We start from the raw sequence: 113812 nt of genomic DNA, 5'->3' as shown, positions 1-113812 counted from the left end.
TGTTTTGACTGAATGATCGTGTTTGTCTCGGAGGACTGTTGCTCCGATGGGAAGTCAAGTGTCAAGAGTGTTTGTTTTGGCGCGACACTGAGGAGGTGTAGTCACCCACAGTGAGGAATGCTGGGAGTTTGGTTGATGGATGTCGTCATAAAGCACAAAGGTCTGGCAGAAGCTTGAGGCGTCCGAAGCCGTCACGAGGAGTGATGTCGGTCAATATATAAGGGTTTTTATTGGAGGCTTTAGCTCATGCATGATGATGGGTCTGGCTCCAGGAAAACAGGCGCCTGCTCTTGCACCAGCAGCACTTCCACTTCCCACGAGTCTCATATAGACATCTACAATGGCTGTTGGCGAAATTGATATCAGAAGCCACGCCCCTTTCTTGATTTTGATTAGCTGGTGATGGAAAAGAGACATTGATGAGTTCAGAAATGTTTCAAAAGTTGAACTATTCTCACCTGAGAGGGCTGAGAGCGCAGCAGAGAAAAATATCTTTCCACTGAGGGTGCTGAGGGCTGAAAATGCTGTTAGTGGACACAGGCCCTTATTAAAGCTCCAGTGAGGACTTTTAACTGGTAATGAAACAGACTAAAATTAAAGGTGAGGCTTCTTTATAATCTAAGAAAAGTAACAAAACCAGCAGCAACAAGTCAACATTCTCTATGTTGTACTTTTTAAAGCCTGAAACCGCTGTGAGGGGGTAGGTGTCAGACCAGATGATTGACAGCACCACCTTTTTTTTAGTTTTTTTACATTTTCAACAAATTTTTACATTCAATTAAATGGTTTACTTTTAAAAGACATCAGGATGAGATTTTTTGTCAGAAAATACAGTTTACACATTTTCAGGACAAGATTAGTGCGGCGATGAGGAGTGCTGAGGGCGGAAAAATGCTGTTAGTGGACACAGGCCCTTATTAAAGCTCCTGTGAGGAGTTTTAAGGTAGTTATAAAACAGATTGAAATGAACAGTGAGGCTTCTTTATAAACTATAAAAGCAAAGAAAACCATCAACAACAAGTCAACAGTCTTTATGTTGTACTTTTTAAAGCCTGAAACCGCTGTGAGGGGGTAGGTGTCAAACCAGATGATTGACAGCACAGTCTTTTCAGAGGAAATATTCACATTTAGTGAAATGTTTGACTGTTAAATACAACAGGATTTAATTTTTTTTGTCAGAAAACACAACTTGCAAATGTGCAGGATAAGATTAGCAAAGAGATAAGGTGTGCCGAGGGCTTAAATTGCTGAACTGCACAGGTTATTTTAAAAGAAAAGCTGTTAGTGGAAACAGGCCCTTATTAAAGCTCCTGTGAGGAGTTTTTTGCTGATTATGAAACGGGCTGAAATTAACAGTGAGGCTTCTTTATGAAATACAAAAGCAAACAAAACCATCTGCAACAAGTCAACAATCTCTGCATCCTACTTTTTAAAGCTGGGAACCTCTGTGAGGGGGTAGGTGGCCGACCAGATGATTGACAGAACCGCCTCTTAACAACATTCCCCACAGTCAGTGAACTGTTTGACTGTTTAAAGACATAAAGATGAGATTTTTGGTCAGAAAATACAACTTACGTTTGTTGAGGACAAGATTAGCAAAGAGATAAGGGGTGCTGAGGGCTGAAATTTCTGATCTGCACTGGTCAACTAGAATCTATTAGTGGACACAGGCCCTTATTAAAGCTCCAGTGAGGAGTTTTTAGGTAGTTATAAAACATGCTGAAATTAACAGTGAGACTTTATGAAATACAAAAGCAAATAAACCAGCAGCAACAAGTCAACAATCTTTATATTGTACTTTTTAAAGAGCTGAAACTGCTGTAAGGGGGTAGGTGTCGGACCAGATGATTGACAGCACAGTCTTTTCAAAGCAAATATTCACATTTAGTGAAATGTTTGACTGTTAAAAGACAACAAGATGTAATGTTTTGTCAGAAAACACAACTTGCAAATGTGCAGGATAAGATTAGCAAAGATATAAGGGGTGCTGAAATCGCTGAACTGCACTGGTCAACAAGAAAATGTTGTTAGTGGACACAGGCCCTTATTAAAGCTCCTGTGAGGAGTTTTTTGCTGCTTATGAAACAGGCTGAAATTAACAGCAAGGCTTCCTTATAAACCACAAAAGCAAACAAAACCACCAACAACAAGCGATTAATCTCCATATTGCACTTTTTAAAGCCTGAAACCTCTGTGAGGGGGAAGGTGTCAGACCACATGATTGACAGCACAGCCTTTTCTTTACATTTTCCACAGTCAGTGAAATGTTTGACTGTTTAAAGACATAAAGATGAGATTTTTTGTCAGAAAACTTAAACTTGTTCAGGACAAGATCGGCAAAGAGATACGAGGTATAACTTTCTCCACTAGGGGGGCGCCAAAATTGACACAAAAAGTCCCTGACAGGAGCTTTAAATTAGAATAAATCAGTTAGGTTGCATTATTTTGCAGATTCGTTGGTGAAATAAATCACAAAAAATGCAAAAATAATAAATAAAAATTGTGCATGAATGCAAAACTTTTTAAAATGTTGTAGAGGCATGACTCAGGGTTTTTACAGGACAGCAAATATGGCTTTTTCACAAGGACAAAACATTGAAAGTATAAAATCATTAGGCAAGAAAAAAAACAAAAAAAACAGTGTTTAGAAGTAATGACTATTTTCCTACTGATTTATATTCATTTAGTCCATATTTTTGTTTTTGCAGTTCCCTTTCATTTTTTGTGATTTTAGAATCTTTTGATCAAAATGTAACACACTAAAAACCCTCCTCCTCCTGCAGAAGTTTTCAGCCCTGCCATCCCGCTGCAGTCGTAGTTCAGAGACAGATCACTCCCGTCCTCCAAACACACAGAGAGAGAAAACAGTTAAAGTCTTTGTGTGCTGGCTGCTGCCCTCAGCAGGTGTCGGGATTAATCCTGATGGATGGAAAACGGAAAACGTCAGAGATGATTCTCGGTGCCAGAAGCGTTAAAAGAGTGCAAGACGTCGCGTCGGGAATGCACGACCCGTAATCCACGAAGATGAATCATGGAGCTGTAATCGCAGTTGTTACAATTACACAATAGGCTTTACTGCCATGAGAGGAATGCAGGGGGAGAGGAAGCAGTGTGTGTGTGTGTGTGTGTGTGTGTGTGTGTGTGTGTGTGTGTGTGTGCGTGTGTGAGAGAGAGAAAGAGAGAGTGTGTGTGTGTTTTGAGAAGTGACAGCGTTATGAAGTATCCATCAGTGTTGCAAGAATTAGACTTGCCAAAGAGAGGAGTGGTGATAAGAGCAGAGTGAGAGAGTAAGAGGAGGTGAAGAAGAGAGGAAAAGTTCAAGAAGAGGAGGAGTTAAGAGAAGAGGGAAATGATGGAAGAGTTGGTAAAGGTAAAAGAAGTAAAGAGAGGAAGAAGGGAGCTGATGATGATGAAATGACTAAAGGAGGAAAAAGCACAAGTCCAAGGAAGAGAAGGAGAAGAACAGTGGAGGGGAGAGGAAGAGGAAAATAAAGGTAAAAAGAGAGGAGAGGAAAAGGTGTAAAGAGGGAGGGATAAAAAAAACAGGTTGAGGACGAATGAAAAAGGCAGAGAAGAGAAGAAGAAAGTAAGAATTATAAGAAGAGAGCAAATGAGGAAGGAAACCAGGAGACAAAACCAGGAAGAGGGGAAAGGAGGAAGAGTGAAGGAGAAGAGAAGAACAAGAAATGAGTGAAAGAAGGAGGTGAAACAGAGGAGAGCTGGACAAGAGGGAAGAGGAAAAAAGAGAAGATGAGAAGGAGTTTAAAGAAGAGGAAAAAACGGTGGAAGAGTTGGAAAGGGAAAGAGAGGAAGAAGGGAGCTGATGATGAAATGAAAAGAGGAGGAAAACAAGGGCAACTTCAAGAGAGAGGAGGAGAAGAATAAAGGAGGGAAGATGTAAGGGTTATACGAGGAGGAGGGGAAGAAGAGGAAGAGGGAAATTAAGGTAAAAAGAGAGGAGAGGAAAATATGTAAAGAGGGAGGGATAAAAAACAGGTTGAGGAGGAATCAAAAAGGCAGAGAAGAGAAGAAGAAAGTAAGAATTATAAGAAGAGAGCAAATGAGGAGGGAAACCAGGGGACAAAATGAGCAAAAGGGGAAAGGAGGAAGAAAAAGGGAAGAGTGAAGGAGAAGAGAAGAACAAGAAATGAGTGAAAGAAGGAGGTGAAACAGAGGAGAGCTGGACAAGAGGGAAGAGGACAAAGGAGAGGAGAAGGAGTTTAAAGAAGAGGAAAAAAAGGATGGAAAAGTTGTACAGGTAAAGGGAAAGAGAGGAAGAAGGGAGCTGATGATGAAATGACAAAAGGAGGAAAAAGTGCAAGTGCAAGCGAGGGAAGGAGAAGAACAGAGGAGGGAAGATTTGATTGAACAAGAGGAGGAGGGGAAGAAGAGGAAGAGGGAAATTAAGGTAAAAAGAGAGGAGAGGAAAAAATGTATTAAAACGAGAAGAGGTGTGGAAAAAAGAAGAGAAGAAGAAAGTTAAAATTATATGAAGAGAGGAAACAAGGAAAGAAACCAGGAGACAAAACAAGGGAGTAGGGAAAGGAGGAGGAAGAAGGGAAGATTAAAGGAAAGATATCAGAGAAGGACAAGAAATAAGTGAAACAAGGAGGTGAAACAGAGAGGATGGAGGAGAGGAGGACAAGAGAGAGGAGGAAAAAAGAGAGGCGGAGGGGTTAAGAGAGTTGGAAAGGTAATAGAAGTAAAGAGAGGAAGAAGGGAGCTGATGATGAAATGACAAAAGGAGGAAAAAGTGCAAGTGCAAGGAAGAGAAGGAGAAGAACAGAGGAGGGAATATTTGATTGATCAAGAGGAGGGGAAGAAGTGAAGAGGAAAATAAAGGTATAAAGAGAGGAGAGGAAAAAGTAAAGAAGGAGGGATAAAAAAAACAGGTTGAGGAGGAATGAAAAAGGCAGAGAAGGAGAGACAAAGGAGAGGAGAAGGAGTTTAAAGAAGAGGAAAAAAAGGATGGAAAAGTTGTACAGGTAACGGGAAAGAGAGGAAGAAGGGAGCTGATGATGAAATGATCAGGAGGAGAGGAGGAAAACAAGGGCAACTTCAAGAGAGAGGAGGAGAAGAATAAAGGAGGGAAGATGTAAGGGTTGAATCTGAGGAGGAGGGGAAGAAGAGGAAGAGGATAATTAAGGTAAAAAGAGAGGAGAGGAAAAGATGTAAAGAGGGAGGAAGAGAAAAGGGGTATTGAGATGAGAAGAGAGGATGAAAGTAAAAATTAGAGGTGGGGATTATTAGAAGAGAGCAAATGAGGAAGGAAAGAGGGAGACAAAACAAGGGAGTAGGGAAAGGAGGAAGAAAAAGGGAAGAGTGAAGGAAAGGGATCAGAGAAGGACAAGAAAGGAGTGAAAAGGAGAGGAAAGAGATGAGTGAGAAGAGAGGCAAAAGGAGGGAAAGAAAAGAAATAAGAAAGGAAGAGGAGAAAGTTACCAAGGAATCAAATAAAGAGAGGATCAGAGACGAGGGGAAGAGAAGAATGGAAGGAACAAGAGAGAAGCAAATGAGAGAAATGAAGTTTTGTAGAAAGGGAACAAAAAGAGAAAAGGAGAGGAAGAAAGCAAAATGATGGAAGTTAAAGGAGGGGTAATCAGGATGAAATAAAAGAGAATAAGAGAAGACAAGAAATAAAGAGAAGGATGATGGAGAGAGGAAACAATCAGTAACAGACATGGAAGAAAATCAGGGATATAAGGGAGAGAGGAAACAAGGAGTGCATGGGAGGGATGACAGAAGGAAATATTTAAGGAAGGGAAAAGAGAAAGATGAGTTGGAACAAGGAGGGAATAGAGGAAGAAAAAAGAGAAAAGGAGAGACAAGAGGAGGATAGGAAAAGTAATGTGTTAGGAAACAAATAAGGAAACAGTGAGAGGATGCAAGGATAGAAAGAAGGAAACAAGAAGGATGAGGAGAGGAAGAAATGACATGAGGAGAAGAAAGGTAGTGATAAAAAGAAAGAAAGGAGCGAGGAGAGAAGAAGAAAAGAGAAAAGGAAAGGCAAAGGGAGGAAAAGAAAGGAAATGTATTAAGAAACAAATAAGGAAACATTGAGAGGATGCAAGGAAAGAAGGAAACAAGAAAGATGAGGAGAGGAAGAAAGGACATGAGGAGAGGATGCAAGTTAGGGTACAAAACGCAGCACTGTGAGCGAAAACAAGGAGACAAAATAGGGGACAAAAATGGGGAGGGAAGGGGGGAGGAAATAAGGAGAAGAAAAGTAGTGATTAAAAGAAAGGAAGGAGCGAGGAGAGAACAAATGAGGAGTGAAAACAAGAAATAAAAGAGATGAGGAGAGGCAACGGGAGGATAGGAAATAAGGAAATAGTGAGAGGATGCAAGGATAGAAAAAAGGAAACAATAAAGGAAGAGGAGAGGAAGAAAAGAAATAAGGTGAGGATGCAAATTAGGGTGCAAAACAGATAATAGGAGAGGAAGAAAGGAAAGGACAGAACTGGGAGTGGAAAGGGAACAAAAATAGAGAGGGGAGGAAATGAGGAGAAGAAAGGTGGTGATAAAAAGGAAGAAAGGAGCGAGGAGGGGAGAAATGGTGAGTGAAAACAAGATAAGAAGAAGAAAAAAGAAAAGGAGAGACAAGGGGAGGATAGGAAAAGTATCAAGGAAAGAAAGGACAAGAAAAGGATGCTAAATAAGGAGTAAAGGAGGAAGGGGAAGGTATTAAAGAAACAGAAGATATAGACGGTACAAGGAGAGAGCAGAGGAGGATATATGTTAGGAGAGGAGGAGACATGAAAAGAGAGAAGGAAAGAGAGAGAGAGAGAGAGAGAGAGAGAGCAGGGGGAGAGTCTGGACTCAGAGGTGGAGTAACTGATGGGGAGGTTGTTTGGGGGGAAACCAAAAAAAGGGAAGAATGAAAGCATGAAAAAAAAGAGACAAGAAGAGGAGAATGTTGCCTTTGATACAGGGGTGCTGAGGGGTAATTTCTGTGCGAGTGTGTGTGTGTGTGAGTGTGTGTGTGTGTGTGTGTGAGTGTGAGTGTGAGCGTGAGCGTGTTTGAATGTGTGTGTGCGGGGGCCAGTCTGGGGTACAATAGGGGCCTGACAGGACTACAATGGAGACTCTGTTAGTATGCAGGTAGTGTTGGGGCCACCCTGCAACCTCCCTACATGGCCCCAGGGCAAGACCTTACACACACACACACACACACACACACACACACACACACACACACACACACACACACACACACACACACACACACACACACACACATTCACACACACACTCGTGGAGCAAAAACTTCTTAAAATATAAACCTCAGTGAGGATGTGAATGATGGAGGAGTTTATAAGACACACACAACTTTAGACATACGCAAACAAAGACTGCAGTACGATGGCTGCAAATTTACAAAGGATGAAACATTTTTACAAAGTTGGAGACAAATTTACATTTTGGAAAACATTTTATAAAACAAAATGACATTAAACACTTTTACCAAAAAACAAATGAACATTTAAGAAAACAAATGTACTAAATCAGAAACACTTTTACAAGCGAAGGAACAAATTTAGAGACAGCAGATTCTGATGGAAAAGGGATGTACCAACGATTTTCAAAATAAAAGACTTCTGGAATATATATGTGCAACAATTAATATATATTTGACATTAACAACCCTGTTCCCACTTAAATATTTTGATTCAGACTACTAAGACGACACCTCCAAATGTGTTCCTGCCAATCACAGCTATATCTGATTTGGAATTTCAAAATAAAACCATTGGAAATTTAGCATATACATTTATTTTGAAGTTCCAAATCAGATATAGCTGTGATTGGCAGGACCACATTTTTAGGTGTTCTCTTATCAGTTTGAATCAAAATATTTAAGTGGCTGTTGCACACTTTCATATTACAGACGTCCTTTATTTTGAAAATCGTAGGTACATTCCTTTTCTGTCAGAATCTGCTGTCTGTGGGGCGCTGGTGGCCTAGCAGTCTAAGCGCCCCACATACAGAGGCTACAGTCCTCATTGCAGGGATTGCCGGTTCGATTCCTGGCCGGTCCACCATTTCCTGCATGTCTTCCCCCACTCTCTACTCCCCACATTTCCTGTCTCTCTTCAGCTGTCCTATAAAATAAAGGTAAAAGGGCCAAAAATATAACTTAAAAAAAAAAATAATAGTAATCTGCTGTCTGTAATTTTGTTTCGGGACTGGTAAAAATGTTCTGTCTCTTTAAAAAATCCCAGTTTCAGGGTCGCTGGTGGCCTAGCGGTCTAAGCGCCCCACATACAGAGGCTATAGTCCTCGTGGCAGAGGTTGCCGGTTTGACTCCCGGCCGGTCGACTATTAACTTCATGTCTTCCCCCACTCTCCACTCCCCACATTTCCTGTCTCTCTTCAGCTATTCTGTCAATAAAGGCTAAAAAGCCCCAAAAATATAACTAAAAAATAATAATAATAAATCTCAGTTTCCACTGAATAATGTTTCACTATCAGTCTGATTTAAAATGACTCAGTGGAAACTGGTATTTGTTCATTATCTCTGATTGGAAATATCCAGAGTTAATGCAACTTTCTCTAATTTCGTTTGGCTTTTATTTTGAAAGGACACATCAGAAGGACCTGTGATGGGCTGTCTGTTTCTCTGCTCCAAAACAAGCCACTCGCTCAATCAATTCTGTTTGTCATTTTATTTCAGGACTGGTAAAAATGTTCAGTCTCTTGTAAAAGTGTTTCTGGTTTTGTACATTAGTTTTCTTAAATGTAATTTTTTCTCCAACTTTGTAAAAGTGTTTCATCCTTTGTAAATTTGCATTGCACTTCCCAGCCACAGTACAGCACAAACAACCAAACACAGAAATCTTTTCATGTTGTGTTTGAGGACGTTCCTAAGCCACTTATTTCTAACTTCTAGTCGAGTCTAAAATGTAACAAAACCTTCAAAAAAGTAATCCAAACTGAGCACAATGAGTTCATTTTTGTCCAACACTCTAGGAAACATCTCTTTCTATCACTTCTGGATCAGTTATTTGCATAAATATGTCCATAAATTCAACCTGAAATCTGAAGTGTTTGTGACATAACCGCCCTGAGATGCTGATTGTGAAACATTCAGAGGTGAGGCTGTTGACAAAGCTAAACCTCCTAGGAATGTTTAAATCATAAAGCTGACAAAGGCCTGTAACAGCTACTCATTTCTAAAGGTTAACTCTAAGTGTTTTTATTGTTCTTCGGGAGCAGACACTAAGTGATAAACACTGACGACACGTAGAGACAGGACGAGAGATAATAAGGAGTGAGGTGTTACTACAAGCCTGATGGTTTATGGGAAGTGAGAATGGGAGTATCAGAGAGGACAAACACATTTTAAAGTTGGATATGTTTGGGGATTGGGAAAGGTCTGAGGTCATTTAGGAAAGAAGAAGAAAAGTGGATTCAGGGTGGCACAACTGTTGTCCATTGTGAATGTGAGATTCACATGAGTTTGTCTTGGGTCAAACCTGCTTTCAACAGTGAGGAACACTGGGAATTAAAAGTGGAGCATGCATCTCTTTTAACCCCTTTTTTATTTTTATAAAAATAAGAACAAAATAATAATAATAATAATAATAATAATAATAATAATAATAATAATAATAATAATAATGTATAAATAAATGAAATTAAATAAAGTTAAAAATTAAATAAATGAAAATAGAATAAAATAATTAAATAATAACAACAATAATTTAGAAACAAAATAAAAAATAATAAAATAAATGGAATAATAAGAATAGAGAAAAAATTATAATAAAATAATAATAACAATAATGTATGATTTCAATAAACAGTAATAATAATGTATAAATAGATACAATTAAATAAAGTTAAAAAATTAAATAAATGAAAATAGAATAAAATAATTAAATAATGACAACAATAATCTAGAAATGAAATTTAAAAAATAAGACAAATTGAATAAATAAGAATAGAATAAGATAATAAAATAATAATAACAATAATGTATGATTACATAAATAATAAAAAATAATGTATAAATAAATAAAATAAAATAAAGTTAAAAAATGAAAATAGAATAAAATAATTAAATAATAACAACAATAATCTAGAAATAAAATTAAGATAAAATAAAAAAAATTGAATAAATAAGGATAGAATAAAATAATATAATAATGATAATAATGTATGATGACATAAATAATAGAAATAATGTATAAATAAGTAAAATAAAATAAAGTTAAAAATAAAATAAATGAAAATAGAATAAGGTAATTACATAATAACAACAATAATCTATAAATAAAATGAAATAAAATAAAGTACAAAAAAATGTAATGATTAAAAATAGAATGAAATAATAATTGTAAATAAAAAATGAATAACTAAATTAGAATAAATAAGATAAAATAAAATAAATTAAAATAATAATAAAATAATAATAACCTAATAATGACATAGTAATAAATGCAGATCATTTTGTCTACCAGATCTATTTTTTTTCTATCCTTCTTGTTACCAACCTGTCGGCGCTGACAGGATGTGACATGAGTACTTCTCAAAACCGTGACTCCTGAACCGTTTAAGACAGTGGTTCTCAAAGTGGGGTCCTTGAACCCCTGGGGGACCGTGCACCATAGCGTGGGGGTCCGTGAAATAATTAAAATACATTTCTAATAAATTATAAAATTGTACTGTCATTAAAAACAGCATATACACCATTGTTATGATACCATTTAGTGGCTCAAAGGGATATGTGAGTCTTGCTACTGTTAATATTCTGAAAGCATTAAAGATCAATTATTTGAAAAGTATAAATGCTGTCATGTTGAGTCCACAAGGAATGAAATGACCCTCTGATTTAAAGTATACAAGTGGTATTTACATGATTCAAATTGAAGTGTTATCTGTTTATTACTATAGTACAGGTCTGAAGTATTCACATTGATACGTTTTACAATACAAATAATTCCAAGGGCATGTAAGAGTGCAAATGGTAGTTTGTCTTGGGTCAAACCTGCAACACCGGGAATAAAAACCTCTCTCACAGCAGACGTTAAAGTTCAGCATGCATCCCTTTTAACCCTTCCTTCTCTATCCTGTCTCGTCCAGGTACGCCAGAGTCCTTGGAGGAGAAGGAGCGCCAACTCTCCACCATGATCGGTCAGCTGATCAGTCTGAGGGAGCAGCTCCTCTCCGCTCATGACGAGCAGAAAAAGATGGCCGCCTCACAGCTGGAGAAGCAGAGGCAGCAGATGGAGCTGGCCCGGCAGCAGCAGGAACAGGTACGGAGAGTTTAATTAGCAAACCAAGAAAACTAAAGACACATGGAGAATTATTTCCTGAAGACTGACTTTTTTTTTTTTTAGTTTATACGACCAAACTAAGTCTGAGCTTTTTATAGGCAGTGTATTGTATCTGCTCCACATAAAGTTATTTACATCAGTGGTTTCCAGCACACAATGCTCATGCTCCTCGGTGTCCTCTCACAACCTCTTTCTGCAGCATTGTCTTTAAAATCACTCCATTCTGCAGGCTTATATTTTTACACTGCACCAAACAATGCTGGCAGATCGCTGTTTGAGTCTTAGACCCGGTATTTGTGGAGGAGTGACGGGCGTAACAAGTGACACAACAGCGTCTTGTATGACACGAGTCCCTGTGAGTGGTGCTGACAGATTTGAATACTGCTAACAGGTCACACAGCAGTCCTGACCTGACTGACCTCCCGTCTTTGGATTTAAATAGACTCGCCTCTGTTACCTCATCTTAAGTCTGCTTAAATGTGGGAAGCATTGCTGTCCCAATCTGAGAGGCTAAAGTTGAAGTAAAATAAAGACTTCAAATAGCTTCTTAAGTTCTCTTTTATTTTATACATTTTTGAGCCTTAAAGCTCCTGTAAGGAACTTATAGTTTGTTGAGTTTGGCGCCCCCTATCTGCTGATTTTATCCCATGCATGCCAAGTTAGTATTTGCTGACAAAAAGACTATTATTTTTAGTTATGTCACTCATTGTGAGCATTTGAAGTGGGAAAAATACGTCAGTGTGCTGTCAATCATGTGACCTGACACCTACCCCCCTCACGGCTTCAACAGGCTTTAAAAATTATGATCTAAACATCTTTAATCGTATCCCTGATGGTCTTGTTTGCATTTGTAGCTCATAAAGAGGCATCAGTATCAATTCCTATATGTTTTACAATCAGCTAAAATCGCTTCACACGAACTTTAAGACGTGATTTTAAACATATTCAAAAGAAAAACATCAAGTCCTTCTTGATTCTTGGAAAATATTCCAAAAATGTACCTTAAGAGATAAGATAAGATAATACTTTATTGATACTCTGGGATAAATTTGGTTGTTGTAATAGAAATAACAAAACAAAAAAAAATAAAATAATTATGAATGCACATCATTTTATCTACCAGATCTCTTTTTTTTCCATTTTTTGTATTTTCCAAAATAGGGGGATAGATTAAGTTGTTTTAATAAAGAAATAAAGAAAAAATAGATACATAAACATCAGAATAAAATAATAATAAGATACAATAATTATTGTATCTTATTATACAATATTTATTATTGTATAACTTTCTATCCTTGTAATATTAAAACTCCTTAAAGCTCCTGAGAGGAACTCTCTGTGTCGACTTTGGCGCCCCCTGTGGACAAAGTGATACCTCTTATTTTTCTTATTTCATCCTATACATGCAAAACTTATGTTTTCTGACAAAAAATGTCATCCTATTTTTTTTCCAACAATCAATTATCACACATATTTGCTGATGAGAAATTAAAAGAAGGGGTTTTCTTCACTGTGCTGACACCTACCCCCCTTACAGCATTAAAGCCATAACAAGTTAGGACATAGAAGTTGTGAATCTTTTTGCTGATGGTCTTTTTTGCTTTTGTGGGTCATTAAAGGGCCTCACTTTTAATTTCAGTCAGTTTCAGAACCAGTTAAAAACTCCTAACAGGAGCTTTAAGTTTGTCACATGATGTCACGTTTGACTCTCACATCCAGGGGTTGGAGCCCTCGGTTGAAATGATGTTCTTTTATTGAAGTCATTTTGCCTTTTATTAGATAGGACAGCTGAAGACAGACAAGACATGTGGAAGGGGAGTGGAGGGTGGGGGATGACATGCAGCGTGGGATTGTGGCTGGGAGTTGAACCAGCAGCCTCTATAGCAGACCTGGGCATTTTATGGTCCCAGGGCCACATCCGGCCCTTTGACTGGTCCTGACTGGCCCGTGTGAGGTAAATGGGGGATCAGATTCAGAAATAAAATGTACAGTAAATAAGCATACACCATGCATCCAATGCAGTGCTTTTATTGAAATGCTTTTATTTTGAAAGCAACTTTTTTTGGGGGGGATTTACGTGCGGCCGCATGCCCGACTTGACGTGCGTGGCAGGTGGCAGCGTGCAAACGTATACGCCGCAAAGCATACAGTCCGTGATTAGCTAAGTAGGCTAACTGCTAGCCCTCAAAGATGTCCGCTCCCATTAAAAAAAATAAAGATTGACACCGAATGTAGAGATTTTAACGGGGACATGGACAGCTAAGTATTTATTTTATGAAGTCAAAGGTAAAGCTGTGTTTAGTTTGTGGAGAACAGATCTCTATGTTTAAGGATTACAATTTAAAACCGCCACTACGAGACAAAACAGGCTGAGTCAGATTGAAATATTGCAAATATGCACATTTTCAAACCTGTAAATATTTATGGAGGAGTGTTACAATATTGGTATTTTCACAATGCCTGTTTTCATGATAAGTCAAATGTTTTGAGTTTCTAGTCAAAACCCAAAAAATTGCTGCTTTTAATAAACAGCTATAATTTATCTTGAGCAGAGTTGAGTTCAGTTTTTTTGTCCTGCCTTCCTAAACAGTCCCTGTCTCTCATGTGGCCCCTTGGGAAAATTAATTGCCCACCCCTGCTCTATAGCTTCTGTATGTTGGATGCATTAACCCCCAGGCCAGGAGTTTCACCTGCCTCATTGCCTGATGGTTACCTTTGGACTTTTGGACTGATATGTGGTATTCTTAAGTCCCAAACGGTAGAGACATAACTCCTTCCATAAAGACATGAATGTGTTGGAGGTGTCAGGTGCTGAGTGTTTGACAGAGAAAAACACAGAGGCGAGTCACTTAAGTGTTTAGGTGAGCTGCTCTTTGTTTTTCTCTGTTTCCTGACACGTTACTGTAGGTCGACGTACGACAGGCTCTGTTTAGACAAGTCCACACCTCCCATCACAACACATTCCACCTCTCCCGGCTCCACAAAGGAACGGCGAGGATGGAGAGAGTGAAAAGAAAGACAGATTCCAATATCAGTCATTTGGCTGTTGAGACTTGATAGGATAATGCCCTACAGACAAACCCTGAGAAATCTGCCTTTAATGAAATATGACATGTGTGCAAATGGGGCGCCGCCTCCCATTCAGCAGCCTGTAATTACATTTCAGAATAAATATACTAAACGGCTTCTCAAGAAAAAAAGAGATGCAGCTGCTTTACTTTTCTGAGTCAGAGTGGGCGGGGCTAAATGTCAACGCGCTGCCCCTTTAAGGATTTTAACGTCCCGCGACTGGCTGAGACTTAACCTTTAACCTTTGGCGTCAGATGTTTTTTATTAGACACTTTTTACATCAAAACAACAGAGGAGGAAAACAGGACAATCGCCCCCTCCTGTCGTGGGTTTGTGCCGGGTTCTAAAGGCATGCTGGGTAACGCGGTAAACATGTCAATCACGCAGATGAAGTGTCCGTTAAGAGACTTGTTCAGGATCCTTCCACGCTGCTAATAGCGTTGATTCCTTGTAGCATCCATCACGCTGCACTGAGGCCCTTTGAGATTATAATCTGGGGTCAAACAGACACCTGCCACCGCACCTCCCGTCTCATCTACTCGACTTATATTGCAGGATTTTCTCAGGATCTGTTGCTCAACTTTCCCCGCTGCCTTCGGGGGTTAAACACTATCTGAACCTCATGAAGCATGACCTTTAACCTTTACATGTTTTCCTTTTATGTAAGTAGCGTGCATTAATCTTTGTCACTCAAATGTCAAACTTATTCTGTATTTCTTCATTTTTTTAACCTTTATTTTCCTTTAAGAAATGACAAAGATTAGCTTTACTTATCTTCTCCCAGGTTTTATGTGGCATGTAAAAGTCCTGCTGAATTTATAGACGGGGGAGTAGAAGCACTGCTGGGTCTTTAAAGTAATCACATGCAGGTGCTCTTAGGATACTTCAGGTTTGTCTGTTGTTACAACCGAAGCAGAAGAAACCATAAAACATTACATTTTGTCTGAAAAACATGCTCATAATTCAGTTTTATTATTAGGTTCAGAATCTTTTTGAAGGATGTGGTTGATATTGTGTCACATGGAGTAAAACTCAGACTCCTGATGTTCCAGAAAGTACAAAAAACTCATCTTGTGTGCACACGTTATTGTTTTGTGTGCATACAATAATTATATTGTGAGATACTTGAAAACACAATAACTTATTCCTACATGTTAAATTTATCCATCCATCCATACATCCATTATCTTGACCGCTTATCCCGTTAGGGGTCACTGGGGGCTGGAGCCTATCCCAGCTGGCTTCGGGCGGAAGGCAGGGTACACCCTGGACAGGTCGCCAACCTATCACAGGGCTAACACAGAGAGACAGACAACCATTCACGCACACACTCACACCTACGTACAAGTTAGAGTGATCAATCCACCTGAGCATGTTTTTGGATTGTGGGAGGAAGCCGGAGAACCCGGAGAGAACCCACGCATGCACGGGGAGAACATGCAAACTCCACACAGAAAGGCACCCGCCCGGCCGGGGATTCGAACCAGGAACCTTCTAGCTGTGAGGCAACAGTGCTACCCAGTCCGTTAAATTTATTGCGAACACAAAATTATTAACTTGTTCCCCAGAGGTGTGGACTAGAGTTACGCAACTTGAACTCAAGTCAGACTCGAGTCACAATTTTGATGACTTTGGACTCGACTTGACAATATCATCATAGACTTGGAACTCCACTTTGACTTTGGCATCAATGACTCGGGACGTTAGTCTGATGACTTTAAAATACTTGAGATTTTGAGCATTAGATGAGTTCAAATGACTGTACAACGTCCTCGGAAGTTCATTTGTTGTTGCACCGCTTCGCACTGATTATATCCTGAATGCTATGTCAGCTGAATAATTTAAAAAAATCAATCAAATAGAATTAAAACAATTAATCAGTTAGATAAAAACTGAAAATAATAATAAATAAAAATTAAAAGCAATTAAAGTAAGTAAGTAAGTAAGTACATTTTATTTAGTATAGCACCTTTCACAGAATAAAATCACAAAGTGCTTCACAGGAAAATATCCAACACATTAAAAGAAACAGACAATAGCATAAATAGAACATTAGTCTGAACACAGTGAGTCGAAGGCCTGTTTAAATAAATGTGTCTTCACAAGTTTTTTAAAGGCGACAACAGATATAGCAGAACGGACATTTACAGGAAGAGCGTTCCACAATGTCGGTGCCACAACTTCAAAAGCACGGTCACCTTTTGTTCTTAAGCGCGCTCGAGGGACAACCAGCAAGCCCTGGTCAGAAGACCTGAGTGGCCTACTGGTAAGGTAGGGGTGGAGCAGGTCGACGATGTATTAAAAAGATTAAAAAGATGAAGTCACATAAAAGCAAGTCTGTAAAAATGGGTCTTAACAAAAGATTTTAAAGATGTCTCTGACTCTGCGAGTCTTACCTTACCGTAGCAATTTCAAAGATATTAAGATTACGAGTTTCCCATCATGAGAGGCACAGCTGACTTGATTGACAGGCAGCGGGAACACTGTAGCTGTTGGCGAGGTGGCTCAAACCCCGCCTCACTTCAGCATATCCAATATGGCTGCCGCCGCCGATTGGCCTCAAAACAGCGCTTCAGAAACAGATGGGTGACGTCACGGATACTACGTCCATTATTTATACAGTCTACTGTTAAAACCAGTTAAAAACTTGTGTGCATAATATAAGTATCTTGTGGAAACAAGTGATCCTGTGCACACAAGGATACACAATTTTATTTTGTGCAAGTTATTTTCTGATGCACATGTTGATAATGTGGTGTGAGCAATAAAAACTTGACTTCTTGGGACATCAGTGGCTCTGTAGAAAACGGCGTTCATTACTTAACCCTCAAAGACCTATTCAGCCGCCGACGGCTACTTATTCTTAAATGTTTGATACATTTTGAACCGCTAATCCTATCAACAGGCTTTAAAAATTCAGTTACAGCAGACTTACTCAGCTTTCCATTGATACCACATTTGTCTCATTTGTCAATAAATTCAGGGGAGTCTGGCGCCCCCAAAGATGGTCTAATTCTTTCAGGGTTAATATAAGACACATATGATGTCATGATTGCAGAGGTGATGCAAACAGCCATGATCATAATAATAATAATTCATAGAATTTATATAGCGCTTTTCTTAGTACTCAAAGTCGCTTTACATAAGATGAAAACTAAAGAAAGACAGTAAAACATCCATCCATCTTCTTCCGCTTATCCGGGTCCGGGTCGCGGGGGCAGCAGTCTCAGCAGGGAAGCCCAGACACTCCTCTCCCCGGCCACTTCCACCAGCTCTTCTGGGAGGATACCGAGGCGCTCCCAGGCCAGCTGAGAGACATAGTCTCGCCAGCGTGTCCTGGGCCTTCCCCGTGGCCTCCTCCCAGTCAGACATGCCCGAAACACTTCCCCAGGGAGACGCCCAGGAGGCATCCTAACCAGATGCCCGAACCACCTCATCTGGCTCCTCTCGATCCGGAGGAGCAGCAGCTCTACTTTGAGCCTCTCCCGGATGTCTGAGCTGAGCCAGAAGGCAAAGCTCTCAATTTACCGGTCAATCTACGTTCCGACCCTCACCTATGGTCACGAGCTGTGGGTAGTGACCGAAAGAACGAGATCGCGAATACAAGCGGCCGAAATGAGCTTTCTCCGCAGGGTGGCTGGGCTCAGCCTTAGAGAGAGGGTCAGAAAGTAAAACACATAAATAAAAACAAACAAATCAGGGACAGAGGGTGGGGCAGGGGGAGAGGTCATGTGTGGTATGCTTTTTGGAACAGGTAGGTCTTGAGGTGGTTTTTGAAAGAGAGGAGAGAGTCAGAGTTATGGATGTGTGGAGGGAGAGAGTTCCAGAGAGTGGGGGCAGCGATGGCAAAGGCTCTGTCCCCCAAGGTGCGGTGCTTGGACTTGGTGATAGGGGACAGGAGGTTGGCATCTGATGATCTGAGGCGGCGAGATGGGGAGTGGCGTTTGAGGAGGTCGGTCAGGTAAGAGGGGGCGAGGTTATTGAGGGCTTTGTAGGTGATGAGCAGGATCTTGAAGTGGATTCGGTGCTGAATGGGGAGCCAGTGGATGGTTTTCATGGTTTTCTGTATGTTGGTCTGGGGTGCCGGTTGACCTAGTGGTTGAAGTGCATGCTCCATAAACAGAGGCCATAGTCCTTGTCACAGTGGTTGCTGGTTCAACTTCCAGCCTTGACCCTTTGCTGCACATCTGTCTCTCTTGAGTTGTCCTGTCGATGCAAAAATGCTTTAAAATTAACTTTAAAAAAAGCGTCATGTTTGTTAATGAAGAAAGTTCATAGAAGTAATAATTATTATTGTTTTATTCACATTCCCTCTCTCTCTCTCTCTCTTTGTATATGTGTGCTCAGATCGCCAGACAACAGCAGCAGCTCCTGCAGCAGCAGCACAAGATCAACATTCTCCAACAACAGATCCAGGTTAGTGAGCAGAAGACACACCTTCTTCCTGACTACACACACACTCACACACTCACACACTCTTTCTCCCATTCACTCATTCCTCACATTTTTGGGCTGACTCCTTCTGCCCTCTGCAGACCGTCCTCATCTCTCTCTGAAGAAGCTCTTCTGCTTGTTTTTTTCCCCAATATTATTGGATCTTGTATGATTGGAAAACAACGAAAACACAAGAGGTTGTGACCTTTTCCATTTCTGTTTCGCCTGCTATTGAGAGCTTCGACAGTTACACCACACAAGTATTGCATTGATACAGAGGGAGGCGGATACACAAACTCACACGCAGCAGTGATCCAGTAATTGCCCTGGTTATGGCTGGATCATTTAGTGTTGCATCGATTACACAGGGATCAATATCCCAGCATCCTCTGGGGTTCCTCCTTCTTTTCTCTCTCTCTCTCTCTCTCTCCAGCGGTCTATTTATCAAGATGTGTTTCTACTCCTCAGCCCTGCGTGCACTTGTCTCTCTGTGTTTAAAAAATGTGTTACAGCACCAGTAAACAGTTTGTTCTACCTACCGTTCATGCAGCTTTTATAAATCATGCAGTTTAAGGATTTAACCGTAAAACATTGTTGCAGAAAGACAGATTCATCTCCTTTGATTTCCGTCCTTCTGTATTTGTTTTATTCTCCTTCACTGATGCAGAGATTCACGATCCACGCACAGCTTGTACATACATTCTCACCAAGAAATCACCACCAGCTGCGAGCCAGCGCTGCTAAATTTGCACGCTGTGGCAGATGTGGGAAGTAAGCCAGCTTGAGTTTCAGCGTTTTTATTCTTTCTAAGCGGTTGAATTGAAGCCGAATTACATCTGGCTTGTGAGACGATCTGAATCCACTTCAGTCTCATCCCGGTCTCCTTTACCCCCCATCAGTCCGGAGCGTTGGATCTCCCTGCTCTCCGGAGGTGAGATGTAGTTAACGAGGGCATGTTTTCTCCCCCCCCCTCTCTTCTTCCCTCTCTCTCTCTTTTTTTTTTTTATTACAAGGTCCCACCCTTGGATCTTAATAAAGCTCGGATCGGACTTCATTAGGGCCTCGGAGCCCCAGGGGATAGCTCGGCCATAAAAACCTCCTCCTCGTACTTGGATCCTCCACCACGCTGTGAAGCATGGATACTGTGTCATGTTTGGTTTTGAGGATGAAGGGATACGCAGAAAATAGCTCCTGAGAGCAGCGTGTTATCATGTAAAGCTTCACAAGCATCTGCTGCAAATTCAAGTGAAACCTACTCCCCTGTCTCTCTTGTTTCACACTTGTTTTCTGCGAGAATTAAATTAAACACGCGCTACATGACTCAGATGTGCTGTTTAGTAAAGGTGCAGGAGTTACTGCGCACGAGAGAGCAAAACAACGTCAAGCTTTTATTGAAATGTGGCTAAACGTTCAGCGTTCGTGTAACAGCTGCTTCTGCATCAAATTCTTATTTCCCAAACAATAGCATTTCTTGGATAACAAACCCAGCTCAGTGTGAAGCATATGGCCTATCTACTGTACAGAGGTTTAGAATTATTATGGCTAAGCTCCAGGGCTTAGTCACTGGGGTACGGGCTGTTTACGCTGTGTCGGATGTGTGTTGGCTTTAAACACACAGGCAGCGCTGCACCGGTCTGTTTCCACTTATCAAATCCAGACCTGGGCTCCTCTCAGGCCAATACTCGGAGGAGCTGACCGAATGCTACTGTTTCAGCTGAGAAGAAAAGGCTTCAGTGTGGTTGCTCATATCTTCACTTCTACTCATAACAAGTGAGAATTAAATCAAGTTTTGGTGATAAAAGAGGAGAGACGCGCTGTCTGTCGCGTCACCCCCCCTGCTAATAAAGTTAACCAACTCTCAGGGATTCATTAGAATTAATTTTATGCCTCATAATCGTCTGTTTTGAAAGTTTTATAGATCAGCGTTAAACTGTTTCTTATCTGCGTCTGATTTATGAGCAGAGATGATGAAAACTCACAGCGGTTCCCTCCACGTCGGTCTTTCTTCTTCTTCTTCTCCTTCGACAGATAGCGTCTGTTGTGAGGAGAAGGTGGAGGAGGAGGAGGAGGAGGAGGGAGGCAGAGTTCAAAGTGACCCAGGTTTCCTGTCATGTGGTTTTAAATGGTGTGGAGAGCCAGCGGGGGACGTCCACGGGTTAAAGAAACGCTTCCGAAGGCCCCATTCTGATAGATATGGTTACACACAGGCATGCAAGCACACGCAAACAAGTGAAGAGAGGCACTACAATACTGATAATGATGCATGATAAGGATATCCATGCACACATTCACACACACAGAGAGAGAGACAAACACACACACATCTGATATTAACATGCTGTAGAGCTGATATTGGAGCATACATCAAAACATATGGACAGTTAATAAATAATCCAAGAAACACACACACTGACTGAAAACACACACACACACACACACACACACTCAGAGCAGTGGTGGGCCCTTTGTATGCCATAGTCAGAGCGGCCCAGCCCAGCCTGGTGGCTGACAGGCATGTGTCTTTGTTAAGTCAGTCCCTATAATGGCTCTCATATGTGGCCCATTTCCTTCGGGCCCACAAAGGCACAGGCCCTAACCGCACCGCCCGGGCCCTAGCTAACAGGCTAATTAATGACTGCAAAGCCGCACTCCTCCTCCTCCTCCTCCTCCTCCTCCTCCTCCTCCTCCTCCTCCTCCTCCCTCTCTCTCTCTGTTCTTCGTTTATAACTCCTCTGTCTCCTTCTCTGCCTGCCCTCCTCCTCGTCTCGAAGCGTCTCGCTCTTTCTGTTTTTACTTTTTAAAAATGTCATCTCGGTCCGTGTCCTCGTCAGGGAACGGTTTCATAATCACAGAGCGCTGACCCCCGCTGAAAGGCCGCACGTAAACTGTTTTCATTGATAAGGTTTGAGTTAAGATCCGGTTAAAGATTCTGGTTTTGAGCGACATCCAAAAGTCTGAAGTTTCAACACCAAACTGGCGTTGCATGACAGCTTAATTATTTCATTTCAACTCAAGAAAATATGTCTATAATTATTATTATTATTACCCAGCTGTGTTGAATACTTGATTCTTATTGGTCCAAACCCCATAAATATTATGATTAATTCTCAAAAGCAGAGGCAACACCACACTGTTAAAACGAATAAGCTGGGAAAACTCAAAAATACAAGTCTGCACTAGATTTTTGAGATTTGAATTTTACATTTGAGCCAACTGATTGTTGAGATAACTTGTCATTCATATGTAGTGTAACTTAAAGTTTTCAGTTCTACACCATAGACTGTATAAAATATGGACGTAGTATCTGTGACGTCACCCATCTGTTCCTGAGAGCTGTTTTGAAGCAAATCGACGGCGGCAGCCATATTGGTAATGCGGAACTCAACCAGGCAGAGTGTGACGTAGTGTGAGTCTCTTAGCCAATGGCTGTGTGTTCCCGACCGGGAGTCACGTCAGTCATGTCCTTATTTGGGCAAAACTCATAATCTATATATCTTCTTAACCGTCATGTTAGAAAAAAATTCACCCCCCGTACAGATCGTGCCATTAGAGAGATTAGCTTCATAGGGCCAAGCCGTTTTTTGAACCAGGCTGTAAACATGTTTATTAATGCTGCAAAGATCGTCTTTTTCCCATTCATATCTATGTAGTTTCCGGTGTTTCTGCAGCCAGCCTCAAGAGGATTCTCGATGTACTGCAGTTTATAGCACTTCCGCATTGGCTTCATCGTTTGAGACCGGAGTTTGCCGCTTGTTCTACACATAGACTGTAAATAAAAATGGACAGCGTTGCTCCGCCTCTTCCCGTTGTACGGTTCTGAAGCCAAAAAATCCCTCTCCTGGGCGCCGCCATTGTGCAGCCAGAGCCTGTGAAGCCGCTGTAATAAGCTCCGCCCTACAGCGTAGCGTCACAAGACGCTGTGTGCCCTTTGAAGTTTCGTTCTACGGCGGCTGTGAATCAAAGGAAACAGGAAGTAAAACCCCGTTTTTTAAACTCTAATAACTAACGAAAAAGAAACTTTTCAGAAAAAAGAGGCCTTGGACACAAAACAGTCAAATACTAACTACATATCACCACAGCATACGGATGTGAGAAACATTCGTACGACGTGTATTTATTTTTTAAAGTTTGACTGCTCCTCCATTCATTTGAATGGGGGAGACAGATTTTTTGACCTATACTGCAGCCAGCCACCAGGGGGGCAGACACACTACTGAAAGCCTCACCACCAGGGCCGTATCCGGCACGCTTGGTTCTACATACTAAGAAGTCAAATATGAGCCATCTTATTATGTTTCATTCAGAAAATGTCCCTTTGTTACTCCATGTCACTGCACTGTTTTCCAACTTGCAAGGTCGCCAGCTAATGTTCAAGGCAGCTAACTATTGGTAATGACCACTGCTTATTAACCCTCCTATTATCCTTTGGGTCAATTGGACCCCATTCAATGTTTAACATCTCTAAATTAATGACTAACATCATTTTTTTGGCTTCATATTTCATGACTTTTCCTAATTTAATGGGGACAACTTGGAATACATAAAATTAAAATGTTGATATGTTCCAATTTCCTGTAAAAAAAAATTACACACCGTTGGTCCTTGGGGTCAATTTGACCCCGTGCTGTTTTAGCTGCATAAAACATAAGAAATATCAACATTTTACACACATTTGTTTTGGTTGTTTTGGATGATATTGAGGTCACTATAACCAAGGACACTTCCACGTGTGACTGCAGGAGCTGGGATCACACCGCTAACCTTTAGATTGAGATATAATATTCCCAGTCACCATGTCTCTAAAGACATTCAGTGATGAGTCCTGTGTCAGACGTTTTGATGACATAGAGACAAGGCAGGGCCGACAAGAGCTTGACAGACTCGCAGCAGTTTGATGTTCTGTTTTACAAATTAAGTCCTTCTGAATGCTTTAAATTGTGTTTACGGTTGAAATATATGGTATTTAAAGGGCTAGTCAACAAAGAAACATAAAGTACCTGACACATAAACCTGAGTAACAATCAGTTTCTGGAGGTTTAAATTGCTCCAAGGATAAAAGATGTTAGTGAATTTGAGGGTAACCAAACAAATTAAAGTTACATTAATCAACTCACTATCAACTGACCAACTGTAAAGCTAGAGTTTCAATACAATACTCAAACAAAATACTCACCTTTAGGGTGATAACATCCACACAGCACAGGAGAGATGGCGCCACATGTGGGGAATTGAAAGTGTGGAAGACCCCTGCAGATTTGAGTTGAAGACCCCGTTCTTTGCCTGAAGCAGACTCAAATAATTTAGCCGAACCTCAAACACATCATTTCAAGTTTTGCCAACCTAACTTATGAAATGAGACCAAATTTACTCAACAAACTGTATACAGTACAGGCAGTTGAGAAAACTAATTTGATGTAGTTTGCAACAAAATGGAACATTCATGTTTACAGTGCAGGGAGAACCTGATCATGAACATCCAGACATCATCTCCTATATTTAAAGACATAATGGTAGATTGATTTCAAAGTAAAGCAGGTGAAGTTGTTTACAGCTTCTCTTTAAACGTCTCCTTTCCTCACTCTCTCTCTGAATCAAAGCCAAAGCTTTTCTCTTGTCAATAAAGCGCTGACGCTAGCTTAGCCTCTAAATAGTCTGGGTTGCTAAACCTGTGTTAAGACAAACAAGCACAAACACAATAATCCTCACACAGTCGCACACATGCATAAGAGCTAATGGAGCGGTCAAATGGCTGTTAGATAGACAGGCAGCTCCGACGTCAGCACATACAGCTTCAGACACAATGACTCGGAAAGCTATGGAAGGCCCATAATGTCGATTGGACCCACCAGCTATGGAGAATGGCTAACTCTTGACTCCACAACGGCTCTCAGTCCAGAGTATTAACCTGTGCATTGGATTAAAGTAAAATGCTATAAGCATACAGGAACTCTCTGTGTGCCACTTAAATTATCTAGCATCTTAGTGGTGCTCACAGGAGGGTGGAGAAACAGGGTAAAAGAACAAACGAGGGAAGTAATAAGGTAGTGCAAAGTCCTACCACTAGGGGGGGCAGAAGGAGACCACAGCACAGGGATGGAGCACAAACAGGCTAGCACACAGTCGCCCTGTAGACATCTAAATCAGTGCTAATGTTTCTGCAAGCATTAGCCTGCAACTAGCTATCTTCAGCTAGCTTAATGCTGCAGTAGTTCGATATTTAAAGTCACTTTAGCTCACTACGGAATCAAACTGTGAAGTAGTACTTACTCTTAAATCTACATGCAGGTTTGTTAATGAAATCATGAGCAAAAAAAAGACAAGTTAAGATAAAACTTTATTGATACCTGGGGGAAATTAAGTTGTTGCAGCAACAGACAGTAGTAAGAGTAGTACAAGAATATAAAGCACAAATAGAGAATACATTTAAATAAAGTAAAAATAAATAAATAAGTACATAAATAATGTCTAAATCAGTGCTTCTGTTTCTGCAAACATTGCAGCTTGCCTTAATCTTTAGCTAGCTTAATTCTGCGGTAGTCAGGTATTTAATGTGACTTTATCTAACTAAAGAACAGACTGTGATGTAGCACTTACTCAGTAAAATCTACCTTCAGGTATGATAATAAATTCATACAATCTTAGCTACTTTATTTAGCACATTTAAAAAAAACAATAAAGTTTAAGTGCTGTTCAGTAAGATAAAATAAGTTAGAACACACTGAATGTAAAACACTTTAAAAATTAAATTAAAATACAATAAAATAACGAATTATAAAACACATAAGACACTTTAAAAAACACTTAAGACACGTACAAATTCTGTAAGAAAAGAATAAATACATAAAAATATAAAAAAGCTAATAAAGACACTTTAAAAAATACTAAAAGACACTTTAAAAAATACTAAAAGACACTTAAAAATACTGTTAGAAAAGAATAGATAAATACAAATATAAAGATTCAAATAAAAACACTAAAAATCCCTTTAAGACACAAACAAATACTGTACGAAAGAAAATACAAATATAAAAAATCAAATAAAGACACTTTAAAAAATGCTAAAAGACACTTAAAAATACTGTAAGAAAAAAATACAAATATAAAAAATCAAATAAAGACACTTTAAAAAATGCTAAAAGACACTTAAAAATACTGTAAGAAAAAAAAATACAAATATAAAAAATCAAATAAAGACACTTTAAAAAATGCTAAAAGACACTTAAAAATACTGTTAGAAAAAAAATACAAATATAAAAAATCAAATAAAGACACTTAAAAATACTGTTAGAAAAAAAATACAAATATAAAAAATCAAATAAAGACACTTTAAAAAATGCTAAAAGACACTTAAAAATACTGTTAGAAAAAAAAATACAAATATAAAAAATCAAATAAAGACACTTTAAAAAATACTAAAAGACACTTAAAAATACTGTAAGAAAAAAAAATACAAATATAAAAAAGCTAATAAAGACACTTTAAAAAATGCTAAAAGACACTTAAAAATACTGTTAGAAAAAAAATACAAATATAAAGAATCAAATAAAGACACTTTCAAAAATGCTAAAAGACACTTAAAAATACTGTTAGAAAAAAAAATACAAATATAAAAAATCAAATAAAGACACTTTAAAAAATACTAAAAGACACTTAAAAATACTGTAAGAAAAAAAAAATACAAATATAAAAAAGCTAATAAAGACACTTTAAAAAATGCTAAAAGACACTTAAAAATACTGTTAGAAAAAAAATACAAATATAAAGAATCAAATAAAGACACTTTCAAAAATGCTAAAAGACACTTAAAAATACTGTAAGAAAAAGAAAATACAAATATAAAAAATCAAATAAAGACACTTTAAAAAATGCTAAAAGACACTTAAAAATACTGTTAGAAAAGAATAAATACAAATATAAAAAAGCTAATAAAGACACTAAAAATCCCTTTAAGACACAAACCAATACTGTACGAAAGAAAATACAAATATAAAGAATCAAATAAAGACACTTAAAAATGCTGTACAAAAAATATATAAATGCAAATAGTATACAAAAGGAGACAGAGACCACACCACTCTCATGCTGGGATAAAAGCCAAGCAGTAAAACATAAGTTTTAAGTTTTATTCAGGAGCAGAAACTGGATACAAGCAGCTCCAGTGGTTAAATAGTCAGTAGTGAAGTTGGGGAACGCTCAGTGATGCATGGGATATTTGAAGCTAACATTTAAAGCACAATAAAGCAATGGTGTCATCCATCAAACTAAAGACAAGTTCTGATAGTGGTTTGGAGAAAGACTGGGGTTGTTAAGGAGTCTTGATAGTCACCCATACCTACTTAACTGAAAGTAAGTAAACAAAGAACACAAGGCAGAAATCAAACTGTACCTTTAAGTGGTCAGTTTGAAAATAGGCAGAATTTAAAAGACAATCCCTGGATGAGAAATTAACTCATAAGATGACCTGGCTGAGGATCATGGACAGGTAAATTAATGAGGTTGAATCAAGCAAAATCAAAGGCTCAGGTGTCGCTCATAGACTGTAGAAACATGGACGGTGCAACAGCTACCTTGAAGTGAAGCTAAAACTTTGACTGGGCTGCAGTTTGTGTTTCACTTTGTTCTGTAATCTGACAACAAGCTGGAGTCACATCATCCTCAGTGTGTCATCATTAATGTAAAGAGGTTCTCATAGATTCCTCCATATGAACCTGCAGACTGTAATCTGTGCGAGCGCAGTGATGGACAACAACAAGGGACACACTCATCCACGTCATGTGTGCATACCTGCCAACTGCACAACCAGCCATTTCTTTCTTTCTCCCCCTCAAACACATCAACACACACACACACACACACACACACACACACACACACACACACCACATACGCACTCATTGCCCCCTAACCCTCACAAGAGCACCATTAATTCTGAGTGTGTGTCTGCGTGTGTACACATGTTCCTTGTGCCTAGGTGTGTATGTCGATGTGTCTGGTGGGCAGTTAGAGGAAGGGGGCCTTGTGTTTTCTTAGGGGCTGAGCAGAGAGGGGCCCCCACAGCACCACCTTCACCAGTCCATTCATCCAGCGCCCCCCCCCTCCTCTCCGTAAAAGAAGATCTTTGTGTGTTTGCGCTGGTGAAGCAGCCCCAGTCAGTCCCAGTGTTCCCAAAGGAATACAATGAATGGGAGCATTTTGTCCCACTCTATAACCCCCCCCCCTCTCACACACACACACATATACACACACACACACTTCTCTCTTCTTCTTCTTCTTCTTCTTTTTTTTTAAACGTAATTTGGACACACAGACTCGTTCTTCTTCTCTCTTTATTCCTTTTTCTCTGTGTCACAAGACGGCGGACAGTTTGTGTGTTTGTGTTTGTGTTTGTGTGGGAATGCCTCAAAGAGACCCTGAACTTCCAGTGTGTGTGTGTGTGTGTGTGTGTGTGTGTGTGTGTGTGTGTGTGTGTGTGTGTGTGTGTGTGTGTGTGTGTGTGTGTGTGTGCGTGTGTGTGAGATGAGGGCCCCCCAAGCTATCTTTCTTTTTCACAGTGTGATCTGAACAATGTTGTCCGAAGAGCTGGTCAGGTGATGAACACGTGTAGCGGCATGTTTACTGAACAATGCGCATTGTGGATGATACAGATGTGTGATGACCTTCCAGCACACACACACACACACACACACACACACACACACACACACACGCACACACAAGCACACGCACACACAAAAAAAACCTTGACTATAAAATCCAAGTCCTTGCCCTTCTGAGCTCTTTGATGAAGTGAAGACCGACCACAAAAGTGTCCTCCTTCTCTGGATAAAAGACTGATTGTACCTCATAGAGATACAACTACTACTATCTGTCTCACCGCTATCATCTCTCTCTCTCTTCATCTCCCTCTATCCCTCTCTCCAACACGGTCTCAGCAGATGTGTGTCTAACATGAGTCTGGTCCTGCTGGAGGTTTCTGCCTGTTAAAGGAAGTTTGTCCTTGCCACTGTAACTTGCTAAATGCTGCAAAGTGCTCTGCTCATGGTGGATTAAGATGAGGTCAGACTGAGTCCTGTCTGGAAGAGGGGACTGGATCTGATCCTGTCTTGATGTTGGGTCTTTGTTAATAATAGAACATAGAGTACGGGCCAGACCTGCTCTGTTTGGAAAAACTGGATTAAATCAAGCTCTAGATGCAGAGCTTTTTACAGTGAGAGCGGCAAAAACGTCAAATATTAAACAGACGTCCCCCGGTTGTGTTTTTGTCACTAACGCACACCGGGGGGTAAAAATCCTCAATGAAGAGGAGACTGGTTCACACAGCACACCTGCTGCAGGTAGAGACCAAGCTAACACGGTGCCCCCCCAATAATAACTCAGCCAGTCACAGGAACGCATAGTTTTAATTTCTTAAAGGTGACATATCACGCTTTTTTCATCAATATATATTGGTCTAAGAGGTCCCCAAAACATGTCTTTAAAGTTTAGGCTCAAAAAAACACTTTGAAATCAGATTTTGGTCTGCCTGAAAAGCCCTCTTCTTCAGTCCTCCTCAGAACACTCTGTTTTCTCTCTGACCACGCCCCCTCAGGAAGTGGATGTGCCTCGGCTCTCCAGCACGTTGATCTAATGTTTACATGTTGGCTGAATATACACGGCTGCTCAGAGATCACGTTACTTCAACCCTCTGAATCTGATCCAGAATCTGATCCTGACGGAGAGGCGCCTGTAGCAGGACCTTTCTGAAGGATTGGTCACAGATTTAGTGTTTCTTGTTTTATTTGTCAGTATGTAGACGTGTGTCTTGGTACACAGCTACAGCTACAGCTACAGCTATGAACATGTAGCTATGTGGCTATGCTAATTAGCGCTAGCACTTATCCATGACAAATAAAAATCATCCACTAGATCTTCAAATCTGCAGACGTGGGGAGTAAAACCGACCTCTGCCAGAAAGGCAGCAGGACCTTTCTGAAGGATTGGTCACAGATTTAGTGTTTCTTGTTGTTTTATTTGTCAGTATGTCGACGTGTGTCTTGGTACACAGCTACAGCTACGACATGTAGCTATGTAGCTATGCTAACTAGCGCTAGCACTTTTCCATGATAAGTAAAAATCATCCACTAGATCTTCAAATCTGCAGACGTGGGGAGTCAAACCGACCTTTGTGTTTATTAAGACAGCCTACAACTAGCATGCCTCCCTCCTAAGCTCCTTGTTAGCACACATTTGTGCAGGTAATGAAAAACGGAGGAGGGGTTGAGTTGTATTTTATACAGTCTATGGGCTGAACAAGCTCCGAGCTCTGACTCCGTGACAGACCGGATATTGTTGTTACGTAACAAAAACACGGAAGTCTGAAACGGCTCGTTTCACACACATTTACAGAAAGGTGGAGAAATCAGAACAGGGGCAGAATGGATTTTTTTCATTCTCGGGGGGTTTGTAGACATGCCAGGGAAACATATTTCAGGTAAAGAACCATTAAAAAGTCAATTTTGCATGATATGTCACCTTTAAGATTAGACGCACAGCGGGGAAAATATGAACTCTTAATGTCCGACGGTCCTTCTTAAGTTTTCATCTGAGTTTGTATTATCAGTGATGCATTTTAAGCTCGTCATAGTCTCGTTTTCGTCTTGAATAAACGAGTTGTTGATGAACATTTATCGTATCGTTGTGCTGTGATGTGTGTATGTGAGCGCACGTGTTTGTGTGTCTGTGTGCGCATGGAGCGGAACGCTGCCATGCAATACAGAGAGCAGATGAGCAGAATGACATCCTGTCATGTAAATAAGATCAATAACATAAGGATATTTAGTCTGTTTAATAAAAGAACAAGTTTAAGACCTGATCTATAAGAGAAGTAACCCTGAATACTTCTGCTGTGATCTGGCGATATGTAGAAAATAAAATTTACTGAACTTCCAAGGGGGGCGGGGGCCGCTGTTGGGGGGGTGCCCCGCTCCCCCTGTATAATGGTAGGGGAAACATTGAGAAATAATGTAACTGTGTGATAATCACAAATAACCGTGCATCACATGCTGCCTCTCTGCAGTGTTGCCCTCTTGTGTATTGGACACTGCTCCTGGAGTCCTGGCAGACAGATGTAGAGACACAGAGATGTGTTTTCAAAGATCTAAAAGCTGCTGTCCAATCAAAGAGAGTTTAAAAAACAATCACATGTTCCCAAAGGTCAAGCTGACATTTTAGAGTCTGTAACCCAGAAATATTTCATTGTGTATAATTAATCATCAGATCAGAAAATCTGGAACCAGGAAATCCTTTTTACTTCCTAAACGGTTTACACAATTAATCAATCATCAAATTTGTTCTCTGTTAATTTCCTGTTGATGTTCTTATAAACGGACTCTTTTTTTCCGGCACGGCAGCAAAACTACCCGAGTCAGAGCTGCTCCTATTCATCTCCCTCTCTCTCTGTTTAGTCATGCTCTTTGAACCTCTCTCTCTCACACACATTAACATCCCAGAGGACAGTCGTCTAATCCAACAACGCAGCGCAAATGCAAAGAAATAGTGTAACCACACAACATGCTGATTGTGTGAGTTTGCTTCTCTAATGATGAAGAGTCCCCGGAGGACCGAGGGAGGGGTCGGTGTGCTTAATGAATTGGCAGTAAAGGAGATGAATGGAGGCGGAGGGCATTGAGTGGAGGTAAGGAGGGAAGCTGAGAGAGAAGGAAAGACAGAACGGCATCAACCAGCTTTCATCTCCGAGATTAAAACAGAAACGAAATGAGGAAAACAGAGAGAGAGAGAGAGAGAGAGGGATGGGAGGAGGGAGGGAAAGGGTGAAGGACGTGTCAAAGAAAGACGAGAAATGAGACGGAGAGTTTAAAAAGAAAGGAAATAAGGAGAAACAGAAATAAGACAAGGAAAAAGGAGAGAAGAGACTGGAGGAGACAAAACAAGAGGGTGGTTGAATTAAAAGTGCCAAAGCGTGACAGGAAATGACTTGAAATGAGATCATTTCCTCTTCAAAATAAGGCAGAATCACATCCACTAAACAATCAAACATCGTCACTCTCACTAGCCAGAATCGGAATAACCGTTACCCATAGACATAGTATCCATGACGTCACCCATGTGTTTCTGGAGCACTGATTTGAAGCCAATTGTTAGCGGGTGCCATATTGGAAATGCTGAACTCAACCCAACTTCGTCCAAGCTAGTGTGAGGTAAAGAGGCGGGCCTTTAGCCTTTTTGCTAACAGCTACAGGGTGCCCACCTGTCAATCAAGTCAGCCACGCCCTTATTTGGACAAAACTCGTACGTTTAACATCTTCAAAAATAACAAGAGATAAATAAATGAGCTATTCAGACCTAAACTGTTTTTTGAACCAGGCTGTGAACATGTTTATTTCTGCTGTAAAGATCGTCTTCTTTGAATGGGTGTGTATGTGGTTTGCGTTGTTTCTGCAGCCAGCCTCTAGTGGACGCTTCATGAACTGCAGTTTTTAGCACTTTTGCATCGGCTTCCTGTTTTAAGACAGCATGTTGGCACTTGATGTAGCCTCAGCTTTCTTTGTTTCCTTTTTAAGTTATATTTTTGGGCTTTTTGCCTTTATTTGATAGGACAGCTGAAGAGAGACAGGAAACGTGGGGAGAAGAGAGAGGGGAAGAAATGCAGAAAACAGTCGCGGCCGGGAGTCAAACCGGCGACCTCTGCGCCGAGGACCGCAGCCTCTGCATGTGTGGCGCTTAGACTGCTAGGCCTGCAGCGCCCCATCCATTCCGTTTTGATGCAGTTTTGAATCCTATCCATGGTGGTCACCATATTGGAAACGCTGACTCAACCTCACTTTCAGTCAACCTAGCATGAAGCAGAGAGGTGGAGTTGAGGTGGACTATTAGCCTCCTAAATTCTGCAAAATGTATTACTTTTTTTTTTTTTTTTTTTTTAGAAAATTCTCTTTATTCCTTTTTCTTCGTTCTTATCCAGACAAACAGTAAACAAAACACAATAGAGAACAACAACACATAGAACAAAGAACAAAACCATGCCATGATAAGAAGAGTTGCACCTACAGTTTGCAATGTAATTAGAGATACCGCAGGTCTTTTCTTCCTGCAGTGGTCAGACTCTATAACCAATAATTTATATATATATGTTGTAAGATATGCTTATTTTTTACCTCTTTAATTTAACTTCTTTTACTTTTCAATAATTGATATTTTATAGGCTCTTGTTTGCCTTATATTTTTTACTACTTTGTCACTGTGACACTTGAATTTGCCCGTTGTGAGACGAGTAAAGGACTCTCTTATCTCTTATCTTAACATACACACATCTTCCCCTTACACCTTACTCACACATCTACAGGTTGCTGACATTTGAATACAGATGAAGTATCTATAAGTTAAATATTGTATTAACCGGACTCTATATAGGCCATCCAGGGGTCCCAGGTTCTGTGAAACAGCTGTGGGCTACCTCTGATGGAATAGGTTGTTTTCTCCAAAGGAGCACAGGAATTGACCTCATTAAAGCTGGGGTTGGTAATCAGATTTAGATCCACTTTTTGTTATACTGGTTAAAATGATCTTTATGTCCTGATGGCAATCAATATGTAATGTGTTCTTACAAAAGAGTGAAGAAAAGCTGCTAACTACAACCGGAGTAAACCTGGGAAAACACCAACCAATCAGCCTTTTTTGGGTGCCAAAATTTTAAACGATTCAAATCCCGTCCAGCCGTTCTGCCCTCCTCCTGCTCGTACATTTCCCCGGCGTGCACTCTGAGCCCCCGTCTCCTGCCTCTACTTCCCCTGACTCTCTTTACTGCCCCTCTTGCTCGTCTTCGGGCCTGTCCCCTCTGACCTGATGAGGGTCTTTGCTCAGGACTGTAGTCCGGATCAGAGTCTAAAAAGCTCTCACCAACAAGCAGAATAATTAATGACGTTCACTAAGTCCTACAGAAATGTAGATGTACTGTAGCGTCCGTCCGGACGCTGTAGTGATGACGAGCCGATTCGTGAACACGTTGAGTTTTAATAACCGGTCACTGTCGGCCGTGATCACGACAACCAACAAAACAACAATCAATGTTTGAATGAATGAAGAACTTCTCCTCTTGTCTCTCCTCTCTCCAGCTCACACACTCTACACCTCTCCTGATGCCTTCACTGACCGTCAACACTGTAGGAATAAAGAGCATCTACACTGAACAGGTTTAACAAGCAGTAGAGTTGTTACAGTATTATATATGTGTTATAACTTTTCTCCTGATATCGTGTCACTGGTACAACTGGATAATGCTAGAATGAAAGTTGTGAGTACTAACAGCAGCCATGTTTGTTTGTGTTTTTAACTTTCACTATGATAATGTTTTGGTGAGGACCGGTTTTGAATCAGTCACGATCATATGGTCGCAAGTCAGCGGCGCTCGTGCATGGGGGGGGGGGGGGGGGGGGGGGGGCGTCGTCGTTTTGGAGGAGCTCTGAGGGAGGAGGGGAGGGGTTAGACGGAGTCATGAGGACATGCTACATTCAAATTCATGCTAGTTTTCCGAGACTGCCAACCCCAGCTTTAATGCGTTGAACAAAGTGTCTAACTTTAATGTCTTCAAAACTTATGAGTCATTAAAAAGTCATCCCTGTAAACATGTTTATTTTGGTTGTAAAGATTGGCTTCTTTGAATGGGTGTGTATGTGGCTTCAGGGGCTTCTGGAATCAGCCTCTAGTGGACACTCAAGGAACTGCACTTTGACCATCAATTTGACTGTTTTCTTGATGTTTTCTTATCTTAAGACTAGTCAGTCAGTTAGTCTGAATATACATTTGTGTTTAAATGATGAGGAAATGAGTCACCCAGGGACATCCTTAATCATGATAGACAAAAAGTGGGAAATCAAATAACAGGAGGCACGTATAGAATAAATCAAAAGTCCCAGGATGAGAGGAAACATGAGAGAAGAGGTGGAAAAGTAACTGACCCCGACATAACTTCAGATCTTTCTTATTTTAAAAACTTATTTGAAAAGGTAAAAGTTTGACTCAAGAAATGGACACATGAGGGATAAAAGTCAAACATTTTCATAAAACAGAGAAGTTAAAGTTAAAGGAGCGAGGGATGACATAAAGGCAGAGATGGAGGAGAAGAGAGGGAGACAGTCCGGTGGTTATAAGTACAAGCAGCGCTAATAGATTCCCGCAGGCTCATCTTTGATTTGCTCTCCTCAGTCGGAGCCTTCAGCGCCTTAACTCAGACACTTTTTAAGTCTTTCAAGCTCACATGAAAGCCGCTGTTATCTCTCTCTCTGTTGTTTTAAAGACATCTTGTTTCTCCTTCCTGCACTCGTCTCTCAAGGATGTGCGCCTTTGTTTGTTATTTAGCCTCTTCGACCCCTCCGATCATGACGGTGGGAGGTTTTATTTCATTCTTTTCACCGTATATGAGCTGTGTTTGTTTTTTATCAGAAGGGTTTTTTTTTTTAAACTTGACCATCCCTCCTCCTCGTCCTTCGCCTTCTTCTTCTCCTCCTCCTTCTCCTTCTTCTTCTCTGGTGCTATTTGCCCTTTTCTTTTTTTCATCTTGAATCATCAGTTCCTAATTTTCAGTCACACTTTTTTATTCTCGCTGACCTTCCTTTTCAATTATTCTCTCCCTCCCTCCCTCCCTCCCTCCTTTCATTGTCCTTTTATTCAACACATTTTTCTTCTTTCTTTTCATTTCTCATTTTTTAAAATATTCGCTTTGTATCTGTTTTGAAATGTGTATTTTGCATGTGTGTTGTTCAAGGTAGTCGCAGTTACCTTGTGCAACTTTTGTCTCATGTAAATATTTTAAACATCTCTCTCTCTCTCTCCCTCTACCTCTCTCTCTCCCTCTCCCTCTCCCTCTCCCTCTCTCTCTCTCTCTCTCTCTCTCTCTCTCTCTCTCTCCCCCCCCTCACTCCCCCCCCCCCCCCCCCCCCCCCCCCCCCCCACCCCTCTCTCTCTCTCTCTCTCCCTCTCTCTCTCTCTCTCTCTCTCTCTCTCTCTCTCTCTCTCTCTCTCTCTCTCTCTCGCTCTCAGGTTCAGGGTCACATGCCTCCTCTGATGATCCCCGTTTTTCCTCACGACCAGCGCTCTCTGGCTGCCGCCGCCGCTGCACAGCAAGGCTTCCTCTTCCCACCAGGCATGTCCTATAAGCCAGGTATACACACACACACACACACACACACACACACACGCACACACACACACTGGAGCAGATAGAGTATGAAGATATCTGTGTTTTCTGGATAAACATTCACCTCCCTCAAACAAAAGCGCCTCAACTCTGACAGCTCTTGTTTACTAAAAAAGAAACGCCCCCCCCTCCTCTCTCTCTCCCTCTCTCTCTCTCTCACACACACACACACACACACACACACACACACACACACACACACACACACACACACTTAAACACACATGCACACAAACACTGGGATCTCAGTCTATGTTAATGAGGTGTGTCAGGTGAGGAATGTTCTGGAAATGAGCGGGGAGATTTACAACCCCTGCTTGTTCACATCAGGAACAATACATTGGACACACTGAGGACTGGAATGTCTCTTTAACGGCGTGCTGAAAGCATGTCAGTTGCACAACACATCTGCAACATGGAATTTCACACTTTTCCACACACACACACACACACAGAGAGAGACACACATACACTCTCAAGTATGTTCCCCCCGCATCCGCAGTGACCCAACAATGCAGACGGAGGAATCACATTCACTCCCAAAAATGCACTTAAAGAAATGCATGCAAGTTTCAGTAATCCATTAGGATTCATGCTCAAAACAATTGTTGCACACATGCAAACACACACTCCTCGAGTCTTCTTATTGCAGGCGACACCACCTGCTTTCTTCCTCCCACCTCGTCCTTCACACATTCCTGTCTTGCATGCATTCCTCCAGGTGCTCGCCTGACGCCACTCTCCGCTGACCCTCCATGCTTCGTACAGAATGATCCCTGTTTATTCCTGCTGCATGAGCATGCGTCCCTGAGAGGCTGCAGAGAGGCAGCCATGAAGAAAAGGGGGGGTTCAAAAGCCATTATTACACACTCTCTCCTCTGACTTTGAGTCTCTTTGTAACAAAGGCTCGGACATGGAAAACCTTTTAGGGACACGCAGCGGGGGTCAGTCACGGTGCTCGTGTATGAATTTATGAGTGCATCCCAATGAGGCAGCGCTGCACTCAAGCACCCATGTGTACCAACAATAAGAGTTATTAACCTTCAAATAAAACACTTGTGACCCTTCATTTGTCATGAATAAAAACATGAGCGCAACAGAGGAGACAAAGGGTGAGACGGAGAGAGAAAGAAAGAGAGGGAGGCTTGCTGAAAGTAAAGAGCAGGTCAGCTCATGTTCCCCCTCTTCCCTCTCGTGATACAATATGTGTTGTTTCTGTTCTTCCACAGGTGAGAATTACCCCATGCAGTTCATTCCATCCACAATGGCAGCTGCAGCAGCATCTGGACTCAGCCCGTTACAACTACAGGTAAGCGAAGAACACACCTGGTGTCCTGAACGCTCGCCACAATGTGCTAAACCAAACTGAAACTGGCTGCATGGCTGCCGCTCAATGAGTCTGAGAACACACGGATTGTAATCGGAGTGAAGTCAGCTTTAAAATGAAAAGTGTAGAAAAGAGTGAGTGATGTCTTCTGACAACAGACGGATCAGGCTGTTGAAACAAGCAGAAACAGGCACGCGAGAGGGAAAAGGCACAAACGTGGAGGCTGGGCATGAGTCTGTTTAATACTCAGAGTTCCTGCAGTGTCACCTGGATTCACCTCTAAACTCATGAAGCATAGAACTCAAAGTCTGACTTTTTAGAAATCATTCAACCAGAACTAAATCTTCAGATTGCATTTGCATAAATTCAAATTATTTTGCTTACACCTTTAAGAAATGTGTGGTCGAGGCACTGGTGGCCTAGCGGTCTAAGCGCCCCACATACAGAGGATACAGTCCTCGTCGCAGGGGTCGCCGGTTCGATTCCTGGCCGGTCAACCAATTCCTGCATGTCTTCCCCCGCTCTCTACTCCCCACATTTCCTGTCTCTCTTCAGCTGTCCTGTCATTAAAGGCAAAAAGGCCAAAAATATATATATATATATATTAGGGGTGCAACAATACGTGTATCTTTATCGAACCGTTCGATACAGTGGTCACGGTTCGGTACGCCCTATGAACCGAACGATACGCAGTTTTATATTCATTTTATCAACTTCTGACGAGGCGCTCTGTGCTGAAAGTTCAGTGGATCTGCGTTGACTCCTCCGGGCTGCATTGTCGAGCGCAGGTCCACTGAACTGCGCGCTCCTCCCACATTCATTCAGTCCAAGCTGGTCACGTTTGTTTTAACTGTGCTTCATATGGAAATATATATTTCACCACACGACGTTCTGCTGGGTTCATATGTTCACGTATGTGTGTGTGAGGGAAGCACGAGTGATCCGCTTTGGTTGCAGAGCAGAGTTGTTCCGTGGTCCTCTAGTGATGCTAGTCTGGATGATATGGTTTTAAAGTGCGTTTATGCATTACTTCTGGTCTAATACTGCATGCTCTGTAGACTTCAGCCTGATATCGGACAGTGTTTTCCTGCCGTTACATCGGGGGCGCACCCGTCGGGTCCCGCCCCCCCCTGGAAGTCAAAGCAGAAGTGATTTAAGGTTCCCTCTCTCATAGATCAGGTCTATACCTTGTTCTTTTATGTAACAGACTAAATATCCTGATGTTATTTATCTTATTTACATGATGGGATGTCATTTCTGTCTCTACATGGTCGCGCGTTCACAATTCTCCTCTGCTCTCTATCGCGCAAGGCAGATGCGCACGCAGACAGACAGACAGACAGACACACACACACACACACACACACACACACGCAACCCCCCCATGCACAGTAGAACATGTGTCAGGTGTAGCTGCCCCTGATACTTTTAATTTGATTTAAAAACTGCTTTTGAGCTCGCAGGGAACATCGGGCCTAGCATCATTTAGCATCGATATGCTATGGGCTGCTAACAGCTGATCTCGTATGTAAACAATGCGACCATGGATACACACAGGAACAAAACTGTACATGGGGCGCTTAGACCGCTAGGCCACCAGCGCCCCCAGTTCCACAGTTTTGACCCCTTACAGCCTCCTGCCCTCAAACACGTTCCAGGTGACGTCTATTAAGTCAAGAACGGCTCAGGGCTTATGGTTTAGGGAGGACATTGAGATTCAGCTAGGTATCACCCATCCTCAGAGGAACCGGTGCCAGTTAAACAGGGAAAGAAATAGCTTTTCATTGTTTTGGATGTGAACCAAATACTGGTATCTTCTAAAAGGTCAAAAAAACAGGGAGAGCAGCACACACAATGTGAGTTATGGCTTCAGTGCACAATAAAATATCAGTTTGTTTATCATACTTCACATTACGATCCCCATATTAGCACATTGCATGTTTTTCCTCTGTTGTGCAGAGCAGTTTATCTTACGATTAGCCTCTCATGTTGTGAAGAAAGAGGAGGAAAAAGGCCAGCAAGCTTAAGAGTTGTCTGGTAAATATCCACCATGATGCTTGAAATGCAAAAACATCCACATAAGCAACAGAAGCAGAAACAAACATCTCAGTGCTGTGAAAGGAACACTGATAAGAACGTGTGAAGGGTCTCTGCACAAAGAGAGAACGCACGGATTGGATTCTGAGGGTGGAACCGTCGGGTCAGAACCAAAGACAAACTGCAGAGAAGTGAGGAGCTCCAGAGGGAAGGCAGACTTTTGTTTGTGACCTCACCCTGAGCTCAAATGGGTAAAATAAACTCTTTCATTCTGCCTGCTCATCAATCAACACAATACTGATTCAATCCAAACCTGGTGCATTGAACCCTTTATAGTTTGCACATGAGATCTAGAGGCCAAGGTGTTTATGAAACCTGTTTGAATACGTTGTAAATTTTACCTGAGAGAATACATAAAGAGGAAAGGGAGCTGTGAAAGATATCGTGACATAAAGTCTGAGTGAATAAAGAGTGAGGCGTCAGTGTGTGTTTGACAGAGTAAGACAAAAATTGCACACTTTTTTAACCACATATTAGATCAAACACACGTGTAAATGAGATTATGGTAAAGGGAAAGCATTGATTCATTTTTCTCCTTAAGTAAAAGTACGAATTCAAAAAGATCTCATGGTAGAGAAGTAGAACACAGAGGGATATTTTCTCTGGATGCTTCTCTGCAAAGTTAATAGAAAGTGTCTCGCCATTATTTCATTTTTAGAGACTTTTGCTGTTTTCAGTACAGTACATGCTACACACTGCGATTGAAGGTAGTCTGTAGTATGACTGTTCTGTTGGGTCTGGTCTGCAGGATGCAGGGTCAGGTGTTGCCGGATTTCTGGTTTCAGAAAGTAGAACTAAACAACAGCCAAGCTTTTAGTGAAACTGCTTCTTTAGCATCACTCATGATTTAAAAAGTTAAGTGACCGGCCTTGTACAATGTTCTACAGGAGAACGAAAAGTAGCACAAAAACATTGAAGCAAAAGACGAACAGATATCAAAGCTCAAGTTTGAAAATGAGGAGCTGCAGGAGCTGGCACAACACGTACAGTACATGGCTGATATGATTGAGAGGCTGACTGGGAAGAGCCCTGACAATCTGGAAGAATTGAGGGATATTGCCCTGGATGAGGATGAGGATGAGGAGGAGGAGGATGATGATGATGATGATGATGATGATGATGACGACGATGATGAAGAGCGGGGCACTATGGGAAGAGGGGGCAAAAGAGGGAGAGAGTTCAGCATCCTGACTGCCTGGTGGATAAAACTGTCCCTCAGCCTGCTGGTTCTGGTTCACATACTACATACTGAACTTTGACCATATCAGTACGCACTACTAGTTTAGTAGGCGGTTTCTAAAACATCCAATTGCTCAAAAAAATGTCTTTCTTTAAATTAAACACAACTAAAAAAGCAGAAAATGATAAACATGAACTTTTCTGCTTTTCTGAACCTGCTCAGATGTTATCTGCCATGTCAGCTAGTTCACTCCTCCTACAAGTCAGAAACCCCAAGGAATCATCACCTCCACCGTCCATCCATTTACATTCAAGCAGGTTTTAATATCAGGAAGTTGGTGCTCAATGATGCAAAATAAAGTGATCTTTAATTCCCCTGCAGTGCATCAAAGGTGAAGAGAAAAAAAGGACATTCTGACAATGTAAGGAATAGAAAGCAAAGATATGTTTTCTAAAAGGTCAGGAGTTAAAACAAATGAATGTGAAATTGAAACTGGAGTACACACTACCAGTCAAAATTTGGAAACACCTTCTCATTCAAGGGTTTGTATTTATTTTAATTATTGTAAACACTGTAGATTAATACTGAAGACATCAAACTATGAAAGAACACATATGGACTTATTTACTTCACAAAAAAGTGTTAAACAAAGCAGAATATGTTTTATATTTTAGATTCTGTAAAGTAGCCCCCTTTTTCCTTCATGACAGCTTTACACACTCTTGGTATTCTCTCAGTCTGCTTCATGAAGTGGTCTCCTGGAATGGTTTCTAATTAACATGAGCCTTGTGAAGAGTTCATTTGTAGAATGACTTGCCTTCTTAATGTTTTTGAGACCATCAGTTGTGTTGTTCAGAGGTAGGGTTAGTACACAATGGATAGCTCTATTTGACTACTGTTGTAATCCAGATTATGGTGAAACCAGATTATTTCATAGTTTTGATGTCTTCAGTATTAATCTACAATGATGAAAATAATTAAAATAAATAAAAAACATTGAATGAGAAGGTGTGTCCAAACTTTTGACTGGTAGTGTACATATCTAAAAAATACCCCAAAAATATGATGAATTGTTGCTGCTTCTATTTCTCACATCTGTCTTCTGGAGAGCTCAAATGCTTGGCAACAAAATCTCCTTCATCAGATTTCACTTTGCTTTTAAAAAAAAGAGTCTAATTGGCCAATTTGCATGTTTTTTTTTTACTTCTCTCTCTGTTAAATCGATGATATCAGCTCCTCCATGATGCCGTGTATGAGCACAAATGTGTCCTGAGAAAAAACACTGAGTGGGAAGCTGAAGGCGGCCTCGCACACATAAGTCTGCTCAGATCACAGGCTCACGTCTTAATGAACCTGAATGTGGTTTTTCAATAAAACAGCATGACACATTGGATAAAGATGCGGCTCTATAGGCCGACGCTAACATGCTAACGCGCTCATCTGCTGCCTGTCAGCTGTGTCAGACAAAAGCTGTTATGATGAATCACAGAGGAATTCTGCCCCACCAGCACAACACCTGGCCCGGGCAATTCATCAAATATTTTATTGCAGCTTGACACCTGTGGTCTGAGAATAGCACTTACACATAATGGTTATTATAGAGCATATATGCATTGAGAAAAAGAAGGGAACAAAAACAAAAAAAAAAAGGAGGTGAAAAATGAAACTGCGGCTCCCTGAAGGCGGCTTTGGAGTTCCACAACACGACCCGGGTCGCCCCTCCTGCTCTACCTTCTCTCAGAGCAAAGAACAAAAAGCCCTCAAGAGCTTTTTCATGGCAGACAATGTTGCTTCATCATGTCAGTCATTAGCGTAGCACGGCTTTTGGATGTCGCAAGAATCCTTATCTCAGTTTATTCAATTTGCATTGTGGTTTGCGCTTATCGAGGCCCTCATTAGCCTCTATTGACTTAGCAAAGCGCCGCGCCGAGGGGGAGCCGAAGCCGCAGCGCAGCCCCGTTTTCCACTCCTGGCTTTGAAATGATCAAAAGAGTCTCTTACCTCTCGCACAAGAGAGAAAGAGAGAGAGAGAGAGGTAAGAGGATGAATGATGTCGGAGATGCAAACTCCATTCACATTTGAACACTGAGCGCCGGAGAATGAGAGGCAGAGAGGAACCTGAATGAAAGAGGAAGCTTCTCATCACGCCGTTGTCTGGAGTCGAGCAGGAGACCGGGAGAGAGGGAGGAAGACAGAGAGGCAGCGCGGGGAAGTGTTTATGGCAGAAAAAAAAATAGGGTGATTATCTGAGGAATTTTTGTGAGGCGGAGGCGCTGGCTTCCAGCACATGTTTGGACATTGTTTTGACAACAATGCACACGCCAAAAGCAATCATGACGAGATTTATGACTTGTACTTGTTTTTTTTTATGTGCCCTTGTCTCAGACAGTAGCGCTCTTTGTGCTGTGGTACTGTGGGGCATGCAGCATTGCAAAAACAAAAGGTATCACAGGATCTGGATGATAATAGAAACACCTGCTCAGTGTACGGCTCTCTAACAAGTCTGTAATGAACGCCTACTTTATGAAGTTAATGTGTGTCAGCCTCTTCAAGTGAACAACAACACAACTAACCCCTGCATCCTGCATCCTGCACGGGGTTCAACTTATAGGTTGCATCTTGAGTTTCTTTGCTGTGTTGACATCTGCAGGGTTTCCCACAGGAAATTTGTGTACAGGAATTTGCCTTTCTTTAGTCTGACTTTACAGATTGTCAATCAGATTAACTCACAAGGAGTACACTGTGAGCTCTATCATTGCCGGCTCTTAATGTAGTGACCACAATGGAGGGGAAACAATTGATATCCCCCATAGACTATGTAATTAATGGATGTAGTATCCGTGACATCACCCATCTGTTTCTGAAGCCCTGTTTTGAAGCTGATAGGCGGCAGGTGCCATATTTGAATTGTTGAACTCAACCAAACTTCGTCCGAGCTAGTTAGCCCGCCTGTCAATCAAGTCTTGGTGGACACTTGATGAACTGCAGTTTTTAGCACTCCTGCATAGGCTTTATATTTTAAGGCCAGAGGTTGCTGCTTGGGAGAAACTGATCAGAACATCAGAGCAGCAAACAGAACCTTTAAGAAAAACAGTCCAGGACAGAAAAAATGATGCAAGGCATCAACAGGACGAATAGGAAGTCTGTGGGACTCTGGCACTCTGTCGTGTGTCCAGACTATAGACTGTTTAAGTCATGGACGTAGTCTCAGTGAGGTCCCAGTAAGTTTCTGAGGAGGCGTTTATGAAGATGCTTTCTGTATCAGGCTGTAAACATGTTTGAAACAACAGAAGTGAACATTTAGTTGACTATATGTTGTCAACCTCACTAGCCAGCACTTGTAGGTTAAACAAATTAATAATACTTTCATTATTGTAGGCCTGAATTACGAGTCGTACTTTGTGTCAAAGCTGTAATGCAGCCTCCCGCCACTAGGTGGTGATAGGTAGTCCAGTTAAGGGCTCCGGCCACAATGCTGTAATGCTCTACTACCCATCCATCCATCCATTGTCTTCTGCTTATCCTGGGTCAGGTCACGGAGGTAGCAGTCCAAGCAAAACTCTACTACCCTGATGTAAACAAACAAGCCAGCAAGTTGAATGAAGGCTGGTGATGTCAGCTCTGCTCAGCAACACACAATGAACCAGTTCGGCATTGTTTACCTTCAGATTTCTGTACATCTATGTTGGGCCATGTTAAAGCTGCTGCGAGGAACTTTTTATGTACATCAATTTTGGCGCCCCATTGTGGACAAAGTGATACCTCTTATCTTTTGTTCTGTATGAGCAAAAGTAGTGTTTTCAACAAAAACCTCATCCTACTGTCTTTAAACAGCCAGATGTATCACTCAATGTGATTATTTGCCATGAAAACAGGCAAAAAAAGGGTGTTTCTAAAGCCAAATGTCAATCATGTGGTCGGACACCTACCCCCCTCTGAGTGATTTAAGACTTTAAAAATGACAACAGAGAAGGTATCAGTGTTGTTGTTTAAGGTTTTGTTTGATTTTGAAGGTCATAAAGAGGCATCAGTGTTGGTTTCAGTCTGTTTCTCAGCTTGGGAAAAACTCCTCATAGTGCCTTTAAATAAATTATGGTCAATGTTGATTGTTCCATGAGTGTTTTATTATCTTTAGTCGGTTAGCTGAAATTTAAAGTCATATTTTTGGGGCATTTTCGGATTTATGGATAGGACAGCTGAAGAGAGACAGGAAACATGGGGAGCAGAGAGATGGGGGAAGACATGCAGCAAATGGTCGAGGCTGGAAGTCGGGCCAGGGTCCTCTGTGGTGAGGACAATAGCCTCTGTATATGGGGCACGCATAGACCACTAGGCCACCTGCCACTAGCTGAAATTTACATTTCTGTTTCCAAGTCTATGAAATGAGTCGCTGTGGAACATCCCCGTTTGACACTCTAAGATTGGACCTAATGAGGTTTCCTCAGCTTTTGGAGCCAGCCTCAAGTGGACACTCGAGGAACTGCAGTGTTTTTCTACCTCTGCATTGGCTGTGTTTTACAACACTGGAGGTTGCAGCTTGGGCCTGACAAACTCTAAGAAATGCAAGGCCTGGTGTTTATCTTTGTGAGGTTATAGAAGGATTTACCCCAAATTATTACAGATCTTCACTTCTGGAGATCTTCACTTCTGGAGAACCCTTTCTCTGAGAGGAATCGGTTACAGACAAAGGACACTAAGATAGAGTGACAGTATTATTTTTGTTTACTCTTTCCACTGTGTTAGGAATAAGGTGCAGGAATAATCCTTTGACATGCTGATGTTGAAATATTTGCAACAGCTAGAGGAGTTATTTTCTTATCTTTCTAGCCGCTGGTTGAATCCTGCCGTGCCATGTGAGTCAGAGTCCTGTAGTAGTTTCTCTTGGTGTTAGCAGAGGTCTTATCTTTAAGTTAAGTGGACTACCTCTGCTCCTGATTTCTGCAGGAAACCCTAAACTAACTGTCCGACTGAACAGAGACGTTTCATGTCTCTCCATCCAGCACTACCTTAAGCCCTCTGGCCTGCATGTAGCCATGGCGGTTACGCTGTAGTGCCACAGTGGCTCTCTCTCTCTTTCTCCACTCGGGCTCTGCTGTTCATGGGCTCAGCCTCAGAGACGTGAGGGACAACGACTGCATTGATGATTAATTTTCTCACGGTCCATGTGAGTGGATGTGTTCATTAACTCGGAGGTCTGCAAACAAACTGCTGCTAACTCTTTGTGTCTTGACATCTGGCTTTTTTATTGCGCATGAAAACTGTCTGCAGCCTTTTGACCCTTTGACTCGGAGCTGTTTGTTGGATGTCATGTTGGTGATGTATGAAATGAGCCAGAGTGAGCTGTGGGCCGTCATTAGAAATGGGAGTGTATCAGATCAGCACTTAGAGCATGCATCATGGTATGGATGTAAATGTGAGTTATGAAGCTGCATGCATTAACAGGACATTGATCAACATATGTAATACATGCAACGTGTTGTTCCTTGCTACTTTGTTCACCCACGACTGTTCCTCTTGGGATTACAGGAGCTACTGCTTTAGAGACTTTGGTCCAGAGCTAGGGCTGGGCGATAATTTGATAATGATAATTATCATGATATCATTTTTCTCAATATGAATAAATGTTTGATAAAAATTCTATATAAATACATATGTAAATACCCCCCCTGGCCACTTCAAAAGGAGGGGCGCTAATAAGCCTTAAAGGTGACATATCACGCTTTTTACATCAATATATATTGGTCTAAGAGGTCCCCAAAACATGTCTTTAAAGTTTATGCTCAAAAAACACTTTGAAATCAGATTTTGGCATCCCTGAAAAGTCCTTTTCTTCAGCAGTCCTCCTCAGAACACTCTGTTTTCCCTCTGACCACGCCCCCTCCGGAAGTGGATGTGCCTCGGCTCTCCAGCACGTTGATCTAATGTTTACATGTTGGCTGAATATACACGGCTGCTCACAGACACGCGTTACTTCAACCCTCTGAATCTGATCCTGACGGAGAGGCGCCTGTAGCAGGACCTTTCTGAAGGATTGGTCACAGATTTAGTGTTTCTTGTTGTTTTATTTATCAGTATGTCGACGTGTATCTTGGTACACAGCTACGAACATGTAGCTATGTGGCTATGCTAACTAGCGCTAGCACTTATCCATGATAAATAAAAATCATCCACTAGATCTTCAAATCTGCAGACGTGGGGAGTAAAACCGATCTCTGCCAGAAAGGCAGCAGGACCTTTTATGAAGGATTGGTCACAGATTTAGTGTTTCTTGTTGTTTTATTTGTCAGTATGTAGACGTGTGTCTTGGTACACAGCTTCAGCTACAGCTACAGCTATGAACATGTAGCTATGTGGCTATGCTAACTAGCGCTAGCACTTATCCATCACAAATAAAAATCATCCACTAGATCTTCAAATCTGCAGACGTGGGGAGTAAAACCGACCTTTGTGTTTATTAAGACAGCCTACAACTAGCATGCCTCCCTCCTAAGCTCCTTGTTAGCACACATGTGCAGGTAATGAAAAACGGAGGAGGGATTTAGTATTATTTTATACAGTCTATGGGCTGAACAAGCTCCGAGCTCTGACTCCGTGACAGACCGGATATTGTTGTTACGTAACAAAAACACTGAAGTCTGAAACGGCTCGTTTCAGCACACATTTACAGAAAGGTGGAGAAATCAGAACAGGGGCAGAATGGATTCTATTCATTCTCGGGGGGTTTGTAGACATGCCAGGGAAACATATTTCAGGTAAAAAACCATTAAAAAGTCAATTTTGCATGATATGTCACCTTTAAACGCTAGTTGCCACCCAGCATTAGACAGAAGAAGAAGACGGCATTGAACAGCCAATCATGTCGCAGGGTGAGAGGTAGGCGGGGCTTAAAGACGTTCAGAGAGGAATGCAAGCAAAGCTGAGGTGGAAGAAAACTCAAAACCTACCACCTCAAAGCGGAGTCGTTAGTCTGACACTGAGTCGACTCTTAACTTCAGTAAATATACTTTCAGGATGTGGGTAAAGGAGGAGCACAGAGACAACTTCTGATGTGCATTTCTAACACGTTTAATGTCCACCGCGACCATCGAATAACGGTGATGCATTCACTGCACTGTGGGAAACTCCAAAAAGACCTCCAACCACTGAACCCTCCATAACTCAGAAACCTCTGCCCGTCCGCTGCTGCCTGAACTCACAGCTTAAACCACACATCATGCAAACACACATATACACAGTACACTTAATACATGAAACACACATACATTAACAAACACACACACTCTCTTTTACTCTTTTTATTTCACTACTTTAGGTTATTTTATTTTCCTTATTCTTTCTTTTTCCTTTCTTTTGCTTTACTTTCTCTTTATTCCTTTACCTCTTTATTCCTCTACTTCTTTATTTCTTTATGTATTTATTTTGGTGCCTCTTGAGTCCTCTGCCTGCCTCCTCCTCCTCCTTCTGCCACAGATCAACAATGGACAGAAAAGGGTAAAAACACCCTGAAATGTCCCACCAGGCTCAAGAACAACCGTACCGTACCATGGGAAATAAAATCACTCCGCCCGTAACCCTTAGAAATCTTAAAGGGGACACACAACTCAAAACAGTACTCTACTAAAAGGATACACAGAATACAATTTGATATATATTTGTTGTAAATTTAAATTTAAATCATGGAAATAACCTCAATCTGGGAAAAATAAGAATCTAGAAACTGAAACTTCACAAAAATCTCATCTTACATTAAAGACCTGCTTCTTTTTAGTACTGTCAGAAATGATGGCAGTACTTCAAATCTAGATACAAGTTTATTTAAGTATATTTTATTATTATATTCATCTACTACATGTGCTTAGGCTAATTTAACTTATCTCATGTCTTTAAAAGTTCTTCTTTACCTTTCTTTGTATAGGTAGTATTTTTATTTTTATTTAGAATTTTTGGATTTGTGTTTAGGTTTATATATTTATTGCCCTTACTGTCTTGTTGTTAAGTATCAGTGTTCCATTCACCACGTCAAATTCCTTGTGTGTGCGAGCTCACTTGGCAATAAAGCTTTCTTGAATCTTGAATCTTGAAGTTAACAGAATGGAGCGACGCCTGCGAGCTAGTTCAGGCAGACAACTCGAGCTGCACTGCCATACACGTCACATGTCCCACTCTCTTATCCATCATCCAGTCCCGCCCTCTGCCTCTCAAATTGGCGGTCTATTTAAACTGGGAAAAAATCTTCCATCTCTCCCTCTGCCTGTCAACGACTCTGCTGCTGCATGCCATTGCTGATTCTTCTTCCCCGCCGCCTCCCCAGCATCCACCTGCAGGCTCCGGGGGTGTTCAGTATGTTTTGCTCATCACTCCTCAAAGTCTGCATGTAAACTTATCTGCAGGGAGTGATGAGGCTGGAGCCTGGGCGCCAAACATGAATATGTATTTGCTGCTACAATAAACAATTTAAACGTGAGTTGTCTGACTGAACTGTCTTAAACTTCACACAGGAGAAAAAATCTGCCTTTAAATTTAAATGAAATAATGATTTGATATTTATCCTGATAATTATCGATTATCATTATCATTTTCAATATCGCCCAGCTCTATCCTGAGCACCCTCTGACATTAAGTCTGTCTTCAGTCTCACATCTTCTTCCTCCCACGATGTCCAAACTGTGCATTAGCTGATGAGAAAAGGGAGTAAACGAGGATCTGGTAGTTTCCACGTTAGCTTTCTCCTCCGCTACATGCTGTCGTAAAGTACACACCAGCTGGCATCGAATCCTTTCAATGCCAGATCTGTGCTCGCTGCAGGATGGACAGATGTTGTTGCCAGACTCTCCCAGATGTTTCTTCCTGTAGCATGCATTCAGACAGCTGGCTGGCACTGATGGTCAAGCGGGCGTAATCTTGCTAACAGACAGAGCAGGAAAAAAAATAAACTTGCAGGAATCAGGAGAAGTTTGCAGAGAAGACCTAGTGAAAGTTAAGGGAGGTTCCTCTCAATCAAGTGAATAAACGGATCAAATCAACGGCAGGATGTCAGGATATATCTGGCACAAGCTTTGACCTATCATAACCTGATCTGGGTGTATTGATTGCAGAGTGCTATCAGCGTGGGAACACCATCAGGCCAATTGTTTCCAGACCCCTCCGCTAACAGTGATCCCTGCTGAAGAAAGCCCCCCTTTGTCACGGCTAAATACAGTTGCTTGGCCGACATTCTTGGTGAAATCATAAGACAGATTCTCGCTGTGTGTCTCCATGTTTGGCCTATTTCTGCTCCTGTGTCTGAGGCATGGAGAAACAAACTTTGGTGCCCCGGAGCGAGGATTTCTCCCGTCATGCCAACATAGAGAAATAAACCCAGAATGAATTTCTTTGTCTTCAAAACGAGGACAATGATTAAAGAGGCAATCAGATCTCTTGACTTAAAAAGCATCTGTTCCATGAAGGAGAACTGGAAGTGAGATAATGGTTGTCTTTATGCTGCCTGCCTCTCTCGGGCACAGCGTACTCTCTCAGAGCTGTATTTAGCCTCCGTGCTCCGTGTGGGCCTGCGATCAGTCGATCTTCCTCCTCTCTTGAAACCTCCTGGAAAAGACAAAAACCTCATTTGTTTTGTGCACTCCTGAGATCGATAGCAGCTCGACACTTAAAGAGGCCAGCTAGAGGGATTCTCCACTCAGCCCTGATGGGACCGGCCGGTCTGCGCACAGAAGGGAGTGTTTGCAGGCTCACACCCTGAGCACAACAACATCATCTTCTCTGCCAAAGTAGATGAAGGCTTTTAAAAAAAACCTGCTGCTCATGAGAAAAAAGGAGGTTTGACAATGACATTTGGATTTCAGTCGAGTAAGCACCGAGGATCCAAAGCACAGTCAGATAGTCGGACAGCTGCCGAGTCGTCCAAGGCCCTCTTTGTCAATTTGTAATTTCAGAAATTGCGGCATTGTCTTCCCTTGGGGGTTCGACTGAACAGCAAGAGCTGTACTTCTTGCTGTTTACGCTGCACATCGTCCTCCCCAGTCACCAATCAATCTCAAAGTGTCTTTAAGAAAATCAGGTAAAAGCTCTCGTTCTCAGCCTTTTGTTTGTTCAACATTTCTCTTTTCTGTCTGCTGATGGAATCGCTGCGAACAGCACAACAGCAAAAAGGGTGTGTGTTTGCGTACACAGGGCAGGCGCGGGGTGCGAGACCCTAACTGTGTGTTGTTTTTTTTTCCACCTCAAAGACTCATGTGTCTGCTCCCCTCAGAGCCGTAAGAATATCAGGCATCACCAGAAGTAACTCTGCGGTCGGGCTTGATTGACGCGAGAGGCCTCCGCAGCAGCCATTCGAGGCACATTCTTACGGGGATCTCATATCACCGGGGGTTGGCCCGAGCACTCCCGGTGCCTTCCAAAGAAAATAAGCGGCGTGACATCAGGGCTTTGTTTCAGCGGCGAGGCCCCTTCTGTTTGTGTTTAATATCGCTCCGAGAGAAGTGGAAAGAGGGCCAGCCAATTTCTCTGCATGGCCCCAACCGCTGAGCCTGGCGCTCGGGCCGGTGAAGCGACGGTGGTCTCGTGTGTCTGAAGAGCAACACTCTCTATCCCCCCCCCACTCCTCCGCCCCACTCCTCTCTTTATTTCTCTTTTGCACACTCTTTGCTTTTGGATCTCTGCTCCCAGGAGGCTTTGCAGTTTTGACTACAGGGAAATCAGATCTCACAACACTGGGGGCCGTTTAGAGCCGAGGGGGGGGGGGCAGAGAGTAAAAACAGAGGGATGGAGAAGGTGGAGGAAGATATGAGGAGTGAGCTTGGAAGAAAACAGAGAGAGAGGGAGATCAAAAGGGAGGAGGACAAAATGAAGACAGAGAAGGAGGGGGGAGAGTATGGATGAGGTGAGAGCAGAAAGAAAGACAGAGAGAAGGGAGGGAGGGAGGGAGGGAGTCGAAGTGAAGGCCAGCCACGTCTGGGTGGTTTTCCTGAGGACAGGCTCTTTGATACTCCGGCGCTCACACTCCGATGCTTTTCGACAGGGGTTGACAGTGGTTACAGGCAGCGGTTTGTCTGGCCAGCTAGCTTTGATTTAGAAGACCCTGGACTGTGGGCCGAGTATTTGACTCTTTGATTTTTGTTGGACGGAAAATCAGAGCCGTTTCTTTTCTCTGCTTCATCTAATGTTTTTTGTCCATCGCTGAAGGCAGATGGCTTATACTTTCCAAGGCTTTTTTTAAGTGTTCTATTATTTTTACACTATTTTCAAGTGTTTTTAAATTGACTCATGCCTGAGATGTAATTGCCGTGTGACTAACCCTACTTAAACATGATTATCCTCCATTGTCTTTGGGATGGAAGTCAGTGGAGGAACTCAATTGCCCAGACTCTTAAAGCAAGGACAAACCAAATATGACAAGATTGATCTCAAGTGTTTTTGAAACTCATAAAGTATTGTTTGCATCCCTAGTTTGATTCGATTTTACTCCACTATTATCACCAACAGCGCTGCTTGGAACGCCTTGAGGAAAGGTTAAGCTGTGAAAAACACACATGTGGTGCATTCCCCGTCTAGGATCAGATCCTTTTTTTTGTGTGTGTGTGTCGTTGAAACACAAAGACAGCCGCCATTTTGTTCAGGAGCTTACACCGAGCCAGGCATTGTCTGAAAAAGTTAATTTTGCAGAACAAAGTCAGAGATATTAAGTTTTTATAGATCGCCGGTATTGAACTGGATTTATCTCCTGATGCAAAGTGAGACACGAGCTGCTTCAGGCATCTGCTGAAAGAATAAGTGTCAGAGATGGATTGCACGTAATTGAAAATAAAAATGTTTAGCTGGAACAAATCTCACATCTGTTGGGGACACTCAGATCGAGGGTTTGTGTTTTTCTGCATGCACATTTCTTTCCACATTAGTTCTGTGTATGTTGGGCCCCAAAAACACACCCATCAAACCTCGGAAGATGCAGGCCGTAACAGGGAGAGGATGCAGCCAAAGATATAAAACATACAACAGGAGAAAGAGAGAGAGAGTGAGTGTGTGTGTGTGTGTGAAAGAAAGGAGAAGAAGATAGAGAATGAAAGAAAGAGGAAAGCCACTGAATAGCTTCTGGCGAGCGACGTTAATAGCCTGTCGGTTTTTGCTGGTTTCTCCTCTCTCTGCAGCAGCTGTATGCCGCCCAGCTGGCGAGCATGCAGATCTCCCCTGGAGCCAAGATGACTCCCCTCCCGCAGGCTCCAAACTCCTCCAGCCCCCTTTCCCCATCCGCCCTGAAGAGCGAGAAGAGAGCATCCAGTCCTGTCTCCCAAATTAAGGTGAGTGCATCGTTGAGATTTGATTAAACTTAAAGGAGGAACTTTACCCCGGAACTACGTGTGTTTCGACTGGTGGACCTAGGGTCTAAATTTAGTTCAGGGGTAGTTAATCTCCCTCCTAAAAAGCCCCTGCTTAGGGGGTAGTACTTTCCAAAGGTCCTGGGACTTACAGGGGGCAGGGCCTGCAATGCTGAACGTGTCTGATTGGTAGATTAACTCTAGTGTTTTTATTCCGCCCGCAGTCCACAATAAAATCACACACATCTGTGATTCACTTGATTTCTCTTTCTTTCATTAGTTTTTATTTGTTCTTTGTTCGTGCTTATCTCCTCTCACGTGTTGATTCATTCATTGCTTTTCCATGTTTTTAACCACAGGAGAAAAATTTCACTTTTTTTCATGTTTTTCTGCTTTTGGAGCACAATTTCAAATATGAGGAAAATGTATTATTTCGACAGGAACCAGGTCAGCTTTTTTGTCAAATTGTTTTTTTCCCCAAAAACTTTTTTTCAAATATTTATTTAAAAAAAAAAAAAAAATTCAATTTTCTTTTCTAAATTTTTTTTTTTTTTTTTTTTTTTTAAATTTTTTTTCAAATGTTTTTTTTTCAAAAAAAAACAAAAAATTGAATTTTTTTTTTTCAAAATTTTGGTTTTTCTTTTTCAAAATTTTGGTTTTTTTTTCAAAAAAAAAATTCAAATTTTTTTTCAATATATATATTTTTTTATTTTTTCCGAAAACAAATCACAGTTATTGTTTATTCCATCTGTGATTCACTTGATTTCTCTTTCTTTCATTAGTTTTTATTTGTTCTATCTTTTTTGTATGTGTGTGTACTTTTCAAAAGAAGAAGCTGTGATTCTCTTGATTTAGCAGCTTGTAACAGTAGTCTTCTCTCAGCCCACTGTGAATGCGTCTCTCCTCCCGGTGTAACGGTTTTAAAAGTGACCCTGTAAACTGGAGACCTTCAGCTGAACGTGTCACTGTTTGTGGAGTTTACACAGCTGTTGAAACACAGAGGGAGTTCCTGGGAATGCAAACTAGTTTAGTTTTTATTAAGATTTCAAAATATCCTCATCAGATATTTAATGATCGTCTAAAGACGTTTATGAGGGATGCATCCGGCTGAGAGTCTCCAGTTAACAGGGTCGCTGTTTAAACCAAAACACCGTCCGATCTCTTTCACGGCTTTTAGAGTTCAAAAGGATTTTAAAGCCGTGTTGAAACGTCTTTGCTACTCGCGCTTATCTCCTCTCACGTGTTGATTCAGTGAATCCATCTGTGATGAAATATAGCACCATCTAAAACAGCGCCAGCTGAGTCTCTTCATGCTAACAGGCTAACTGTTGTGTTGCTCATAATGATACCTGCCTGCTTCTATGGTGTCATCTGTGATGAATGGCATTCGTCTTTGTTTTACTGCCCTCTACTGGTCTGGTGGTGTAGTGCATTTACTTCTTTATTTTCTCCATACGTCACTGGCCTGATTTCCACAATCTACCTGGGACTTCAGCCTGCGGTGGAAATGCAGACAACAATGGGGGCACAGGAACCTTTTAGTTCAGGGTAAAGTAGTTCTGGGGGCTAAAAGACCCCAGAACTCACCTTAAAGGGGACACTTTTATAAAGGGGGTTTGAACCACAAGTAGAAAGCAGAGACAACAGGCCCATGAGGAAAAAAGTGATGAAACTCAAGAGAAAAACGACTGGGAATGAGATGAAAGTTTGTCTCTATGGTGAGTACACGAAGAGACAACATAATACAATAAAGGAGAGTGAGCTCAGATTATTTATGAAAGGAAAACACAGAAGAATAGTAATAACGAGGATCAGTGGAGGAAGAGTAAAAGGCGTTCTGCGCACGGCGGTGAAGAGTCGATTAGAAACAGCTTATTTAAAAGTCGCACAACCTAAAACACCCACACACAAACGCACACACACACATACTGAAACTGGCGCTGGCTGCTGTTTGGCAGGAGCCCAGACCCCTTCACTGGAGAGAGCGTACGCCTCATCTTTACTCGACGACGAGGCAGTAATGGAAGCCATGTGTGTGAGTGTGTGTGTGTGTGTGTGTGTGTGTGTGTGTGTGTGGGGCACAGCTGCAGCAGGCGTCACAATAGACCGGCGTCAGAGCTCACCGCACTCAAACAGTAGTGCTGCACCATCCAAACCCCCCCCCCCCCCCCAAAACCTCCACTTACCCACCCTTGCTTTGGCATGCCACCCGCAGCCTCAGCCACCAGCTCTGCCCCCCCTTCCTGTCCTGAACTCCCGAAAACTTAAATCCACGCTCGTTCAGTTTAACGTTTCCTTCATGTGATCACGGAGCTTTGATTATCAACAGAATAACCAAGCTAACAAAGGAGCCACTGTTCTGCTCAGAAAGGTAGACTGCGGTTGTTCCCGTCAGGTTCGTGGAGGTCAGCGTTGGAATTCATTTATTGAAGGGAACAAACCTGACAGGGATGACTGATCAGTGAGTGAGAGCATCACTGGAAGAACTAAACGCACTTCAAGGGACATCATTTAAAACCTGCTGCTGGGTCCGGCTTGATTTCAGTCAATTACACTTCAAATAAAAAACCCATTCACACTGCAGAAGTATGGTTTCACCAAATATGTGTGTGCTCTAAAGTTCCTCTGGAGGTACTGAGCTCGGTGTGAAATATTCTGCATGACTGAGATGTGTCTCTGTATATTTTGATGCCTTCTTTATTTTGTCTTTGACAGCATCCTTCACTTTCAAGCTTCTGATTCTGATCCATGAAACATGTGTCTGTTCTTCTAACAGGAGGAGGGATCCACACAGCCATTGAACCTCTCAGCCAGACCCAAGACGGCCGACTCACTCCGCTCCTCAACATCCCCGACACACAGTCTGTTCCACGGAAACAAGACCAGTCCATCAGGCATGGGAAAGGGCCGCATCCCGAGCCCCATCTCCAGCATGGGCAGGAACACCTCTCTGGGTACGTAACAAAGATATGGTGCATGTTTCCACCACAAGAAGCAAAGACTGCGATTAAAACTGACACTAAAGATGTATCACTTCTGCATGGACCAGTGTAAAAAGAAAGTCCAAGGAACTTTATTGCACAAGCTAAAAGGTTCCTGCTGTAAGGTCTTCAACATCTCCAAAATGTTAAGCACAATGCCTCCACATGTCCGAAGACTAAATCTTCCCAAACGTGGGCTAAAGGAACTTTTTAGTCCCTTGAAAAAGTTCCTTGGACTAAAAGTGTCAAATGCTTGTGGAACTATGGGTCTAAAAATTCCTCAAGCTTGCTTTTGTTTCTGCAGACAATTAGAGTCTGCTGATGTGTGTTGGACTAAAAGTTCCTGATACTTTTGGTGGAAATGCGGCTTTAAAGGTTCCTGATGTGATGTCCCTTGAAAAAGAGTTCCTTATGGACTAAATGTCTCAAATACTTGTGGTGGAACAACGAAAAAAGTCCCTCAAGTCCTGCATTTGTTTGGGTTTCTGAAAACACAAAGTCTTGAAGCAGAGGATACCTTAAATAATAGTTGCTGTTACTTTTTTTTTTAAATGCAGCTTTAAAGGTTCCTGATGTGATGTCACTTGAAAAAGAGTTCCTTATGGACTAAAAGTCTCAAATACTTGTGGTGGAACTACGGCTCTAAAAGTCCCACAAACCTGCATTTGTCTGTGTTTCTGAAGACACACAAAATCTGCTGATGTGTGTTTAAGCCAGAGGAGTGCTCCTTGGACTAAAAGTTCCTGATACTTTTAGTGGAAACGTAGCTATAAAGGTTCCTAATGTGATGTTTTTTTGAAAAAGAGTTCCTTATGCACTAAAAGTCTCAAAAACTTGTGGTGGAACTACGGCTCTAAAAGTCCCTCAAGTCTGTGTTTCTAAAGACACGTTAAGTCTGCTGATGTGTGTTGGTTCCTTGGACTAAAAGTTCCTGATACTTTTAGTGGAAAAGTAGCTTTAAAGGTTCCTGATGTGATGTCCCTTGAAAAAGAGTTCCTTATGGACTACAAGTCTCAAATACTTGTGGTGGAACTACGGCTCTAAAAGTTCATCAAGCCTACTTTTGTCTATGTTTCTGAAGACACATAAAGTCTGCTGATGTGAGTTAAAGCCAGAGCAGTTTTAGTTCCTTATGGACTAAAAGTTCCTGATACTTTTGGTGGAAACGCAGCTTTAAAGGTTCCTAATGTGATGTCCCTTGAAAAAGAGTTCCTTGGACTAAAAGTCTGAAATACTTGGTGGAACTACGGCTCAAGTCTACATTTGTCTGTATTTTTGAAGACACACAAAGTCTGCTGATGTGTGTTGGTTCCTTGGACTAAAAGTTCCTGTTACTTTTGGTGGAAACGCAGCTTTAAATGTCCCTGATGTGATACAGTGAACAGCAACGTATCCTAAGCATTGCAAAGCCCACAACAAAGAACTGTAGCACTGTACTTTTAGACAGTTCTACCCCCCAGCACAAGATAAAAAAAGAGTCCCTTTTCAACCTTGTCCCAAAAGTGGAAACCCACAAAGTTCCTCTTAAGTACCTTTTCCCTAAGGAAAGGTTTTGCAGTGGAAAAGCAGCTATACTTAGCCGTTAGCACCAGTGTTTCCTTTACTGCTGGGTATGAATTAGCGCTGTTATCCTTCACTAAAAGAAGAACATTAACGTTGGCTTTACTGCCATGTTTAATAAGAATCAGTTGTTATAAATGCTGCCTCACCATGCCAAATACACATCGGGGGTGGAAAGATTTACGCACTCACATCATGTTCTCTCTCGCACACCAGCAAACACACACACACACACACACACACACCAGTGCATTGTGTATTGTACATCCATCCACTGTACATCCATCCACAGCACACACACTCCGGTGAAAAAGCACGTCTGCCCCTCAACCGGGAAAACAACATCACCCACCCAAACACCTCCCTCCTCCCCGCCACACACAGACAAACCGAGCGGCGTCGCATGTGCCTGATAGACTGCAGACACCTCAACCCCACCAAGAGACCTGCATGTGTGTGTGTAGTCGTGTGTTTGTGTGTGTGTGTGTGTTTGTGTTTTACAGGAGTCCAAAGCCCTGTATTTAGCCCCAATGAAAACCCCGGCAGCGGAAGCAGTGAAACCCAGCACACGTTATTTGGTTTTTAAGAGCTTCCTCACATCATTGTCTGCCTGTGTTAGACCTTTTATGCCCCTACCTCTGCTATCTGTTATTAAGGCCAATCTAAAGCCTCTCATTATATCCCCCCAGAAAACAATTTCACCAGCTCCTCTGGAGTGGCTTTGAGGACGCGTCGCTTCTGTTCCCTGCTAAGTTATTTTTTGCCCATGTTAACGGCCACCCAAGCATACAGGGCTTCCTACTCGTCTGCTAATTAAACGAGGAGGGCGACGGAAACTTTGCATCCTTTTATTTATTTTCTTCTCATTCCTCAAGTGTGCATCAGCCTCAGAAGTGCGAGGCGCAGCGCGTAAACAAGTGGGAGGAGGTTTTGTCAAGTTTGGACACAAGTGTGCTGGAAAACAACTTTGGCAACACTCAGCCTCAATAACAAACTGGAAATATACCATTTTACATACATGTGTTTACTTTACTCCAGGAAGCCAGGAGGAGAATATTTAGCTCAGCTCTTTCTGTACACTTTGTTTTTAAAGTGTCTCACCCCAAACCCTCTGTTATTTCAAAACTAAATTTAAAAAAAGAGAATACAGATCTGAGTCTTAAAAATCAGAACATTTCTGAACTTGTTTCAGCCGATGGCACAAGTCTCATGAACTCATCTCTGATACTTCTCGGTTCAAGTTTGTGGAGAAGACGCCTCAAAGCTCCTTAAACCTCAATTAGAAGTTTAAGGATTAAAGAAAGGAACATAAATTTCCTGTATAATCTGGAGCCAGTTTGTTACAACATTGTGTGGCTTTGTTGGGAATAAAAATATTACCATATGTATTTCCACACCCGTTAATACTCAGCTGTGTTTGAGTGAGAATATAATGAGACAGTTGCTGTGTTTTTGAATGACGCCTGGGATTGATTAATGATGTCTGATGAAATTTCAACATTCCTTGTTAATAACAAAAAGATAAGACGTACTTAATGTGAATATTTTGAACATATTTGGGGACATTCTTCATTAATTCATTGTTAAACAATAAAAAATAAGTACTGATTATTATGATAGTAGTGCAGAAAAGTATTTACAATTTTAACAACAGCATCAACAAAAATAACAGTTATTGAAAACGTTTTAAATTATGAAAAATAGGATTTTATTAGATTATTATTTTTTCTTATTATTATTTCTAGTTAGTAGTTAGTAGTATGATTTTTATTTTTTGTCATTATTATTATTTTATTATATATATTTCTATTTCTATTGTATTATCATCTTTACTTTACTTCATTAAATTATTATTTTATAATATCATTATTTTTTGGTGTTTTTGTTTGTATTTATTTATATTTTAATTGTGTAATCATTTTATTTATAACTATTATAATTATTATATTTTTTATTGGTATCATCATTTTTATTATTATATATTGTTTTTATTATTTTATTATATATATTTCTATTTCTATTGGTATTGGTATTATCAGTTTTACTTTACTTTGTTTAATTATTATTATTATATTATCATTATTTTTGGAATTATTATTTGTATTTATTATAATCATTATTATAGTGTTTGATTGTTAAATATTTCTATTTTTACTGTATAATCATTTTTATTTATTATTATTATCATTTATTATTATGATAATTATTGCTGTTATTTATTTTAATCGGTATTATCATTTTTATTATTATTATTATTATTTATTTTTAATTGTATATATTATTATTATTTATTAGAATTATTATTATAAGTATCAATAACATTATTGTTATTATTGTGTATTTTTTTGTAGTCTCACTTGTATCTGTGATAGTTATAGAAACTGCAGTTATAGATATTGTAGTTATAGTAGTAAAGTAGTTGTAATAGAAGTGAAGTGGTAGTAGAAGGACTATTAGAAGTTTTAGTTGTGGTAGTATTCAGAGTTCTTGTAGTATTTGTAGCAGTTGTGTGAGAAGATGAGGAGTAATTGGAGTAGTATTAATAGGAGTAGTAGTAGCTGTGGTTGTAGTAGTTGCTCTGTTAGTCATAGTTGTGGGAGAAGATAAGGAGTAGATGTAGTAGTTTTAATAGTAGTTATAGTAGTAGTTATAGTAGTAGTAGTAGTAGTAGTAGTAGTAGTGGCAGCTGTAGTTGTAGTAGTAATTATAATATTTGTAGCACCAGTGAAGCTTTAGAACAGGGGCGTCAAACTAATTTCAGTTCAGGGGCCACATACAGCCCAAGTTGATCTGAAGTGGGCCAGACCAGTAAAATCAGAACATAATAACCTATAAATAACAACAACTCTAAAGTATTCCCTTTCGTTTTAGTGCGAAAAAGTACAAGCACATCCTGAAAATGTTCACATTTCATGAACTACCTTTCTACAAAAACAGCTGTGGTATTTTTTGCAATGATGAGTCTCACAGTGGGCTGAATATTTTACTCTTTAAAACCTGAAACCTGCTGCGAACACATCAAACACACAGGTTACCCATTCACCTGACACAGAGTGTAATGTTTACATCAAAAGAACAGATAGATTATAATAATGAAGAAGGTAAAGTTGACTATTATGGACCCCTCAGTTCCAGCAGGAGCAGTTTGCATGTTGGCCAGTGTTGTATGCAGGGGTGTAGTGCTAGTGTTAGTAGTTGGTGGGTCATCTTATAATGCTCTAAAAAAGTCTGCATGAATCTCAACTGGATTATGCAAACAGCAAGTCATCTGTTTTCTCACTTTGAGGAAAAAAGTCCTGGAAAAAAGTGCTGTTCAGGTGTGCTCAGTCAGCACTTTGATTTTATGTGACCCTCAGAGGACAAATCTGAAATAGTAGTTACTTTAATTGAAAAATTGCAGTTAATGTCTTCTCTGTAATTTTTTTCACTTTGCAAAGTCATCCCGCCGGGCCGGATTGGAACCTCTGGCGGGCCGGTTTTGGCCCGCGGGCCGCATGTTTGACACCCCTGCTTTAGAACAACATGGAGGAAAAGAGGGCATTTCAAATTGTGTGTTAAAGTAATACTATGCATCAATCAAACAAACATTAGTAAAGAAGACCAACATGAAGAACAGATTTTAAATCATTATGTGTTACTGCTTTTGCACATCCATGAACCTCACACTGAGGTTTCTTTACCATCAGAGGAAACTTAAACGAAGCCTCTCGTACGGATCAGCACACTCTCTGCTTTGCCTGCCAGTCAAAGTGACAGACAGTTGTCCCCCTCTCTCCCTCTCTCCCTCTCCTCCTCCCCCTTCGCAGACATCCTGTCCAGCCTCAACTCCACGGCGCTGTTCGGGGACCAGGACGCGGTGATGAAGGCCATCCAGGAGGCGAGGAGCATGAGGGAGCAGATCCAGAGGGAGCAGCTCCACCACCAGCAGCATCAGCCGAGTCTGGAGGCCAAACTGTCGGCACTGAGCAGCATGAGCCTGAACAACGGCAACAAGGTCAGAGACGCACACACACACACACACACACACACACACACTCTCACACAGTCACACACACACAGACAGATCACATGGAGCTGTACATCAGAGGATGCATAGGCATGTTTCACTGATAAGAATCACATGGTCTAAATGCAGTTTTCAAAGGCATTTTCTTTCATGTGAGGAAAGAATTCTGATTAAAACGGTGAATGGTCTCACACACACACACACACACACACACAAACACAAAAACACACACACACACAAGGATGTACATACTGTACAGTGCATGTGACACGCATCAACAGGACGTCAACTGTTCTCTCTCATGAGGTACGACTGAACTTTCTCTTGTTCCTCTTCTCTTTTCAGTCCACTTTTTGTCGCCTCTAATTACGTTTCTCTTTTCTAATTAAATTTTCAAACACACAAAATGTGATCAGCTTTTTTAAAAAGGTGCATTTTCAGGATGAAATCACGCAACAGAAGTATAAAAAATTAAAAGGTAGGTCCAGTGTGACAAGGTTAGATTTAAAAATGCCCCGGTGAGAGTAATTAAAGTCTCCACAATGGGACGTTTAATAATTAATCACTTTTGATGTGCGTGTGTTTTCCTGCAGCTCATAATCAGTTTACTTTTACTTACTTTTTAATGACTATGCAAGCCTGCACAAAGAGACTGCCACACTTTGCAACCTTCAAATTTAGTTGGTGTTGTATTATCCTTTGAAGGAACTTGGATGTTGAAAGTAAAATTCCAAAGAAAAAGTCAAAAAATTGGTACAAAAAAACTGAAAATGCATCAAAAAAAAAAGGAAAAAGAAGATTTTAAATCATAAAAACTGCAAGTGAAAATTCTGTTTTGCCTTCATTTATCCTTCTAAAATGCAGTCAAAGAAAATAAATGCAAACACACAATAATAATAATAATAATACCTTTATTTGTATAGCACTTTTCAGTGCAAGTAAAGTGCTTCACAAGAACAATAAAAACACAATAAAAGCAAAGAAGCAATAAAAGCAAACTGACGGTAAAAGCAGAGAGGTAAAATGTTAAATATTAAAATAAATTCACTTCATAAAAGAGGATTGTGTCCAGTTATAAGATAAGAATCAGAATCAGAATCAGAGAGAACTTTAATTAAAATGTAAGGCAAGGCAAGGCAAGGCAAGGCAAGGCAAGGCAAGGCAAGGCAAGGCAAGGCAAGGCAAGGCAAGGCAAGGCAAGGCAAGGCAAGGCAAGGCAAGGCAAGGCAAGGCAAGGCAAGGCAAGGCAGCTTTATTTGTATAGCGCATTTTATACACGAGGGCAACTCAATGTGCTTTACATTAAAACATTAAAAGCATTGGAGACATTCAGACAAGCATAAAAGAACACAGTTAAAATGACAAATATGATAAAACAGAAAAGAAAAGGAAAATTAGAAATATATTAAAAATTACATTAAAATTTTAATTCAAAGTGAGTTAAAATAATCTAAGATAGGAAGGCAGTGGCAAATAAAAAAGTCTTAGTCTTTGATTTAAAAGAGGTGAGAGTTGGAGCAGACCTACAGCTTTCAGGGAGTGTGTTCCAGATATGTGGTGCATAATGACTAAACGCTGCTTCACCATGTTTTGTTCTGACTCTAGGAACTGAAAGCAGACCAGGACCTGATGACCTCAGAGGTCGAGGTGGTTCATAAAGTAGTAGCAGATCAGCAATGTATTTTGGGCCTAAACCATCCAATGTATCTAAAGCAGGGGTGTCCAAAGTACGGCCCGGGGGCCAATTGCGGCCCAAGGTCCATTTATTTATGGCCCCAAGCTTCCATCTTAAAGTGTGTTATTTATAGCATTAATTAATAGCATTAGAAATTAATTACATTCTGAATCATTTGTACATTTGCAGTTTCTTTCAAGCGCACACACAAAACTAAAGTCAATCCAGAAACGTCTCAAAAAGCTTCATATGGACTACCTGTCTAAAGCAAAAGCTCTGGGAATTCTGCAAGACAGCAATTAAGAAGAATCACAAGAACTCTTAAAGTTGACAGGTTTTCAAATTCATGATTTTATCATGATGTGAAAATGTTCTTGATGAACACTAAAAGTTCAGAAGACACAAAAGAGGACACCAGACAAGCTCAAAATTATGAAATTGTGCAGAAAAGGCAAAATTTGGTGCATCAAAAATGTTCAGAACTCAGGAAAATAATTATTTAGTTCTTAAAATGTTGTCTGCTGGTCAGAAAAGTCTTAAAAACAACATGAAAAAGAAGTGTGATGAAATCCAGATCGTGATCCTGCCATAGGAAAATAATGATACAATATTTTTCCGACATTGCCTGACCATTTTCCTCCAGAAGAAGATAAAGTTTGCTAATGTATACGTCGCTTCTGGAGAACTGAGGACTACCTAGTTACTGATTTATTGAGAACAAATGTGAAATATTTGTTATTTAATAGAGATTTCATCTATAACTTTTATGATTCCTAAGTCCCGGTAGGAGCCACTGACTCTAAGGTATTCTGACAATATCAAATGTGGCCCTCTTTGAAAAAAGTTTGGACACCCCTGATCTAAAGAATACAAAGAATTTGACTCCAGTATTTTTGCTTACTCCCAGTACAAACATAAATAAACAGACACTAAAAATCAAGTACTAATAAAAAATATATATATAAGTACAAAAGGCACGAGTGCAATAAAAAGAAACAACAGACAACATGATAATGTGCAATAGTGCAAGGATGAAGGTGGCTCTGTCCATGAGGTAGCTGGTTTATGACACAGTGTTAAGTGTTCATCAGTGTGACAGCCTGGGGGAAGAAACTGTTCCTATCATAAGATATTAGATTAAGATTAGAGAACTGTATTGATTGGAAATTCATATGCCACAAGGGTCTGTTCACAGAATCAACAAACAATAAACAATACAGTCACAGAACACAACAAATAACAAATAACACAGTCGCACCATTTGAGGCATAATTACCAGCTATGGGTCAGATCCATGGCTGTAAGATATCCTTTATTCGTCCCATTATGGGGAAATTTAAGTGTTACAGCAGCAAATTAGAGCCTATAAAATACTCCATCCATCCATTATCTTGACCGCTTATCCCGTAAGGGGTCACGGGGGGCTGGAGCCTATCCCAGCTGGCTTCGGGCGGAAGGCAGGGTACACCCTGGACAGGTCGCCAACCTATCACAGGGCTAACACAGAGAGACAGACAACCATTCACGCACACACTCACACCTACGGGCAATTTAGAGTGATCAATCAACCTGAGCATGTTTTTGGATTGTGGGAGGAAGCCGGAGAACCCGGAGAGAACCCATGCATGCACGGGGTTTGGAGAAGGTGCATGAAACTGGTTAAAAAAGTTAGTTAAAGGTCAGTTTGAGACCGAGCGATCTGGTGGCCTGCTACCAACACTGACGCATGCACTCTCTGTATTTTCTCCTTTAACCCACATGTTATGTTGCGGGTCAAATTGACCCATTTTAAAGTCTATTTAGGCAACACATGCTTTGGAAACCAACTAAATGCAGGATAAAAACCTGGGCAGCATTTGACAGAAGAGGTCTCATGTTCATTTATAAACTTCACTTCATTAAAAAATCAAAATGTAAAATAAAATAAACAAAAATCTGTCATGTAAAACTATTGTATTTATATTTAGGGCTTTCCAATGTACATTTAAAAAAGTTTTAACATTAATTTTAATGAAAAAGGAGTGAGTTATTCTCATTGAAATATAATCTGTGAGAATTAAAGAACACTAATGGACTAAATATTTGTTTAAATGGTTTGTAATGGAGTTAAAAATTAGATTTAAAAAAATGTGTATTGGGATTTTTTGGGGTTCTGACACTTTTGGATGATTGAATATGCCCCGGGTCAAATTGACCCAGGACCATTATTGCTGTTCCAGAGAAACGAACATAACAGGACGGTTAAACTGCAAAGAGAGCACTTGAAATAATCGAGTGAGGAGAAAAAAGAAGTGCAGCTGATTTTCTCTTCTTCTCCTCCTCGCTCCTGTCCTACGTTTGCATCCCTCCGCCAAGTGTTTAAGCTTTCTGCTGAGCTCGTGCATGAGTCTGCAGAGTCTGCGTGGATGATATTTGGTGTTGTTTGGCCCGGCATGCAGCTCTTGAGGACTTTTCTCTCCTCTCCTCTCGTCCACACGGCCACCCAGAAGCCCACAGCTTTGAAGACGGAGCAGCTGGGCCAATGACAAGTGATGGTTTTGGCGTGTGTGTGTGTGTGTGTGTGTGTGTGTGCCTGGACTCGGGGCAGAGTGAGTGCTTTTTTGGAGAAAAGATGGTGTTAACATTAATGTGAGTGTGTGTGTGTGTGTGTGTGTGTGTGCGTGTATAATGGAGTCCAGCTCTCCACTTGCCCTGGAGGGGGGTTCCCGGCCTCGGGGTTTCAGCCCAATTAAAGGGTCTTTCTCGGGGAAGGGACCCCCCCCCCTTGCTCTGTGTGCTCCATGCTCACCTCTCCCCACCCCTCCCCTGCTCATCTCCCCCTCTTCCCTTGGGCTGGAGGAGACAGGCCCTTTGTACCCGGATCTCATATCCAGAGGGAAATCCATATTCCAAAACATCTTCAATCAGCCTGATCAGGCAGTCACAGATTCCAGACATTCAGTAAAACAGGGAACGTGATTAGACCGCCTCTCCTGCCCAATTGATCCCATGCTGCTCGGGAGGACGAGGATGAAGGAGGAGGAGAGGATCTCATGAATATTTTAGGGGTGGAGACTTTGAACCCACCAACCCCCAAGTAGGTCATGATTGGTGCACTCCAAGGATAGGCTGTTTTTGAATTTTTCTGGACTTGTTTGCGTTGCATCTTCAGGAGGAAAACATCCCAAAATCTGGCAAAATATATCCTCGCCGTGCTTTTCCCCGAGTCCCTAGTTGATATTTTTATAAGTCATTATACTCGTAAACACTGAGAAACTCATAAATATAAATTATACAACAGCCTAAACTAATAAATTGTTAATTAAGGTTTAATGTGAGTTGTCTGCCACAGGTCTGGTGCATATTCTCAGATAACTCAGAGATGAAGGTGAGCGTTGCAGAGAGAGCGCGACGTGCTTCTCAAGCTCTATATTTTCCAACTTTATAAGAACAAAACCAAAGCAATGCAGTAATTTGGTTTATAGCTCCATGCCTCCTAATAAAAAGCTCATTTGGAAAGTCTCAAAGTAATTGTTTCCGGTTGGAGGACGACAGCAGGCCTTGGTGTTTGTTGTCAGTTTGTTATTCGTTACCTAACAACCTCAGCTCAAAGGCTCTTTCTCTCCGCTTTAAATACCGCTTTTTTTTTTTTTCTTTGAGGGAGAACTTTTTTTCTCCCTCAAAGTGTGTGTGCGTGATTTTTTTTTTTTTTTTTTTCTGAAGTTCTCAAAAGGCTTTTCTCTGTCTTAAACAATTCATGGATGGAACTTGTTGGATGCTGAGAGTGTGACTCAGCCGCTCCACCTCGGGAGGCAATGAGAGCAGCTCTTTCTCTTTACCTTGGAGTTGTGTGTTGTTTTCCTGTTCGCAGAATACATTTCTTACTCAGATCCTCCTCTCGGACTTTTTTGAGCGTCTGCCCGAGCTTTTTCTTTTTTTTTGGGGAGGGTTTTATGACATAAACACTGACCAGGACAGAACTGGGAAGATTGGTAGAAAGACGTATTGCACATGTAAGAAGAGAAGGATGAACTGAGATGAAGTAATTATTGCACTTTAAAGCTGGGGTTGGCAGTCTCGGAAAACTAGCATGAATTTGAATGTAGCATTTCCTCATGACTGCGTCTAACCCCTCCCCTCCTCCCTCAGAGCTCCTCCAAAACCACACCCCCCCCCCCCTCACATGCACGAGCGCCGCTGACTTGCAACCATATGATGGTGACTGATTCAAAACCGGTCCTCACCAAAACATTATCATAGTGAAAGTTAAAAACACAAACAAACATGGCTGCTGTTAGTACTCACAACTATCATGCTAGCATTATCCAGTTGGACTGGTGACACGATATCAGGAGAAAAGTTATAACACATATATAATACTGTAACATCTCTACTGTTTGTTAAACGTGTTCAGTGTAGATGTTCTTAATTCCTACAGTGTTGACGGTCAGTGAAGGCATCAGGAGAGGTGTAGAGTGTGTGAGTGGGAGAGAGGAGAGACAAGAGGAGAAGTTCTTCATTCATTCAAACATTGATTGTTGTTTTGTTGGTTGGCGTGATCACGGCCGACAGTGACCGGTTATTAAAGATCAACGTGTTCATGAATCGGTTCGTCATCCCTACAGCGTCCGGACGGACTCTACAGTACATCTACATTTTCTGTAGGACTTAGTAAATGTCATTCATTCTTCTGCTTGTCAGAGCCCCGTGGTGAGAGCTTTTTAGACTCTGATCCGGACTACAGTCCTGAGCAAAGCACCTCATCTGGTCAGAGGGGACAGGCCTGAGGTGGAGCGAGAGGGGCAGTAAATAGAGTCAGGGGAAGCAGAGGCAGGAGACGGGGGCTCGGAGTGCACGCCGGGAAATGTACACGCAGGAGGCGGACAGAACGGCTGGACGGGATTTGAATGGTTTAAAATTTTGGCACCCAAAAACGGTGATTGGTTGGTGTTTTCCCAGGTTTACTCCGGCTGTAGATAGCAGCTTTTCTTCGCTCTTTTTTAAGAACACATCATGTATTGATTACCATCAGGACATAAAGATCATTTTAACCAGTATAACAAAAAGTGTATCTAAATCTGATTACCAACCCCAACTTTAATAAATAGATAGGGGAAATATTGCACTTGAGTCCGTTTTGCTGATGTTATTGTTATTGGTTATAGAGTTATACAGTTGTTTCTCTACACCCTGGATTTGATAGAGATTTGAGATGCTCCCTTCCAAGTCCTGGATTGTCTTGGTGAAGCTGGCACAGCTCTGACATCCAGGTGGGTGAGGTGAGTGCAGCAAAGTAGACAGTGCAAAACAGTATAAAGCAAACAAGAGCCTATAAAATAGAAATTAGAATTAAAGAGGTAAAAATAAGGATATCTTACAACATATATACACAACTAAATAAGTACATTTACCAAAAGCCATGAAGCGGTGAAAAATGTGCACAGACTTGTAGCCTAGGTGTGTCATGGAGAGATACTGCAGGTCTTTTCTTCCTGCAGTGGTCAGACTCCATAACCAATAATATATATAGATATGTTGTAAGATATGCTTATTTTTACCTCTTTAATTTAATTGCTAATAACTTTTAAATAATTGATATTTTATAAGCTCTTGTTTGCTATATATTTTTTTGCCTTACCTTGGAGTTGTGTGTTGTTTTCCTGTTCGCAGAATACATTTCTTACTCAGATCCTCCTCTCGGACATTTTGAGCGTCTGCCCGAGCTTTTTCTTTTTTGGGGGGGGGTTTATGACATAAACACTGTCCAGGACAGAACTGGGAAGATGGGTAGAAAGACATATTACACATATAAGAAGAGAAGGATGAACTGAGATGAAGTAATTATTGCACTTTAATAAATAGATTGGGGAAACATTGCACTTGAGTTCGTTCTGCTGATGTTATTGTTATTACAGTTGTTTCTCTACATCCTGGATTTGATAGAGATTTGAGATTCTCCCTTCCAAGTCCTGGATTGTCTTGCTGAAAGTACCACAGCTCTGACAGCCAGGTGGTGATGTGTGGTGAGTGGTGCCATAGTTTGTACCTCAAATAACTCAGGATCTAAAATGCTGAAGTCCCACATACAATAAAGGAAAAAGTCAGGACTTATCAGGATCTGCAAAGAGCAGTTTGGAGAAGGTGTGTGAAACTTGTTAAAAAAGTTAGTTCCAGGTCAGTTTGAGACCGAGCGATCTGGTGGCCTCCTACCAACACAGACGCATGTGCACTCTGTATTTTCTCCTTCAACCCACCTGTTATGTTGCGGGTCAAATTGACCCTTTTTAAAGTCTATTTATGCAATACATGCTTTGGAAACCAACTAAATGCAGGATAAAAACCAGAAGAGGTCTCATGCATTGTACTAACAAAGCACGTTCTCCCTGGAGGGAACAAGACAACTGCTGCAAATGCTATCTCAGTCAGTGTAACATAAATGTGCAGCTATTTATTCCCCTGTGCTGATTCGGCTGACAGCAAGCTGTTGCTCTGTCGTCTCCGTGTGTGTGTGTGTGTGTGTGTGTGTTTGTGATTATTTCGCTTTCTGTTTGTGTATTTTCGTCCCGCAGCATAGACGACATAGACGTTTCTCAAAGAGCTGAAAGTGATCCTCAGCTCCTTTTATGTGTGTGTGGTTGTGCATGTGTGTGTGTGTGAGTGTGTGTGTGTGTGTGTGTGTGTGTGTGTGTGTGTGTGTCCTGGCTCTGCACCGGCCTTGGCCATGTTAATGTCATTATAGCTGGTGTACAGACGAGAGGCTTGGCCAGTTAGTGGCATTGTTGAGTATCACCTTACGCTTACGTTGCCTCCAGCTGGCCTGCGGCTGCCAAAGCTCACTGAAATAGCCACTGTGTATGACACTGTGCGTGTGTGTGTGTGTGTGTGTGGGTGTTTGTGCATGTTTCTGCGTCTGTGGAACCTGTGGCTGCTCGTTTTTGATCCGAACAGTCTGAGAAAAAATACAAAAACCTACGTTTACAGTGTTTGAAGCTCAAAAATGAAAACCCAAATCAGGCGTATCTCCGCTCGGACTGCAGCTCATTAGAACATAAAGTGTTAACATGCAGACGTCTGCATGGTGAGTTATCATGACTTTGCAGAGGAGCTTGCAAAAAGTTGATGTGAAATCTGATAGAAAAATAACACACAGCTTTAAACCACGAGGGACTACTTTTCCTGTTTCCAGAGGAGGGGATCGGGGCGGGTGATGGCAGACTGAGTGCAGGTAAATCTACAGGAGCACTCGAGAAGTCTGTTTTCTCACTTTCCGATGGGTCTGGGTTTGAGTATGATCAGTCAACAGCAGATTAAAAAACATGCAAACATTGACTGATAGGGATGTGAGGATTTATTTGGCATTCAGGAAGTTTAAAGTTAAGCCAGATGTGCAGGGATCTCTACTGAAGACGTCTGTGGAGCTTCAGCTGCACGATGCAGAAGTGGGTTTGAATATTTTTGCAAGAAATTTGAAATATAGGAAATGGATATTTTCTATAAAATAGTGCAGAAAGAGGCGCTGGTGGCCTAGGGGTCTAAGCGCCCCACATACAGAGGCTATAGACCTCATCACAGAGGTCACCAGTTCGATTCCTGGCCGCGACCACGTACTGCATGTCTTCCCCCTCTCTCTACTCCCCATGTTTCCTCTCTTTCTTCAGCTGTCCTGTCATGAAGGCAAAAACCCCAAAAACACAACTTTTAAAAATAAATAAAAGAGAGTGCAGAAAAAAATCATGGCTTAGCAGTCTAAGTGCGCCCTATATGCTATAGTCCTCATAGCAGAGGTTGCTGGTTCAACTCCCGGCTGCAACCATCTGCTGCATGTCCTCAGAACCAGCAGACTGAGGGACAGTTTTATCCACCAGGCAGTCAGGATGCTGAACTCTCTCCCTGTTTTGCCCTCTCTTCCCATAGTGCCCCCTTCACAGACTTAACCCGGTCACTGACACCCCCGTTCCCCACAAATCAACGCTGAGGTCTGTCACCCTCAGGACTGAAACGCACACACTCACTTTGATTTTAAATTGCACTATAGCAAAGTTTTTGCACTGTTTCAAAACTTTTATTAGCTTACTCTTTTTAATTTTAGCTTATCTTTTTCAAGCTATTTCCTGTGTTTATCTGTTGTTGCCGTTGCTAGGGTCTGAGAGAGAAACGTAATGTTAAATCCTCTGTATGTCTGGTGCATGCTGCAGTTTATTTGACAATAAAGAAGACTTTGAATTTTGAACTTCACCTACTCTCTGCCTCCCACGTTTCCTGTATCTCTTCAGCTGTCCGATCAATAAAGCGGGAAAAAAAAGGCACAAAAATATAACTTAAAAAATAAATAAATAGATAAATAGTGAAGGAAAAAAAATTAAAGCCGCAAGCGGCGATGAACGGGCCCTCGCACACCCGCAGCCTACGCCAGTCGCCGCCACATGTAAACCGCCACCTAATATAAGCCACCACATGATGTCAAAGCAAGATCTGACAGTATAGACCGCCTGTGCCTCTTGGGTGGTGCAAATGTTCCAAGTTTTTGGCAGATTGCCGAGAAAACCTCCAAACTTGACAGTCTGCCACGCCCACAATTTTAGTTTGAACAAAATGCCTTTAATATGTATTTAAGAATGTGCCTTGTTTGAACTGAATCGGAGAAAAACTCTAGGAGGAGCTCTCAAAAGTATGCACCCTTACTTGGGCGTCATTCTTCACATTCAAAGCTGTATGTGCGTTTAATGGCCCGCCTCAACGCATGCCACGCCCACATTTTTTGTCTGATCAAAATTTGTTCTGATAATTTTTTCTCATCAAGGTGTCTACTATAGGTTGCCCTTGGTTTGGACTTAATCGGAGAAAAGCTCTAGAAGTTAATAGCGTTAGTATGCACCCTTATTTTGACGCCATTTTTCATATTAGCTAGGTGGCGCTCTTCCTGTTGAGTTTGGGATATGGGTGCAAGAGGCTTTTTTGTGCGTCCTGATGCCATGAATATGCGTAAAATTTTTCAAGCATGTAGCTCAAAATAACCCCTATGGGGAGGGGTTTTTGAAAACTGTAGGGGGCGCTAGTGAGCACATTTTTTCGACTTTTTCTGCGAAACCCATAAAATGTCGCAATTTTTCCCAGGACTGATGAGTGTGTTGGATGAGGTGAAATTACGTGCATTTTAAAGTCACAAAATTCAATTTTCGGGCGTTTTTTTTTTATGCCCCGCCCCAAAGTCTGACACGCCCACATCTTTCGTCTGAACGGAATGCCTTTACTTTGTATTAATCGTCAATGGGTTTACTATAGAATGTGCCTAGTTTGGACTGAATCGGAGAAAAGCTCTAGGAGAAATGAGCAAAAGTATGCACCCTTGCACGGACCCATTTTGGCCCATTTTTTCATGTTCAAAGCTAGGTGGCGCTCTACCTGTTGAGTTTTGAATATGGGTGCCACTGACTTTTTTGTGCGTCCTGATGCCATAAATATGTGTACGTTTTTTCATGCATGTAGCTCAAAAAACTGTATGTGCAGGGTGTTATTTTTACCTCTAGGGGGCGCTACTGAGATTTTTTTTGCGAGACCTATAATTACTTGCAATTTTCACCAGGCTCGATGAGTGTGCAAAAATATCCACGCTTTCATTAACGTTCAGGGGTCCAAAACTGCAATCTCCTATAATAATAACCCTTAGGGTTACAATAGGGCCTTCGCCACCAGCGGTGCTCGGGCCCTAAAAATTATAGGAAAAAATCTCAAAATCACAAAGTTTTGGAGACTAAAAAGAGTATATAAAAGTCTGTCCACGTGCATTTTATATCTGTTTATATCTATATTATATGAGCTTAGTAAAACACATTCTTGCTGAAACATGCACGCTCCCGTCTGACTAACTTCTGTATACTTTTTTCTCTTCTTAACTTTTCTTCAGTTTTGAAACTCACCAGATCTCCTAATGTAACACAGCCCATTACAGAGACATGCCTTTTGTCTGAACTCTGCTGAATTAAGCTGCAGTGTGTGTCGCTGAGGCAGAATGAGTCTGGAAGGAGACGAGGCAGCAAGGCGGCGAGGAAACAGTTGTATAGAAGTTTGTATTGGCTCTGCTGGTGAGTTTGGTCTTTGTAGGAAGCGAGCTTGTGAAACCCACAGCTCTGACGCCTCCAAGTCTTGATTAAAGGTCCACGTAATGTGGCTGGATCTGAAGCCCTGAATGATATACATTATAATAATGTACACTACAAAGCTGAGTCTGGCACCTGCAAATAAACTGTTGAGTGTCTACTTGTATGGAGCCGGGGTGGAGGGAGGGCTGCTGGAGGTGGTGGAGGGGTGTTAAGGGCTATGAATAGGAGGAATGGGGAGAAGGAGAAAAGAGGAGGGGAGGAGGGGAGGAAAAAAAGAGAAGAGGGCTGACTGACAGCTCTATCGTCGCGCGGCGAAGTCTGGAGAGGGTAAAAGAGAAAGAAAGATGAAGGAAATGGGAAGAGAGAGGGAACAGCGGGAGGGGGACCGAGGAGGTTGCCAAACTTGATTGGTCCGGGAGGAGACAGTAAACGGTTGCGGGTCAGCTGGAGGCACGCCGTGCTGGCGGTAGGCGAGTTGTAACTGCGGTAATGAGCTCAATACGGTGTGGATTTAGAAAAAAAGAATTTGTTTGGAAGCGTAACCGTAGAAACGTTGGAGAGATGCAAACGCCAAGACGAGGGGAGACCAGGCGGAACGAACAGAGTCGGGTGTCTCTTAAATTTAGAAATATACATTCAGCAGCGTGTTGGACTTCAGAGCAGAGAAAGCATTACTGTGTGAAACACACGGCGGTGATTTGTTTCTGCTCCACAGAGTAAATGTTTGGAGGTAGACGTTCCCCTCTTTCCACAGTTTTTAGTAATTTAACTTCTTTTTTTAATTAGTCCTCAGTCTTCTTTTAATTACTCTTTGCCCCTATGCATGGCCTTTGTTGCGTCTGATTCAGAAAGACCTTGGTGTGACTTAAATTCCCCGCTCTGAAGTCAAGTGCCTCTCACTTCTAGCTCCAATTCAGACCTGGGTTAAATAGCGACATAATGTCAAGCGTGTGATAGGCGGCTCGATGCTTTCAAAGCCTTTCAGAGCCACAAACGCTGCATTCAAGTTTCCTTTTTGTCGTACCTGCCTGAGCATCACGGCGACAGAACCTCTGATTCTGTCTGTTTAACCAGGTATCTCCTGAATCAAGCACAATGCAGCAGTGTGCACAATGCAAACGGAGACAGAGAGGAGTAATGCTTCTCCAAAAAAGGCAGCAGTCCAGAATCAAACCAGCAGGCCCTCACGCCAAACCTATTTCAATCTTGCCTAAACAAAGCAAAGAAAGCTCCTTACTGCCTTCTGCCACAAGAGCTTTCAAGTCCACCAAAAGTAGACCAACCGCAGGGAGTATTTGCAAATTTTGACCCAGGTCTGCTGTTAATCTGTATTTTGGATCAGTCTACCTCTATTGATGCAGAAGTCTTGGTGCATTTTTCCAAACTCTTGCTGCGTGTTGGTTTTCCATCGCTCTCCTCCCATTTCGCGGGAACATTTCTACATGTCTAACCACTTAAGATGTTTAGAAATTGTTCTCATCTAATATCCCTGCAGATTACCGAAACACAACAAGAGAGAGCTGCATGTTTAGCAGCATTTCTAGAACTCAGAATCTGATTTCTGCACCAAACTTTGACTCTCAGACGGCATCATGATGAGGACTGAGCGCTCTGCCGAGGTTATTGTTTAGCACCACAGGCTTAAAAAAGGACTCCTCAGTGCCTTATTCTTGTCTCAGGACAACTTTTCCATCCACTCTTCTTCCCTTTTCTTTTTTGCCGTCTCTATCTCTCCTCTGTCTCTCTCTTTTCCTCTCTTTTCTTTAGTCCTTTGTTAGGCGGTTGCTTCCTGCGGTGAGCATGGCACTGCCCAGGCACATGTTCTGCGGTGGGCCTGATTACAGCCCTGCCGTAGTGCTGACATTGGCCCGCGCCGACTCCTCATCTATAAACACACACACACACACACACACACACAGAGAGAGAGACACACACACACTCATGCAAACATACACACACCGGCCCCTAAGTTCCACCGACTCTGCCAGCGGCTACCGCGGCATGACTTCACTCGGCAACCATTCCTTGCGTCAAACAAAATGCCTCTGTCACCAGAAAAAGGAGGAGAGCCGAAAGAGAGAGAGGGAGGGAGGGAGGGAGGGAGGAGAGGAGGAGTGGAGCTGTGCGGTGGCTGTGCGGAGGGTTTCGATGTTTTCCACCACAGTTTGGGAGCGTGGTGGAGTAATTTTAGCCGGACGGCCCCGAGGCAGCCTGCTGGTACGAGGGATTTAGTCTCAGAAGTGGAGTGGCAGGCAGGCAGACGCAGAATCAGGGGAGAGTGCATGATGATGATGATGATGATGATGATGATGATGATGATGGTAGGAGGGTGGAGAAGACACTGATGATTAGCGTGGCCTTGAAGGGGCTCAGGCTTGTGTGTGGACGTAGTATCCGTGACGTCACCCATCTGTTCCTGAGCGCTGTTTTGAAACCAGTAGTCGGTGGGAGCCATATTGGAAATGCTGAACTCAACCCAGAGTTAATTTTGGCGTCTATTTTAGATTTAGTCTTTAGAAATGTTAGTTTTAGTCACATTTTAGTCTTTTCAGCCCTTTATAGTTTCAGTCTAGTTTAATTTGGTCTTTGATTTTTGCCAGAACATCTTCACTCTTTAAATAATTCATGTAGTCGATCAGATATCAGTATCAGGGTTATACCAAGTGTTAAAATCTTCAACATTTCACTCTTTTAACACTTATGCTTGTGTTATATCTTAAGTTAAATAATTCAGCTTGGCCCTGCTAAAGAAGTAAAAAAAAAAAACATTCTTGATGTGACCACTGTGACAGTATTTGATTCTCTTGATTCACAGAAAAATGCCATGAAAGGCCTGTATTGCACATTTACGACGGTCCTTGAATGCATCATGCACCTCTTGCGCCTAGATTGTCTTATTTATTCATGTGACTATCGTTTTTATTGGTTGACTGTTCTCTGATGTGCGTTTTAAATGGAGCCTTTAGCACTTTTATCATTTTATCATGTCTATTCATTTTACCATTTTTACTGTTAGATTAGTTTTAAGATATTTTTGTATGTTTTGCACATTAAGTAGTTTGTTCAGTTTGACATCTATCTTGTAATTCTGTATTGACCTAACATCTCACTGGCTACAAAACAGGTTTACTTACGGGTACAAATAAAGTAACCTGAACCTGCAGTGACAGGCGCACTGGACAGACAGTCAGTTCACGGCACTCTGAAATGCATCTGCATCTTTGATGACAAGGAGTTGATCAAAACCATAGACTGTAAAAAATATGAACATAGTATCCGTGACGTCACCCATCTGTTTCTGAAGCGCTGTTTTGAGGCCAATCGGCGGCAGCAGCCATATTGCTGCTGTGGAGCGATTGTGACGTAAAGAGGCGGGCTTTGAGCCTCCTAGCCAATAGCTACAGTGTTCCCGCCTGTCAATCAAGTCAGCTGTGCCTCTCATTGGAAGACTCGTAATCTCAATATTTTCAAAATTGCCACGTTAGAGTCCGTTCAGTGTGTGCCGATCGAGAAATGAGCAATCCAGACTACACTTGTTTTTTGTACCAGGCTGTAAACATGTTTATTTCTGCTGTAAAGATCGTCTTTTTTCAATTGGTGTGTATGTGGTTTCCGGTACTTGCAGAGCCGGCCTCAAGTGGATCCTTGATGAACTGCAGTTTTTGGCACTTCCACATTGGACTCATATTTTCATACCGGAGGTTGCCGCTTGATCCAAACTTACTAAATGTGTCTGATGTTTCACCAAACTGGATTAAATCGAGCTGTAGACACGGACCTTTTTTTCTAGGTAATGGCCGAAAAAACGTCAAACGTCAAATATTAAACAGACGTTCCCCGGTTGCGTCTTTGTCACTAATACACACTGGGGGTAAAAATCCTCAATGAAGATGAGACAGATGCATGGAGGTGAGGAGAGCTGGTTCATGAAGCACACCTGCTGCAGGTAGAGACCAAGCTGACACTGAGCCCCTCAGATAAGAACTCAGCCTGTCACAGGAAGTCATCACTTTGTCTTTAAAGATTAGACGCAATTTGATTTTGAAAGTCTCTCGGTCGGCCACGAAAGTTTTTCGTCTCGTCATCGTCTCGTCAACAAAAACAAAACATACATTTGTCAGAGTTTTATTGTCAGTAAAGCACTTATAATTCTCGTTAACGAAATTAACACTGACTCAACCAAACTTAGTGTGACATAAAGAGGCGGGGTTTGAGCCTCCTAGCCAACAGCTATGTGTTTCCGCCTGTCAGTCAAGTCAGTCATGTCCTTATATGGGCAAAAACTCGTAATCTTAATATCCCAAGCCATTTTTTGAACCAGGCTGTAAACATGTTTATTTCTGCTGCAAAGATCATCTCCTTTGAATGTGTGTGTATGTGGTTTCCTGTGTTTCTGCAGCCAGCCTCAAGTGGACACTCGAGGAACTGCAGTTTTTAACACTTCTGCATGGGCTTCATATTTTGAGACTGGAGGTTGTTCCTTGATTATAACACAACAAACATCATATCTTATTTATATCAGACGCAGAAAAGGAGAGCGGTGACGCTGCATCAGAAAAAAGGAAAAAATAAATAGCCCTCATTATTTTAAGGGGGCCGTGCTGGACTCCCTTCCATGCCAACGTCAACCCAGCAATTAGTTTTATTGTCACCACCATCAAAGTCATCCCTAGTGACCTAATTTGGCATACAGTGGGCCTCGCTCCAGACATTAAGTAATAAGAACTGAATCCGAATAAAAGACCTGCATGGATTTATTTTCCAGCAGCCGGTGCAATATTTCCTCGCTAACCTTTCGTGTCTTTCCTCGTGTTGCAGGAGCGGCTGCACTACGAGACGCTGAGCCAACACCTGGGGAAGCTCGGGGAGGACGCCGGGAAGATGGTGCACCGAGTCATTGACCTGACGAGGCCAGAAGATCTGGAGGGTAAGCACCTACATTACCCATCATGCCTCATTCTCCAACTCCCTCCTCTCTGTGACTCCTGCCTTCCTCACTTTTGGTTGCTTGCACTCTGAGTACATGCACAGAAGACATATCGTGAATCTGAAGGCTGGAGGAGCTTAAATGCAACCACATCCTGTTCAGGCTGAATTGATACCACTGACTCTTGACTCTGAGGGCCCCGCGTTTAGAGGAGGCTCTCCTGTTTTGAGGTCTCAAAAAGTGAAGAAGGCGTCCTCTAGAAAGCGAGAACACGCAGGTATTCAGCGAACACAAATATTTATTGTGCTCCTCAGGAAGCATCGCCGAAGGACAGCCTCAACAGCTAAACAGAGTCTTTAGTGTCAACATTGTACTCTCTTGAACTTTCTTTATGCTGTCATTATTCCTGCAAGGACATGACAAGAGGCTGAACACTTCTTCTTCTTCTTTTTCCACGACGAGTGTTTGTGACACAAGAACTCATCCAGCACAAGTATGCAAACAAAAGCAGGCGAAGACCGGCAAACCAGTCTGTCGTGAGCCTTTGAAAGTTCTGATTGAAAAAGGACAAATTGGGGAGCTGGTTTAGCTCACGCTCCGGAGCAGACGTGTTTAATTTGTTGTATATATATGATCCTAAATAACATGAATGGAAGGATAATGGGGATTTAATGAGGTCACCTGCAGAAAAAAACACTGAGTCTGTTCCTCCTGACCCACCTGTGGATCATAAAGCTCTCTGTTTACAGGCGAGGAGGAGTGAGCAGGGATTATTGTGGTTAGTTTACAACCAGAGGAGTAAACACTGAAGAACAGGCGCTTATTTTCTATTCAAACTCAATGTGATTCAGCGCTTTCAGCTCAAAGCTTGATCCGTGAGGCAACTGGACTGGTAGAAGGAGGAGAGTTGAAACATCTTCAAGAATTTCTACCAGTCCAGTCGCCTTACGGATCAAGCTTTGAATTACCTGGATGACTGAGAACCTTCACAGACAGAGTTTTCAGGGTTTCCAGCGCTCAACGTCAGGGATTTTTGTCATCAGTTCAACATCCTCCTCTGTAATCTTGAAAGTAAGAAAGATATGTGAATGAATGGTGGACCTATAAGAGATGTCTTTCCTTTCTGTCACTCAGGGAACAGCGTCATGGAGGCGCGAGTGTTCAGGGAGGCGCGGGGCAGGAACACCGCCGAGCCGCACATCAAGAGGCCCATGAACGCCTTCATGGTGTGGGCCAAAGACGAGAGGAGAAAGATACTGCAGACCTTCCCTGACATGCACAACTCCAACATCAGCAAGATCCTGGGTGAGTCTAACACTGAAGCTCCTGCTTCACACTCAAAAGTCTAACTCCGGGTAACTTCATTAATCTGGAGGATAAGAACTTTTTGAATTGTCTATTGTTCTTTGTTGTGTGTGTTTTCTTCAGACACTATTCTGAGCTAATGTTAGATAGTTGTTCTATATGGCAGGAATACTGGAATTTCACCAGCCACTGAACTCTGGCTCAGCCTTAGAGGTAGAGCCAGGAGCTCAGACATCCTTTGAGGACTCAGTGTAGCGCTTGGGCATCAGATCAGGAGGCCTTCTGGATTCCTGGACTTGTTAGGCCTGTTGCCAACATGACCTGACCCTGGATAAGGGCAGAAAATGGATGGGTGTGGGTGGAAGGAGGAATTCAGAGAGACTTGGGTACAAAACAAGCAGCTTAAATATCTGTAGACTTTCTGGCACTGGAATCAAATTTTGAGAACAAATGGACCTCATTATTGTTTTTCTGCCCAGTCAACTTGTGAATTTTTGGACACATTTGAAAAACATTTTCTTGATTTAAAAGATTACGGCAACCAAGGAACTTTTTTTGAATTTAAATTTATTTTATTCTATTTTATTTTATTGTATCTTATTTAATTTATTTTATTTAATTAGTTGTATTTTATCTTATTTGTTTCCTGTCATTTTATTCTACAGGATTTTATTTTATTTTGCTTCATTTTTATTTTTATTTTTTTTATTTGTTTCATTTTATTTTATTTTGTTCTATTGTATTTTATTTTATGTGTTTTATTTTATTTTAAATTTATTTTATTTGTTTCATTTTATTTTATTTTGTTCTGTTTTATTTTATTTGTTTCATTTTATTTCATTTTATTTTGTTCTATTGTATTTTATTTTATTTGTTTTATTTTATTTTAAATTTATTTTATTTTATATTATTTCATTTTATTTCATTTTATTGTATTTATGTATTTCTTTTTTATTTTAAAGGAAACATGAACAAATAAATAAATGTATATCAGGTAATAAAAAATATATTTTAAAAAAAGTTATAGAGGAGGCACTTGACATTGCCCATAAAATAGTGCAAAGAGTGCTTAGACAGATCATGCATGTACATATATTACAAAATGACATGTATGTTTATTAAACAAGGCATACAAGGAACTTTATAATAAGAACCGGTGATAAAAAAGACTGATAAAGTCATATACAGAGAGATAAGCTGCTCCTGAGTAAAACCATGTCAGCTTCAGCACATTACTACAGTTCACTGGGTTTCTCACCAGCACACTGCCGCCTATAAGAAGGATCAGTGTGTTTTAAAACCTGGAACAGTTCACACACAGAGCTCCACTGTGTCCGCCTGACCAGTGTGATGGATGCATTCAGTTAAAAAGTAGCCGTGTTGATACTAACCTCCCCGACACAGATAGCCATTCACACGGCGCTGAGCATGACGGTTGTTGGTGAAATGTTCTTGAGACCTCCGCTGTCAGACGCAGGACTCCGCTGCGCTGCAGGGTCTCTGAATGTAAAGCAACATTTACAAATTCTGAGGTGGGTCTGTGCTCCTGAGGGGGAGAGAGGCGTCTTTATTTTACCTAGTGCTTCCTGCATTTATATGATGTGTCATTGCTGCAGGAGAATCTAGGAGAAATACCTGTAGCTTTTTTAATCCTCCTGTAGAAGAAGACTCAACAGCATGTTTTAAAGCACACAGTTGTGTACATGTATACGCCTGCATGTGTACAATCCATGTCCCTCCAACATAATAACACAGCTGGACTCTGAGGAGTGGGTGGCAGGCTCAACAAAACTTCCCCTCTGTTTCCTGTGTCACAAAAGTACAAGAGCAGTTTGTGATAAACCTTGATAAACAGAGAGGCGAGGCGGAGTGTGTATAATCAGCTGTCAGAGTGCTTCACAGATGTGCTGCGTTCCTGCCGTAATGGCCGTGTACGCTCGCTCAGACGGTGCTCGAACCGAGGAAAATGAGAAGTACACAATGCGTCATTCTTCTTCAGCCAAGAGGATGAGTGTGGTCCTCTGGTTTTTAAAGCCCCCCTCAGTTAGAGACTTGATGGTGTCTGTTCACACGATAACATCCAGCGTGGAGAAGAAGCAGCAGTTATGCGGACGTTTTCCGGTGTTTAATACCGTGACTCTTTTAATGCTGATGTGCAGCTGAAACGGCAGTATGCTAGCTTTGCTGTGTGCATTGCATTTATTTATTCGAACACAAACTTCATCCTCTAAGAGTCTCACTGTAAAAAGTAGGGGACACATGACAAAGCCCCTACCTGATTTCTTAAAGGTGACATATCACGCTTTTTTCATCAATATATATAGGTCTAAGAGGTCCCCAAAACATGTCTTTAAAGTTTATGCTCAAAAAAACACTTTGAAATCAGATTTTGGTCTGCCTGAAAAACCCTCTTCTTCAGCCCTGATCAGAACGGTCTGTTTTCTCTCTGACCACGCCCCCTCAGGAAGTGGATGTGCCCTCGGCTCTCCGGCACGTTGATCTAATGTTTACATGTTGGCTGAATATACACGGCTGCTCACAGACCCGCGTTACTTCAACCCTCTGAATCTGATCCAGAATCTGATCCTGACGGAGAGGCGCCTGCAGCAGGACCTTTCTGAAGGATTGGTCACAGATTTATTGTTTCTTGTTGTTTTATTTATCAGTATGTCGACGTGTGTCTTGGTACACAGCTACGAACATGTAGCTATGTGGCTATGCTAACTAGCGCTAGCACTTATCCATGATAAATAAAAATCATCCACTAGATCTTCAAATCTGCAGACGTGGGGAGTAAAACCGACCTCTGCCAGAAAGGCAGCAGGACCTTTCTGAAGGATTGGTCACAGATTCTGTTACTTGACGTTTTATTTGTTAGTATGTAGACGTGTGTCTTGGTACACAGCTACAGCTACAGCTACAGCTACAGCTACGACATGTAGCTGTGTAGCTATGCTAACTAGCTCTAGCACTTTTCCATGGAAAATACAAATCATCCACTAGATCTTCAAATCTGCAGACGTGGGGAGTAAAACCGACCTCTGTGTTTATTAAGACAGCCTACAACTAGCATGCCTCCCTCCTAAGCTCCTTGTTAGCACACATGTGTGCAGGGAATGAAAAACTGAGGAGGGGTTGAGTTGTATTTTATACAATCTATGGGCTGAACAAGCTCCGAGCTCTGACTTCCTGTTACAGACCGGAAGACTGAAGTCTGAAACGGCTCGTTTCACACACATTTACAGAAAGGTGTAGAAATCAGAACAGGGGCAGAATGGATTCTTTTCATTCTCGGGGGGTTTGTAGACAGAGACACATATTTCAGGTAGAGAACCATTAAAAAGTCCATTTTGCATGATATGTCACCTTTAAGGTTGCAAACCTGAAGCTTTTCAGTCTTTTGTCATGTGAATCAACATCATGCTGATATATCCCCAATCCCAAACTTCATACTCGGACTCACAGACACTGTGGCGTGTTAGTGTAAGAGAGGGGTGTCAAACTCATTCAGTTCAGGGGCCACATACAGCCGGAGTTGATCTCAAGTGGACCAGACTAGTAAAATCATAACATAATAACATTTGGTTTAGTCCAAAAAAATTGATTCATGAAAAATTTGATCATGAAGTGCTCTAAAAAGCGACCCCTAGAGAACAAATCTGAAATAACAGTTACTTTTATTGAGAAATTGCAACATTTTCACTTTGCAAAGACATCCCAGGGGCTGGATTGGAACCTCTGGAGGGCCGGTTTTGGCTGTATGTTTGACCCTCCTGGTGTAAGAGTTCTCAGTGACGTCTCACTGTCACATCAACATCAACATTTCTGCAAACTCACCTGAGTTCATTGTGAACTTTATGACATGAAGGACAAGGTTGTCCAGCCCCCTAGCCCTCAAAGACCTAAACAGCCACCGGCAGCTACTTGTTCTTTAATGTTTGATAACGTTTGAACCGCTAATCTTGTTACTCAGTTACATTCTCAGCTTTCCATTGTTGCACATTTGTGTCATTCAGCATATTCAGAATAAATTCAGGAGAGTCTGGCGCCCCCAAAGATGGTCTAGAAATAAACAAATGTTTGTATGTTCAGCAACCTCCAGCCAAGAGAATTGAAACCAATGAAGAAGTACTAAAAACTGCAGTACCTCGAGTGTCCACTTGAGGCTGGCTCAAGAAGTACCTGCAACCACATACACACCCATTCAAATTAGACGATCTTTACAACAGAAATAAACATGTGTACAGCCTAGTACAAAAAATGAGTTCAGTCTCAATAGCTCATTTCTTTATTGGCACACACTGTACGATTACGAGTTTTCCATAATTAGAGGCACAGCTCACTTGATTGACAGGCGGGAACACTGTAGCTGTTGGCTAGGAGGCTCAAAGCTCGCCTCTTTACCTCAAACTAGCTTGACAGAAGTTTGGTTGATTTCAGAATTTCCAATATGGCACCCGCCGACGATTGGCTTCAAAACAGTGCTTCGGAAACTATGGTTAAAGCATTATTCAATGAGGTTCAAAAGAAATACTACAAAGTAAGCATGAAGAAAAGTTCATTTGAAAGCTACCACATGAAGTTCAGTTGCTTTACTTGTCATTTGGACCACATTTGTAGAGCTGTTTATCTAGACATTGTACTTAGAATCAGGATCTTTTAGTATTTAATGGCGTATCTCTTTAATTTCTTGGCTTCGTGTGATGTCATGAAAGTGTGTGTCATCCTCACTTTGTACCATTTTAAGACCTCACTGACTTACACACTGGGAATGGGCGACAGTCTACCCTCATCTGATGAGAGCACACTCCTTTCTTGGCGTAATGACGTGTGTTTCAAGTCAGTCTTCCTGGGAATAATGACAATCTATTACAAGAGGCTGATTTTTCATCCAAGCAGAGATGTGCTGATTTATTCTGGAGTTAATTTAAGAAAAGCTAATTGAGGCGTTTAAATCAAGACAGACAAAACCAATCTGTTCAGTTTCACAACAACGATCTAACACTCTTCATCATTCCCCTCCAGGCTCTCGCTGGAAAGCCATGACCAACCAGGAGAAGCAGCCGTACTACGAGGAGCAGGCCCGCCTGAGCAAGATCCATTTGGAGAAGTATCCCAACTACAAGTACAAGCCGAGGCCCAAGAGGACCTGCATCATCGACGGCAAGAAGCTGAGGATCGGAGAGTACAAGCAGATGATGCGGTCACGCCGTCAGGAGATGAGGCAGTTCTTTGTGGGGTGAGTTCAAAACTCGTCCCTGAACCTCACAGATAACTTCCTCCACTCTCCCTTTGTGTGTTACCTGTTTAGTTGTTTTAAGCGGTTTTTATCTGCTAGGACCTTCAGCCGACACGATTCAAGAGTAAAGCTCAGTGAAATCAGAACTCCATCTTTTCAGTGCTGCTGAATGACGAGGAGTGAATGTCCAAACTTTCCGTGTGTGTCAGGCGTCTCATTTCAAACCTGGAGAGGAATTTTCTTTGTCGCCGAAACTTTTTTTTGTAAAGTAGCAGGTAATTTATCAGACTTAAATTGTTCAACATACTTCTCTTCTTTGATGCAACACAGATATTGTCTGGAGGAATTTCTAACATTTCTCAAAAGGGATCAGTGTGAATTGATGGATACAAGCCTTGGATCATTTCTCTATCTTTTTTTTTGACTGTTGCACACGTGGCCTTCCAGAGAAGCTTGCTCTTTAACAAACACACCACCTTGGCCTGTGTGTGGATTTTTGAGGTGTGAAGAAAGTTAGATGACGATAAAGCATCAAAGTGTTATCACAAAATATGGTTTACTCTTCCATTGGGGCGTTCTGTGGAGATAAAACAAGCTGTGATTTGCACTTTTTTCTGTCTTTGTCTCTCTAGATGAAGCATTTTTATTCACATCAGGTGTGTGAGGTGACCAGTAGGTTTCCAGGAGCATTCATTAGAGCTTTCCTCTCCACTTCTATCTGCTGAATCCTTGAAATGCTCGCTGGAGAGCATTGTGTTTTGTTTTTGAGAGTGTAGTCGGTGCAGCGAGGGGAAAAACAGTGGCATTGTCATAATGGGAACCAGCTTTGGATGTGTTTAAAGCCATCACAGCAGCCTGTGCTTGAGATGGATTTACCAGAGGCCACGGGCTTTGAATGGGAGCGATTTTTAATAGCTTGTCATTTATTAAATTAGGACAATGGCGGGCGCTTGCGGGCAGTGAAATTGGACGCAGACAGACATGGTGGAATATGAAATGTAAGCAGATGTTTGAGAGAGAGAGAGCGAAAAGCAAGGCAGACATCACATGCTGAACGCCACATTTACTGTGTGTGGTCAAGCAAATGCAAAAAAACAAAACGCTTCTGATTCTCCGGGGCCTGGACTTTCAATCAAAGCTGATTCGAATAAGTCCTGGGAGCCGGTACACAGACCCCGGTCCTGGCACATTGTTAATAACTAAAGCAGTGTTGTTTTTAAAGTGCTTAATGTGAAAATGAGCCTGTCAGAGTTTAATTGTTTCAGGAGACGCAGGGAAAAACTGTTAGGTGAGAAAGCAGTTTTCCTGCTTTATGTGGCTCATTTGAGGAGCCAGAGGGCCCGTTTGAGTGATGTGCGTTTAGCTTCATTCCATCTAAATCTTAACAGGTTATTTAGCTGCTGTGAGCTGGCAGCCAGATCTGTGTTAGGACATGCCCAGTCAGATGAAACGAGCTGCCGGTTGACTTAAGTGTCCTGAGAATTAATGTTTAGTTTAAAGCGGTTTGTTCAAAGGAGGTTACATGAATCACTCAAACACAGATCTCCCCACTTTACTGTACTAACTGCTGCTCTGACCAAATGGTACAATTTTCTCATTACAAAACCATTTCTTAGTCGGTCAGTCAGTCAATCATTCCGGTCTGGATATACATTTCTCAACAGCTTATTAAAGATTCCCATGAAGTCACAACGCTACTGACCCCAGTGATCCTTAACTCTCCTGGAGAGTGCAACAAAAACAGAGTGATGGGTTTACATAAATGAGGTGTACACAATGTATGAAACTTACACCATAGAAAGTCTTATAGGGATATTGTCTTAAACTGGCTTATACCTGTGGACTCTTTCTCCTTTGGAATTAGGATTCCCCCTGCTCTACACCAAGCTTTTGGGATGACTTGTTTATCCCATACTATTCTAAATAACCTCCACAAGAACAGTTAACACATACCAACATTGGACCATGATAAATAGGGAGTTTTTTTGGAGTATCTTAAAGGTGACATATTACGCTTTTTTCATCAATATATATTGGTCTAAGAGGTCCCCAAAACATGTCTTTAAAGTTTATGCTCAAAAAAACACTTTGAAATCAGATTTTGGTCTGCCTGAAAAACCCTCTTCTTCAGTCCTCCTCAGAACACTCTGTTTTCTCTCTGACCACGCCCCCTCCGGAAGTGGATGTGCCTTGGCTCTCCAGCACGTTGATCTAATGTTTACATGTTAGCTGAATATACTGGGATTAAGATCTGGGGAGTTTCCTGGCCAAGGGCCCAAAATCTTGATGTTTTGTTCCCCGAGCCATTTTGTTATGACTTTTGCTTTATGGCAAGGTGCTCCATCATGCTGGAAAAGGCATTCTTCATCACCAAACTGCCCTTGGATGGTTGGGAGAAGTTGCTCTCGGAGGACATTCTGGTACCATTCTTTATTCATGGCTGTGTTTTTAGGCAAGATTGTGAGAGAGCCCACTCCCTTGACCGAAAAGCAACCCCACACATGAATGGTCTCAGGATGCTTCACTGTTGGCAAGAGACAGGACTGATGGTAGCGCTCACCTCGTCTTCTCCGAACAAGCCTTCCTCCAGATGCCCCAAACAATCGGAAAGGGGATTCATCAGAGAAAATGACTTTACCCCAGTCCTCAGCAGTCCAGTCCCTGTACCTTCTGCAGAATATCAGTCTGTCCCTGATGTTTTTACTGGAGAGAAGTGGCTTCTTTGCTGCCCTCCTTGACACCAGGCCTTCTTCCAAAAGTCTTCGCCTCACTGTGCGTGCAGATGCACTCACACCTGCCTGCTGCCATTCCTGAGCAAGCTCTGCACTGGTGGTGGCCCGATCCCGCAGCTGTAACACCCTCAGGAGATGTCCTGGCGCTTGCTGGACTTCCTTGGGCGCCCTGGAGCCTGTTTGGCAACAATTGAACCTCTCTTCTTGAAGTTCTTGATCATTGGATAGACGGTTGACTGAGGTGCAATCTTACTCGCTGCTATAAACTTCCCTGTTTGGCCCTTTTTGTGCAATGCAATGATGGCTGCACGTGTTTCCTTGCAGGTAACCATGGCTAACAGATGAGGAACAATGGTGTCATGCACCATCTTCCTTTTAAAGTGTCCAGTCACTCAATCATGACAGATTGATCGCCAGCCTTGTCCTCATCAACACCCACACCTGTGTTAATGTGTGTGACACCTGTGTGTCATTGAAATGATGTTAGCTGGTCCTTTTGTGGCAGGGCTGAAATGCAGTGGAAATGTGTTTTTGGTGATAAAGTTCATTTTCAAGGCAAAGAGGGACTTTGCAATTAATTGCAGTTGAGCTGATCACTCCTCATAACATTCTGGAGTATATGCAAATTGCCATTATAAAAACTGAAACAGCAGACTTTGTGAAAATTAATAGTTGTGTCATTCTCAAAACTTTTGGCCATGACTGTACAGGGAGAGGAGGGTTGGGTGTTTTTTGGGGGGTTGAATAAAAGGTAGAGGACTTCTTGAAAAATAAGTTGAGGGACACTCATTTGACTGACATCGACGTGAAATAGGGAGATTGTGGGGAGATATAACAACTCGGGTGTACAGCGGGAGAATAAATTAAAAAGCGGTAGACTCCCGCCTAAATCGGTAGTGTTGACAGGTCTGGTTAACAGCAGTCTGTTTGATCGATTAGATTTCAGACAAATCATGACACAGTGGACCACGACGAGGAAGAATTAAGAACACTCTTAGCTTGTTACGATGTAGCTTTGTGATGCTAGCTTGTCGCTCAAAACGACACGATGGAACTTCACAGAGCTGCTAGCATGATATCAACTCTCTGTTCGATTTGATTCCTCCATTTAATCTATTCATTTTGTCCTTTCTTTCTTTCTCTTGTGTTCCTGTTTCTCAGGCCTCAGCCCCCGATTACTCTCGGCAGCAGCCCTGGCGGTGTAGGAGTTTACCCAGGCGCCATAAGCATGGCGACGACAGCCACCCCATCCCCACACCTGACCTCAGACTGCTCCAGCAACTCAGCCAGCCCCGAACCCGCCATCCCCGTCATCCAGAGCACGTACGGGGTGAAGTCCGAGCCCGGCGGGGGGAGCAACGGCGGCGGGATGGGAGCGCTGGATCTGCCCAGCGACCCCGCCAACGGAGACGACGACATGGACATGTACGAGGACTTTGAGGACGAGCCCAAGTCAGACTATAGCAGCGACCACGAGACACGGGAGGCCGTCAGCGCCAACTGAGCGTGCTGTTGTAAAAAAAAAAAAGAGGAAAGGAAAAAAAAAAACTCCTGTTACTCTCAGAGACACCTTTTAAAAAAAACAACACAGTTTATTACAGAGACCTCCAGGCGGACTTTCAGGACATGTACTGAGCATGTCCAGACAGGATTTAAACTCAGAGAACATGCTCAGAAAGATCTCGGACAGTATGTTGATGGATACCCGTGTGAAGAGGAAGAAGAAGAAGAAGAGGAAGAAGAAGAAGAAGGCTGATGGGGAAAATGTGACCTGAGAAAAGCACCCTGAACAGACTGAAAGACATCCAGCTGATGATAAACTTCAGCTTCCTACACTTTGACAATCTTACAGAATAAGAAAGAGATAGAGAGGAAGACAGAGCGAGAGAGAAAGAGAGAGAGAAGAGAAGAGAAGAGAAGAGCGATGAACACATTGCTGTGTGGTTTGTAAAGAGCATGCATGGATTTTGAAGCATCAGGAATTTGGTCTTCAACAGCTATTTGGTCTTAAATGTTTAAGGAGTGATTTAGTTTTTATCATTATGTATTTACTTTTTGTGGGTTTTTATTTCCTCCTCCTTTTTGTTTTCATGTTTTTTTGCGTTCTCTCGACTCTTTCTGACAGGTCACTGCCTGTACAAACTCTGGACTGTCAGAACTTGAAATTTTAAAAAGTTTTAATATAAATCCTAGCTATTGTAATCTTATAGTCTTACTTTTGTTTCTTACCAATACAGTGCATCTACATCTTTTTTTTTTTTTTTCTTCTTCTTCTCTGACAAACTGCTTACATTACATGACTGTTTTTTTTTTTTTAATACCCCAGCTCAGGTATGATGTGCCAGCTTGTGAATGTGTTTTTTTTTTCTCGTTTCGTTTTCATACAAAAGGAGTGGTAGGACTTTTTAGACTGTCGGTGAATTAAAGGGAGCAAAATCCCTTCTATACTATTATTATTATTATTATTATTATTATTATTATTATTATTATTATTATTATTATTGAGTAAGTGAGTACCCAGGCATTGTACAAATTTACTTCAAATGTGCCAAACCTACATTCACATTCACTCTGGATGTTGTAGTCTTAACTTCCAATGCTGCAAAAGTCTTACACAATCAGCTTTTTTAAAATCTGATCACATGAGATCCTTCTGCTGGCTCCCCTCCTGGCAGAGCTCAGGGAGGATGTGTTCTCATCACACACACACACACTCACAAAACACACACTTAAAGGGATATTTCAGTCATTTTTTGGAAGTGGGGTTGTTTGAGTTTTAAAGCACTAGTAATTGTTGGGGCCACAATAGATGCTGCTTTAGCTCAGCCTCCTTTCATGAGAAACTGCAGGGAGAATCAGCACGCAAGCTAGGCTACCGTTTCTGGCTGCAAAGTAAAGTGCAGAAATCTTTTAAAATTCACTAAATCACGTAGCAGAAATGACACCGTCTGCAGAGGTAGCCTAGCTTGCGTGCTGTTCCTCCCTGCAGTTTCTCAGTAAAGGAGCCAAGCTGAGCAGCATCTATTGTGGCCCTGACAGTTACTAGTGATTTAAGGCTCATACAACCCTACTTCAAAAAACTGAAATACCCCTTTAAGGCTGATTTATACTTCTGCATCGAAAGCGTAACCTACGCCGAGGTCTGCATAGCTCCCGTACCTACGCAGAGGCCCACACATGTAGCCTGACGTGCACCTCCTCCAAAATGTAACTACCTGCAGAATCGACGCTGTGATTGGTCGGCTCGGCGGCGTTGTACTTCCTGCATTTACAGCACATCCGGGGTCCCCGCTCATCGGTTGCGTATTTCATCTCCTGCTCTCTATTCTGCATGTAATCATGTCTGTATGAAAAACAGCAACATGTATCAGCTGTAGATTAACATAACACGCTCTGAACGTAGACTCAGGGTTCCCACATGTCCTGGAAAACCTGGAAAACAGTTGACCAGTTTTCCAGTACTGGAAAACACCTGGAAAATGGGAGAACAAGTAAAATGTCCTGGAAAATGATTCCAACATGACTGCGAGCGATCTGACATGATAAAAAAAAACATATCCCCATTCATTGAAAGCTGAGAGCATTCACATAAAACAGGGGTTTATTGTTCATGTTTTATGGTACATTTAACCTTGTGGAGTGTTCTTTTGATTCAAAGAGTCTTATATTTAAGTTAAAAAGTGACCAGCGGAGTCCGGCAGAGAGCTTGGGGGTCTGTGCCTCACAACTTTCCTTGCAGGCTGAGAGCTCAATTACCGTACTGAAGCTAGGAGGAGTGCTAACTCCTTATAGTGAATACAAACGGAACCAAAAAGAGCGACACAGCTGCACAGAAACTGCACGTTGTAGACATCACTGATCAAAATAGACATCGCCACGCAGGAAGACAGTTTTTTAAATCTCTGAGAGAGTTCAAAACTTCACTGAAATTGTCCTGGAAAATGATCTTTGGAAATGAGTGGGAACCCTGTAGACTGTGTAAAGTATGGACGTAGTATCCGTGACGTCACCCATCTGTTGCTGAGCGCTGTTTTGAAGCAAATCGACGGCGGCAGCCATATTGGAAATGTAGAACTCAACCAGGCAGAGTGTGACGTGAAGGGGCGGAGTTTGAGCCTCTTAGCCAACAGCTATGTGTTCCCGACTGGGAGTCAAGTCAGTCATGTCCTTATATGGGCAAAAACTTGTAATCTTAATATCTTCTGAGTCATCGCGTTAGAAAAAATTCACCCCCCTTTCCCGTACAGTGTGTGGTGATACAGAGATTAGCTACGTAGACCGAAGCCGTTTTTTGAACCAGGCTGTAAACATGTTTATTTCTGCTGCAAAGATCGTCTTCTTTGAATGGGTGTGTATGTGGTTTCTGGTGTTTCTGCAGCCAGCCTCTAGTGGATGCTTAATGAACTGCAGTTTATAACACTTCCACATTGGTTTCACAGTTTGAGACAGGAGGTCGCCGCTTGGCTCTGAATCGCTGTGGAAAAGTAAACAGAGATCGAAGCAGGCGACCGGCTATCAGAGAGACCACTACCCCCTCAAGCGTTTCGGCGTATGTAGTCCTCATGTCCAGAAGTATAAACCAGCCTTTAGTGCCGCCCCCTCCAGCTGTGAGATGCTGTCAGACGAGCAGCATCCGCTTCAGTTTCCCTGCTCCGGTGCTTTCACGAACCACATTGTTCACAGAGTTCCTTGTGGCCAAACACTTAGAAAGATGTTGGGATAGTTTCACGAAAGTCCCCGCTGTAATCTGGTTTAAGATTAAGAGACACATTTGGCTTAACTTCAGCGAGAACACTTCAGTGAGAATCAGAGAGAAGGGGATGTGCAGCCGCAGAAAAGCGGCTACTGTAGAAGTTTTTTTTTAAATTGTGGATCCCTTTACTGTATTTTGAAATGTGTTTTGAATCGGTACAAAAAATGTACGAAATGTTACTATTTTTTATTAGCCTGTTAATATTTGTAAATGTCTTCTCAGCATCACGGGAGGAGTGAAACACCAAACTTGTGTTAAAAAAAGAATTTATATAGCTGCAAAAAAAAAAATGGGTTTAATAGGTCTGTTATTTCAAAAAAAGGGTACATTTTTCTACGTTGCATGTATATTTGGAAGACGAGTAAGTTATTAAGAGAAAAACGGAGGAAAAATAAACGTGCATAGCTCTTATTCAGCCTCTCAGTCGGAGCACACACGAGTTTTTTCCACAGCCTGAAGAAGCGAGACGTCCCCCCTTTAACGGCGGTCGGCACCACGCTGGGTGTGCACGCTTTTTCTTCCTCTGTTTTCCTCAAACGTCACATTCTTTCTCTGAAGACACAATATTTTCTCTTTGTCTCTTTTTTCACTCTGCTCTGCGATTTTTTGCAACTTGTTTCCATTTTCCAACACCTGTGACCTCGGGTGGTATTTTGGGTGCTCTGTTTTTAGCTGTTTCAGACGTACGCGGGCAGACTCCTCGTTTCTCTCCATGACCATGTCGGCAGTTTTGACTTGCTTCACAAGCTGGGACTGAACTTTGGTTTACGCTTGCATCACCTGGAAAAAAGCCTCATGCATAGACGTTTTCTGTTAGTGTCACAAACACATCCTAAGCACTGGATATAAATTCTATGTTTTCTGTTGTTTTTTTTCTTCTAGAGTTTACTAATGTGAAGTTGTTGTTTGTTTTTCAAAATGATAACTAGTCAAAAAGTCAAATGAGACTCTATAGAGCGCCTCGGACACACGTGAGGCTCGAGTAAATCGCCATTTTTTTTTCTAGAAACATTTCTTTAATTTGTTTTTTGTTGCCGCAGCTCTCGTGCCGCCTGACGGGGGGTCACATCACCTCTGATCTCTTTGAAAAAAACCTCATGCTCTCGTCAGTTGTGATCCTGCAGAAGCAGAACACACATTTTGTTTTTTGTTGTTTTTTTTTTCCTGGTCACACTCATATTTTTGTGATGAGTATTGTATTTGAAATTCAATTGTGCGTTTTAACATTTCATTGTATTTATTAGCCAGCTTTGGCTCTAAAAAGTGTCAGTACAACTTGGTGAGAAAGACAATCAAAAAAATAAATAAATAAATGAAACGAAAAAGACTTCAGACTTTTATTACGACGTGTCCTCGTTGTTGTTAACATGTTTCCCTTTTGAGCACTTGTCCTGTTTGTGTTGTGTGAAATGTGAAAGCCCTGCTGTGAAGTTACAGGCAGGGATGGACTGGGACTACAAAACAGCCCTGGACTTTGACAATCGGTGCATGAAAACTCATCAACGCCTGGCACAGGTGTCACAATACTAAGCCTGTGACTGTCTAACTTGGGGCGCTTAAAGGGGACATATCACACTTTTTTCATCAATATATATTGGTCTAAGAGGTCCCCAAAACATGTCTTTAAAGTTTATGCTCAAAAAAACACTTTAAAATCAGATTTTGGTCTGCCTGAAAAACCCTCTTCTTCATTCCTCATCAGAACACTCTGTTTTCCCTCTGACCACGCCCCCTCCGGAAGTGGATGTGCCTCGGCTCTCCAGCACGTTGATCTAATGTTTACATGTTGGCTGAATATACACGGCTGCTCAGAGATCACGTTACTTCAACCCTCTGAATCTGATCCTGACGGAGAGGCGCCTGTAGCAGGACCTTTCTGAAGGATTGGTCACAAATTTAGTGTTTCTTGTTGTTTTATTTGTCAGTATGTCGACGTGTGTCTTGGTACACAGCTACCAACATGTAGCTATGTGGCTATGCTAACTAGCGCTAGCACTTATCCATGATAAATAAAAATCATCCACTAGATCTTCAAATCTGCAGACGTGGGGAGTAAAACCAACCTCTGCCAGAAAGGCAGCAGGACCTTTTATGAAGGATTGGTCACAGATTTAGTGTTTCTTGTTGTTTTATTTGTCAGTATGTCGACGTGTGTCTTGGTACACAGCTACAGCTACAGCTACAGCTATGAACATATAGCTATGTGGCTATGCTAATTAGCGCTAGCACTTATCCATGACAAATAAAAATCATCCACTAGATCTTCAAATCTGCAGACGTGGAGAGTCAAATCGACCTTTGTGTTTATTAAGACAGCCTACAACTAGCATGCCTCCCTCCTAAGCTCCTTGTTAGCACACATTTGTGCAGGTAATGAAAAACGGAGGAGGGGTTGAGTTGTATTTTATACAGTCTATGGGCTGAACAAGCTCCGAGCTCTGACTCCCTGTGACAGACCGGATATTGTTGTTACGTAACAAAAACACGGAAGTCTGAAACGGCTCGTTTCACACACATTTACAGAAAGGTGTAAAAATCAGAACAGGGGCAGAATGGATTTTTTTCATTCTTGGGGGGTTTGTAGACAGGGACACATATTTCAGGTAAAGAACCATTAAAAAGTCAATTTTGCATGATATGTCACCTTTAAAGGCCCTGTGAGGAGTTTTGAACTGGCTGAGAAACAGACTGAAAATGGTACTAATGTGTCTTTATAACCTTCAATAGCAAACAAGACCATCAGCAGCAACACTGACACCTTCTCTGTTGTCATTTTTAATGCCTGAAACCGCCCTGGGGGGGTAGGTGTCAGACCAGATGATGGACATCTCGCTTCAGAAACAGCCTTTATTTGACTGTTTTCATGGAAAATAATCACATTGCCTGATAAAGTTGATTGTTGAACACAACAGGATGAGGCTTTTGTTGAAAATACTACTTTTGCATGTATAGGACAAGAGATAAGAGGTATCACTTTGTCCACAAGGGGGGCGCCAGAATCAATACAAAACAAAAGTTCCTCACAGCAGCTTTAAAGAAATTTAAGGGTGTCATACTCTGCCCTCGGTCTAAGCTGAACCTGAATAAACAAATGATGGAATGGATTTTTTTTTTTAATGGTTTTATGTATCCAATTAATTACAACAGCATTTTATATAATCTATTCCATGCACTCTTAAAATTACTTTATTACTTAATAATCTTAATTAATTTATGCAGTAATTAATCTTACTGCACAAATAATAATAATGGAAAATACACCACTGCATATGTAACTTCTGTATTCAAAGTCTTTACCAAAACTTTAAAAAATAAAAGCACAAGCATTATTTCACTTGATTTTATCTCATTTCATTTTTTGAATTGTACTGAGTAGGGGTGAGCCCGACTAAGGATTTGCTTAGTCGAATCTGATTCATCAGATTTTGCCCATAGTCGACGAATAGTGGAATGTTTGTTGTTTTTCCTTATTGACCCAAAGTCTGCATGATGGTGACCGCATGACAATATTACACATAACCATTTACAATGAAGAGACTCGTAGCTTAAAGTAAAAGGGACAACAGAATATTATAAGTATAAAACTTAGATTTTTTAAAATCTATATTGCAAAAACAACGAGGTGATGAAGGAGAGAAAACTCAAATAAGGCCACCATCAGTTAAACATGGAACAACGCTCCACTATAGAATAAGGAATCAGGAGATATTTAAACAGTGTTCACACAGCAGAGAGCAGCACTGCAGAGGGTAGTTTGTCCAACTTAAGACTAAACATTTGTATAATGTTCAAAATCAAACCTGAACCAGCTAAAGGGTTTTTAAATCTCTTAACAGAACCTTTTAAAACAGTCTTTCATCTCGTCTTTGTCCGCTTGAGTCTTTTCAAATTGTACGTGAGGAAAACCATCGTGTGTACGGGCAGAAGTGCGCTCCTTGCTTTGTTGACTGTAGTGTAGTGTGAAACAGTAGATTAAAGGCTGATTTATACTTCTGCGTTGAATCTACGGCGTACCCTACGCCGTAGGTCCGCGTAGCTCCCGTACCTACGCAGAGGCCTACGCACGTAGCTGACGTGCACCTCTTCCAAAATGTAACTCCGCGTAGAGCCGACGCGGACCGCAAGCTCTGTGATTGGTCCGCTTGACGGCTTTGTCTTTCCCGCATTCACAGCACTTCCGGGATCCCGGACATCGGCCGCACATCGGCCGTGTATCTCATCTCCTCCTCTCTATTCTTCATGTAATCATGTCTGTATGATAAACAGCAACATGTATCAGCTGTAGATTAACATAACACGCTCTGAATCGATGTGGAAAAGTAAACAGAGATCGTAGCGGGACCGGAAGCAGGCGACCGGCTATCAGAGAGACCGCACTGCCCTCAGGCGTTTCGGAGGAGAATTGCTGCACGACACGGACACATCGACGCACAAGTATGAGGGGCTCATGTCCGCGTCAGCCCCTGCTGCGTAGGGGAGACACAGAAGTATAAATCAGCCTTAACAGGGGGGGGGACTGGTTATGACTGCGTGGTCCTGGAGTACCGGCCGTTCTGTGATTCTCCAGAACACACAGATGGCCAGTCCGGCCCTGGTTACAGGTACTGCTGCATGATTTTTTATTTCCACTGCTCCAACTCGTGCGCTTACTTTCCAGGGATCTAATAATTTCCAACACAAGGCTTTCTGTTTCCAACGTCGAGCTATTCCACTCTCTCTCTATATTTTGGTGGCCCATTACAGTAAATGTGGCCTATTGTTCCACTGTGTGTGTGTGTGTGTGTGTGTGTGTGTGTGTGTGTGTGAGGAAACGCCACACATTCTCACTGCGCTGTGGTGAATACGCCACGGCGCCGGTGTTCACTGCAGCCAATCCCAGCATTTCAGAGAGAGAGAGAAACAGAGAGCTCAGCCATATGCAGCCACATCATAAATCTAATTGTAATTCCCAAATCAACTGTAGCGTCACCCTGCGAGGGGCGCCGGCAAGTTTATCACACACTCCTTTGTGTGTGTGTGTGTGTGTGTGTGTGTGTGTGTGTGTGTGTGTGTGTGTGTGTGTGTGTGTGTGCGCAGTGCCTTAGTTTTAGGTTGGGAGGGGTGTTTGAATCATACTTGTGCTGTTGCCATGTTAATCTCGTTAAATAAGTCATCATAATTTACATTTCCTTTTTGCTTTCTGCAGGATGAACATTCAGCTGTTTGCACGTTGACAGATTGTTCCTGAGCGTGTGTGTGTGTGTGTGTGTGTGTGTGTGTGTGTGTTGGTGTGAGTGTGTGCAAAGCTTTCAGCGCCCAAACTAAAGATGGTGTAGTTCATTACGGAGCAGCCCGTAGTTTCGTTCTTATTTACACACTTCATTTATCTCAGAGGGATGTGATGTCAGGAGCAGTTTTCCATTCAGTCTGCAGGGTTTCCCGGTTGCTGAATGCCTCTAATTACTCCACACTGTACCTTTAAGTTAACTGACATCTGTACATAAGTCAAAGAATACATCTGATATGATATACAGCACATTAAATAACTCATTCAATACAGGAAGGATATCAAACATGTTGAGAAAACTGACCTTTTATGGTGTTACTTAACAAATATTGCAATACATTCACAAATATATCAAAACTACTACATTTTAAAGGCGTTATATTTAGTGTGGCAGAGGTTTTACAAGCTGTTTTGACATTACATGACAGCAGGCTCATTTTGGGGCTGGCTTTATTAGCTGTTGGGCTGGTTTGGATTGACGGTTGTGCTGGTTTTGTAACAGACCTGGCAACCCTGATCCCAGTAGCAAACTTCAACACATTCAGATTAAATATAAATGTGTTCCTTAGGATTTTAATATACACTACCAGTCAAAAGTTTGTACACACCTTCTCATTCAATTGTTTTCATTTATTTTAATTATTTTCAACATTGTAGATTAATACTGAAGACATCAAAACTATGAAATAATCTGGTTTTGCCATAATCTGGATTACAACAGTAGTCAAATAGGGTTCTAACCTTACCTCTGATCAACACAACTGATGGTCTCAAACACATTAAGAAGGCAAGTCATTCTACAAATGAACTCTTGACATTAACTCATGTTAATTAGAAACCATTCCAGGAGACCACTTCATGAAGCGGACTGAGAGAATACCAAGAGTGTGCAAAGCTGTCATGAAGGAAAAAGGGGGCTACTTTACAGAATCTAAAATATAAAACATGTTCTGCTTTGTTTAACACTTTTTTGAAAATTAAATGATTCCATATATGTTCTTTCATCGTTTTGATGTCTTCAGTATTAATCTACAGTGTTTACAATAATTAAAATAAATTAAAAACCCTTGAGTGAGAAGGTGTTTCCAAACTTTTGACTGGTAGTGTATGTACTAATATAATACCTAGCACCAAATCCAAACAAATGTTATCTGAAGACTCTTTCCAAACAGAGCAGGTCTAGACCGTACTCTCTGTTCTATTAATAACAAAGACTCAACATCAAGACAGGATCAGATCCAGTCCCATCTTCCAGACAGGACTCAGTCTGATCTCATCTTAATCCACCATGAGCAGAGCACTTTGCAGCATTTAGCAAGTTACAGTGGCAAGGACAAACTTCCTTTAACAGGCAGAAACCTCCAGCAGGACCAGACTCATGTTAGACACACATCTGCTGAGACCGTGTTGGAGAGAGGGATAGAGGGAGATGAATAGATAGAGAGATGATGGTGGTGAGACGGATAGGGATCCAGAGGAACCTACGAGAGAGGCAGAAACCTTGAGCAGAACCAGACTTCCTCCCTATTCTGTGTGCAAGTGAGAAAAACTCCACAAGTTTCCACATCACACCAGTGGAAGCGACTAACCTGACCTCGAAAGAACGTCTTGATTTGATCTGAAGGTGAGAAGGTGGAAACGTTTCCCTTTCAGTAGCTGGATTTGCGGATGTCCTCAAATCAAGTCCTGCTAATACATCATCCTGCACAGATAAGGTCTGAAGACGTGACAGTACACCTTTGTTTGCTCAATTTAAAACACAGTTAACCTGCCTTGTTGAAGCCTCACATCTCATCAGCTCTGAACCTGGATTTATTTCTACTTGCTGACATTAAAGTAAAGTAACAGTCTGCAGAATCCACATCTCAAAGAGTGGAGCTTTAAAATCTTCTTCTCACTCAATGAGCTCTTTTGTTTATGAACCACTTGAAAACGATGCAGCTGCAGAACAAATCTGATCATCACTCAGCTTACGTAGATCAAACAAGAGTCTGAAACCAGGATGTTTGGAAGCATATCTGGACATCTTTTCCAGCGACTGTGCCAATTCTTCTTCTTCTTCTTCAGGAAGGTAGAAACAGACAAAATGATAAACTGAGCGGTGGTTACACAGACTTTGAATTAACCTTTCTCTTCTTGTGGTTTGGTGTGTGTGAGGATGATGAGGGATAATAGCATGCTGTCTTCGTGGAAGGTCTTGTTGAAAACCCTGTGGGCAAATTCAGTTTTTGATTTTTTAAAAACCGTCTTCAAGAGTACAAAGAACAAAATCTTCTCTTTTTGGTCTCACCAATCAGGCCCTTCAGATCAAGAGAATAATAAATTGTTATTACAAAGGAGGAGCCCCCTTCAGACGTGTTGGAGAGGCTCTTTCAATGAGGCATCAAAGCGTCCTGGTTTATGATCACGGAGGCTCCACTTCTCATTAAAACGTACTGATCTGTCACAGAGCAGCAACACACTGACATCCTCTTTGAGCTTATGATGCTTAATCACTGAAATGCTTTTGATTTAAGGAGCTGTGATTGACCCTTACACTTCTGTTGAGCTGATCGATTTTACAATGAGCACTGTTTAGTTGACCATAAAGGATAAAAGTCCTCTGAAAGTCAGAAAGTGATATTGTATTTCAGACTTTTGGGTAACATAAAAATGTTTCTTCTGCACAAGTTTTCCTGGAGTTCACGATCATCTCATTCATTTGGGTATTCATTCTTACCCTAACCCTGACCCAAAAAACTTTGTCTGAGCTGTCCTCAGTCTTAAGGTTATACAAGGTGTTTAAATCTGTCATTAAAGAAACATTTCACTCACTAAACACTCTGACATCTGATGGTCACATCTATTGATTGTAACTCTCCTTGATCAAAACCCTAATCCTAATCATGATCCTAACCCTAATCGTAACCCTGACGCAAATCATAACCCTAACCGTAATCATAACCCTAACCCTAATCCTAACCCTAATCTTAACCCTAACCCTAATCCTAACCCTAACCCTAATCCTAACCCTAATCGTAACCCTAACCCTAACCGTAACCGTAACCCTAACCCTAATCGTAACCCTAACCCTAACCCTAACCCTAATCGTAACCCTAACCCTAATCGTAACCCTAATCGTAAACCTAACCTTAATCGTAACCCTAACCCTAATCGTAACCCTAACCCTAACCCTAATCGTAACCCTAACCCTAATCGTAACCCTAACCCTATCGTAAACCTAACCCTAATCCTAACCCTAACCCTAATCCTAACCCTAACCCTAATCGTAACCCTAACCCTAATCGTAACCCTAACCCTAATCGTAACCCTAACCCTAACCCTAACCCTAATCGTAACCCTAACCCTAATCGTAACCCTAACCCTAATCCTAACCCTAACCCTAATCCTAACCCTAACCCTAATCCTAACCCTAACCCTAATCCTAACCCTAACCCTAATCGTAACCCTAACCCTAATCCTAACCCTAACCCTAATCGTAACCCTAACCCTAATCGTAACCCTAACCCTTACCCTAACCCTAACCCTAATCCTAACCCTAACCCTAACCCTAACCCTAATCGTAACCCTAACCCTAACCCTAATCGTAACCCTAACCCTAATCCTAACCCTAACCCTACCGCTAATCGTAACCATAACCCTAACCCTAACCCTAACTCTAACCCTAATCGTAATCTAACTAAAGGGTTAAGAATAGGGTTAGGGTTAGGGTTAGGATTAGGGTTGGGGTTAGGGTTAGGGTTAGGATTAGGGTTAGGGTTAGGGCTAGGGTTACGATTAGGGTTAGGGTTAGGGTTACTAGGGTTAGGGTTAGGGTTAGGTTTACTAGGGTTTGAGTTGGGGTTAGGGTTAGGGTTACCATTAGGTATAGTGTTACTATTTGGGTTACGATTAGGGTTAGGGTTAGGGTTACTAGGGTTAGGGTTAAGGTTAGGGTTACGATTAGGGTTAGGGTTAGGGTTAGGGTTACTAGGGTTAGGGTTAGGGTTAGGGTTTGGGTTACGATTAGGGTTAGGGTTAGGGTTAGGGTTTGGGTTACGATTAGGGTTAGGGTTAGGGTTACTAGGGTTAGGGTTAGGGTTAGGGTTAGGATTAGGATTAGGGTTAGGGTTACTAGGGTTAGAGGTTAGGGTTTGGGTTACGATTAGGGTTAGGGTTAGGGTTAGGGTTAGGATTAGGGTTAGGGTTTGCGTTACGATTAGGGTTAGGGTTAGGGTTAGGGTTACCATTAGGTATAGGGTTACTATTTGGGTTACGATTAGGGTTAGGGTTACTAGGGTTTGGGTTAGGGTTAGGGTTAGGGTAAGGGTTAGGATTAGGATTAGGATTAGGGTTAGGGTTACTAGGGTTAGGGTTAGGATTAGGGTTAGGGTTAGGATTAGGGTTTGGGTTCAGATTAGGGTTAGGGTTACGATTAGGGTTATCGTAACCCTAACCCTTTTCTGCCTGTTAGCATATGATGCTTACCATGCTTAATCTATCTATCTTTCTTACCACTGTTCACAGAGCAGCAGCTGGGACCGAAGCTGCCTCTCTTTTGTTTCCCTTTTCTTTTCGCCAGAAGAGAAAATGTATTCTCAGAAGTACTGACCCTGCACGATACCCAGCCTGTTCAATTCAAAAAGCGTCTGATGAGAATGTTTTCAGACGTGAAAGGGTGTCAAACTTCCGTCTTTGCAAGTGTTTGAAGGTCTTTTCAAGGTCTTCCATTGTAGCAGAAGCATTCAACACAATGGCAGGGTTAATTGTGGACGTGCAATAAGAAATCAAAATAATTCTAGTATCAGAAAAAAAAAAAAGTTCTGTGTTTTCTTTATCAGGCTTCTCTTTTATATCATTTTATTACAGGGCGTCTTAGACACACATCAGTTTTACTGCTTAAAATCTCAGGTCTCTGGAGTACAAGCCTAAAAGCCTCTCCTGTGGCTCTTTATGTTATAACGCTTATATCTGCCAAACATCACTTATGTCAAAATACAGCTGAGGATTATACAAATGTCATTGGTTTAGCAAGTATCTAGTCAGAAAGTGAAGTGATGATGGCATCGGATGAGAAGTCTTTGCAGGGGATCAATGAAGTTCTTACAAATCCTCTCTAGAGGAAAATCAATGTCTGCACGGAATTTTATGTGAATCCATGTGAGAGTTGAGACATTTCCCCGACCACAAATGTCAACCTCATGTTGACGGTACAAGAAAGAACAGCGGTCATGGAAGTCAGAAGTATTACTCATAAAAGGATCAGGAATGTTACCACACAAAAAAAAAAGTGACAATGGAGATGTTCGGTCACGAATACACATTAATGGGACATGAATGCATTCAGACTGAGAGACAGAGGAGACACAAGTTTGTAATGTTTTTTGTCTTTGAAAAGCAGAAATCACAAAGTGCTTCATAAAAAGGCAAAACATAGAATTGCAAAAAGATACTGAATACAGACAATATATGGAAGTGGATGAAGACTGATTCAACAAAGGTAAGTCTACACAATCAGGTCCTCAGCTGCTTTTTACTTACTTTAACTCTCCCTGTCCCATTAAAGTTACTAACCATAGACCTTTCTGGAGTCCCTGAGCTCCCTTGTCTCGTAGATTCCTCTGAGCTGCCGTAGACGTCCTCCTGCTGCGGACGATCTGGACTCCAGCTGATACGGACGTGCTGGACACCAGCGGCAACAGCTTCAACTACTCGTCTCATCACTATCACCTCTCTCTCTTACTCCCCTCTATCTGTCTTTCCAGACCCAACTCGGTCGAGGCATGATGGCTGTCTAACATGAGTCTGGTTCTGCCTGAGGTTTCTGCCTGTTAAAAGGAAGTTTTTCCTCTCCACTGTAACTAGCTAAATACTGCGATGTGCAATGCTCATGATGGATTAAGGTGGGGTCAGACTGAGTCTTACCCTGTCTTGAAGTTGGGTCTCTGTTCATAATTTGACATAGAGTGGTCTAGACCTCCTATGTTTGTAAAAGCGTCCTGAGATAACATTTGTTGTGATTTGGCGCTATACAAATAAAGATTGATTGATTGATTGATTTTTATCCAGTCAGGTGTGAGGAACAACCAGCAAACCCTGATCAGAGGAGCTCAGAGTCCTTCAGGCCTGTGTCCTTTCACCTGTTGATTTTTTGCTGGTAGCGCCAAAGAACTCAATTCCAGTCTGCTTCTCATGAGTACTAACTAATGCCAGGTTATTAAAGTTGTTTGACAGCACTTCTTCTTGCCTTACCCGCAATTTACACAGAATGCGCTGCGACTTTGCTCCATCCGACAGCTTGCGCCCTACTACACAGGACGCGTGTTTGGAGCGTAGCGCCAGCTCAGAGCAGGCAGGATCAGCTGGATCCAGCATAGAGAGAACTACATACAAACAACAGGTCCCAGAGCCTTTCTGTAGTTGAATTTCTGCTCATTTTGAGAGTATTCCATTACTTCTGTGCTTTAATCATCACTAAGTAAGCTGCAGAACTATAAAGTTTCTATTTTGCAGGTTTAGATGAGTTTAATATGAATAAATCTGCTCTATTTTGTTGTCCTGTTACCTTCTGACACAGTTATCATCTTAAAGTCCTGTTGTAGTCGACATGGATCATGGATATGTGGCTGTTTGTAGCTTACATCCATAATCGATGAGTATTTCTGATCTAAGCTATCTTTAAACGTTCTGAATGTAACCAAGCTAGGGCTGGAAAGGGATTTCTGGGTTTAGAAGATAAAATACCAACAACGCCACCTTGGGACTTTCACCCAAAGCGTTTTAACAATATACTTATTTTTTAGTTACCGACCCTTTAACAGAGGGTTTCCCCTTTAACAATACACAGGTTAGTCCACAAATCAATACAAACGCATGGTTTAGAAAAAAATATATACACAATCTTTATTTAATTGCAGACAAATAGTTTTAAAAACACAATAATAGTTATAACTTCAACCATGAACAGACATACTAGAAATCAGTGTTAGAAGGACATTGCTAACTGCAGCCAGGTTATCTGAATCAGGCCTATAAACACGACACACTCACGACAATAACACACATCTAGTTAATAAATTAGAAGAATGCAAAGAACATGAAAAAACCTGACAGTAAACTGTAGCTACAACCACGGCTGCCTACACAGCCTGGACGGGGATACTTCAACAATGTTACTGAGCAGAGTCTTTAAATCACACTGTTACTGAGCAAAGTCTTTAAATCAAGACAAAAAGAACAAAACAAAGACAAGCTAAATAGAAAGGCAAAAAGAGACAAAAAGACAAGGCAAAAGTGGCAATCTGCAACAAAATACATGAACGTTAACCACTTACATACAACAACAACACACGGCACATTAAGATAAACAAAAACCAGTTGAGGTTTACCTCGGCCGTCCGTGACCCTATCACGTCACTACCCCGCGCTCGTACCGCGTACTATATGTGTTGCCGGCATACAACGATCCGCCAACCCGAAAGGAACACTGTCCTGGTTACTCACATGTAACCACATGTGAGTAACATGTGGTTACTCACATGTACGGACATTGAAAACCCTGAACACACGCGACTCGTACCTGCTCTCAACCCAGAGTTCTGCAGAGACAGAAGGGAGCTCCGTCACTCAATTGTATCCCCGCAAACAACCAGGTAACCGCAGGTGATTGGTTCCCACCCAGCTGTGGGGCATGAGCGCTAATCAGCATACATGAAGTCCATGGCTGTTTCCGAAATCGCCTACTATACTAGCAGTACGTACTGATATGTCCAAAATTCAGTATGTAGTAAGTAGTATGTGGACAAGAGCAAAATCTGCAGTATGCCAAAACTCCCCGGATGTCTACTGATTGGGGAAAATATCTCAGTGTGCATCGGACCAGTCTGCCTCGCGTCCTGTTTCCCATAATGCACAGTGCTCGTTCTGCTTTTTCTTTTTCCTCATTTTTTGACGGGAGGAAATCCATTTTTTGGGTGCTGTGAAAGTTATCAAATTACATATAAACCACTTCCTAACTTTTTAAATCATAAATGGATGCTAAATAAGCATTTTATTTATCGGCTTCGCCGTTGTTTACTTCCGCTTTCCGAAACTGGAAATCCAGCGAAGTCTGGCTCAGCATGCTGCATGACAGATCGGACAGAACAGTCATACTACATACTAAATTCAAACGCAGTATGTAGTCGGCAATACCTACTGCCTACTACATTAGTAAGTAGTATGTAGCAGGCCGTTTCGGAAACAGCCCCAGAGTTCTGCAGAGACAGAAGGGAGCTCCGTCACTCAATTTTATCCCCGCAAACAACCAGGTAACCGCAGGTGATTGGTTCCCACCAAGCTGTGGGGCATGAGCGCTAATCAGCATACATGAAGTCCATGGCTGTTTCCGAAATCGCCTACTATACTAGCAGTACGTACTGATATGTCCAAAATTCAGTATGTAGTAAGTAGTATGTGAACAAGAGCAAAATCTGCAGTATGCCAAAACTCCCCGGATGTCTACTCTAAATTCAAACGCAGTATGTAGTAGGCAATACCTACTGCCTACTACATTAGTAAGTAGTATGTAGCATGCCGTTTCGGAAACAGCCAATGTGTGGTGTTTTATTTTGAGATTGGCGGATGATGCATGCGATCCTCGTGCCTGACTTCCTGTCCAGATCAGTCTATTCTGTGCAGATTGACGCGTGCTCCATCGAAAATAGACTTGACGTGTATCTCTGGCAGCGCGGGGGTGCCCTGTATAAACATGAGCATTGACTAGAATGGGAATGTATTGGCTGCGCAGTGTGCGATGCTGCCATAACTCGGCGCTGCGCATCCTGTGGAAATTGTGGGTAAGTAGTGATCCTTAGGTGTGCCTCAAAATGCTCTGTCTGTATGTTTGGGATTTGCTGTCATTCATTGTCATTTTAGGAAGAAGACGTCAGAGTAATTGATAAAAATATAGCCTTAGCATTAGCAGCAGCTCTAAACTGCACCTCAAGAAAAAGAGTGTGTTAGCGTCTTGTCTGTACGGACTGCTGCCATTGTTGTTGACGCAGGTCCGTGGTGATTCACACACTCGGGCTTTTGTGATGCAGCCCGCAGTCTGCATTGTATTTTAGGGAGGTGGTGGTAGCTCAAATTTAAAGTGCATAATTTCCATTTCACACAAAATGCATCTTACTTTTAATTTATCAACCAAGCAGTCTGGGAGTTTTAAAAGGGGAAATGTGCCATTCAAGAGTGCTGGGGTGTCGTCTTTCTTCATCACGGCGACAGAGTCTGGTTCAGGGTTGAAAAAAGAGAGAGGTCTGACTCTGACAATTAAAGGATCTGCCTCCCATACTGCTCCTGGTGACTTAAGGAACCAAAAGTAAAAGGAATTATATGAGCGGCGTCTCTTTTTAAACCGTCAGTGTTTGACTAAAAGGAGCCTGACAAAGACTTGTGCTTCTGGAAGTATTAATGGTAATATTTATGGAGTGCAAACAACAAAAACAGGGTGGTTACAAGTAAATCTAAATGAACTAATAGCATAAGCACTCGCTTCAACTTGCTTTCAGGTTCTCAGCTCATAAAGTGGAAGGATTTTGTATAATGCAAGAACATAAAACACTTGCTTTAATTAGAGTTTTCAATGCATCACTTAAATGCATAATGTGTAACCAAAGAGAAAAGGCTTTTCTGATGTAGGTTCTGATAAAAGTACAGAATTTAATTTCTGAGAAGTGTAATGTACATTAGCAAGTGTATTATAAAACCTTACCTTGGATGTATTGTTGGAGACTTTTTAGCAGATGAAAATTGATAACAATTGTAAATTAAAAGGGGTCTTATTAGAATTCCAAGGGTCAGTAGCCTTGGGGAGCATTAAACAATAACTAAAAAGCTAAATGCAATACCTGAATAAAAAGGAACTCACAGGGGGGAAAAAAAGCTTTGAATGGAGTTGCTTCAGCTGTCTGTGTTTCAATGTCTTTGAAACATTGCCTATACTTCTTTTTTTTTAATGCAATTAGAAGTGAAAGAAAGAATCTACAGCACTTTTTGGACTGGCAATGGACAAAGGGCCAATTTTTTCCCTTTTGAGGCAGAGTCCTTGGGTCTTTCTGAGCGCATTAGTCCGCTAATTAAAATATTATATGTTTAACGAAAAATGCACTTTGAAAAGCTGCTGGATTGTTTGACTCAAAGACACGGCTGCAGCCTTGATGAGCAGAACTGCGTGCGACCATGAGCAGGTAAAGAAGTGCATTGTTGTCAGTCCTCTCTCATTTCACCCGCCATATTCCTTTCTACTGATTTTACAATCACATTCTCTTTTGTGCCCGCCTTCATAGACAAAGACCCCTAGACACAGTTATGCAGAGGAAAGGACTCGTTGACATTGCATTCATCCATTTTGCACAGTCGGATGTGCCAACGTATTGTACGCGACTCAGAAGGCTGCAGGCGACCGGCTTGTTTACAAGACAAACCCGGTAGCCTTGGGTTAAAACAACAGAAAGTGTGAGATGTTGGATCAAACAGTGCTGCCTCTCAGTTCCCTGCAAACAAATAATATTTCAGCAATTTAAACATAAATCATGTGGTCACTTCCACCTTTAGACCGAATGAGCTGGCCTGGAAGGTTTTAACGTTTCAACCTTTATAATGCCTCAAAAATAAACATTGTCCAGATTGATGAGAATAAAGTTGTATGTTGAGCTTACATATTATTATTATTGGTCTCAGCAGATGTCTGCCTAACAGGAAATACAGAAATACATTAAAAAGAAGCAACTAGGGTGATAAAACATGTACTGGAAAGATGTGGTAAACAACAACATTTTGAGTCCAGATAAGGAATCCTCAGGTCTTAAGGGAGGATTTTCTCCTGGTGTTTAGCACGGAAATTAAAATCTGTGATACATGTATGTTTTGTTTTACTCCTGGGGGCGGCAGTAGCTCAGTCCATAGGGACTTGGCTTGGGAACCAAAGGGTCGCCGAAGGGTCGCCAGACTGGTGGCTGGAGAGGTGCTGGTTCACTTGCCTGGGCACTGCCGAGGTGCCCTTGAGCAAGGCACCGAACCCCCAACTGCTCTGGGTGCACCGGTTGACGTCAGTATCCTCACTCTGACATCTCTCCCTAAGCATGTTCACTGCATGTGCGTGCATTTGTATGCATATAGCACGGAAATTAAAATCTGTGATACATGTATGTTTTGTTTTACTCCTGGGGGCGGCAGTAGCTCAGTCCATAGGGACTTGGCTTGGGAACCGAAGGGTCGCCGGTTCGAGTCTCCAGCCACCAGCAGACTGGTCTCCAGCCACCAGCAGACTTGTGGCTGGAGAGGTGCTGGTTCACTTGCCTGGGCACTGCCGAAGTTTGGCAAGTGGACTGGTGGCTGGAGAGGTGCTGGTTCACTTGCCTGGGCACTGCCGAAGTTTGGTAAGTGGACTGGTGGCTGGAGAGGTGCTGGTTCACTTGCCTGGGCACTGCCGAGGTGCCCTTGAGCAAGGCACCGAACCCCCAACTGCTCTGGGTGCACTGATTGACGGCAGTATCCTCACTCTGACATCTCTCCCTAAGCATGTTCACTGCATGTGCGTGCATTTGTATGCATATAGCACGGAAATTAAAATCTGTGATACATGTATGTTTTGTTTTACTCCTGGGGGCGGCAGTAGCTCAGACATCTCTCCCTAAGCATGTTCACTGCATGTGTGTGCATTTGTATGTATATACCAAAAAAACTGTATGTGTATGTGTGTGTGCATGTCCAAAAAAATAGCATGAGTGAAAAAATTTAATTTCCCCCCTGGGGATTAATAAAGTACCTTTCTTTTCTTTTTGAAAAGACAAGAAAGTAAATAACCAGTCCTGTTGCTGATAATCTCTTTTTACTTTTTAGGCCATAAAGAGGTGTCAGACTAAAAGTGAGATGTTTCCAAATCAATTAAAAATTCCATACTGCGCCTTTCAGACAGAAGTCCCCCCACGTCTGGATTTAAGATATTAGCAGCCTGATTTATAAATTCATCCAGTCCCTAAGATTTCTGGCTCAATATGTTCCTTCCAGAGGTGTATATATTTAAGGAGAACATTGACATTTGGCAGACAGATGTGTGTCTAACATGAGTCTGGTCCTGCTGGAGGTTTCTGCCTGTTAAAGGAAGTTTGTCCTTGCTGGGGGGAACAGACACACTAGGATCCTGTCTTTCTCTCTCTCTCCTCTCTCTGCCTGTCTCTTACTGTAACTCTTCCTGTCCCATTAAAGTTACTAACCATAGACCTTTCTGGAGTCCCTGAGCTCCCTTGTCCCGTAGGTTTACTGTGGACGTGCTAGACTCCAGATGCTACAACTACTACTATCTGTCTCACCACTATCATCTCTCTCTCGCTTCATCTCCCTCTATCCCTCTCTCCAACACGGTAGGTCTCAGCAGATGCGTGTCTAACATGAGTCTGGTCCTGCTGGAGGTTTCTGCCTGTTAAAGGAAGTTTGTCCTTGCCACTGTAACTTGCTAAATGCTGCAAAGTGCTCTGCTCATGGTGGATTAAGATGAGATCAGACTGAGTCCTGTCTGTAAGATGGGACTGGATCTTATCCGGTCTTGATGTTGGGTCTTTGTTGATAATAGAAGATAGAGTACGGTCTAGACCTGCTCTGTTTGGAAAGAGTCTTGCTTGAAAGGCATTATTTGAAGTACATACGTGTATCTGTCAAGCGGCAACCTCCGGTCTCAAAATATGAAGCCCATGTGGGAGTGTTATAAACTGCAATTCATCGAGCGTCCACTAGAGGCTGGCTGCAAAAACACAGGAAACCACATACACACCCATTCAAAGAAGAAGATCTTTGCAGCATTAATAAACATGTTTACAGCCTGGTTCAAAAAACAGTTTAGGTCTGAATAGCTCATTTCTCTATCAGCACACACTGTACGGACATGGCTGTTTTGATTGACAGGCGGGCATCTTGCAGCTGTTAGCAAAAAGGCATAAGGCCCGCCTCTTTACCTCACACTAGCTCGGGCGAAGTTAGGTTGATTCAGCATTTCCAATATGGCACCCGCAGGCAATTAGTTTCAAACAGGGCTTCAGGAACAGATGGGTGACATCACGGACACTAAGTCCATTTTATATTGACTTGTGCTGCGACTCCTTTTCTGCAGATTGATGTGTAACATGTGTAATTGTCCCTAGCATTGCCTTTGCTGTTCACAATTAATTACCCTTGTCAAGAGGTAAGTAGAGAATAATTTAATATTTTTATGTTTTTAAAAATCAGTCAAGACTCTTTTTTTTAATTCTAACTAAAGTCAAGAAGAATTGAATTTAAAAAAATAAGCTCTGAATCTCAAGTTTTGAACCAAGAGGATGAAAAGAAAAAAAAGAAACTATCATCTATTATTCTCTGCAAACTTGAACAAACTCCAATTACAAGTGAAAGTGAAGTTATCAAAAGCTCCAGAGCAGGCACTAAACCTTGGACGTGGTGCTGGGATTGTTTTCCCAATTTTTAACTCACCAGAGTTCAAGAAGGAACTTTTGAAATTAACTTTGAATTCACTCCCAAAGTTTCTTACCTATTTCTTCTGCGGCTCCGGCTGCAGGTGACTAAAGCATTGTGTATTATTCACGCTGCTCAATGCTTTTGGTTAAAGCTTTGGAAATATTGACAAAAACTTTGGTCAATTTTGGGAGATGTTGAGATGTTGAGAAGGTCAATGCTAAGTTGAATGATGGGAGAGTCAACATAATGAGCACATCCAGTCCTCTTCATATCCTTCAATGCTTTACAATACTCAGTGGACAGAATCAAAGTGGCGTTGTAATACAGAATACATTGGACAAAGCAAATCATCTGTCACAGTGGTGTCAGTTTTGGACTGCAGTAGGTGTTAAATGTCTGTTATTGTTGCAGACAGTCGCCTGTGCTGGTGCCCCCTGCAGGACTGCCTCATGTGAACACACAGCTGCACACCTACTGATCAGGTGACACTGGCCACATGAAACACAAAAGCACGACTTTGATCCCTGAAAGTCTTCTTCAAACAAAGAAACAGAGAACTCTTTTCATCTTTAAACATCTCCTGGCCTCAGATCACCCTTTAAAGGAGTTCCATTTGACAAGTGTGGAACCTTTTAATTACAGTGATTATTTCTGTATTTAATATTTATACATTTATAAATGACCTTAAGCTGTGTGTAGGTTTGAAACATAAAACACTGATGTACTGTGACTTCTAATCATGATTTACGAGCACTACTCATTGAGCCTCTTATCCTTTGTACTAGCTGTATTCATTATTTTAAATATATATATAATTATAACCTGGCTGTGTAACATACTTGATTCTGATTGGTCAAAACTTTATAACAAGCGTGATTAATTCTTATCAGTGAAAAGCATCATCATCAGCAAGGAACAACCTGATCACACACATCATTTCAAATCAATCCACAGAAAGGAGAACAGAATGGAATGGAATGGAACGGAACGGAATACATCAAAGCAGAATAGAATGGACATATTGGAACACATCAAAGCAGAACAGAATGGAATGGAACACATCAAAGCAGAATAGAATGGACATAATGGAACACATCAAAGCAGAATCGAATGGAACGGAATGGAACACATCAAAGCAGAATCGAATGGAACGGACTGGAGCACATCAAAGCAGAATAGAATGGAATGGAATGGAACACATCAAAGCAGAATAGAATGGAACTGAATGGAACACATCAAAATATAATAGAATGGAACTGAATGGAACACACCAAAGCAGAATAGAATGGAACAGAATGGAACACATCAAAGCAGAATAGAATGGAACTGAATGGAACACATCAAAATAGAATAGAATGGAACTGAATGGAACACACCAAAGCAGAAGAGAATGGAACGAAATGGAACACATCAAAGTAGAATAGAATGGACCGGAATGGAACACATCAAAGCAGAATAGAATGGAACACACCAAAGCAGAATAGAATGGAACAGAATGGAACACACCAAAGCAGAATAGAATGGAACAGAATGGAACACACCAAAGCAGAATAGAATGGAACAGAATGGAACATATCAAAGCCGAATAGAATGGAACAGAATGGATCACACCAAAGCAGAATAGAATGGAACACACCAAAGCAGAATAGAATGGAACAGAATGGAACACACCAAAGCAGAATAGAATGGAACAGAATGGAACACACCAAAGCAGAATAGAATGTAATGAAATGAAATGGAACACACCAAAGCAGAATAGAATGTAATGAAATGAAATGAAACACACCAAAGCAGAATAGAATGGAACAGAATGGAACACAAATCAAAGCAGAGTAGAATGGACTGCTTCGGACTGATCAAAGCCAGTGATTCATTCTAGAATGCAAAAGCAACACCAGGTACAACCTGATAACACACGTCATATCAAATCAATCCACAGAAAGTAGTCTGTTACATTCCCTCTCTGCCTGTTGACACTGTGGTAAAAACGTTAGTGTGGTCTCAGGCTGGTCTTGAGAGTGGGGACATAATGACAGTTAGTGGGCACAGATGTGAGAGCAGCCTCAGGAGCTAGTGGACCCAAAAACAATCTCTGACATGGGAAAGTGGAGCAACATCATGTCCTGTAATCCAGGCAACGGCAGCGGAGACTGTAAACATAAATCATTTCAAGTCACCAAACTCATCATTTAATCCATCTTTAGTTGGTAGCTTATAAAGCAGGTCATTTTAAGCAAACAGGTGGTTTTGTGGGTCCATTTGACAAGTGTGGAACCTTTTAATTACAGTGATTATTTCTGTATTTAATATTTATACATTTATAAATGACCTTAAGCTGTGTGTAGGTTTGAAACATAAAACACTGATGTACTGTGACTTCTAATCATGATTTACGAGCACTACTCATTGAGCCTCTTATCCTTTGTACTAGCTGTATTCATTATTTTATATATATATATAATTATAACCTGGCTGTGTAACATACTTGATTCTGATTGGTCAAAACTTTATAACAAGTGTGATTAATTCTTATCAGTGAAAAGCATCATCATCAGCAAGGAACAACCTGATCACACACATCATTTCAAATCAATCCACAGAAAGGAGAACAGAACGGAACGGACTGGAGCACATCAACGCAGAATAGAATGGAACGGAATGAAACACATCAAAGCATAATAGAATGGAATGGAATGGAACACATCAAAGCAGAATAGAATGGAACGGAAAGGAACACATCAAAGCAGAATAGAATGGAATGGAATGGAACACATCAAAGCAGAATAGAATTGAACTGAATGGAACACATCAAAGCAGAATAGAATGGAACTGAATGGAACACACCAAAGCAGAATAGAATGGAACGGAATGGAACACATCAAAGCCGAATAGAATGTGACGAATTGGAACTCACCAAAGCAGAATAGAATGTAACGG

General features: G+C 41.7%; 1 protein-coding gene across 1 annotated transcript; it reads left to right on the top strand.

Moving 5' to 3' along the window:
• Positions 1-6885: 6885 nt before the first annotated feature.
• On the top strand, positions 6886-89623 carry LOC117814062 (transcription factor SOX-6-like). Its single transcript, XM_034685171.1, has 12 exons — positions 6886-6943; positions 11086-11258; positions 18696-18764; positions 35817-35937; positions 37203-37282; positions 52721-52870; positions 55665-55842; positions 61236-61423; positions 78008-78116; positions 79251-79421; positions 84447-84660; positions 88554-89623. The coding sequence occupies exons 1-12, from the start codon at positions 6886-6888 to the stop codon at positions 88894-88896; spliced, it is 1854 nt and encodes a 617-aa protein (XP_034541062.1). The 3' UTR covers positions 88897-89623.
• Positions 89624-113812: the final 24189 nt, after the last annotated feature.

Source organism: Notolabrus celidotus, chromosome 6 (genome assembly GCF_009762535.1).
Source record: "Notolabrus celidotus isolate fNotCel1 chromosome 6, fNotCel1.pri, whole genome shotgun sequence".
Taxonomy (NCBI): Eukaryota; Metazoa; Chordata; class Actinopteri; order Labriformes; family Labridae; genus Notolabrus; species Notolabrus celidotus.
Note: the sequence above shows the minus strand (reverse complement) of the source record. Positions and strands in the feature narration are given on the sequence as shown.

Coding starts and splice junctions, on each gene's coding strand:
- LOC117814062 (XM_034685171.1), top strand. CDS start 6,886: ATGAAAAAAAAGAGACAAGAAGAGGAGAATGTTGCCTTTGATACAGGG. Junction 11,259..18,695: donor CCCGGCAGCAGCAGGAACAG/GTACGGAGAGTT, acceptor ATGTGTGCTCAG/ATCGCCAGACAACAGCAGCA. Junction 35,938..37,202: donor AGGCATGTCCTATAAGCCAG/GTATACACACAC, acceptor GTTCTTCCACAG/GTGAGAATTACCCCATGCAG.